This window comes from Microtus oregoni, unplaced genomic scaffold, assembly GCF_018167655.1.
Source record: "Microtus oregoni isolate MIOR12 unplaced genomic scaffold, Mior012 000043F_ref0000047, whole genome shotgun sequence".
Lineage (NCBI taxonomy): Eukaryota > Metazoa > Chordata > Mammalia > Rodentia > Cricetidae > Microtus > Microtus oregoni.
Window position 1 is genome coordinate 1,855,926 of NW_024543210.1, and position 126,070 is coordinate 1,981,995.

The window sequence follows — 126,070 nt, forward strand, 5'->3', positions numbered from 1 at the left end:
CTGTGTATGCTAGCTGTCACGTAGGCTTGAATTAGCACTTTTATCAGGCATCCTCCAAATTATAAAGAAAGGAGCAACAACATCCTGAGCTTTTGTTCGGGCAGTGACAGTCTGTCTGCAGGGCTGCGTGACCACCTCAGGTGGGGCCTATGGCTTCAGAGCCTGGCTGCAATACCATATAGAAATATGGGCTTACACTGACATCACTGATAATGTATATCAGTCAACTATTTTCATCTCTTTCTTTAGACCTATTTTCATAATTTATCTTTTTTCTTACTTACCATTCTTTTCCTTAGTCATAAACCAAGGATTAACTTATTGATAAGTATTAAAATTGTTGTGTAGGAATGACAGGAGAGATGGCTCAGCAACTAAGAGCATTTGTTGCTCTTGCTGAGGACCTGGGTTCAATTCCCAGCACCTGAGGATGCCAGGCATACACATGGTACACAGACATACATTCAAGCAAAACATTCATACACATAAAATAAGACAAATTAATCTCTAAGAAAAATTCAAAATAAATTATTAATAAGCATTCATTGTTCAGCACTGGGTTCTGAAATCATCAAGACATAGAAGAAACAACCTAAATTCATGGTCCAATGATCCACAAAGAGCCAACAAGTAGGTGAGTGTTGGCATAAAAACCTGCATTTAGGGGCTGGAGAGATGGCTCAGTGGAAGTATGTACTGCTCCTGCAAAGGACCCCACTTCTGGTACCAAAACCCACATCAGGTGGCTCATGACCACTTGTATTCCAGCTCCGGGGGATCTGACACCTTCTTCTGACCTCATAGAAATGAACACTCATGTGCACACAGCCACACCTTCATACGTGTAATTAAAAATAAAAACAAATCTTTAAAACTGTGCTTTGCCCTGAAATTTCAGTGCCTTCATCTCTTGGGTATGGGGCAGATGAAGCTTGTTGCCCCAGTTCCCAGGGAGGAGGAGTGGGAGGAAGGAGTCACAACGGGGCTGTGCCTGTGGCTGCAGCCTGGGAGACCTGGTGGCGTGATTCAGAAGCGTGAGACTGGGTAATATGGTGACAGAGATCCTGCTGAGTGGATCGGTCTCCCATTTGGGGACAATGAAGAGCTCCAACAGGACTTTGGGCGGGGCATGTTCTTAGAAAGGACCACCTACATACATATACCCCTCCACTACGGGCACAGAAGCCCAAAGGTCAGACCAAAGCATCACATGCTGGTTGATCAGATGCCAGGGCCACTGCCCACTGTGGCTTCAGCTGAACCATAACCTTACAGCAGGAAGTGCTCTGTGCGGACATACCCCTCCCTCTGCTCCATCCTCTCCCCCTTCCTTCCTTCCTACTGTGCAGGAATTGCTCGCCTTACTTCTTAGTGCAGGTGTTAACTGACTTCTGAAGTGTTAACTGGCATTCAAGGTGTTAGCTAAGGAGAGGCTTCAGCGGCAAGGGTTTGGTCCTGATAGAGCTCTCTGGAAGTGTTTTGCTGTAATGGATGGGGTAGGGAGTGTCTGTAAAGACAGGGCCAGCCCAGAGCTTCCTACAAAGTCACCTTGGGGCCTCACTTTGCTTTTGTCTCAAATTTTAGGTCTTTCCCACCTTCATGCCCCCACTTGGGGACTTCTCCACAGAAAAGGGCAAAGTTGATAGTAGGAGCATTGTGTCTGATCGTCTGAGGATCACTCCCTGGTTCTCCCTGTCGGTGCCAACGGAGTGAGGGATGGCGAACTGAATGAAGGTAAAAATTGAGTACCTCTGAAGTAGGAAGATAGCTGTGGACAGGTGCTGGATTTGGGCCTAATAGTTTGTTCTTGTTGCCCTCTGGTGGCTGCTCGAAGCATTGGTAAGTCTCAGCATGAAATGTTTTTTACAGGATGCTATAAACTCTACAGTCTAGCATTTTGTCCTCATGTACTGGTCATCTGTGAGAAGACAAGTTCAAAACTGACCATTGTCCTTGATGGGCTTGTAGGCAGACTTTAAAAATATATTTAAAAGAATTTATTGTTTTAAAAACGTATGCAGATGTTTTGTCTGCTTTTATGTCTGTGCACTCTGGGCATGCCTGGTATCTGAAGAGGCCAGAAGAGGGTGTCAGATTCCCTGGGACTGGAATTATAAATGGTTTTGAGCTGCTACATGGTTGCTGGGGATTGAACCTGGGTGTTCTGGAAGAGCAACCAGCGTTCTTAACTGCTGAGCCATTTCTCCAGCCTCAGAAGTTTTGTTTGTTCATTTTGTTTTGTTTTGTTTTGTTTTAAAGATTTATGTGTGTGTGTGTGTGTGTGTGTGTGTGTGTGTGTGTGTGTGTGTGTTTGTGTGTTTGGGTGTATGCATGAGCCAGAAGAGGGTGTTGGATCCCTTGGAGCTGGAGTTGTAAGTGTTTGCAGGATGCCTGGTTTACAATTTGTTAGACATATGCTGGGATTTGAACTCTGGTTCCCGTGGTCAAGCTTCAGGTGCTTTTAATCACTGAGTGGTCTTTCCACAGTGCTTTCTGAGGACTCTGCCTTGGGCACTGGCTGCCAGACTGCAGCTGGGAAATTCCCCACGAGCGCCTCACTCCTATCCTACTAAATGGCAGCTCATGTCCACAACGGTGAAGACAGCCCTTCTCCAGTGCCCATTGGTAAATAAATGGACAGTAATCGTCATGAGAACGTGGGTAACACAGTTTGTAATATATGCAGTTTATGCATGTTTGTATAACACGGGAATATTCTGGAAAGATACTCTGAAGTTCTGGCCAACCAAGCAGTACTTCCAGTATGCAGGCTTTGTCTGTAACTAAAATCTGCAGATAGTTTCCCTTAATCACAAAACCCCGGTGATGATGACATGAAACCCCAGGTATCATGAAAGAAATTAAGCCCAGAGAGGTTGAGAAAGCTGAACAAGAGGTGGGCTTGGATCGGAGTGAGCGAGTGTCTTGCTCGGTTAGGCTTGAGGCTGTCTGTAAAGACCGGGCATGCACATCCTTTTCAGTAATTGGAAGTTGTTCAGTCACACCTCAGTGGAGGTGGGAGGACCCTCCTCCTCCCAGCAGTGCTAGGGATGGGAGCTCTGAATTCTCTGAGAAGGTGAGTGGTTTGCCTCAGGGTGAACAGCTAGAAAGGCTGAACTTGAATTTTCCAGGCTTTTTCTGCCTATCAAGACCAGGAGAACTAAGACATTCTCCCTTTCTGTGAGTCAAAGCGGACATTAGCCACTGCCCACCATCACAGCCTGGAGCCTAACAGATTCTTCCGGTTGACAGTCTGCATTGTAAAAGCCCCCATTTGAAATTCCCTGCATACCTAGAGGCAGAGGCTATGACCAGAGCCAGTCAGGTTGGGAGTACTGCCACTCCCTGCTCCAGCAGGGACTGCAGATGGGGGTAGTGTAAGGTTCAAAGCCACTTCTGCCTTGGTCTTGCTTCATGCCAAGGGGTGGGGTCCTACAGGCCCCTGCACCCAGAGGCAGCCATAAAGAGTGCCCACTATATGGCTGACATGACCACCTGGATGTGCTCTGCAGAGGCCTGGGCACACATTCCCCAACAAGGCCAGCCCCCACCAAGCCCTGCCTACCTTGAGGTGACCCAGTGGTACAGGCCAGCATCTCCTCCAGCAGTACATTCTGGAATGCACTGCAGCAACCCTGGATAGCACCCCAACATAGCATCTACCCCAGGAGTGGGCATTCAGGGCAGATGAGGGTGAAGAAAGACCCAGAGTCAAGGTGGGAGGGGCAGCCTGCTCAGGCTCAGACTCCCCATGGTGGGAAAATGAAGAGGTGGCTGCCTGCATAGCCCCATAGCCCTAAAGGACTGGTTTAGGGAACTGGTCTTTTTTTTTTTTTTTTTTTTTTCGAGACAGGGTTTCTCTGTAGCTTTGGTGCCAGTCCCGGAACTAGCTCTTGTAGACCAGGCTGGTCTCGAACTCACAGAGATCTGCCTGCTTCTGCCTCCCGAGTGCTGGGATTAAAGGCGAGCGCCACCACCGCCCGGCTTGGGAACTGGTCTTCTGAGCTCTATCGAGGGGAATGAGAGTCTCATAATAATGTTGACATGGATGTGGCCACCCATGACCACTCCGTCATCTCTTTTCTCTGCAAGCATGCTGACATGTCCTGATCAGTGTTGTTGTCAGCTGATACACCTGGAAAGAGAGGACCTCAGTTGAAGGATGGCTTCTCCTGGACTGGTGTGTGGGCATGACTGTGGGAGCATTTTCTTTCTCTCTCCCTGTGGAGCCCTGGCTGCCATGGAGCCTCAAACTCATAGAGATCCATCTGCCTTTGCCTCTTGGTTGCTGGGATTAAAGATATGGACTACCGTGTCTGGCCCCTATAGGGCATTTTCTTGACCTGCGATTAATATGGGAGGGCCCGACCCACTGCGAGTGGTGCCGCCCTGGGCACGTGGTTGTAGGATGTATGTGTAAGCCAGCTGAGCGGCCAGTAAGCAGCGTGCTTCCGTTCCTGCCCTGAGCTCCTGCCCTGACTTCCCTCAGTGAGAAACTGTGGCCTGGGAGTTGTAAGATGAAGAAAACCCTTTCTGCTCCTAAGTGGGTTTCAGTCGGTATTTCTTTTTCCTTTTTAGACTATTTTTACTTTATGTGTATGGGTATTTTACCTGCATGTGTATCTATGCATTACATACCTGCCTGGTACACACTTAAGGCACCAGAGGCTGTCAAATCCCCTAGAACCCAAGTTATAGAGTGTTGTGAATTTCGTGGTGGGTGCTAGGAATCAAACCCTGGTCCTCTGGAAGAGAAGCAAGTGCTCCTTACTGCTGAGCATCTCTCCAGCCCCTGGTCAATGCAACATAGAATACAAACTAGGGCAGATGGCCACTGACCCACTCACCGGCAGACGAGGGACAACCTGCTGATCCTCTCCCGTGTGGAGCAATGTCCAGGCTAGCTGGTCCCCGAGATGCTCACTCTCTCCGTTCTCACTTAGGACTGGAGCACTGCTATGTTAGGATCTTGGAGCTGTTAGGCCATCAGGGGTGTGCTTTCAAAGAAGATATAGGGTTCTAGCCCCTTCCCTTGAAGTGAGGATGTCTCCTCTCCTCTCCTGTGTGTCACGTAACATCACCGTGATACATTGTGCAGCCTCAGGCCTAAGTCAGTAACACCAAGTAACCTTGACTGAGCCTCTGAAGTCGGGAGCTAAGATGAAACTCTCCCCCTCTGGAATCAACTGTCTCAGGTACTTGTCACACCAAGACCATCAAATGAACACAGGTAGGAAAGCAGAGAAAGGCATGTGTTCACAGGCCAGCAATAGAGCTCTGGAGAGAAGCCCTGTTGGCTCAGATGATAAGCCAGAGGTCAAGGCAGGTTCTCAGGCTGAACCTGCAGCAGGATTCCTAATCTTCCTGTAGAGTTCTGGGTTAGCAGGTTTAGAGTTCCCAGGTACTGCTGATGGTCGGTCCCATTGGAGACCACGCTGAGAACTATGAATCGTGGGATAGTCAGAAGATGATGATGTCCTCATCCTGCCAGTCCTGGGTCTCATCAGTTCACATCTCAGGCTGTACGAGCCAGCCTTGTAGCCTCTGGGGACTCCCAGGCCTCCGCTAGCCATAAAAACTTAGAAAAAGGTCCTACCCCCTTCTGGTTATGTATCTCTAGGGGCCCTCTTGCCCATCTAAGCATATTGTGGAGAAGCTGTGTATCAATCAGAGAGAGATGATGAGGCCAGAGATTAGCCTTATTTGGAAGGAACCACCTGCTTCTTGGGGGAAGGTGGAATAGTATCATGGACCAGGATTCCTGGGCTCCAGACGGGCAGTGGCTTCCCCTCTCCAAATGTCGGCTTGCTCTTCTGATGGTGATGCAGGTGCTCCCTTGTCCCTTTCCTGCGGAGCACTGAGCACACAATGTTTGTAGCCAGGAAGAGAAATCCTTAACCTAAATGTCAGCCTCGGAACTCCACATCATCCCTGAGAGAGCAGGAGCTGTGGAAGGATCCAGAGCAAGGTTGGGGTGCAGTCATTGCCAACTTTCCTTGAAGATGCCTCTGATGGTCAGTGGGAGATGCCCAGGCTGCCAGGAAGGAGTGTGCATGCAGTCAGAGCCTTGCACAGATTTGTTGGCCAGCATCTCTTGTCCCTGCCCTTTTCTTGCAGCTGTCACCAGCAACCCTGTGTGACTCTAGGGCTATCTGTGAGGACTATGGATTCCCAATAACTTCACACACCATGGCAGTCTTCTTCCCCCGGTGAATGAGGAGCTGGGGCCTCAGGAAGCCCTTGTGCTGGGCTTGTGCTGGTAGATGCCAGAAGCATCTGCTGGCTGCAGTGTGCTTTCCCAGAAGATCTGAGAGATGGACTAGGAAGGGCAGAGCTGTGTGCAATCTAAACCAGTGCGACCAGAAGCAAGTGGTAGTGTATTTGCCGGGGACAATGTTGGTTTCTAGGTGTCCAACCACCAAGACCACCCTCAGCTGGAAGGAAGAGGTGAAGGCAGCAGAAGTCGGGCTCCAGAAGGGAGAGGGGCACCTCCCCTCTGCTTCCTGGAGAGGGGAGTAACATTTGGTCAGGATAGTGTCAGGTGCCAATGGCAAGGAAGAAGCCTTGAAGATAAAGAACCCTCTTGTCTCCTCCTTCCCCCTAGATGTTCATCCAAATCTTCATTACCTGAAGCCAGGGGCTGGATAGCTGGCCCAGATATGATGGCACCCACACAGGCACCTTCAGAGATGTAGCAGCTCGAGAGGGTAAGGTGAGCCTGGGGCCTGGATATGAGAACTGTGCCACCACCAGCTTCTTCCCGCACCATCCTTGCGGTCCTCCCTCTTTCCCTCTGTCCTAGGGCTCTTTGTAAACACGGCTTTCTAAAATGATTCCCATCAGATGGTGCCAGTTGTTCCCTGTCCGGTGCTCTGTGAAGGTTCCCTGGCAAACTCTCCAGAGGCTATCCCCTGCTTGGCCCCCTTACCCCAGCAGACTGGTGGGGGTTCCCACATAGACTTCTTCCTTTGTGGTCTATGTGTTTGGCGTTCATGCCAGTGGCTCCCTGGCTCCACTCTCTCAGCTTCTCCGCCCATACCACATTGCTGAACAAGGTGGAGGTGTTCAGAGGTCCCCATTTCTCAACTTGACATGCCAAGCCACATCATAGGTTCTCGGGGCCCTCTGTCCCCCTGCATCCTTCCCGCAGCTCCCTGCCTCTTTCCTTCACATTAATGTTATCAGGCATTTCTTTGTGTCTGATCACGGCAAGGCCTGTGATCCTAAACTTCACAGTCTTCAGTGTGGTCAGCAGGGGTGTTGAATAGGAGAACATACACCTTTGGGAAGAACTGTGATCCAGAGAGTCTGGCTAAAGGATGCTTGGAAGTTGTTGCCAGGATCTCAGGAGTTTGGGGACCCAGCAGGTATAGGGGGAGGGAAGGGGTCCTTCTCTTTAGGCAATGGCTATCTGTGCTTGTCAGGCCTTTGAGGGTTGGCCTGCCCACTCTGTCATTCACACTTCCGCATGTGCCCTGTGTGGGTTCTTTTACATCTCCCTTAAAGTGTCACTGTAGGAGAAAGTCCTCCCTCCTGTTTGCAAGGCACACCGATGTGTGTCCCCAGGTCCACTGTCCACTTACACCTCTGCATATTCACCGTCCACCCTCCACTTACACCTCTGCGTGTCCCCAAGCCTACTGTCCACTTACACCTCTGCATATTCCCAGGTCCACCGTCCACTTACACCGTTGCGTGTCCCCAGGCCCACTATTCACTTCCTGAAGAATCGGCACTACCTTGGATCCACAATCTTGACTTCTTTATGCCCTGGTCTGTGGTCTGGTCCCAAGGTTGGAATGAACCTTATATCCAGAAAGGATTTCAAGGAGCTGATGGTTCATATCCTTGGTTTGGTTGAAAGAATTATTTTGCACTGTTTTTAGAGACTACATAGAATTCTTCTGTCTGGTGTGGTATGTGTATGTGTGTGTATGTGTTTTGTTATTCGTTCATTTTTATTTTCTGAGTCAGAGGGTTTTGTTGTTGTTCTCTCTCTCTCTCTCTCTCTCTCTCTCTCTCTCTGAGACAGGGTTTTGCTATGTAGTCCTAGCTGTCCTGGAACTTGCTCTGTAGACCAGTCTGACCTTGAACTCACAGAGATTCACCAGCCTCTGCCCCCTGAGTGCTGGTATTAAAGACGTGAGCCACCAACGCCCATCTTTGCAGACAGTTTTTTGTAACCCAGGCTGTCCTGGAACTTGCTATGTAGCCAAGAATGACCATGAGCTGATGCTCCTACTTCTGCCTCCCAAACTGAATTAGCTACTTTTTTGCTGCTGGGATCAAACACCATGACCAAGGCAACTTATAGAAGAAAGTTTATTTGAGCTTAAGGCTCCGGAAAGTTAAGAGTCAACCAGGGAACTCATATAGCATGGTGGGGCCCTCGTGACATACTTCCTCCTGCAAGGCCACAAACTCCTAAGCCTCCCCAACAACAGTGCCACCATCTGGGGACCAAGCATTCAAATGCCCAAGACTATGGGGGGCATTTCTCATCCAAACCAGCACAACAGTGCTGGGATTACAAGTGTGTTCCACCAGGTCTGGCTGGAATTCCACCTTCCAGTGTCCCAGACTTGCCTATTCTCCTGCCTGTATAGACATTTAGGCTTTCATTTTTCCACAGGTGGTAACATGCTATGACTGTCACTCAGCCTGGCAGAGATCACAGCCTGAAGGAGAACTGAGGAGGCCTTACAAGTGACCTGTTGGGGCTGGAGATATGACTCAGCTGTTTGTGGTTTTTTTTTTTTTTGGTTTTTTTGAGACAGGGTTTCTCTGTGGCTTTGGAGCCTGTCCTGGAACTAGCTCTGTAGACCAGGCTGGTCTCGAACTCACAGAATGGCTCAGCTGTTAAGAGCACTGATTGTTCTTCCAGAGGACCGGGGCTCAATTCCCAGCACCCACATGGCAGCTCACAACTGTCTGAAAATGCAGTTCCACAAGATCTGACACCTTCACACTAATGCACATAAAATAAAGTTAAATAAATCATTAAAAGTAAAAAAGAAAAAAAACAAACAAGTGACCTGTTTACCAGGGTGCAGGCAGGGTCTGGTCAGGAAGAAAGGGATGGACCAACTGTTGTGTCCTGCTACAGGTCTCATGGGGTGGCTGGAAGGAGGAGCATCACAATCCGAGAGCAAGGGGGCCCCCAAGGAAGGGCCTAACTGGGAGCTGTTCTGTCGGTGATGGGGTAAAAATCATCCCTTATGCTCTTATTAGACACCCACTGCCTCCAGAGTCTCCCTGGACAGCCCACTCTGGGGTACAGAGTAAGATGGGATTTCAGATCTGTAGAGGTAACACAAACCTCTTAGCCCTGTGCCTCTCAGCTTTCAGCCTGTCCTTAAGCCAAAGGCCACAGAGCTTCAGCCTCTGGTGACCGTGACCAGGGCTGCATCTATCAGAAGTCTAAGACTTGGCATTACCCTCAGTCTTCGCGGAAGGTGCCTGTGAGTGGGTGGGACTGCCCAGCAGGAAGCAATCTTCCAGTCCCATGCCATGGCTTCCTGTGGGGGCTCTTTGGCAGCTCTCGCCCTCAGCCCTGGAGATACGGCTGGAACTTTAGTTCATTCTGGGCCTAACTCCCTTCAGGGCCCATTTCTAGTGTGTCCTCTTCCTTTTCTGCAGTAAGAGTTATTAACAAGAAGTATTGAGTGAAAGAATAAAATTCATAGGTTCTGTTCAACATCCCCTGCCTCACCAGCAGAGCCCGCTCCCAGTCCCCCTGGTGGTTGAGGCTGAGCATCTTAGATTTGGTGGGGTGGGGCAGGCAGGGCTGATGGAGGAGGGGCAGCCTCAGCAGAAACCCTGCAGTCCATCTGAATTGTGTCGCTGAGCTGTGACTGTGTTTCCTGAAGGAAGCATTCCTTTCTTGGAAGTTTGCCCAAGGTCACAGGAAGGAAAGCAGAATTCCTGTGTGTGTGAGCTGGTGTTATGCAGGGGGGGTGGGGGGGGGGCTCTTCTGCGGCTTGGTTCCTGGACTCATCATCACATGCTATACCGGGGCACGGCACCATACAGAGCCTGCTGGGGAAGGACTGCTACCACACCCTCCAGGGTGGGCCTGACGGTGAGGCACGTGGTAGTCAGGGGATTTCATGGCCATGAGCTCTCTACCAAACTTCCTTCTCCATAAAATGAATCCTACGGTTCTCAGTGATGTTGTTTGAGTTGCTATGGTGATGGATAAATAAAGCATTCTCGAAGCCCAAAAATGGTGGTGCTGGTAGAAGTACTGTGGCCGGGAAAGCCAGCCCTCGCCCACTGCCATGGAAGGAGTGTCATGTCGGTCACCGGGGTGCCACCAGATGAACAGCCCAGCTTGGGTCCCTGTTGATGGAATTTGCGCTATGTGCCCTGCTGGAAGCCAAGGAGGGAGTCTGTGGTCTCCTTTTGTCAGTTGTACCTGGGTCCTTTAACAAGCACTGTGACGGGGAATGAGAGACAGCTGATATCTTCAGAAGAGTCACCCTGCTCGTGTGAATTTGGAGAGCCTCCTCCCCAGGGAACCTTTCTTGGTGAATCTTCATTCTCACAGGCTGGCATGCTATGCCTAACCTGAGAACTATATCCAAATTGCCACCCCTGCTAGGGGTGTACCTTTCAAAGCCTCCGATTGGCTGAATAACACATTAGTTATGATTCAATGAGGAGTTTTGCCTTCTGGGAGAATTTCTCTTCAATGTTGTCTCTTAGGCACTTTCCTCACTGGGTCCAGCCACTACTGGCTGAAGCCATCACCCCCTGGAGAGCAGCCCCATTATGTATTGACTGACCCTGAGGCCGCAGCTGTGGGGTATAGTAGGTGTGAGTACCATGGGCACCATGCTACCTACTCGAGACGCTCACTCACTTCTCCCAGATCTATCTGGGTCCGGTGTCATTTTACAACGGAATGCTGTTGTGCATACCTGGTTTTGTGGTATTGTGGATAGCATCGACTTTTTGATGGGCAGATAAATTGGGTTGAATAGTTTCTTGGTATCCATGGCCAAGCAGTCAGTCACCCTTACGAAGCCAGTACTAAGCCAGCAGCAAGCCAGTAGGAACCTTTGAAATGGAGAACGGTCACTGGAAGAAGAAATGGATTTACTCCACAGCCCTGGAGTGTCCAGTGTAATGGTTCTTCTACCAGGATTGACTCTGCAGGCCTCTGACTGCCCTGCATGCACGCGTGAGCTTGCCCGTGGAAGCCAGAGGAAACCTGTGTCCTTGAGTGTCATTCCTCGGGGACCATCCACTTTTTTCTTTTAAAGACACGGTCTGTCACTGGCCTGGAACTCACAGAGTTGGTTGGTTATAGACTCTGCCTCCCCGGCTTTGTTGCCACTCTTGTTTTTTTTGTTTTTGTTTTTTTTTAAATTTATTTATTTATTATGTATACAATATTCTGTCTGTGTGTATGCCTGCAGGCCAGAAGAGGGCACCAGACCCCATACAGATGGTTGTGAGCCACAATAAGGTTGCTGGGAATTGAACTCAGGACCTTTGGAAGAGCAGGCAGTGCTCTTAACCTCTGAGCCATCTCTCCAGCCCAATATTCTGTCTGTATGTCTGCCTGCAGGCCAGAAGAGGACACCAGACCTCATTACAGATGGTTGTGAGCCACCATGTGGTTGCCGGGAATTGAACTCAGGACCTTTGGAAGAGCAGACAGTGCTCTTAACCGCTGAGCCATCTCTCCAGCCCCTGTTGCCACTCTTGTTGATGTGAGTTCTGGGAACCAAATGCCTGTCTGTGTGTTTGCGGGCACTTTACTAACGAAGCTTTCTGCATAATCTCACATTTTCAAAACTTGCTGGGTCATGAGGCGGAAGAGGCAGGCAGCCCTCAGGAAGCTTGCGCCTGGCCACCCACCTGGCGTTGTTCTGGTTTCCACCCAAAACTGGCAGTCTTCAAGGATGCTCAGCAAATGAATCAGAGAAGACCATGCAAGGCAGTGATTGTTACCTAGGAAATCCCAACATGCACAGCCCCAAGCCGAAGGTCCTTCATCTCTCTTTATCATAATGGGTTTTCATGTATCTGAAATATTTTTCCCTCTTTTTGGAAAGATGTTTTAGTTGAGTATAAAATGTTAGGTCAGAATTTTTTTCCCCTTTTGATACTTCAACGTGGTGCTGCAAAATGAGACATTTGCTGTCATCCCTTCTTCTTTGTATTTGTCCCTAAAAAGATTTTTATTAGTGTGTGTGTGTGTGTGTGTGTGTGTGTGTGTGTGTGTAAGCGGTGTCTGAGGAGACCAGAAGAGGGTATCAGATCTCTCCAGTAGTGAAAGATGGTTGTGAGCTGCCACATGGAGTCTAGGGACCAAACTCCGATCCTCCGCAAGAGCAGTGTGCATTCCTAGCTTCCGAGCCACTCTCTGGCTCTCAAATGATGCCCTTTTCTCTAGCCATTTTTCTTTTCTTGTCCCAGGAGCAATTCATGACATGTCTTGGTGCAGCAGTCACAGCGCCTGGTTCTGTGTTTCCTGTGCTTATGCATCGCTAAGTGTTTTCAATTCGTGGTTTATTGTTTTTGACAAATTTGGAAATTACTGTTATTTCTTTCTTAAAAGTTATTCCTTTGGTCAGCTGTGATGGTGCACACCTTTAATCCCAATACTCGGAAGGCACGGGCAAGTGGGTCTCTGAGATCAAGGCCAGCCTGATCTACAGAGTGAGCTCCAAGACAGCCAAGGCTATACAGAGAAATCCTGTCAAAACAAACAAACAAACAAAACACACACACACACACACCAAAACTTATTCCTTTTATTTTTTCAGGTTCTACTATAATTGCAGCATTTTCTTCTTTCCTTTTCCCCTCTAAAACCCTTCCATATACCCCTGCTTGCTCTCTTTCAAATTTGTGGCTTTTTTTTTCATTAATTGTTGTTACATACATACATGTATATACATACATATATATTCCTAAATACATAGATAAAACCTGCTTGGTCTGTATAATGTTAGTTATGTGTATGCTTGCAGGGCTGAGCACTTGGGGTTAGATAACCAATTGGTGTGCTTTTCTTTGGCGAAGACTGTGTCTCCTGCTCTCAGCATTTCTTAGTTGTCTGTAGCTCTTTGTGTAAGGTTCAGGCCTCGTGGGCTCTCCACCACACCACCCACCCCCATCTACTTTAGCGTGTCTATTGTTGCTGTCCTTGTTCAGGTCACGTTTGGGTAGCCGGTAGCCATGTTGGTGAGACTTTATGGGTGTAGTTTCTGAAATTACTAGGAGACACAGTCTCACAGAAAATTTCTCATTTCTCTGGCTCTTACAGCCTTTCTGCCCTTTCTTCTGCAATGGCCCCTGGGTTTAGGGGTTGTTTTGTAAATGCATCCATTAGGACTAGGCTCCACATTCTCCATTTTCTGGTGTGGTTTTCTGTAATGGTCTCTTTCTATTGCAAAGAGAAGATAGGTGAGAACATTTATTATAGCTGAAGACTTAGAGCCAGAAGCCTCAGAGGGGAGCGAACTTGTGATGTTTGTCCTTCTGGGTCTGGGTTACCACCCTCACTATGACCTTTTCAAGTTCCATTTGTCTGCAAAGCCCAGGGTTTCCTTTTCCTTCACAGCTGGGTAGTGTTCCGTGGTGTGTGATATGGCGTTCTTATTGCTCACTCAGCGGGTAAGGAGCTTGAGGCTGTTCCCATTTCCTAGTTCATCACCCGTTGTTGTCCCAGAGTTCACAAGAGCTCAGTTCATGTGTGTGTGCTCCTGCACAGGCACATGTGTGTGGGTAGAGGTCAGAGGACCAACTTTGGGGGGTCACCGCTCTCCTTCACCCTTGTGGGTCCCGGGGATCAGGCTATCAGGCTGTAAGCCTGGGTGGCAAGCCCCCTTATCAGCTGATCCACCTCCCTGGCCCCCCTGGATAATTCCAATTTTAAGCTTTTAATTTCACGAATCTTAAATAATCTGTTACTAGTAACATAAGGTTTTTTTCCTTCAGGGGCTGTAGTTTTCATCATTCGATGTTAAATTAAAAATTAAAATGATTTTGTTGACTTTTTTGAACATAGGGGATATAACTCCGAGAACTGTTTTTACCGTTGTCTGCTAATTCTCTTATGGTGTAAACTGCAGGCTGGCTCTGACCCTTGATCTCCTCGCTGTAGGCTGTGCTTTCCTCTTGGCTGGTTCGAGAGCTTGGCTCTTCCTGGCTGGACTCCAGGCATTGTGATGACGCCATTTGGGATCTTCGCTACTTTGCCTCCAATAAATGTTCTGTAGCTTTGTTCTAGGATGGAGTTAAGCTATTTGTAAAGATTTTGATATTACTTTGTCTGGTTTTGATGAGTTATTAGGCAGACATGGAAGCATGCTCTGTCTAGTGCCCTCTCTTTGCCCCGCCCTCTCCCCTCCTCTGTTGGGCTGAACTCTGGGCCTCACACTTGCTAGACCAGAGCTCTATGTGAAGCCAAATCTCAAGGATTCAGTCTAGGCCTTTATCTAAGGGGTCTGGAGTGGTGATCCCACCGTAAGGCACACTGTTTGGCATTTGGTTGACATCTGAAGTTCCCTCAAGGCCTGCATGTTGACTGCCTGCTCCCCAGCTGGTAGCATTAGTGGGAGGGAGGTGATGGGAACCTGAGGAAATGGGGCCTAGTTGATGGAAAGACGTCACTGGGGGCATGCTCATGGAGGGTATGCTGGGCACCTGCTCTTTCCCCTCCCTTTCTGTTTCCTGGTTGCCATGATGTAAAGACGCTTTTCGGCCATTTTTTCCCCACTATGACAGAAAGCTGCTGAACTCAACTCAGCAACCTTCCTGAGAGCATTCTATCCAGTGTCTGTGAATTATGAGGTGTTCTAGTCTGGTTCGTGGGAAACAACATGATCCTTTTGTCTGTTTGTGCACCAGATACCGTTCCTCTAATCTTTTGGAAGCCTCTTTCCCTGGCACTGGGTGTTTTCTTCCCCTGTGAGCATTGGTAAGTAGGCCGCTGGATTCCTGAGGACGCCCTGGTGCTCTGTGGAGTACCCTTGCAGCCGAGTGCCATCCTGAGAGCTGTGGCTGTCTCCTTGGCCCCAATCATCTTCAAGCTTCAGGGTCACCGGGCTCCACCCCAGTTCTCCTGGATGGTTGAGAACATTCATCTCTGGCCAATCATATCTCAGGGACAGGGATCACAGCTATCTGTAGAAAGACACCTGTTTTTCATGGTCACAGGATTCCTTATGTCATGTATTCTATCTATATTTTTCTTACGTAAAAGAATAATTCTGATTTCTGACACCCCTTGGATTTTTTTTAGATTTATTTATTATGTATACAACATTCTGCCTCCACGTATGCCCACACACCAGAGGAGGGCACCAGATCTCATTACAGATGGTTGTGAGCCACCATGTGGTTGCTGGGAATTGAACTCAGGACCTTTGGAAAAGCAGTCAGTTCTCTTAACCTCTGAGCCATCTCTCCAGCCCCGATCCCTTGGATTTTTAAGACAGAGTCTCACATATTCTGTCTTTGAACTCGATGTAGCCAAGGAGGACCTTGAACTTCTGGTCCTACTGCCTTCACCTCTAGAATGCTGGGATTATGGGATTGCAGGCATGTTCCACTATGTCTGGTCACACACAGTGCCCTGGACAGAACCCTGGAACTGGCACATGCTAAGCAAACACTCCACCAACTAAGCATGTCTCCCTTCCTCCGGACTGTTTGAGATAGGGTCTCGCTCTCAGTGCTAGCTGGCCTAGAGCTCCCAGTCACTTTCTTGCCTCTGTCTCCCCAATGTTGGAATGAAGGCCCGAACCTCTATGGCCCATTCCATCTTACCTGGAAGCAGAAGTTTGGGAGGATTTTTAATTTTTTCTTTAATTTTTAAACACGAGTTAGATCAAGCAAATTCTGTCTATTGATTCTTTGTGTTTGCTTCCTGTATAGTTCATTGTTCCTGTTATTTGTTCTTTTCTCTTTGGGGTTATCTCCTGTTCTTTGTGATCTGAAAGGATACTTTCAGGTACAAACTACAAGTCCCTTTCTCACACTGATTTACAGAGCAAAGGAAACTTAGTTGCCTGTAGTCAGATCCCTCTTCCCAAACAAGCATTGTCTCTGGGCCTGGAATCCCACTGTCAAAGCTGGTATTATGAAGCAAGAGTCAGCAAACTTAGCCCAGCAAACCGGCTTCTGGAAATAAAGTTTCACTGGCACAGATCCACCCTTGTTTGTTTAGACATCATCTGTGTGGATGTGGAATTCTCAAGGTCTCAGAGTCAATCCTCCAGATTGCCTATGTAGATTATCAAGGGAAATGCTTGGAAACCTTTCTCTCACTCTGGACCAAGTCTTTGCCTGTTGTGTACATTTTGAGATGTGTGTTTTGGTCTAAAAGCTCAGAAATACATTGGCAAGTCCACACAGTTTACTGTGTGTTCTCATGATTGCCGGAGACGATATAGCTAGGCTTCCTGCATCGAGGGCCAAAAGCCAGTACCCAAGGCTGTTTCACCCATCAGCTGGCCACAAACTTTCTGTTTTCTAAACTATTAACCCTAATGCCCCAATAGCAGCCACCAAAGTCAATGACAGGGCAGAGGGCAAGTGCTCCTTGGGTGTTTGTTACTCACAAAGCCCCTTCCAAACTCTCTGAGATGCATAGGAGATACTCCTTTTTACATTCGAGGAAACTGAGGAACACAAATAACTGTTTAGTTATTTTACCTTTGGCCCCAGGCTAGTGAACCAGCTCCATACGGACCCACTGTTTTAAGTTCAGAGGAAGCCTACAGAGTCACCCGGGGTGGATCTGTCTCAGGGCTGTGAGGTGGCCCAAAAGGCAGTGTGGAAGCAAATCTGGAATAAACAGACACAGCAGAGGTAGCTGGGAGAGACACTGATGAATGGCACGGGCAGGGGTGGGTGGGGGTGGGCAGGTACGAAGTTCTAACCCGGAGAGATTAAATAGAGGCAAGCAACCGAGAGTGGGCTCAGGGACTCCAGTGAGAGGGTTTGGAAGGCTGACAGAGCCAGTCAGAGAAGACGCGCTCTCATGGGGACACTTATGGGACAAAGAGAAAGCATCGGTTCTGCCAGGAAAGGAATTCAGTTGTCTGGTCACACTATTTTGGACCTTTGTCTTACAAACAGTACTCAGATTCTGGTTTGGGGTAGTGCGATCCTCTTGGCTTTTCTTTTAAAATTCTAAAAACTGGGCATCAAATATATGCAGTAACTCGTGAATACGCTATGTGTATAGATTCCCTTGCGATAACACCGCTCTGATGAGGGGTCGCTCTACCCAACCTACTATACTGGGCCATTTTGTCTGCGTTTTAAAAACCAAGGCTAGATACACACGTTTGTGTGCTTGTGTGACCCCAATACATCATTTCCAGCAGCTCAGAAGGCTCCAGGGACCCTTCAGTCGCTTCCTGCGCTGGAGTCGACGTTCGGCGGCTGTCTTTCCACCTAGCGTTTTGCCTCAGGCTCCACTCAGCTTCCGGCTTCGAAACCCCACCTGCCCCCGTTGAACCACAAGCCCTCATTCTGTTGAAGCAACCCTGGGGTCCACAAAGGGATCCTCTGCGGAGGCCTGGGGTTTGTCGTAAGGGATATCCGCAGATTCCACTAAAGGCGGCGTCTCGTCTGGAGACAAAATTCTCAGCGCACCAGGCCGACACCCTAATCAGTCAGGGGGTAGAATCTCAAGAGTCGAGGCAGGGCACTGCGCATCCCCAGGGGCGCGTGCCCGGGGGTCGGGGAGCGCGCGTCCAGCGGACCCCGGAGCCTTCCAGCAGGTGCCCCGCCCGCGTCTGGAGAGCGCACTCGGGCACAGGGTTCGGTGGGCTACAGCTCGGACGAGCTCGGACGCGACAACCGAGACCTAGTAGAGCTGCTCCTGGGGTCGCGACAGACAGAAGCCCCGCTAGACCACGAAGGTCGGTCCCGGAGTCCGGGGAACGGAGCCGAACTACGGGACCCTGGACACAGAGCGCGCAGCTCGGCGCCCCGCCCGGGCTCCTCTGCGCGTGCGCCACCCGCAATCTCGGTTTTTCACTCGGCACCCCGCCCCACACCGTTCCTACGGCGAACCGCGAGGCCCAAAGAGCTGCGGGCTGAGGGCGGGGCGTCGCGCTGAGGTCAGCGCGGCGGCGGTCGGCCCCGCGGTGGTTGGCTGCGCGGCGCTGGCCGCGCCCTGGTTGGCTTGCAGGTCGCGGGCTGGGCGGCCGGCCGGGCTGAGGTCGGGGCTCGGGCGCCGGCCGGGTATCTGCTGTGTTCGGCTCCGCCGCGGTCCAGGTCGGCGACGGCGCGCGCGAGGGCGCGGCCAGGCGACTGAGGGCGGGGACGGCGTGCGGGCGGCGCCTAGGGGAGGAGATCGGCCCATGGACCCGCGGGGCCCGGTGCCCCAGACTCGGTGCCGCCGGGACAGAGCCCAAGATGTCGGCCTAGGCCCGGCTGCGACGACAAGGACTTTGCGGCTACTGGACGCCGGGGCGCGCGGCCACTGGGCTGGGGAGTGCTGGCCCTGACGCCGGGGCGCACGGGCGGCGAGAGGCCGGCGCGTGGGGAGCGGGCCGCGCGGCACCATGTCGGCCAAGGTGCGGCTCAAGAAGCTGGAGCAGCTGCTCCTGGACGGGCCGTGGCGCAATGAGAGCGCCCTGAGCGTGGAGACGCTGCTGGACGTGCTGGTGTGCCTCTACACCGAGTGCAGCCACTCGGCGCTGCGCCGCGACAAGTATGTGGCGGAGTTCCTCGAGTGGGGTGAGTAAGGTGCCACTCGCCCCTCTGCGCCTCTCGCTCCTCGTACCCGCGCCGGGCCTCCCTAGTCCTGCGCTCCGGAGCCACATCCTCCGTTCGCACTCCCCCCACTCCCGGCCATCGCCCTGGCCGCTTCCTAGACCCACCCTCCGAGTCTGGATATCATTTCCTGCAGCGCTCCCTGGGACATCCGCCCTGCCTCCGCCCCGGACTAGCCTTCGGGGTCCATAGTTGGGCCTGGAGTTACCCCTCCAGCCCTTTGCTCTGCCGGGTGGGAGGGCAGCCCCTCTGCCTTTTGCATCTCCTCCACTCCCGCCCCCGCCCGGTGGGCCTTCCAAATGCTTCGCCCGGCAGCCCAGCTCCGAGGGCTCCACCCAGGTGACAGCCTGTCCACATCCCCTTGATGTCCAGGGCCTGGGCATCCCCCTTTCTTTAGCACCCCCAAGCGAATTTTAATGTTAAAAGCTTTATTTTAAATACACCATGCAAGAGCAAGTAGATATTCTCCCACTCCCGAATTATAATCGCGGCAGCCTCTTGTGATATTGGAGGGGGTGGGCAGCTGGAACTGTCACTTAACTTTTCTTCATCTGACCTTGGTATCCGGTGAATGAAGTAATCGTAGGTCCGATAACCTATTGTGCTTCATTGGGACAAATGCTTGTGCAAGTCATTTATGGAAGGGAATTTCCCAGACAGGTTAGAATGTAAGGTGAAACACTTGCTTCATACCTCCCTTACATTCATTTCCCCAGAGACCCCCCAGTTCCCTCACAAGGACTGACTGAGCAGGAGGAAATGAGGCGTAGGTTCGGGTCAAACTCTGCAAATTTTCCCCTCGGGTTGCTTTCGTCACTGGGCTAGGACTGTGCAGTTTGAACCAGTCATTTCTAATCTTTGGGACTGATATTTACACGAGGAAACGAATGCGTTCCACATGGAGGCCTCCTACTCTCACAGTGGTGACTGGATCTAGAGTTTAATTCAGAGCTGGAGTCACAGTAGTCTTTATTGGGACTTCTTTTCTGTCCGGCTGCCGTTCAGATGTTTCTGCATTGAGAGCAGCAGGAGGAGGGCCCCTGCTTCAGGACACTCTGGGGCTTTGTTGTGTGGGGCCTCTGCTCTTGGTTACATAGAGGGCTGAGCCCTTAGCTGGGAATACTGGCATTCCGGGGACCTTTATCAGTGACATGATTTCCAGTTGGATAATGAACTGACTTGAGAGTTGCTCTGAAAGTGAGGTCTTTAGTGCTTGCTGCAATCTGAGACTTCTCAACATTGGATTTGTCATTCTTTTCTGAGCACTGGGTCTTGAAATCCAGTCAAGTCCGCAGTCAGGTTCAGCTGGTGCATGGCCTGTGAGTGAGCAATGAGAGGAGACAGTGAAGGGAGGGCTCATTTCCCAGTGGGGTGTGGTCCAGGTGTCCTCTGGCCTGGGCCGTGCACAGTACGTGGTAGGGATGGGCCGGAAAGTGGGTGCTCACCACTCAGTACTCCAGACTTCCCGGGAGGAAGCTCTTCTCAGCATGTGAAGAGGGCAGATTTTGTAAGATCTGACCTTTCCAAATCTAAACAGAAGTTGTGTACTATAGTGTAAGCATAGTTTTGAAATTGTGTTTTGGCCCTTGGAAATTGTGATTACAAATAAATTATCCTCTTAGCTCAGTTCCTGCAGTGGTGTAAGCTTTTAATTAAGAGCAAACCGGGTGACACACCTGTAATCCCAGCATTTGGGAGGTAGAGACAGGAAGATGGGGACTTGAAGGTCAGCCTTAGCTACATTGTGAGTTTGAAGCCAATGTGGGCTATCTAAAAGAGACTGTCCCATAACAACAAACAACAAGTCATAGAACAGAATGGTCTGTTAGATACAAGGTAGAATTTTAGTGAAGTAGTAACACAGTTTAGAGTGCCTGTGCTCTTATGTATGCAGCAGTGTGCACTGTTGTAACATTGAAGTGGTGTGTCACAGGAAAAACACCTGTGCAGGCATTGTCTAGGTAGGTGTGTTGGTGACAAAGCAAAGAATGGCCTTCCTAAAAAGACTTTTCTAGAATTCTGGTAGGTACCCTAATGTCACAGTGGAGGGGCTTCAGTTCAGGAAGCATCAAGCTTGTTGAGATTTAGGGTTCTTCATTCTGCCCGTTTCAAAGTCTCTGACAGCATTGAAAAGGCAGAGAGCCAGTCTTTTCCCCACGACACCAGTCCTGCGGAGTACCCAGTGATGAGTAGATAGGATTCTTGAGATTGGGAAGGGAAATGGGTGACTCAGCCCTTAAGAAACTTAAGAGAAACCTTTGAGGAAATTTGGGAAATAAAAGTAATAGAAAGTTTTTAAAATGTAAAGATCATTCCTGGCCGTCCGCCGCCACTGTGTTTGTATTGGGTGTGTCGCTGTAGCATTCACTGTGGGAGTTCATCTTTACTTTCCCTCTGATTATGTCTATCGTTTGCTTGCCTTCCTCTATGAAATTCCAGACCGTAATTAAAAGTTGGAAATACTGTACTTCGCATGTGTGTTTCTTCAACATGTAAATAAGAAAGTGTTTGAAGCGCAGCCTATGAAACACTTTAAAGTCTCCACTGGTAAATAGTAACAAATACAAGCACCCAGTGTGCCGGCCGGCTCCCTCTGTGTTACATCAAAGTGTATTTTCCCGTGCTGAGTAGTTTTTCACAGTTCAGAGTGGAGTTTGAAAGAGCAGTTGTTTGGAATCCCAGCGTGCCTCACTGCACAGGCCTCTGTGTGGCTTATAGACCAGGAGACAAGAGTTATGGCTCCCCAGTTCCCTGTCGGGCATCTTCTCTTGCTGTGTGCTACGACTTAATAAATAGAGCTAATCTTTTTATCCTTCTGGTTAGTTAGTCCCTTGTAGTTTTTTTTTTCTTCTTTTGGATTTTCAAGACAGGGTTTCTCTGCGTAGACCAGGCGAATTCAGAGATCCCCCTGCCTCTGCCTCTTGAGTGCTGGGTTAAAGGTGTTTGCCATCACACCCACTGAGCAGTTTTCTATGTCTTTAATTACCCACCCCCTTTGTTTTAATGTATGGGTGTTTGGCATGCATGAATGTATATGTACTGTATGTATGCAGTGCCCTCAGAGGCCAGAAGAGGATGTCAGAACCCTGGGACTAGATTTACAGACAGTTGTGAGCTGTCTTGTGGGTACTGGGTGTTAAACCTTAATCCTCCAGAAGAGCAGCCAGTGCTCTTAACTTTTGAGTCATTTCTCAAGCCCCATTAAAATATTGTTTTTATCTTGTGTGCACACAGGGCTGTGTGCCATAGTGCATGTGTGGAGGTCAGAGGGCATCTGGCAGGCATACTCGCTCCACTGTGAGAGTCTGGGGACGGAGCTCAGGTCGTCAAGCTTGATGACAGGCACTTTTGCATTAAGTTGCTTCACCCAACCCACTTAATGGTTTTCTCGTCAGCAGTGTGACCATATTTTCTCTTCTTCATTGAGCTGTGTGCCCAGCCCAGTATGACCAGGCAAGGGCCACCGTGTTTAGTAAGACCTGATACCTCAGGTACCTGATAACTTGCGATTTCTCTGAATAAGAAGTCTGTGGAATATATTGAGTCTTTCTCTGTCCTGTCAGCTCCCAAATGGCAACTGGCTCTTATAACATGATTTAATCCATTGATATTAATTTACGTTTTGCCTCATGGCTTTTTACCTTTCATTCTATATGTCCCACTCCTCCCTCCCTCTCTGCTCAGAAGTCCTGCCTATACCTCCTGCCTAGATACTGCCACTCAGCTTGGTATAACAGCAGTCACAGTAAATACATCTTCACACGGTTTACAAATATCCTACCACAGTGGAACAGGAATTTTTTTTTCCTAAGACAGGGTGTTTCTGTGTAGTCCTGGCAGTCCTACTCCCTCTGTAGACCAGACTGGCCTCGAACTCAGAAATCCTCCTGCCCCTGTCTCAAGTGCTGGGATTAAAGGCTTATACCACTACTGCCCGGCTAAAATTGCAATGTTTCTGTCTTTTTTGTTTGTTTCTCCCAGCGAAAATACTTTTTAAAATAAGAGATTTCAGAAACATCTTTTAATAACTTCCAAATTGGAGGGAAATGTTGGAACTTCATGATAAAAAGATAGGCTCGCATAATTTCGATTTTTATAAATAGCTCTTTGAAGTGCATATCGACCCTGGGTTCAAGGCATGAGATGGGATAGTGGGAACACTTAAACATTAACAGGCCTGTCCTGCTTTGTCCCTCCTCACACTACGCCATGGGCAGTCAGACTGTAAAGTGAGCAGATGGCAGTGTCTCAGCCAGGATGCCATGGAACTGAGCCTGTAGGGCTGGCAGGCAGGTGCTCTCCTGGCTCCTGCTTCTTGTTGGGAAGTCAGGTGTCCAGGTTGTCTATCTGGGCATCAGAGATGTGTGATCAACTGACGAGTGGGCAAGAGTGGGCTAAGGAGATCCAGAGGCAGATGGCTCTCTGTGAGTTCAAGGACAGCCTGGGCTACACAGAGAAATCCTGTCTTGAAAAAAGAGGAGAAAATATTTTTAAATTTAAAAAATTTTATCTATTTTGTGACTGTGTATATATGCCACCAGGTGTGGAGGTCAGCGTGTTGACAGCCTGTGCGGGTGAGCTCTCCCCTTCCACTGCTGAGTTCTGGGCATCATCTTAGGTCGTCGGGGTTCCTAGGGAGAGCCCTACCTGCTGAGTCGTCTCACTGGCCCCAAAAAGTTCTTTTTGAGACTGATAACTTTAATAGATTCTTGTTAGATGAGAGATGAGACCAAATAAATATAGGCTTTACCCTTTTTTTTTTTTTTTTTTTTTTTTAGGATTTAAAAACTGGAGAGGGATTTGGCTTAGTTGGTAGAGTATTTGTCTAGCACGTGTGAAACCCTGGCTTCAGTCTCTGTTCCTGTAAACTTGGCCTGGTGGTGGCTACCTGTGAGCCTAGTGCTGAGGAGGTCAACCTTGACTGCGTAGCTCAGCTACGGGAGACCCTGGGCCCTGAAACAGCGTAGCCACATCGTCCTGTCTGAATCTGTGACGAGACACACCTGGGTCCTTTTCCACTTTGATGTTTTATTATTTATTTATTTTTAAAAATGTTACTTTGTGTGTGGATGGGTGTGTACATCTGTGCCATAGTGCATGTGTGGAAGTCAGAAAAAGGCCTGTGAGTCCTGTCTGTCTCCCAGCAACTGAGCCCTGGGGATTAGATATAAGCTCAGGTTTGGTGGCAGAGTACCTTTACCTACCCTCTGAGCCATTTCACTGGCCCTTACTTATTTCTAACTTTTACTTATTTATTTTGAGATGGGGTGGTGGTGTGTAATTCAGCTGGCCTGGAGTTCTGTTTAGACGAGGATGACCTTGGACTCTTAATCTCTTAATCTTGACTGTGCTGGGTCAAGGAGGGTCACAGACAAGGGTCCATGCCCAGCTTTTACTGAGATTTTATTCTGGATTCCTGGGGTTCTGTAAGGACAAGATCTCAGGAGGTGTGCGTGAGATCTCATATGTGACCGTGTTCCTCAGCAGAAAGTCCTAAGTGTTTTGACAGTGTGTTGTATTTAGGACAGTTCTCTTTCCTTTCGGGGGGAGGGACTATAGCCCCTCACAGTAAATTTTTCACAATTTATTTAGTTTTAAAATCTACCAGAAAAAGCTGGGCAGTGGTGGCACACGCCTTTAATCCCAGCAGTCAGGAGGCGGGGGGGGGGGGGGGGGGGGGGGGATCTTTGAGTTCAAGGCCAGCCTATTCTACAAAGCTAGATCCAGGACAGCCAACAAACTACCAGAAGAACCTCTTGTGTGCACAAACAGAATAGATACTACCTATGAGGTAGAGGTCGTTCCCTTGAGTTTGATTTTAAACAATCTATGTTGACAATTAGGTTTTGGTTTGTTTCATTGACTAGTGGGTAACTGACAATTGTTTTTAGACGAACGTTGTCCGAAAAAGATTATTGGGCACTTTGGATTGTTTTTTGTTGTTGGCTTTTTTGTTTGTTTGTTTGTTTTGCTGTTCTTAGGAATGTGTTAAAAATTCAAAAATTTTGAATTATTTCATTCAAATTCTGTCCTGCATTGGAGCCCTGTTGGAGAACTTGTGATACTTCTCCCTCTCTGATGATCCTAACTTCATTGAGTCCATGACTCCTGTGGTCTCCAGACGGGAATTTTGACACACTGGAACCTGTCCTGGTTCATGCTCCTCTCCCGAGTGAACAGGTTATAAAAACATTCCCTCTAATTCTTTTCAGCCCTGCGTGACTCTCCCTCAGGACCACAGTTGTCCTTAGGCCTCCTGGTTTCTGGTTGCTGGTTAGTTTTTGGCTTTTTCTTTGGGTTCCCTTTAGCCCTGGCCCAGCTAAAGCTCTTGACCCTAGAGGTAAGTGGGTGCTTTTCCAGTGTTAAGAGCCTCTGCAGGAGCCAGGCAGTGGTGGCGCACACCTTTAATACCAGCATTCGGGAGGCAAAGGCAGGCGGATCTCCGTGAGTTTGAGGCCAGCCTGGGCTACAGAGCGAGTACCAGGGCATCCTGGGCTACACAGAGAAACCCTGTCTCTAAAAACCCCTGCTTTTCAGGTCGTTACTTTTCTCTAAAAACTCCCTGCAATGCTTCATGATGTTGCCTTGTTAAATTGTCTGAATCCCAGTGAGTTTAAAATGGACTTAAAGACCTGTGTAATCCTAGTTTTAAAAGTTAGGTTAACATTTCTGGTAAAACACACTGGAGTGACACTCTTTTTTTTTTTTTTTTTGTTTTTCGAGACAGGGTTTCTCTGTGGTTTTGGAGCCTGTCCTGGAACTAGCTCTTGTAGACCAGGCTGGCCTCGAACTCACAGAGATCCGCCTGCCTCTGCCTCCCGAGTGCTGGGATTAAAGGCATGCGCCACCACCGCCCGGCTGGAGTGACACTCTTTACATTTGAATTTACCTTCGTTAGTGTCCATTCATGTAAAGCCAAGTAGAGGTGTGGAATTGAAACATAAACCAGCAGCCCCTTTGCTGCCTCTGCCTCAGATTCCTTTTGTCTTCTGTTTCTGCTTATGAGATAGGATCACACTTGACTGCCAGCTGAGGAGATGAAAACTGAGAAACATGGAGCCAAGACTGCATTCACTGGCTTGTCAAACCGGGATGTCATGGTCCAGGACTAGTAGGACACCTTGTTCTTAGGAGTGACCAGGGCTGAAGAGGTCAATGAGATGGCTCAGTGGTTAAGAGCGCTGACTGCTTTCCCAGAGGACCTGGGTTCAGTTCCAGAGCATCTGATGCCCTCTTCTGGCCTCTGAGGGTTTTACCACATGTGTGCAAATACACATGCCCACAAAACACCCATACACACTAAAAAGAAAAAAAGTGTCAGGATTTGGGCCTGTCGGGTGGTGGCCAGCCCTTCCAGATCTCAGGCAGTAGGGTGGGGGTTACTATGGAAAACCCTTGGGTGTCCATGGCTGTGTATTTAGCAGTCCCTGGCTCACTTCCTCCCACACAACATGCTTGTGAGGTGCTCCCAACCTCCCTTTGGGCATCGCTGCCTGCTCTAGTGTCTCATGACTCCTGCATCCCTCTCCTCCGCTGCCCTGGAGATAGGCTTTGCCTTCTGTCTCCCTTTCCAAACACTGCTGCATAACTTGGCTTATGTTGATGTTCTGTGTTGCTGTTCTTACCATAGGTGAGCACTGTCACAGCTAACCTATAGAGAGTAGGGTTAGTAGGGCACCTTTACTAAGACAGGGAAGTTTTTTATGTGATTGGAGTGAATTATCTGCCCTTTTGCTTGAGTTTCAGTCAACAGACCTTAATTTCATACTAGGTTTTTATTTTATTTACTAGGTGTTCTTGTTCTTTTTAAACACCTTGTTTTTGCTTCATGAAGGTAATATCTTCTAAACATTTTTAAGTTTTTTGTTGACTTTGCACACATATTTGTTGCACATTTTCTTTTTTCATTCTTGTTTCTCTTTGTGTGATGTATGTGTGTGTGTTCTGTGTGTATGTGAGCATGTTCCTTTGTAGAGGCCACAGATCAACATTGGGTGTCTTTTTCTATTGTACTTTACTGTATTTTTTGAAACAGTCTGTAGTGCATTTTCTAGTTGGTCTTAATAATAAAAGCCCGGAGTTAGATATTAGTGGGCGAAAGCCGAAAGATCAGAGAAACAGAGCAGCCAGCCACTAGTTCTTACCTCTATGAAATCTTCAGACTGCAGTTAGCTCCTATCTCCTCCCGATTTATATTCCTCTCTATGCAGCCATCTCCCTTCCTGTCTCCACCTCTCTAGTGCTGGGATTAAAGGTGTGTGACTCCCAAGTACTGGAATTAAAGGTGTGAGCCACCACTGCCAGGCTCTGTTTCTCTTTTAGACTGGATCAATTTCATGTGTAGCCCAGGGTGGCCTTTAACTCACAGAGATCCCTCCACCTCTGCCTCCCAAATGCTGGGATTAAAGGCGTGCACCACCCCTGCCTGGCCTCTCTGGCTAACTAGTGGCTAGCTCTGCACTCTGATCTTCAGATAAGCTTTATTTGTTATAGCACAAACAAGATATCACCACCACAACAGTCTGTTTACTGAACCTGGAGCTCTCAAACTGCTCGACTAGTTGGCCAGTGAGCTCTAGGGATATACTGCCTCTGCTCCCCAGTGCTGGGGTTACAGTCTGTGTCATGCCAGTTTTTCCATGGGTGCTGGGATGTGAACACAGGTCCTCATGCTTGCTCAGCTGCACTTTACCCTCTGAGCCCTCTCCATCCCCATTCTTCCCTCCTCCCTCCCTCTCTCCCTTTCTAAGACAGGTCTCACAGTGTTGCCCAGACTGCCCATGAACTGGTTTCTTCCCCCACAGCTCTGAGGTCACATACTCTCTAGTTTCAGGAGTTGTCTCCAGGTTTCTGTTTTCCTGTCCTTGCTTTGGTCTTTGGAGAGGCTCTTTCCCCACATCTTCTGGTTTAGATGGTCTGTCTGTACTTACATATGGTCTGATTAGAACTCCATATCACTGACAGACTTGAAGCCTTATGCCTCACCTTTCAGAGACAGGATGTGGAGGCTGGAGAGATGCTCAATGTAGAGAGCACATCCTATTCTAGAAGATTCCGGTTTGGTTCCCATCATCTATGTAGGGTGACCCACAAGTGCCTGTAACTCCAGCTCCAAGGGATCTGACGTTATTTTCTGTGTGAACATCAGTACACTTTGTGGCATGTACTCATACAGACACATATAAGCACCCTCTCGGGGGGAGTTCCCATGTATAACAGCCTTGGCTGTCCTGGAACTCACTGTGCAGAACAGGCTGGCTTCAAACTCACAGAGATCTGCCTGCTTCTGCCTCCTGAGTACTGGGATTAAAGTCACGTATTACCATACCCAGTCCAATAAAATCTAAACAAATAAATGAATAAAAAGGATGTGACCCTGTCAGTGTGATTGACAGTGCCAGAACTTGGTAATTTGTTAACATAAGTTTCTCTTCGTCTTGAAAGTTTCCTCAGAGAGAAGCTTCCATCTCTGTCTGGTAGCAAAGTGGGAAGTAGCTGTGGTAGCCTGGGAAGGTGAAGTGGAGGAGGGTGGTGGGTAGGGCAGACTGAGGAACAGCTACTTCTACAGGCCGATGCCAGTCCTGCTTTCTGCCATTGCTGCTCAGCTCTGTGGTGGTACCTGGTGATCGCCCCACACTGCCTCTCAAGCACAGACACGGGTTTCAGGTTTGCAGCTCTTGTAGAGTCCACTTGTCAGTCAGCTTCCCCAGAACTGCATGCGCACTGCCAGGCTGCTGTTACTTCTCATTTCTCATCCCATGGTTATTTTTTTCAGGGTTGGGGCCTTATGCATATTAGACAGACACTGCCCCAATGAACTATATCCCCATCTCCACAAAATACTATGAAGGACCCAGGATTGCCAGTACTACATTGGTGACAGAACAGAATTCCTGTTCTCCAGAGGCTCGGCTTGTCTCTGAGGCTCAGTCCCTATGAAACTTGCATATTCTGATGGGGTGGAGTCTTCTGACTGTAGGTGAAGGGTGTACTGTGTGTACCCTGCACATGTATGTAGCTGTGGGTGGAGTCTTCTGACTGTAGGTGAAGGGTGTACTGTGTGTACCCTGCACATGTATGTAGCTGTGGGTGGAGTCTTCTGACTGTAGGTGAAGGGTGTACTGTGTGTGGCCCTGCACACATGGCCTTGGAGTCTTGTGCTTACTCTGCCCTTTGATTTGGATACATTGCTGTTTCAGTTTTTATGGTAATTCATTTTCTTGAAAGGGACCCAGATTGAGTAAAAGGAGGAAATGGATGTAAGGGAGTCAGACTTACACTGGAAGACTGAGATTGAGGGGGGCAGCTAAGAGGGATGAAGGATGGAGGGACACCAGACTGTGCTGAAAGTCTCAAAAGAGGGTCTGGCAGTTCCTGCTTCCTCTGGTGGCCAGGAAGACAAGGGGGCTCAAGGGTGCCCTTTCTCGCTCTCTTTTTTTTCTTCTTTCCTTTCTTCCTTTCTCTCTTTTATTTTCTTTTCTTTGAAGCTAGATAGGGTGGTACACATCTCTACTATCAGCTGAGAGACAGAAATTGGAGGATTAGGAGGCTGGTGTTGGGGACACTTGATGGCTAGCAGAGGCAGGAGGATCTCTGCGAGTTTGGAGCTAGCCTGATCAACAGAGCTAGTTCCAGGACAGCCAGGGCTACACAAGAGAAACACTGTCTTGAAAAACCATAATAATGATAACAACAACAAATATATTTTTTAAAGTAATGGTAGCAGGGTGTGGCTGAGGCATGAATTGAGGCCACCTGGGCTACATGGGGAGCCTTCCCCTATAGACAGCAAAACAAAACTGAAGTAACTGTGAGTTAGGTGACCATGATCTTCAGTGGTGTTGCACAGAACAGCAATGGGTTCTCTCTGGCTATTGGGTATTGTCCCTCTGTCTGTCTGTATCATATGACTGCCATTTACTCCTGATCTGGCTCTCCCAGTGAAGAGCGTAGTGAGTGTTAGTGGTGTCTCTGAATTCAGCCTGTTGTGTCAGCAGGGTTGTTGTTGTTTCTTTCATCCCTCTTCAGGTCTTCCTCACTCTGCCCTAGCTTTAAAAGTTGGTAGAAGGTCCCCACCAGTGGTCCAGTTACCAGTTTGTGGTTTAGGACTGCGTCATCCCAAATATCAGCAGTATTGGAACGTAGGTTACAGAAGCTGCATTCGTCAACTACCCTTGTCAAAAGGGTTGTTTATTTATTTGTGTATTTATTTTTGTGGCGAGAAAGAGAATGTGGACTTGCTTTGTTGAAGACAGAAATGATCTTTCTGTCTCAGCCTTCCAAGACTGGGACTGTAGTTTCCTTTCGTTGTGTCTACCTTAACTTACTTATTTTGCGTGTGTGTGGCCGGCCACTCACATGCATTGCTGTGCCTGTGAAGTCAGGACAGCTTGCCTGAGTTGGTTCTCCTTTCACCATACAGGTCGTGGGAACGCAGGTCCTCAGACTTAGTAACAGGCCCCTTTACCACTGAATCATCTCGCAGGCTCTGCTTTATTTTTTAAATTATGAAAATACTGTGAACTCGTGGCTTCATAAGTTTAAATAGTACGAGATAATACCCCATAAAAAGTATGTTTTTCCACTTGTACTACTGTAATGTTTTACCTTTTGGAATTTAAACATATTCTAGGTGGTTTCTCTTAGAGTTGAATATTATTTTGGAATGTTTTGAATATTAAAATATACTTATTGTTTGTTGAGTTGTGAGCCTAGCGTTTAGTGACTGAGCCACCTCTCCAATCTGTTAAAATAGCTTTCTAGTCATAGTTAAGACTTTTATGGGAAGCTGGTGTTAGCATATGATTATTGCATACATTTGGAGGATTTGGTTCTGCCTGTGACTTTTATTGTGTGTCACCATTCACAGTGCTATCAACTTGTTTGTTCCCGGGGTCAAACACTAAGGTCCCATTTGATATTCTGATGATGTAGTGAGCCTGTTATGTTTATGCTTTGTTTGAAGGGTAGGTGTTAAAATTTATTGTACTATTACTTAAAAACGTTTATTTTATTTTATGTGTGGGTGTTTTGCCTGTATGTGCTTGGTGCCTTCAGAAGCCAGAAAAGTGCATCAGATCCTCTAGAGCTGGTGTTACAAACAGTTGTGAGCTCAAGGCCTCTGGAAGAACAACAAGTGCTCTTAATCACCAACCATCTCGGGCTGGAGAGATGGCTCAGAGGTTAAGAGCATTGCCTGCTCTTCCAAAGGTCCTGAGTTCAATTCCTGCAACCACATGGTGGCTCACAACCATCTGTAATGAGGTCTGGTGCCCTCTTCTGGCCAGCAGGCATACACACAGACAGAATATTGTATACATAATAAATAAATAAACATTTTTAAAAAAATCACCAACCATCTCTCCAGTCACTGTTTTATCTCATGTGTGTGTGTTTGTTGCACACACGCCACAGTTCTTTCCTTCCTTCATGGTTCTGAGGGTCAAAGGACAAGTTTGTCTGGGGCCGAGCCATCTTTCCTGCCCTGATTTGTGTGTGTTGGGGGTTTTTCTCCTCTTCTTCTTCTCCTCCTTTTTTTTCTTTGTTTATCTGAGTCTGGATCTCACTATATAGTCCTGGCCGTCCTAGAACTCGGTAGTAAACCAGACTTGTCTCTGCCTCTGGAATGGTGTCAAAAAGCTGATTTTGATTAATAATTTTCTCTTAGAAACATCATCTACTTTCTCAGTGACTTCAGGTTTATTAACATGAATTGTCTAAAAAAATTATTAAATTTGATCTTTATACCTTTAAGTTTTTAGTTGAGTTAGAGGACTTACTCAGTTGATGACACTTATGTTGTATGACATCAGTGGTTCAGGGTGTTGGGGAAGTACTCTACAACAGACTGTATCTTTAGCTATGAAGTCTTTACGTTGGTTTAAAGAGTTGAAAACTGTTGGGTGTGGTGGCGCAGGCCTTTAATCCTAGCACTCAGGAGGCAGAGGCTGATGGATCTCTGTGAGTTCAAGGCTAGCCTAGTCTATAAAGAGAGTTCCAGGACAGCTGGGGCTGTTATACAGAGAAGCCCTGTCTCAAAAATGAAGGAAGGAAAGAAGGAAGGAAGGGAAGAAAGAAAGAATGAATTGAAAGCCAGGGAAAAGCTTTTGTGGCCGCTACAGTGACACAGTGTTAGTATACATTACAAAGCATGAGTCTGTGACTGTGTCCAGTGAAAGTGCAGGCAGGGGGCATCCGTGAGCAGGTGAGGGAGTTTGCTGTAGTTCGGATTTGATGTGGACAGCACCTCCCTCTGATTTTCTTCATGCTACTGTGCCCCGAAACTCAGCCACCGCTGCTCTCTTGTGCTCACTATTTTTTCTTGGATTCTGTTTTGATGTTTTTCTAGGGTCCTTATGGGTATGTGTGTCTATATACACGTTGTATGCATACATTGCACATATATGTGTACATATAACTAACACTTGGGTTTTTTCCCTTTGAGGATTGAGGATGTCTTCTGTCCTCAACTGACAGAGTGAACATGGAGGTAGGGTAGGGATGCGACAGAGGTCCTGCTTGGTGGTCATGTGGTTGCGGGGTGGGCGGTGGAATGCTGAGGACGCCTCTTCCTGATGATCAGAATTTCAGGTTTTTCTTCTAATGCTCAATTTCCTCTAGACATAGCTCTTTATTGGCAGTGGAACTTGAAGGTTGATAGTCCTTGGCTGTCCATTTTGCTATAGATTATGTAGAAAACTTGTTTGTAGTATAGGTCGACAGTTGTCCCTCTTGGTGCTCTCCTTCAGTACTGTAACCACCCTTGGTTCATCTTTCTCCAGTAGCATTGTGATGGCAGTTAGTTGTAACAGAAGTTAGAGTACACATCGCTGTGAATTTCCACTCCTCTTCCCATTGTTTTTCTCTACTGTGGTTGTTCTTGTTGATGGCATGAAAATTTACTTCCAGTGTTGTGTTTGCAGTCTTAGAGAAGAATTCTCAATAAAGTACACATCAAATACTTTTTATAATGAAATTTGATGTGGAGAATTTAATGGTTGTTTCTCATTTACTGAAGTATTCTATAGCACTGTGTTTGAAAGGAAGTCTGCATGTTGAACAGTAGAACCTGCACAGACCTTGAAATCAAGTCCAGAGTGTGGCTGGGCTGGCATTGACCAAGTTTGGGAAGTACAGATAGTTTGTGCTGAACGCAGAAACCATCTATCATGTTAGCTCTGCAGGATTTGCACAGAAGTTTTACCAGCTCGTAAAACTTTTATGGTCCAGAAGGAACACCAGCAGTAAACAAAATGAATTCACAGCTCAGCTGGGCATGGGGCTGGTTGTCCTGACAGTGCTCCCATTGGAGATGCTGTCCCATGTGCTACAGGGCTGGCAGTCATGGGGCTCTGTGTTCCTGCTTGGAGACTATGTGTATGAGTGCTCATTCAACAGTTAATGCTGTATCCTCCAGGACCTGTTTTTGTCAGCTGCTGTCTTCCCTGTCTCCCTTTACACCCGGAGGTCTGATTTGACCTTCTCTGATACCTTGTCTGGTTTAGTTGGGGCCGTCCTTCCATGTGATGGGTAATTTGGGGTGAAAGAAAGCCGTCTAGGAGGATGTGCTCCACCCTTCATCTAGCCTTCACCTCTCGTGCTGGCCAGATGTCTACCCAGGAGTATAGGGCAGCTTCCCTGTGTAGTAATATGGGCAGTGGGGCTGCGTTCCCAGCACCCCGGCCGCCTGCTCGGCTAGCTTATGCTCCGAAATAACAACACACAAACTGTATTCTTTTAATCACTGCTTGGCCCATTTCTATCTAGCCCTTACTGGCTAATTCTGATATCCCGATAAACCCATTTCTAATAAACTGTAGCACCGGTCTTACCGGGAAGATTCTAGCCTATGTCCATCCTGGGTCGGAGCTTCATAGCATGCGTCTGCCCGGGAGCCAGAAGCATGGCGTCTCTCTGAGGCGTCTGCTCCCGAGAGGAGAGCTGTCGAGTCTGAGCTCACTTCCTCTTCCTCCCAGCGTTCTGTTCTGTTTACTCCTCCCACCTATCTTCTAGCCAATAAAATGGGCCAAGGCAGTTCCTTTATTAGCCAATGACCTTCCTCCATCATCCCTGGAACCTCCTGTCTCATGGTACCATATAGACAGAGGCTGGGAGGTGTGTGGATGCCTTGTTCCTGCCTGTCTCCAGCCAGAGCACTCTGGTTCCTCTTTCCACTGGGTAGGAGGCTGTAGACCAGTTGAGAGATTGTAGCTGCCTCTTAGGCAGGGGTGACTGCAGGACCTCAGACCTACAGAAATGTGTGGTATCCTCCTAGCACCCCTCTCTTCCAGCGTTAGAGGCCCCTTGCACAGTGTCAGTCTAACACATGGTCTCATGGCGTGCTGTGCACTACTGCTCAGGATTCACTGCTGCTGGAGAGCCTTCATTGCTGAAGGCAGTGAGAACCCTGTTTTGAAAAGGACCTCGTGCAGCCTAGGCTGGCATGGACTCCTCATCTTCCCACCTCGGCCACCATTGAGTAGGACTTGGCTTTTAAATGTGGTCCTGAGCTTTGTGGTTTAATTGAGTTTAGGAACACAGGTTGGTTCTTGCCCATCTCTATGAGTCATGCTATGTCCAGCTACTTCAGTTATGTTTCTCTGTGTATGGCTCTTCTACTTGCTAGGTCCTCCAGATCGCGATGCAGATGAGTCTAGATGATAGGGCTGGGGTTTGAGCCTCTTCCCACCAAGAGCCAGGAGCAGTGTGTGCATGAAGGTGCAAGTACAGCACCCTGAGTTCCCCGTGTGCTCCTTTTCATGGATGTGTTGACTACTTCTGTATTGCTTTGGAGAAGTTATAGTTTTGAACTGGGGTACAGTATTTGTCTTCTAGTCAACTATGAAAGTCTTTTTCTATATTCTAGCTAGATACACATCATTTATCAGGTATAAGATTTGCAGATGTTTTTTTGACTGCAGGTTGTCTTCTGCTTGCCCCGATCCCCACCCTTGATGCTGTCTTGGGTGTGTCTTGGGCTCACCATCGCTCCTGCCTCAGCTTGGCAAGTGTCTGGCACTGCCAGTGCACCCCTGTGCCACGGCACTGCGCAAGAACTGCGCCACTCTTCCTCCTCCTGACTCTTCTTTCTCTTCCTCCTTTTGCTTTTTTGAGACAGAGTTCATATAGCCCAGGGTGGCCTCAGCCTTTCAACATGCTGGTTTTGCAGACATGAGCCACTGTTTGCCTTAATAGTGCCTCCTGTTTTGGGGTCTGGAGTGGACATCAGTGGTAGAATGCTTTCCTAGTGTTCTGCGCTTGTTCTCCAGCACTGGAGAGGCCGGCTTGCTGTTCTAAACATGTTTTTATGCTTATAGTTCAAACATGCAAGTGTTAGTTTTTTTGTTTGTTTGGTTTTTGTTTTTTGGCTTTTTGAGACAGGGTCTTACTAAGTAGTACTGGCCACTCTAGAACTTGATATGCAGACCAGGTTGGCCTTGAACTTACAGATCTGCCTGCTGTTCAGGGCATCTGCTACCATGCCTGACATGCTGTTTTGATGAAATCCAGTTTGTTTTTGCTTGTGCTTTGGTCTCATACCTAAAATTGTCATCTAACTCAAGATTGGGACCAGTGTTTGTTTTAACTCTTGGAGAGGGTTGCCCTCCCTTTCTTGTTGAAGCGGCCATTCTTTGCTCTTGGACTAATGGTGGGGGGTGGTGTCTACTTTCGAACTTTACGTGGAGTCATGTGGTGGTTGTGAATGGTTTCATGGATGGATGGATGCTCGTGCATGGGCACTCCACTCTGTCTTTAGAGACGTGGACTGTTACTGGACCTGGTGTTCACTGACTGAGCCAGGTTGCCTGGCCACAAGTCTGAGGCATCCTCCTGTCTCCGTTTCCCCAGCTTTGGAGTTCCAGGTGTGTTGGTGTTGTTTGTGTTATCTTTAAACATGGGTTCTGGGGATCCAGACTTTGGTGCTCTGGGTTGTGCAACAAGACTTTACTAGCTGGGCCATCCCCTGCTCTTGAGTGTGTGCTCTTTCTCTCACGTTACATTTATGGTTTATTTATGTGTATGTGTGTGGGCGGGCACGTGGAGCTGGGCTGTCTACTATGTCAGTCTTCCAGCTCAGGCCTTCAGGGTTGGCGGCAAGTGCTTTACCCACTGGGCCATCTCACTAGTGAACATCCCCACCCCTCACTTTCTTTTATAGTTTTTTTATTTTTGAGACAGGTTGTAGTCCAACCTGGCATTGAACCCATGATGAGTTTTGCCTCAGCCACTCCAGCACTAGAAAATCCATGAACTACTTTGCCCAACTTTAGCTCCACACAGTGTCCCCGACATACTCAAGTCTGCCTAGCTCAGAGCAGATTGCCTTTTCACCTGCTAGGGAGCGTTTGGGATTGCGAATAAGGTGCTGTGAGCATTGTTATGTGCCTTCTCTTGGAGTTACCTAGTCTAGAAGTCAGTTTAGAAGCTGCACCTGTGTTAGCCAAAGAGCTCTCTGCACAAGTTTGGGATGGTGGCAACCAGCTGTGCTCAGAGGAGAGTGAGATAATCTCCTGAAGTTAACCTTCCCTCTTAAACTAAGCATGGCCCCTCTGACGGACGGGGCTCAGTACAGGGCTCTTCATACCTGGGAAGCCACTGTCACTTATCTGTTCAGTAACACAGGATGTTTTGATAATGTGCCAGTTACTAAATGATTACACTAAAAAAAAAAATCAGGAGCTAATTTCCTCCCTGGCTTTTAAAATGGAAACTTATTAGTGTTGCAGGAAATGTAAGACATGGATGTGGGAGATAAATAAATGGTGACAGATAAAAACACCAAGTGCTGCCATGCACTTGGACCTCACATTTCCTCAGTCTGCTTAGATAGTGTCCATCCTGCAGGTTTTCAGGACAGCAGTGTGATATCCCTGACACTTAAATGTCCAGAGAACAACAACTGCTGGCAGCTGTGGGTGGATTTACTACTTAGCTAGTGATTGGGATTCAATGAACAGACAGTTTTTAGATTATTAGGTGTCTTTTAGATAGGAAGGGGTGTGAGTCTGGATGAGTCTTTGCAGGCTCATGGTTAGTGGAATCTGGAGAAGTGTTTATGTGGGGGGAGGGGGGATCTTGGTTGGATCAGCCCATTGGGCACCAGAAGCTTGGCTACAAGAGGCCTTTTGGATGGACTTGCTGCCCCATGAGGAGGGCCAGCAGACAACTTCTGGACGGCCTTGATGTCCCTTATTCTCAGAGTTTCCAGATTACTGAAGTTTAGCCGCCCATGTTTCACTTCTAATCTGTTGGTGCCTTGCAGACTCATCCCTCTGGTTGATCTCCTTATTTCCTTCCTGGTGCAGCTTCTGCTCCAGATGTCAGTTTAGCAAGTGCACTTGGTCCTAAACCTGCGACTGTGGTCCCTAGAAGCATGGTCATGTATCTTGTGCTCAAGGACTGGAGCTGGAAGACTTCAGTTGATTCTGTCAGAGATCCCTAGCAGCTAAAGTCTAATCTCCTTTTTGTCTTCCATTCAACAGAAAACTCCTGACCAGAGGCATTCTGGGAGGAAGAAGTGCAGACAGTTCCTCAGTGTCATGTTCTTCCTGTCATAGCAGGGCCCAGCCCATTCTCGTGTGGGGAATAAATATTCTCTGTGTATATTTAGAATAGCTCAACCCAGTGGTAGGAAGGAGGGAGGAATTCATTTTTGATTTCTCATCCTGCACCAGCACAGTAGTTGAGCTCAGTTCTCATGTTGCTGCCCTGGAGACAGGCGTCATCCTAGGTTCTGTCTGTGTGCTAGATTTGGGGAACCAATCTGTAATGATGTTTTTTGTCTCTAAAATAATTGCATAGAATTCAAGGGTAGGGGAATGGGTCAGTCCCCACAATTTCAGATGCTTAGTTCACAAGTAAGATTGGATTAGAAAACTGTCTGCAGTGCTCCTGCTCTTCTGCCTTGTTCAGCTATCAAGAGATTGCACCCCATGGTACAAGATACAAAGTAACTCCATGTAGCATTCTGTCCAATCTGCCCCTGCCAGATAATCCCAGCATCTGGCTTTAAAAAAAAAAAGAAAAAGAAAACTGTGTGCTGCACATCCCACCTCTGCACACCTGGGAGGGTGTTATGTACAAAGTCCCCAAAGGGCTTTCCTCAGTAAATGTGGGCAGAGTTAAATCTGAACTGGAAGCCTTCATTTCTCAGGTCAAATGTTAAGAGGGATGGTTAAATTGTCTTTGTGTTCTTATTAGAATACATTGTTTCAGTAAACGATGACTTGCCAGTTAGCCAGCACCTGCAGACGACAGCCCAGCAAGGGCTCTGGGTGGATGCCGCAGACTTCAGCTTCTCTCATCTTGTAGAGCTGGCCCTTTTAATTTCACCCTCAGGGTGAATAATTCCAGATGTTGAGTGAAATTCTTTGGAATTGTTGCATTTGAAGAGTGGTAGAGGTGGAGAGGTGGGAGTCTAGAGTTTGGGGAAAGGCCTGGAAAATTAAGTAGTGGAGAGAGGACAGAAGCCACAACTCCTTTGCTCTGGAGGGAGAGATGGTTTCGTGTCTGCCCTCCACCGTTAGCTCTTCATTCTCAGTACCCAAGTGAAATGCTGAATTCAAGACTCTCTTACTGAATTAAATTTTGGAATGAGGTTCCATCACAGGGTAACAGAAACAAGACTTCCCCCCTTATAGCTTGGCTGTTGAACCCCAAAGCAGGAAGGTTACTGTGGGGGAAATACAGAGGCTAACTGGAAATGCCCTTGTGACAGGGATGTGACACCATCTAAGCCTTCATCTCTGCTTGTTCTGCCCTAGCCTGTCCCCTGACACCAGCGCCTGGTGCCTGGAAAAAAGTGGCCCCCAGGGACGAACCTCTTGGCATGGGGTCAGGAAGCTCAGCTGTTTCCTGTCTGTGTGTTGTGGCCACAACCTTAGTTGCCTACCTGTCAGGTGGCTTGTTACCATACAGCCACACTGCCGCTGGTTGGGGCACTCTGATTTCACATCAAATGTTCAGATTGTGTGTCATTTTAATGGCAGGTTGCTTCACACGTGTGTGTTGCTGTTTCCTGTCCATGCTCAGTTTAAGTTTTGCCCCATGTCTGTCTTTGTAAAACAAGGTTAAACCAGTATTAAAGCTCTTACATTAAAGATTCTACTTGTGCTGGGTGTTGGTGTCACAACTTTAATCCCAGTACTTGGGAAGCAGAGGCAGGTGGAACTCTGTAAATTCGAGACCAGCCTGATCTACAGAGCAAGTTCCAGAATAGCCAAGGCTACACAGAGAAACTCTTGTCTCAAACAAACAAACAAACAAACAAAAAAACTCTACTTGCTAAAGGAAAAAAATAATACTTATTTTTCGAAAGATTTTTGTCCTAGTTCCCCTCAAAGCAACAGGGCACTGGACCTTACTGTGTCCTCTGGTACCTCTCTCTTGTTGTTGGGGTTCTTGGGAGGGCTCCACTCCCCACCCAGTGAGTGTCCATCAGGGCCTCTTAAAACAAGATTGCAGGGCTGGGAGGACGGCTCTGTGCATAAAGCACTTTAAGTGCAGTGTGAGGACAGTGTGAGTGCTTGGCACCTGTGAAAAGAGGGGTACGGTGACACAGCACCCATAACTCCAGTGCTGTGAGATGCAGAGAGGTGCATCCCTGAGGTCCTCTGGCCGGCTAGTCTAGACAAGGTGCTGAGCTCCAGTCCAGTGAGATAGAGTGCAGTCAAAGATGGCATTTGATGTTGACTTTTGGCCTCCACTCATCTATCCACTAATGAGTGTGCGTACACGCAGTGCCACACACACACACACACACACACACACGTGTGTGTGTGCACAAATAGATTGAGGTACCTTAAACATTGTAAATCACAAGTTTGTGACTTCTGTCTTGCATTCCACTTCTGAAACCACGTGTTTTTGTTGTTGTTTAACATGTGTTTACTTATTTTGTGTGTCTGACTGGGGGCTGGTTGTGGTGCAGACCATGGGGTGAATATGGAGGTCAGAAGACAGAGTTGGTTCCAAGGACAAAACTCAGGTCATCAGCCAGCGTGGCAGCAAGCACTGTCACTCACCCAGCCAGCTTGGCAACACCAAAAAGCCATCAGTTGGTATTCAGGGCACCATGTGCCTCTGGGTCCTTTTCAGATGACTTTGGTTAGCTGGCAGAACCCCCTGGGAAGAAAGCCTTCAGGGGAAAGCACCCTGACTTCTAAACTCAGGTGCTCCCAGTAGATAGTACATTACAAAATCTGTTTGCCTTCTCCCAGCAGATGCTGCTGGCCAGGTGAACTGGAGTCGTCTGGGAAGAAGGAACCTCAGTTTAGAACATGCCTCCATCAGATTGGCCTGTAGGCTAGGCTGTGAGGGCATTTTCTTGATTAATGGTTGATGTAGGAGGCCCACTGTAGACAGTGCCAGCTCTGAGCAGGTAGTCTTATGTTCTGTAAGAACGCAGGCTGAGTGAGCCATGGAGAGCAAGTCAGGAAACAGCATCCTCCACGGCCTCTGCTTCAGCTCCTGCCCTAAGTTCCTGCTGTCACTTCCCTGAGTGATGGCCTGTAAGCTGTAGATGAAACCCTTTCCTCCTCAGCTTTCTTCTGGTCATGATGTTTGCCACAGCCATAGAAATCTAACTGGGGATGCTGAGGACCCCACTCTGACAACCTCTGTGCTCAGAGAGCAGAAGTGTCCAGAGTGTTACTAATCCTGACTTGTTTCAGCCTTCTCTGAGGCCTTTTTTTTTTAATCTTTTGATTAGAATTGAGGTTTGGTTTTTGTTTTGTTTCTTTTATTCTTGTGTGTCTGTGTCCATGTTTGACTGCATGCATGTCTATTCAAGAAGGGCATATGTGGAGGTTGGAGGACAGCTTGTGGGAGTTGTTTTTTCCTCCACTATGTGGTTTGCAGGAATTGAATTTAGGTCATCATGTTTGGACAAGTACCTTTACCTGCTTGCTTGCTTTTGGAGACAGGGTTCCATAGTCTAGTGTGACCAGCTTGGAACTCACTGTAGCCCAGACTGACTTTGAACTTAAAGTCTCTTTCCTCAGCTTCTGGGTTTTGAGCACTTATTCTTTACTTCTGATTTTCCTTTCTTTTAAATTTGGGATGTACACAGACAGGATGCTTCTAGGAGCTTGTAGAAGAAATGGCCTAGAAACTGGTTGTCTTGTGGATGCACCAGCAAGCAGAATGGGGACTTAGTCATGAAGCCCTTGCTGTGTTTCTATGACTTCAAATCACTCCATTTTACACTAGGTTATTTTTCATTTTAAGTTTTTTTGGGGGGAGAGGCAGTGCTGGGGGTGGAACCAGCTTTATGCAGCTGGTCAAAGCTCTATACTGAGTTACATCCCAGCCCTAGAATTTTAAATTACATTTCTATTTAAGCAAGGGGAGCTGGCCTTACTGTAAAGTTGTTCACTCAGCAGAGGGTCTTGGCTTTGCTGAAGGACTCCTACAGGACAGTACTGCATGTGACTGGGATCACCGCCTCCTTCTTGGAGGGTTCAAGTGGGGCGCACTGTCCTTGAGCAGGAAGCCAAATCACAGTTGGGTGACGCGCAGCAGTGAGGTGATGGGACCTTGTTTCTGTAATGACAAAGCAACTTCAGCCAAGTGGATGTGAGTGGAGAAAAGGAACCTGACAGGCATGCCATGCAGGCTGGTGAGGGGCCTGAGTTGGTCTGGAAATCAGGTGTGAATGGCTTCATCGAGGGGGCATTGGCGGCTCCTCCCATGACTGTATCTTGCTGGAATGAAGGTTTCCCATCTGGTGTTGACTCAGCGCAGCCTCCCCACCCCAGTGGACTTTCACTGCCCAAGCCTGTAGCTGGCTTGGCTTCTGACTCACTGTTAAAATGCTTCCTCTTTACCCTTAAGTCTCATGTTGAATAGTTCATTAAGTTTGTTCGCTAAGAGTGTTGCAGGTCTGCGGTCCATGTCAGCTTGGGCGGGAGGGTTCTCAGGTAGGGAACTAGAGTGGGGTACCACTGGGACTTCCTGAAAGAGTCAGTTGAGTTTTCTCCAGCTCATGGTTCATGGTGGAGGATTTGTAGTTGCCTGCCTGGGGTATAGGTTGCTGTCACTGTACAAATATCTAGTTATCTATATAAGTGAATGTGGTTTTTATAATTTAAGCACATTTTTCAGAACTCTTATGGTGAGTATTAATCTTTTGTGCCCTCACTAGGAGCAGGTGCTTTCAGGGAACTGGCCATGTGCCAGGTGACCATCCTATGTCTCCTGAAGGGAGCTGTCTATGTGTTAGGTGGCTACCCTATGTCTGCCCAAGTGCCAGGTAGCCACACTATGTCGCCCTTAGAAGGAGAGGCGTTCTTAGAAGCTGGGAGCCTTCAGGTAGAGTTGACTTATATCTGTGTGTTCCACACACGTCAGCGGCCTTCAGGGGTCCCTATTTCCCTGTGATAACATGCTGTTTGTACTGGGTGATCATCAAGGGAGGTCAGTCGCAAACATAGTGATGCTGTCACAGCCACAGAGACAGAAGAGTGGAGAGACTAAGTCCAGGCATGTGGGTAGAGCAGCTAGGTGGGGAAAGTGAAACTTAATGCCTGCCTTCTGTTGGCAGTTACCTTGACCACGGTTCCTTCCTCTGTCTCTTCCCTGCTAGACCCTCTGTTTAGTTGATCTAATCTTACGTCCTCTCTTGGTGAACAAGCCAAGGTAGGAGGCATCAGCTGCTCATTTCATAGTGATTTGCAGTCACATCCCCTTTGCCTCCCCTAGTTCCTCCTGGCAGAGCTTCCTGTTTAAAGGAACACCGGGCTTCAATTTTTTTTGTAGTTTGGATCTCATATTTATTAGTAGCTTCTCTTTGTATTTGTATGTGGTATATGACATGGTCTTGTGAGTGTGCCCATGTGTGAACTGCAAAGGCCGAAGGAGGATAGCAGGTGTTTTCCTCTATTGCTCTTTGCCTTTTGTCTCTTGTTGAACTGGAACTTTGCCTTTTTGGTTGTGTTGACTCTCTGACCATTAAGCTCCTGGGATCCACCTGTTCCTGACTTCTCTGCTTGGGCACACAGAACCACTCCTGCCCAGCAAGCAGTCTTACTGAGCCATCTTCTCTTTCATAGTAGTTATCTTGATGAATTCATTACCTTTTGGGCAACAAGATAAGTTCAGAGAGGCAATAGAGATCTACAGCTCACTGTAGAACACTTATAAGGGACTCGAGGTTTGACCTCTGGCTCTACAAAAAGAGGAAAAATTGATTGTGGTCTAGAGAAATAGGAAGTCTAGCTGTCCAAGTAGACATGGTGGTGTAAGCCTTCCATATAGAGAAGGTAAATCTCTTTTTGATGGCTTGTCAGAGTGACCATCAGTCATCACAAGTTTGTGGCTGTGCTGGAGAGAAAGCAGTGTTAACCCATGGGAGGTAGACCTAGGTTTCAAGTTCACTTTATGAGTGGGGGAACTCAGTGTATGGGAGTGTCTCAAGGCTCCCAGAGTCTAAAGCTGAGAGTACTGGTACTGGAGTGAGCCATCATGGGCTCTACTCTAGGTCCTACCCTGGTCCTTAAAGGTTCCCTGTGGGTATTTACTGACCTGGTAGTATTTGGTGTTTAGACATAGATAGGTATTGATAGATTATGCAAGAAAGTTCTGTTGTAGCTTGTTTTTGTCTCTCTTTGTGTAACTCATCCTTCTGCCTCCTGAGTCTTGAGATTACAGGTGTTAGTTCCTGTGTCTGGCTACAATTCTTCCCTTCTTGAAACTTAGAATTGTTGCATGTGGTCTTCCTGCTCCATTTATAATATATGTCACTGTGAGAGTCAGTATCATTACCAGTTGTGGCTGACTGACCATAACGTTGCCTTTTTAAAGTGTGTTGTGTGAGTGTTGTATGAGCCAGAAAGATGCTCTTCAGAGGAACAGGATTTCATTTCAGGTACCCACATGGCATCTCATAACACTCTGTAACTTAAGTTCTAGAGGATCTGACACTGTCTTCTGGACTCCTGGGGGACTACACATATGTGCAACACAAACACATGCAAACAAAACATCCATATAAATAAATAGTTCTTTTGGGGACATAGTCTCTCTGTTTAGCTCTGGCTGTCCTGAAACTCACTCTGTAGACTAGGCTGGCCTTGAACTCACAGAGACTGGTAACTGGAGGTTTCTCTCCCACCTACAAACACTTTGGCCTATTAGCTCAGGCTTATTATTAACTAGCTCTTACAACTTAAATGAACCCATTTCTATTATTCTATATTTTACCACAAGGCTTGTGGCTTGTTACCTCACATCTTGCTTCCCCAGCCACTGCTGGGATCTCTCTGACTCCACCTTCTTTTCCCCCTCTTCTCTACTTGGCTTTCCTGACTAGCTATATTCTGCCTGGCTACTGACCAAATCAGCTTCTTTATTAACCAATGATAATAAGACATTCATAGCATATAGAAGGACTTCCTCCACCATCTCTCCTTTTCTGTCTAATTAAAAAGGAAGGTTTTAACTTTAACGTAGTAAAATTACGTATAACAAAACAGATAATCAAGTAAGAATTATAGTTACAGTAGAGATCCTTCTGCATCTGCCTTCCAAGTACTAGAATTAAAGTTGTTTGCCATCATGCCAGAATTTGTTTTTGAGAGTGTTAATGTAAATACTATTTGAAATGAGTATTTCTAATTAGTAAAAGTAATCCTTATCTTGTTTTATCTTAATTAATTGATTGATTTGAGAAAGGTCTTGCTATGTATCCCAGGGTAAGGTCACACCTGGTCCAGATAGTTCTTTGACTGCTCTGGTTTTGTTTTATCTAACATGTCTTAGGAGCGTGACAGTGACCTCTTCCCCCCCCCTTCTTTCTCTCTCTCTCTCTTTTTCCCAGGACAGGGTTTCTCTGTGCAACAGCTCTGTTTGTCTTGGAACTAGCTCTGTAGACCAGGCTGTCTGTCCTCGGACTCATACAGATCTACCTGCATCTGCCTCCTGAGTGCTGGGATTAAAGGTGTGTGCCACCACCATCCAAGGAAAATATGTTTTAAATAAGGATATGTTTATTTTATATGTATGTATGTGTGTATGTTTTGCCTGCCCTTAAGTATATGTACTGCTAGAATACCTGGTGCATACAGACTACAGAGGAGGGCATCGAACCCCCTGGAGTTGCTGATGGTTATGAGCTACCATGTAGGTCCTGGGAATTGAACCCAGGTCCTCTGCAAGAACAAGTGCTTTCAAATGCTGAGTCATCTTTCCAACCCCAATGTTGTGTACAAGACAGCAGTATCTTAGTGGGGTTTCTATTGCTGTGAACAGACATCATGACCACAACAGCTTTTAAAAGGAAAACATTTAATTGGGACTGACTTAGAGTTTCAGAGATTTAATGTCCATTATCGTTACCACAAGAAACATGGCAGCATGCAGGCAGACATGGTGCTAGAGAAGGAGTGAAATTTCTACCTTGATCTGCAGGCACCAGAAGGAGATTGTATCACACGGGGCATAGTTTAAGCATATGAGACCTGAAAGTCCATCCCCACAGCAGCACACTCCCTCCAGCAAGGCCACACCAAATAGCAGAGGCTTTGTTACAGATAACTGGATTCCTGTGTCAATGTTAGATTTAAGGAGATTCTAGGAAGCAATGGTCTCATATGGTATGCATTTACCTTTTGTGAAGCAGATGTTAAACTGGTGGTCAGTTTGTAATAGAATTATCCATAAAGACTGGATAGAGTTGGTTAAAGATGTTTTAGAGACTGGTACACATTACCATGGAGTGTGTGGTTCAGAGAAGAGGCTAATGTTATTGAACAATGGAGTAAAGCTAGAGGTAGGGAAATCTTCCAAGATCAAATTCTTGGAGAAGGAGATTATGCTACTATAAAAAGACAAGCTGTGTGTGTTGACCACACCCTAGATTTATGCTGCACAGCAGCTTTGAATACTTGGGACAGAGTTGGAGAATCAGGAAAGAAAATCGAGTCATTTACTAAAATTATACAGGATGCAATAGAAGCCTTTATGGATTTCTTACAAAGATTGACTTGAGCAATAAATAGAATGATACCAAATTCAGAAGCTAGACACATAATAGAATCTCTGGCTTTTGAAAATGCCAATTCTCTACGCAAAAGGATAATTGGGCTGTTAAAGGCAAGGTCAGCACCTTGGAGGAATGGATTCAAGACACAATTAGTATTGAATCTCATGACCATGATGGTGAATGGATAGGAGAGGTGATTTCCAGAGGTTTAAGGAAAAATCAAAATGTCAAATATTATAATTATCGCAAACAAGGTCAGCTTAAAAGGGACTGTAGACAGGGTGTTCCTAGAAACAATGGTTTTTTTCTAAGAATAACCCATTCAGAACACCCCTCTGCTGGATTATGAGGAAGGTGTGGCAAAGGCAGGCATTGGACTAATGAGTGTGGATCAATGAGGAGTATTCAAGATAATCTTTGCCATTGGAAAACTCCATGAGGGACTTCTTACAGGCCCTTATGCCAAATCCGGTTCAGTCCTTTCCTGTTATTATAGAGGCAACTCCTTCCCAGACAATTAACCTAAAGCCTAATATAAGAAACCATACTGCTCTGGATAATAGAACAGCTATAGAAGAGAGAACAAAAAATTCAGGAGAAACTATAAAGTGAGTATTTTGGCAAATTTCTATAAATGAGCAAAAACCAAAATTAAAAATATGAACAAATGACATCATTGAAGGTCTGGTAAACACAGGTGTGGATGTAATAATAATTTCATCAGAATCTTGGCATCCAAATTGGCTTTTTCAGGATATAAATGTTCAGTTTTTAGGAATTGTAACTTTATCTCAGGTAAAACAGAGTGTGAGATGGGTCAAATGTATAGGGCTAGAAGTCCAGAGAGGAAGATTAAAACCATATGTGGCTAAAATAGCAATGAAATTGTAGGGACATTTTTTGTTACAGCAATGGAATACTCAGATTAACATTCCCCCAATCTTAGAAACAAAGTATAAATTAATGTATGTTTCTGGAAAATATTAGAAGGTTTTATAAAGAACAGTTAACAGTTGTCTTGCACGACCAACCATTCAGGTTGTACAAGAAAGGGCCGAGTACCTGCTGCTATTTCAAAGGCACCATCAGCCCTCCCTTTAAAATGGTTGACAGACAAACCTTTATGGGATAAGCAATGGGCTTTAGCAATAGAGAAACTACAGGTTTTAGAACAGTTGGCACAGGAGCAACTAGATGCTCAGCATATTGAAGAATCAACCAGTCCTTGGAATTCTCTTACATTTGTTGTTAAAAAGAAATCTAGAAAATGGAGAATCTAAGAGCTGTCAATAAGGTGATTCAGCCAAGGGGCTCTCTGCAGTCTGGCATTCCTCTGCCTTCTCGATTGCTAAAGGATGGCCTCTTATAGTTATTGCTTTAAAAGATTGTTTCTTCTTTAAACCTTTACAAGAAAAAGATACAGAAAACTTTGCCTTCACAGTGCCTACTTATAATTCTCTCCTGCTAAAAGATACCAATTGGAAGGTTCTCTCACAGGGAATGTTAAATAGTTCTACCCCGTGCCAATATTTTGTAAGTCAGTCATTGGAAATGATACATAAACGATTTCCTGAATCTATAGTTTACCATTACAAGGACGGCATGTTGGTATCTGATTCAAATGTAGATACTTTAGAAAGAATGTTTGAAGAAGTAAAGAAAATTTTTCCTTGTTGGGGATTACAAATTGCTCCTGGAAAAATACGAAGAGGAGATTCTATTAATTATTTAGGTTATAAAATAGGTTTACAAAATATTAGACTACAAAAGGTAAAAATTAGGAGAGATCGAGTGTATATTCTCAGTGACTTACAAAGAGTTGTTTTGCATATTGAAACAGTTGAATTTATACCAGATGATACAGAATTGACCTTATTATTTATTCAGGTACAAGATATAATCAGGAATAGCCATCATCCCATATACATAACACACATCCTGTCCCATGTGGGTCTGCCAGATCCTCTAGCACATGCAGAAATCAATCAATTCTTCATTGGAAATGTGCTAAAGACCTCGGAATTTCATTAAAAAAACAATATGTCAATAGCATTTAGAAAATTCAGTTAATAAAGCATTGCATTATGCAATCTATTTCTGAGGCTATTTATTATCCCTTTCTGTTTATTTAACATATCCTTTAGAGTTCATTTTGATCTTTCTGTAACTGCCTGCCCTGTAGGATTGTGTGGTATTCCTGTAATATACTTTATATTATAATAAGCAAAAAACTTTCATTTTCTTAGAGACATATGCTGGAGCATTGTCTGTCTTTATTTGTACAGGTATACTCATGATTGCCATAACTTCTAGCAAACATGTAATTACATAATCAGTCTTTTCCAAACTCAAAGCAGTTTTCCATTGAAAACCTGAATTAGGTATCAACGATGTGGTGTACGTATTTTAGTTTTCCAAACTCTGCAAAATGGAACACATCCATTCCATCTGCCAGATTTTGTTTCTTTGAGGACCCTTTGGGTTACTTCCTACAGGTAGTGGTGTTTGGCTGAATAAAGAACAAGTAGGACATTTCCTTATAACTTACTTGGCTTGTTGCCATGTGATGGAAAAGTCTTTTTTTTTTTTTAAACCTGTGAGGAGAAACAGGGGACCTGACTTATTGCTGTCCAGGTAGCTAGCTGTTTCTGTCATTTCTCACAATTTTTGAAAGTCACTTGCTCACACTTCCTGCTTACTCAGTTAATATTATTTCTTTCTTGGGTCTCTGAGGGAGTTGAAGACTAGATAGTTATAGATTTCCTTGTTTACCAGATGTGGAAAGCGAGTTATTATAGGAAATAAGTTAGCACAAGCCTTTGGGCTCACCAAGACAGGATAGATAATGGAATATTTTCTCTGAATTTGTCAGATGCAAATGGACTAAACATTGTTAATGTATTTATTGCCTGTATATATTGTATATAGTATTATACTTATTGTATATAGTTTTCTTATATTAGCTATAGCCTTCCTTTTTTATTTTAGACAAAAAAGGGAAATATAGTGGTATATTATTTGTGTTTTAATAAATAAAGCTTGCCTGAAGATCAGTGCAAAGCAGCTACACTAGTCAACCATACAGGCCAGGCAGTGTTTACACACACCTTTAATCCCAGCGATTATAATAGTTAGCTAAATAGGCTGGGCAGTGGTGGTACACGCCTTTACTCCCAGCACTAGAGAGGAATATAAAACCAGGGGTGGGGGTAGACGGGTCTCATGCTCAGTCTCATCCTGAGGATTCATGGAGGCAGGATTGCCATTTTGGTCTGAAGTTAGAGGTAAGAGCCAGTGGCTGACTGCTTTGCTTTCCTGATCTTCAGGTTGATATATGCTCATTTCTATATGTCTGTCTGTCTGTCTGTCTCTCCCTCAGTATATGTGTTTGAGACAGGATCTCACTGTTCTCTCTGTATGATGGAAATGGGGAGTTTATACTGACCCTGTTGGATTCCCCAATATACTCCTGCTTCCTTCCCATCCTTCCATCAACTTTGTCTAGGACTGTGTCCTTCCTTACATGGTCACTGCTACATCTGTGCCAGGTCCCCCTCCATCCTCGGCCTGTTCCTAAACACAAAAGTCTTTCTTGCTCTATCAGCCACAGAATGTGAGCTCTGACTCCTTTATTCTTTGACCTAAAGAAAGTTCTAGATAAACCCTCAAGGATTTTTTTTCCATGCTTCCATTTTGTGTCTCACTTCATTTAGATTGATTTCCTTAGGTTTGTTTCTATACTTGTCATTTATCAGACTGACCTGATAACTCCACGTCAGCCTTCTGAGGGACACCTGGACACGGCTGTTCAAATGCACAAGCAACAAAAAACGTCAACGAGCAGAAGGAAAGCTTGACAGAGATGATGAAGTAACCTTAGGGCAGCTGATGCAGGAGAACCTACAAAGAGGGACATGGAGGTGATAGCCTGTAGCACAAACTCTAATTGTTCTTAGTAAAAACCTGGAGTCAGATATTAGGGGGAGTAAGCCGAGAGATCAGAGAAGCAGAACAGCCTGGGCGTGGGCTCCAGTGGATATAACAGCTAAGTCCTGGAAAGAAGAAATTTATTCCCAGAGTGGCTAGTGAATTCTAAGATGATGCCCATGTTGGGTCGTCACCGCACGTCCTTATGACCCGCGTCTTTGGGGAAGGCTGGAGGTTTTCTCTGGGACCCCACAGTGGAGGTGTTTTCTTCTTGCCTGATAAGGAGAATTGAGCAGAAATAGGCAAATCATTTTCAGAATACTTAAAACACATGTGGGTGGTTAAAACAAGCATTAAAATTTGCATTTCACACCTGCTAAGACATGAACATTAGGTGGCATAAAGGATTAAATGTTTTTGAAAAAAGCCATTTAACAGAAAATAGGATTAAATATGGTCTTCAAAGGGTTAATTGATTTTTCTAAACCTTAATAAAATGATAGGAGAAAAAGAACCAATTAAAATTTATTAAGATAGCTTTCTACCCTGTCTCAAAACCAAAAAAATAAATATAAAAGATAATTTTCCTTAAACTAATTTCTGTAAACTAAAAAATAGTATAATTCGTAAAAAAAAAAAAAGGCCACAGCATAGAAGAATTTTATTTGTAGCTATAATGTCTCAGTAGAACAAGAGTAAAACAGTTTCTCCAGCAGGAAGAGCAGTGTGTGGTGTGCACAGAACACAAGTGACCCAGAACACAGCTCCTAAGAGGCTGCAGCTCTCCAGGTGGCATCTGAGCGCTGTGGTGTTGAGAGTGTGGTCTGGGTTAGACTTGCTTGGGAAGGCATCATAGGAGCTGTAAAACATTTCTCTGTTCCTTGGGGAGTCCAGGTATTTCATCCTCAAAATTAATTGGAATAATAAAAAGTATTGTGCAAATCATCATTGTAAATTTATTCACTCTATGAAAATAATATTTATTAAAATTAGCATATCAGACTCAATTCATAAATCCATTAAAGTGATTGTTGACTGATATAAACATGAAAGTCACGAGTAAAATAAAACTGGAACAGAAGCTTGTAAGCAATTGACTATGTCCAGGAACAAGAACTGAAATTAAAATTAGCATATCAGACTCAATTCATAAATCCATTAAAGTGATTGTTGACTGATATAAACATGAAAGTCACGAGTAAAATAAAACTGGAACAGAAGCTTGTAAGCAATTGACTCTGTCCAGGAACAAGAACTGAAATGGCAATGTGGGCAAGTTCAGTGCACACGTGACACTTTGGTAGGTGGACTTTTCTTTGCTTTTCAAGTGCTTCTGTGCACTTGCACTGTTTGAGTGAAGGCGCTCAAGCTTGTGCACCTGCTTCTGTGGCTCCAGAAAGCCCCGCTGCTGTGTGCGTTTGTGCTCTCAGAAGCCACGCTTCCCTTCTGGCTTATCCAGAAGTCAGGGCCCCTGTTTCTCCTCACAGGAGGTTCCCCTAAAAGATTCTGAGAGGTGGTGTCCAGTAGCTGTCTAAAAGACTTGTTTCCTTCGGGGGTTTTAAGAATGGCTATTTTGGTGATATTTGAAGGAAACAAGCATGGACTGTAGATGACCCTTAGGTTCTCACTTGAGGGTTTTCCTGTTTGGCTTGTGCGCTGTTTTCTGAGCTCTGCGCGGCTGGCATTTGTGGTGAAGGGCCAGAGTCCTCTGCCCAGCTCTGAAGAGAGCCAAGAGTCTTGTATGGCTTCCAGTATTGCTGGGAACAACAAACAATAGTGTCTGAACCTTAATAGTACTGAGCATCCGTGTAAGGAGAAGTATAGAGAAGTAGGGTTAACAGTATGAATTCAATGTAAAGTCTTTAAAATATCACATCGTACATTTTGGCAGAGCTCGTTTTAGATATTAATGTAAATGGAGTGGTAAGAAGTAATACATTTGCTCAGTTTTCCAACTACGTAACATTCTAGAAACCTTAGAGTAGCCAGGCGGTGATGGCAAACACCTTTAATCCCAACCTTTTGCAGGCTGAGGCAGGTTTGAGCTCTATGAGTTTGAGGACAGCCTGGTCTACAAATCGAGTTCTAAGAAAGAGCTACACAGAGAAATCCTATCTCAAATGAACAAAGAAGAAGAAAGAAAATCTCTGGTAGTTAGGACAAATAGAAATGTGGGAAGCAGGCAGTATATTATAGCAGTCGGCGTCTTTGGCAGGTAGCCAGGCTGTGGGCAGGAGGGAGAGGGGTCAAGGACAGCCTTATTCCTGGCACTTGCTCTCTCCTGGGGGAAAATGAGTACACTCTGTGTGAATTTCTTGGATACATTGTCATACTGGTGGAGATGGGGGGTGGTGCTGAAAGTGTTAGAGCTTTGCTTGTCATAGTTGTGAAGGCTAAAAAGGCCAAAGTCAAGGTATGGTCTGTACGGCTCCTAGAGACTACCAGTGTTCCATGATATTAACTCGTTTGGGGCCGTCCCCCTCCATCCTCTCTGTATTTTCTTTTTTCTTTCTTTTTTTTTTTAATCTGTGTTAAACTCTCTCTCCCTTATTTATTTATTTATTTATTTATTTATTTATTATGTATACAATATTCTGTCTGTGTGTATGTCTGCAGGCCAGAAGAGGGCAGCAGACCTCATTCCAGATGGTTGTGAGCCACCATGTGGTTGCTGGGAATTGAACTCAGGACCTTTGGAAGAGCAGGCAATGCTCTTAACCACTGAGCCATCTCTCCAGCCCCCCTCTCTGTATTTTCTTGTGGCCTTTTCTCCATCTTGCCTCTATCCAAATTTTCTTCCTATAAGAACACCAATCTTGTTGGCTTTAGGGCCCACCCTGTTACAGTTGTGACCTCGGGTTAACTTGTTTATGAAGACTCAGTTTCCAAATAAAGTTATACTTTGGGGAACACTTCATCACAGTACCACACCTTCCAAAAACCCAGCTATTTACTCGTGTACAAAACATAGCAGTAATAGAGTTACTCTCAAAGAGTTGGTGTGAAGAATACATAGTAACATGAAATGTCTGACTGTCAGATGTTACCAGAGAGCTGGGCTTACCAAGGACCTGTTGCAGCTCCCTGAGATTGTTCAAGGCACCATTGAGTCTTCTGTTCCCCTAACTGTCCCATAGTTCCTGCATCACAGGTGGGGACACAGAAGCGTCCCACCCAGCTGTCCCTTATAATGATTGTGGACATGCCAGTTGCTCTCTCAGCGGGCTGACCTTGGATCTGACCAGGAAATTTACAGTGTTTTGTTTTGTTTTGACCAGGGGATTTTCACAGCCATAATATTTGCTATATTAGAAACTAAATCGTACCTGTTGCCAAGCATCTACATTGAGAGAAACCTATAATACGGCGTGGTACCTCTATCATTTAGGTTGATAGAGTGTTAGTGTGCTGGACTAAATTGCTATTTTTCTTTCTGCCTTTAGCTAAACCATTCACACAGCTTGTGAAGGACATGCAGCTTCATCGGGAAGATTTTGAGATCATCAAAGTGATCGGAAGAGGGGCTTTTGGTGAGGTAAGAGACTCTCTTACCCTCTGCATGGCCCAGGCTCTGCTGGCTCCATACTTCTTGGGCACCTGTCTGCCGGCATCATCTGCAGAGCTTTGGGTGGTAAACTCTGATAAACAGAAGAAAACAAAATTTATTATTAGTGAATTACCCTCCATATTTTGGGGCTTCAAAAACTAGCTTCTTGGAGATACTATAAATAAGTTTTCAATTTGTTGATTGAATTTGGGGGGGGGGGAGTTCTTCCTCTCTCCTTTTTTGTTTCCTTGCTTTTTGTGTGTGGTTGGGGAATGGGGGTATCAAGATCTCATATAGCCCAGACTGGCCTTGAACTCACTATGTAACTGAACTTTTGATCCTTCTGTTTTTGCCTCCCAATTGCTGGGATTCCTGGCTCTTGACATTTTTCAAAAACTGCAAGAGGAATTAAGTGAGGTTTACTCTGTGGCATCAGCACCAGTGCTGTCCTGCCCTGTCTGTCCAGGACAACTTTCTCTGCTCCTCTAGGCCATGCAGTCCACGCACTGTAGTGAGGTTTTGCTCTGGAAGTACGTTAATCACTGAGGAAGAGTCAAACAATAGAAAGGCTGTGCATCCCACCGTGTGGCTTTGTGCTCTGCCTGACAAAAGAACCCACGGGCATTACCCACTGGGTACTAGTGTAAAGTACTGCCAAGAAAGTCATGTAGTACAAGGGATGCATTTTCTCCTTAAAAAAAACCAAACCAAACAATGAAAGAAAGTAATTTAGAGAGTAGCTGCTTCTCTCTGGGGTCCCATCTGACTACAGAGTCTAAACCAGCTCGGGGTTTGGGGTATATCTCTTCTGCAGAAGTCACTTTGTGACACCCCCACTTTATTGCAGGACTGTGATGGACTCTGTGAATATTGTTCTTGCACCCTATTCTCCTCCCTCTGCGTTCCCATATCTCCTTTCCAGGCCCATTTCTCTTGGCCCTTTCCCCATTGGGGAGAGAACCATCCAGTCCCCAGTGACTTTTCAACAACTCCAGGTAGATCTTAGTCCTGCCCTGGATTATTACATACAAACCACACGGATCTAAGAACACGATTGTGTCTGACAGAAACAGAGGCCTGTTGCTCTGGAGCCAGCACCCAGTCGACAGAGTATCTCCATCCTGAAAGTCCCCTCCTGTCTCTAACAGTACCTCACCCACACCCAGACAGTGATTCTTCCATTTTCACAAGGAGGGAACTTTTTATTTGAAGGAGCCGCAGGTAAAACCTGAGTTCCCCATGAAGTCAGTAGCTTACTTAATGGTGTGAGTGTGGGTTTGTTGTAGAGTGAGAAGCAGAGAAAGTCTGGCAGAGTCAGCCAGTTTCCACCCAGCTCACTGTTTGCCTGTAGTGGTGAGGAACACATCAGGGCCGGCCACAGTGCAGCCATGGCATCCCTGCCCACGGGAGGAAACATCAGGTGGGAACAGGACTAATAGGTGAAATGAAAGAAGGAAAATTCCTTTGCCAAAATGGTTATAATGTGTGCCCTTGGAGGTGGGGGTGTGTTGGGAACTTTGTTGCAAAACTCAGGTTTTTAATGAGTTTCAGAGTTGGCACTTACCAGCACAGACAGGCTCCTCCAGGTTAAGAGAACCAAGTTTCCTTCCAGGCTGTTCCCTGCCCTCCTGTGTCTTCTTCCCTTTCTCTCTTTCTCTTTATGATACTGGGCTCAACCCAGGGCCTCTTGAAGGCCTTGCACCTTTTTCTTCTTTTTTTATTTTTGGTGTTTGGGGCAGGGTGTCACTATGAAGCCCTTGCTGTCTTGGAACTCTATGTAGACCAGCCTGGCCTTGAACTCACATAGATCCACCTGCCTCTGTCTGCATGCTGGTATTTGACATATACCACTATGACTGACTATCTTTTTTTGTTTCAAAATTTTATTACTTTGGTTTTGTGTGTATGAGTAAGGCTATACAAATTTATGTCCCCCTCCATCCTCTCTGTATTGACCCATGGGGCCAAAGAGTGTCAGATCTCCTCAAACTGGAGTTAGAATTTGGGTTACCTGGTATGGGTGCTGGGAACTGAACCTGGATCCTCTGCAAGAGCAGTTCTTAACTGCTAAGCCCTCTTTTCAGCCCCTTGGCCTTACAGCTTTTACACCCCCACTCCTCATAAGGTGTAGTAGCTCATGCCTATAGTGCAGCAGTTGGAAGACTAAGACAGGAGGATTCCCATGAGTTTGAGTCCAACCCATCTCAAAAAACAATAAATACCATTTTAAATCAAAAACACAAAAAACAAACAAAAAAAAATCTTCTTTGTGTGCTCTTGGTTGTCCTTTGGTGGCCATGACTGTCCTCCCAGGTCCCTGTGGCCTGGACTTGGCACCCAGCTCTCCTTGCTTTGTAACTCAGTCAATCTGCTCATTTGCCTGTGGTCATACACTCTTAGGTTTCCCCTGCCATAAACTAAACCTTTGGCCTCTGGCTGAGGTTCCTGCAGCCAGAAGTGTGCCAGTCTTTGTACCTGTCTCTGAAAGCACTCAGCAAGTCACAGAAGGTGTGGATAGTTGCCAGCCACTGTTGGGAGAAATGTTCCTCCCATCTGATCGGTTTGAGCTGTGTGTTTATGAACATGTAATGTGTGTCTTCAGTGGCACAGGGGGGTGTCCTTACTGAGTCTTCGGTGTGTTCTCGTCAACTTGGAATTCTTGGCCTGTCCCTGTCGCTTGTGATCACAGCCCTCGCCTCCTCTCTTCAGCTCCTCATAAAGTACATTCTGACTGAGGCTTTCACCTGCCACCAGTCTGCTCTGCAGCACTGCCCGAGACCCTGTCCTCAGGCGAGATCAGGCACCCAGTGTCCTAGTCAGGGTCACTGTTGCTGTGATGAAACACTATGAGCAAAGCAAACTGGGGAGGAAAAGTTTGTTTGTCTTACACTTCTGCATCATAGTCCATCATTGACTGGTCCGGACAGGAACTCAAACAGGGCAGGAACCTGGAAACAGGAGCTGATGCAGAGACCATGGAGGGATGATGCTTACTGGCTTGCTCCACTTGACTTGCTCAACTTGCCCTTACAGAACCCAGGACCACCACAATAGGCTGAGTCTTCCCATATCAATCACTAATTAAGAAACTGCCCCACAGGTTTGTCTACAGCCAGAGCATGTGGAGGCATTTTTTTTTGTTTTTTTTTTTTCTATTTTAAAGCAGTCTTTACTCATTTTCCATACCAATCCAAGTTCCTCCTCCTGTTCCCCCATCTTCCCCCCACTCCATCCCCCACCCACTCCTCAGAGAGGATAAGGCATCTTTCCCTTGGGGAATCAACAAAGTCTGACACATCAGATGGCTTGTGTCAAGCTGATGTAAAACTGTCCAGCACACTGGACGATACTGGTGTTTGGGGTGCAGGTGGCTCTATAGGTAACTACGATAGTGGGGTCAGGGCATGCTTCCCTGCTGGCCCATTCGTCTCAGGAGCAGCCTTGAATAGGGGACCCCTGACAGGAACACAAGCCCCTACCCAGAAGCAGGCTTGGGAGGTGTGTCTGAGGGACTATGGAGCCAACGGCTGACTTAGCCCTGGGCAGCCCTTGGATCTCATAGAGCCCTCCCACTGGTGTGGCGCCTGTTGTCCGGGAAAGATGAGAGTTGAAGTTCTGAGCTGGAGCTGAGGTGGGGCTTGACGTGACTCTTGAGTCCAGCCACTCTACCTTGCTGTTGTCACGCTAAAAATCAGATGAGCCTGAGGGGCCTTGGTGGTGCACGCCTTTAATCCCAGCACTTGGGAGGCAGAGGCTGGCAGATCTCTGTGAGTTCAAGGCCAGCCTGGTCTACAAGAGCTAGTTCCAGGAGAGGCTCCAAATCTACAGAGAAGTCCTGTCTCAACTCCACCCCCAATAAATAAATAAAATAAAAAATAAATCAGATGAAAGAAACTTCAGTAACCATTTCATCCTAACTAGACTACAAGCGCAGCCCTGGGTGGGGGTCCTTTTGTTAAAGGTCACTGTGCGTGCTTCTGCTGCCCCATCCAGGTGTGTGTGTGTGTGTGAGAGTGTGTGTGTGAGAGTGTGTGTGTGGTGCTAAAGAGAGAATTCAGAGCCTCGAAGTATGAGTCGAGTGCCTAGGCCCAGTGACTGTTTTCTCAAAGGGACTGTGTTTTGCACTCACATACAGACAGTACATACAGTTAATTTAAAATGGGTTCCGCTTTGTTTTGTTGTCTCCTTTTTTCTTCTAGCATAGGACCAGCATGAAATATTAACTTTATTCTCGTGTTCCAAGGTCAATTTTTAATATTTCATGAAATTCCTTTGTCTAATTTCAGATATTGTTTTAGAATGATAACTGTATTTCTATGTGTGTGGGGGTGGTAGTCATTATACCAACTGGGAGTCCTGGTGTAGGCCAAAGGTTGACATCGCTTATCTTTGCGCCTTGTTTTGTCGGGAGTGCTGGGGTCACAGGTGTGCAGCGTAGCGTGGCACTGGGCCTTGCACTGGGCCCTGAGGATCGAGCCAGATCCTTAGCCCTAGGAGGGTTGTTTTTATTTGTTTGCTTGGTTGGTGTTTTGTTTTTATTTATTTATTTTTGTTGTTGTTTTGTTTTTTGGGGTTTTGGTTTTTTTCTTTCCCTGAGACAGGGTTTCCCTGTGTAGACCCAGCCATCTTGGAATTCACTTTATAGACAGACTGGGCTTGAACTCATAGAGATCCACTTGCCTCTTCCTCCTGATTGCTTGGATTAAAGGTGTGTGCCAGCACCATCTGGCATGGGGATTGTTTTTCTTTGAAACTGTTGGATTGAAGTTTGAGCTGGAAAATTTCTGGTAGGCCAAGTGAGAATTTTATACCTTGTTTACTTTGTAAGTTGTTTTGTAGTAAACCTTAGCTGGCAGTCAAGGATCTGTCTCACATACCTTTTGCCTGAACATTTTACTTCTACATATTCCTAATAGGGGTTTTTCTGTGACTAACATGCTCTCCTATACATCTTATTGACTATTTTGTGTGCTCCCCAGCAGTAGTTTGCGTGGGACTTGCATCTTGCGAGGATTGGGGTCCGGCAAGAGTTCCAGTGCTGGGGGTCTGTTCTCAGAGTCCCCATTTCTTGTGCATCATCTGCAGAGTGTCAGCGCTTTTCTAAGCCAGCTCTGCCGCCCTCTGCAGCAAGGCAGTTTCCATAGCGAAGCCAGGGGCACTTTAACTAACAGTGCCTTATAGCCAGCCTGTTCTGGCTCTCCAGAGGGAAGAGCCTCTCTGGTGCATCCTGTGCCTGTGCACCTGGAGCTGCTGATCCCACGGAAACTCACTGCATGCACTGTTTTCTGTTTGCTCAGGTTGCAGCAAGCTGGGCTGTTGGTTTCTAAGCCATAGAGAAAGAGCAGGGGAAAGGCCGGCGTGAAGAACCAGCAGTGCTCTGACACTGTAGGGAACACTACAGTGTAGGCACACGTCCTCGACTCAGACGGCCTGTCTGGGCTGGGAAGAGCCATTGTGACCCAGTGAAGACGTTGATTTGGCTGTCACAGTAATGTAGGCTTTAAAAGCTTGTGCCTGAGAGTGAGATTCCACCACTTCTTGGGCTGTCATTTAGACCCTTCTGTAGGTGGAGACTGCTTGTTCGTTTCCTGACTGCTCAGACCCCAAATAATCACACATTACAATACTCTTCGGCCAATGACTCAGGCATTTTTTTCTAGCTAGCTCTTACATCTTGAATTAACCCATTTCTATTAATCTGTGTATTGCCCTGAGGCTGTGGTTTACCAGTGCCACTTGTTACTCCTCTGGCACTTACGTGGCATCTCCTTGACTCAGCCTATTCTCTCCCTCTATCTCTGTTCAGATTTCCCTCCTGGCTTTGCTCTGCTAAACCATTGGCCGAAACAGCTTTATTCAATAACAGTGGTAATAAAACATATTCGCAGCATACAGAAGGGAATCCTGTATCACCCTCCCACCCTCAAAGGCCACAGCTGTGAACAGTGCTCTCCAGCATCCTCGTCATTGAGGATTGTGAGAGCTGAGCAAGGGTCCACACTGCTCAGCATTGACCCCAGCACATGCACATGCTTGGGATAGGTTAACTCTCACGGTTAATCTCTCTTGGGGATCGGGAGGTATGCGCTGTTTAGGAAATTGGGAAAGTAGGTGGTGCCATCTCTAAGATCCATTGTTCCTTAACTGTTATATTCAGAGATACTTGGCCTTCTTGCAATAGCTCACAGCGTCTTGAAGGAAATGTAGATCAGTGGACACGTGATGCCTACTGTAGAATGTGCAAAGCAGGGGCACATCTTGGTGCTACTAGTCATGATGGAGTTCATTCAGGATGTGACAGAGACTGGAAAAGGTGGTCTTACAGGCAGGCCTGAAGGAGCTCTTAGACTCTTGTAGTTGTGGATTATGTGATCTTCCACACAGCCACTACCTCTGTGAAGCAAAGATTCGGATGAGTAACTGCAGATGCTGGCAGGAATGTGGGCCTGGGCAGGAGGGAAAGGGATACAAAGTGTATAGGTTGCCCCCAAACAAGCAGGAAGAAAGCTTGAGCGTTATATGCCAGCTTCAAAAGGTCTCTACTTGTTTCTACTGAAAATCTTCAAACATTGCCTCAGTAGAAGACAGTGAATTCCTGTTCCCATTGCTTGGTACTGAAGTGGGTTTTTATTTTTTTTAGCTAATCCAGGTGGTCCCATCCAAGCTACAAGGTAAAGCCAAGTTTTGTTGTTTAAAGGGCAAATCTTTCTTTATATAGAAGATTTGTCTTTTTTTGACATCTCGTTTCTCAGAGTTCCCAGGCAGTTAGGATTGCCATTTAAATGTGCAAGGCTTTTGGACCATTAACTGAATTTTTGTTAAATTCAAATTTGCATTCTAGGTTGCTGTTGTCAAAATGAAGAGCACTGAACGAATTTATGCGATGAAAATTCTCAACAAATGGGAGATGCTAAAGCGGGCAGAGGTATGTGTGCGGTGTATCATAAGTAAAAATGGTGTGTGTGAGAAGGGGCTGGTGGCACTGGCATTTGCAGCCTGAAATGCTTGAGGCATCTTCCACATGCAGATGAAACCCTTTGTTGGGAGCCATGTAGTGCAGATATTTTGTCTTCCGTGTCGAGGGCGGTAAAGGGGCAGGGGTGAAAGGAACTACTGGCAATCTTGACACACTTTCCCTTGTTTCCTGAATCCCCACACCCAGACTCTGGTCTCAGCTCCGCTTTCAGCCCTCTCAGCCTTGTCCTTCTATCTCTCCTAAGTGAGACGTTATCTTCCTCTTGGCCTTACTCCATCCAGCATGCTCACTCCTCTTTCTTTCTTACTCTGCCAGACTCTCTGGGCTCCCCGCTTTGTAAATCCTACGTCTCATCAAGCCTTGTTCTCCTTTGGTGCCCATTTCCTCTTTCTGATGTAGCTCCACACATAAGACCATACCCTCTCTGTTGCTCAGGAAGTGCATGTGGGTTGACTGAGTTGTCACCATTTCTTTTTGTCACCTGGTTGCCCCATGACTGCCTTAGCCACCTGCATCCCCAGCCTTGGAGTGGTACACAGTGACTTCCTTCCATTCTCTCAGTGTGTTTTCTGTCTTCACATATTTGTGTCACAGTTGCCTTCTTTTGCTGTGATAAAACACTGACCAAATCAGCTTAGGGAGGGAAGACTTTGTTTGGCTATCGTTTCCTGTCCGTCATTGGAGGAAGTCAGGGCAGGAACTGAAGGGAAACCATGGAGGATCGCTGTACACTGGCTTGCTCTCCATTGTTTGCTCAGCCTGTTTTCTTACACAACTCAGGACAACCTGCCCAACATTGGCACTGCCCATAGTGAGATGGAACCTCTCGCATCAATCATTAATCAAGAAAATTCCCCACAGGTTTGTCTGTGTATCAGGCCAGTCTGATAGAGGCGGCCCTCAGTGGAGGGTCCTTCCCAGACTCCAGCTGCTGTCAAGTTGACAAGAACACAAACAAGCTCACTTTGACAAACAAGGGAATCACTGAAGCAGTTGAGGGGGAGAAGCAGCTGGTGCTCCATAAGTGTGGGAGGTGGAAGGTGTGTGGTCTGGGCCCAGTGCTGTAGTGAAAGAGCCGATTTAAGAGTTGCTACAGCTGATTAAGTTTGATTGATCACACAGCTTCAGTTTAACTAGCCACTCAGAAAAGACTGTGTGTGTCGTGTGTGAGCACATGCGTGGCTCTTTTTTAACCATTCAGGCCAAAAGCCTTTTACCTGTGTGTCCATGGCCACCAGGAGTGTCACCTGGTCGTGACTGTTAGTCCACCGATTGAATATACAGTATTTCATATCAGGAACTGGGCTTGTCCCCATCTTGCCAGCCATGCGCTCAGAAGGTGTGCATTTGGGCACCCTGTGTATTGCACGTCTGTGGCATGTGAAGAGACTGTTGGTAGAGGCTGTAAGGATGCGGGGGGGGGGGTGTGCTGTTGAGAACTACTGCTGAATCCACGCATCACATCAGGGTGACCTTAAGGTGTGGACCACAGAGATAGTCACTGGGGAAGGCGAAGGCATTTGTGTTTTCCACGATCCCTGCCCTTGCCCAGGGCTCAGATGAGGAAAAGTGCAGATACAGTCACTGGGAACAGTGGTGCCTTTGGTTCTGGGTGAGGTAAAGAGATCAGGCTCCAGGCAGTCAGGAGGAATGGGGCTACTGTCTGCAGATCATGGTCACAACCAAGTCTAGTATTTGGGAATATGTTCTATGAGATATTTTCCTAAATCAGTGGTACTCAACCTTTAGGTCATGATCCCTTTGGGAAGTTAAATGATTCTTTTATAGGAGTCTCTAAGACCATCAGAAAACACAGATGTTTACGTTACAATTCATAACAGTAGTAAAATTACAGTTATGAAGTAGCAATGAAAATAATTTTTATGGTTGGGGTCACCATAACATGAGGAACTGTATTTAAGGGTTACAGCAGCCTCCAGAAGAGCGCAGACTGACTGTCCCCTCTCCCCTCACAGACTGCGTGTTTCCGAGAAGAACGCGACGTGCTGGTGAACGGCGACTGCCAGTGGATCACTGCGCTGCACTATGCCTTTCAGGATGAGAACTACCTGGTAGGCCTGGGTGCTGGGCACACACCTGCCTGGACTCTTCCCAACAGTATGGCTCCTCCTTGCTGCCACTCAGAGGAAGACAGTGTAGCGTGGACCTCGTCGAGTACATGCTAGCCTGCATAAAACTGAGGGCTTTATTTCAGTGTCATAGCCCTAGGGTAGAATCTTTAAAAACCAGGTTTTTCAAAGTTTGTACATCATTTTTTCTCAAGCCACTATTTTGCTGCATGGCTTGGTTCTTAAAACATTTTAAGCGTGTGAAACACTATTTTTGTTTCTTCTTTTCTGTTTTGCATCATGTATAACTATAAGAAACTCGGCTGCATGGTAACACACCTGGGTCCCAGTAATGTGAGGGCTGACAGGCAGTGGTCAGGAGTCTGAGGGAAGCAGCAGCACATGAGACCGTGAGCCCCAGCTCTGTACTGCACGGCTCCTTCCTCGGGTGCGTCTCCAGGGGCGTGAGTGCCTTGGTGGGTCTCCTCAGGGTGTCTCTGCTCTTGAGTCAGCTTTGTGGTCCACACATGTGGGTTTGAGTGTGGGCCGCTGTGAAACACTCCAGGCCTCAGGCTGCCTTGTATAGGGTTCCAGTCTTGGGTGACTTTCCAGATGCCCTAAGCCAGCAGACTTGAGACTGTTTCCAAATGGCCTCTGGGGACTGCAGAGAAGCAGGGCCATGCTTACCTCCCTCTGCTCAGTGCTTTTGCCTCAACAATGACTGAACCAGGGTGTAATCACTGTTGTCTCCCAGCCTCCAAGTGGGGATCTGAGGCCTTCTATGTTTGCCCTGTGAAGCTCCTTGGTCAAGTGTCTGTTTGCCAAAAATTTTTGTTCATTTTAGAACAATCTCTCTCAGACAACAAAAATCTCTGAGGTTTGAACAACCAGGATGTGGTAAATGGTGTATAGTGTATCATTTATTTAGAGAGGTTTATTTTGTCCCAGCAGATGGCAGCTGGTATCTGATGAAAACCTCAAGATACATTAGGCCACGGTCAGCCTTCTCAATGACTATGATATAAGCCTTTGTGAATACCATCTTTTTATAACTGGGTGTCTGGGGTACAGAGTGTGTGGCTGTGAGCTCACAGTCTTTATACAGATGACAGCAGCCATGTCAGGGTCCCTGCTCTGGTTTTCTGGGACAGGTGGTTACTGTTCCTCAGTGTCTGATGAGTTTCTGCCCGAGCATTCAGGTAGGCATCCTCTAGAGCTCTTCTTACTCTTCTGATTTGACTTTCTGGGGACTCTTAGGCACCATGGGTCTGTTCAGTAGATGACAGGTTTTTTTTTTGTTTTTTTTTGTTTTTTTTTTTTTTTTTTTCTGAGACAGGGTTTCTCTGTAGCTTTGGAGCCTGTCCTGGAACTCCCTTTGTAGACCAGGCTGGCCTCGAACTCACAGAGATCCGCCTGCCTCTGCCTCCCGAGTGCTGGGATTAAAGGCGTGCGCCACCACCGCCTGGCTGGTTTTTTGTTATTTTAATCCCTCAAATGAGTAGTGTGATGGTGTGTGAAGTGTGAGACAGGCATTGCCAGGGGTGTTCTACTCTCACACATATCACTTAGGAATCTCCCGTGGAGATGCCAGTTCTTGGGTTACCATCTAGGATGAGCCAGAGCACAGAGGACTTGTTGGAATAGGGACTGTGTTGTCGTAAGGGAGAGGAGGAGGCAGATATGGGAGATGCTGCTGCATGCCTTTGCTGGCCGTGTTGAGATGTGCCACATCTGGGAGCACACTGATGGCTCACCCTGTGCTCTCCTAAGGGATGCTGTCCCCGGTCCTCCAAGAATGTCCTTCAGCAGCTGCTGACTTCTTTCCTCCAGGTTTCTAAATTGTCCAATCCCCACCATCCCTCCACACATGACGCCTTGCCTGTCTGAATGGCCTCACAGTCCCAGTGGTCCCCACCATAGCTGCTGACCTCTTGCTGCAAGCTCTGGCTTCCTTTCTCACTGCACCTAGGCTCAGGTCTTGCTGTCTCTGTCCTGCCATTGCTCCAACTGCCACATCCATCTCTTCCCCTCCTGGCCTCTTTACACACCCCCGGCTGTTAGATGCCCCACAGCCTTGCTCAGTAGCTTCTGGTCATGTGGCTGTGCCAGACAGGCTTGTTTTCTGGCCTTCCATTGCTCTCTGTGCTTGCTGTGGTCTTCCTTTAGTAACATGAACCTGCTGAGCAAGGACATTTTCCATTTTCTGCACTCCAAGCCCTGCCTCCCAAGGGTACTAACAGGCTGACTGTTCAGGCGGGGCAGAGGTACTGCGTGATAAAATGGATAATTTAGTGCATGTCCACCAGAAGGCTGTGTGCAGCGGAGCTGAGTGGGGTGCAGTAGACAGGAGACCTGCTGGTGCAGAAGTAGTTGGGAAGCAGGCTGAGATGGCATTCACAGTGGGGACACAGGAGGAAGGAAGGCTTTATAGAGGAGCGGACACTTAAGGGGAATTTTGGGAGTAGGGTGAAGGCTGTTGGTTACAATCTGAGACAGGGTGCTCTCTCAGATGGTGGCATAGTGATCACCTCCTTCCATACAGCATGCTTCCTTTACTGTTAAGATTGTGGGCCTGAGGCAGATCTCTGTGAGTAGCCGGGCGATGGTGGCGCATGCCTTTAATCCCAGCACTTGGGAGGCAGAGGCAGGCGGATCTCTGTGAGTTCGAGACCAACCTGGTCTACAGAGCTAGTTCCAGGACAGGCTCCAAAGCCACAGAGAAACCCTGTCTCAAAAAAAAAAAAAAAAAAAAAAAAAGAAAAGAAAAGAAAAAAAAAAGAAAACCAGTTCTCTGTGAGTTCGAGGCCAGCCTGGTCTACAAAAGCTAGCTAGTTTCAGGGTAGGCTCCGAAGTCTAGCTCAGGTAGCTGAAGGCACAGAGTGCAGTTGTCACACAGAGTAATGTTGTTCCTGTATTATATCTCTATATTTGTTAAAAGATGATTTCCCTGGCTCAGTTAACCAGACCATGGTAATTCCTTACTATGGTGGTGACTTAAAAGTTATGTTGACATGGAGATGAGACTGCCTGTTTTTCTGTGTGTCCCAGAGGCTGAATAGTCCCCAGTAGTGGAGCTGTGGGGTGGCCTGCAGTGATCCACCTATCCCAAACCTCTCTGCTGCAATGAGATGCTTCCATTAGGGCCTCTGCAGCTCTGGGGTTTCCTGGCATGAGCCTCTGAGTGTTGCATGGGAGAAGCTGTTACCAAGCAGCGTGTTTGTGCAAGCATACTGTGTACCCGGCACACTGGCCTCAGGCCTGCACAAGCGAAGAGAAGCACTCAGTTCGTTAACAGAAGACATTTTCCCCATACAGCAGTAGCTGTCTGGCCTGCCTTTGGCTGAAAGTACCTCCTTTCCTGCTCTCTGATGGCGTTATCTTTTCAACAAGAGCTGCTGGTCTGTGATTTTAGATAGCCCACTTCCCTCTCTGATCAGCGTCCTCTTGTGACTCAAGGACCTGGAGGACTCACCCCCACAGAGCTGGATAGTCTGTTTATGGACTGAGCTCCTGCTTCAGATCCCTGGCTCTTGATGGGCTTTCTCCGTGAGCGACGCCTTCAGCTCTTCTTCACCAATGAGCTGTGTTGTTCAGTGAACTCTCCTCTCTGCCATGTGCATTTGGATTGCTGCAGAACCACAGACAACAGGGTGTTTTCTGAGAGAGAGGATCAGGGCATGTACCTGTAATCCTAGCGCCCTAGAGCCTGGGGCAGGAGGCTGGCCTGAGGTTAAGAACTGTATTCTCTCTTTTTAATTTGTAGTACTTGGTTATGGATTACTATGTGGGCGGTGATTTGTTGACCCTGCTGAGTAAATTTGAAGACAAGCTTCCAGAAGACATGGCAAGGTTCTACATTGGTGAAATGGTGTTGGCCATTGATTCGATCCATCAGCTTCACTACGTGCACAGGTAACCACCTTTTCATGACATTTATGAATACTACATTAAACATTAAAATTCTCATTTTCACTAGGATCCTGTTCCTGGTCTTGGGCTTCAGGTTCCAGGACCCCTGAGGAATCCAGGCCCCCTGTTGACAAGTACTCACTGAGCGACTGAGTGTCAGCATAGGGTGGTTTGTCCCTGTCACCCTTAGCCTGCAGCATCCAGTCCAGTTGTGATGTCCTGATTCCCAACAGCTGAGGCACCTGGGCTTTTAGGGGTCCATTTACAGAGCCCATCCCTACTGGCACTCACGTAGTTCCATCCCACTGCACCTCCATGCCCTCCTCTGTCCATACTGGCCCATGACGCCCTCTCAGGGAAGGAGAGGACTAAAGCATAGGTGTTTCTGTCACAGCCGGGGGAAAGGCCAGAAGAACGGTGCTTCGGCTGCAGGTGCATTCCCGTAGGACCCCTGCCCCAGTTAGAAAATAACATCTGGGAGAATCTGTGAAATGTCTCTGACTATTACAGCTTGTGATGGATGAAAGAGGACATTTTTTAAAAAGAGGATTTGTGTTTGTGTGTGCGCCACTTTTGTGAGTGCTGAAAAATGCAGAAGGGGTGTCAGATTGCTAGAGTTTCGAGTAGTCACAAGCTGCCTACGGTGGGTCCTGGGAACCAAACTTCTGTCCTCTGGAGAACACCAAGTGCTTAACCACTGAGCTGTCTCTTCAGCCTCTAAAATCCCTTTGTTTTTATTTTATTGATTTTTTTTTCTTATGTCTGTTTGAGTGAGCATAAACACTTACACACACCTCACTGCCTTGAGACAGGGTCTCTCACTACACTGGAGCTTGCTGTTTCATGTGCTGGGCAGCCACTCTCTGTCCCCAGTGTTGGGGTTACAGATACAGGTAGCTACACCCAGCTCTCTACATTGGTGCTGGGGATTTGAACTCATGCCCTGAAACTTATGGAGCAGGTACTCTTAACCACTGAGCCATCTCCCTAGCCCAAAGTGTATATATCTTAAAATTTTGTTTTATTGTTAGATTTATTTGTTTGTTTTAGGGAGAGTATTTACCTAAGGCAGACTCAGTCATCTGTCCTGTTACAGAGGCACAGACTTTATTAAAATTAATAAAAAGGGAGGCATTGTGGAGACCCAGAAATATGAGCCTATTTCTACCTTGTCTGATGGTCAAGGTTGTCAAGTGACAAAGGTTGACAGTCCTGACTCCAGATGTGTTTACTTGGTTCTTTAGACATTAAGATGGCCCATAAAGTAGACCCGTTCCTTCCTGACAGGATGTACTTCTATTCTTCCTTTTGTAATATGGGAAATGGCTGCCTTCGAGATACTTGGTCAAGGGTGACTTCACTGCCTAAACAGCAGATTGCCAATGACTTGATGTCTCAAAGTGTTAAAGCGATCAACTGTTTGAGTTGTCCTTTGTGTCACGTTAAAGAAGCCTTTTGCTGCCTTCTTCCCCATTTTGTGTTGGGTATAAAAGTGTGTGGAAGATTAGACACAGGCGGTTTCAGTATTCACTAAAACGCCCTCCTGGTACTGTTCTGTGGTTTCTGCTGTATTATTTTTTATGTATCTTTGTGTTTGTTACTTATATTTCTAAATCCCCACGTCCCTGCCCTGGTAAGTGGTGTTTTTGTCAAGGCTGGTCCCTGACAGGAGAGGTACTTGTGCTGTGGGAATCAGAAGACAACTATCTAGCAATGTTTTCTCCTTCCCTGTCTAAGGATTGAACTCAGCTCATCAAACCTTGCAGCAAGCAACTTTACCCACTCAGCCATCTTGTTGGCTCCAAACTATAATTTTCTCTGGAATGAATGTTTTCCTCCATACTTCTCTGAGGCTCTGTCATGAGTCCCATAGACCATGCTGTGCTTTAGCTTTGTACAGTAGGGAGGTGTGTCTCCTCTACTCTGTCATCTGCAGTCTTTGCTCCCCTGGGCTCATTCTTTCCTGTGGTAGTTCCTTGAGAAGGGACTTGAGGTGGTAACTTTCACCCAGGGAGCACGTCAAGCTGCATGTCACTTCCTGAGATTTTTGACATTGCTGCTTCTCTGTTTTCCTAATCCCCAAAACTCTGCAGAGATGTCTCAGTGGTGTGGATATGTTCTCTGCTCATTATGTGTTTCTGGGGATCCAGGGCCTTGTGTGAACTGGGCACACACTGGCGCTGCTCTCCACCCAGCTGCCTCAGGCCTCTGCGAGGAGGCTCCCTAAGGGAACACAGCACCCACTGTGGAAGGAAGGACTTTTCCATTTCACAGAGTGCAGCTTCATTACCAGGGAATGCAGCAGGGCCCAGCTAGGTGGCATTCACCCCCTGGGGACCACAGAGTATACAGTGCTCCCTGTAGCTCAGAGAGCGTTTGTCAGTGCCCCGTCCCCCATGCTCTTTATTGGGTATGCCTGCTTCTCTAGCTTGTTGCAGTTCTTAGATTACTGTTCATATTTCCCTACTGAGGATCAAACCTAGAACTTCACATTCTACCACTGAGTGACTCCACACGTGGCCCTTTTTTCATGAGACAGTTTCCACCAGTTGCCCAGGCAGGTCTTGTACTTGTTGTCTTCCTGAGTAGCTGGGATCATAGGTATGCATGCTACCAGGTCTGGCTATTGCAGTTCAGTTTTTCTTTTTAAAATGCATACATACGTGTATGTATATGTATCTGTGTGTATGTATGTGCGTGTGTGTGTATGTATGTATGTACGTGAGCACAACTGTATATATGGAAGCCTGCAGAGGCCAGGTGCTATGAGCTGCCCAGCTTGGACTGGGAACCAAACTTGGGCCCTCTAGAAGAGCAACAAGTGTTCTTAATCACTGAACCAGCTCTCAAATGCTGTGGGGGGGGGGGGAGAGACAAGTGGCCATGTGTGTTCGATACATGTATGGAGATTGGAGAATTAATTCTCCCCTTCTACTCTTAATATGGGTTCCAGGATAGAACTCAGATCACCAGGCTTCACCCCCAAGCCATCACACTAGCCCTGTTTTGGTTCATAACATTTAGATTTTGTCTCTGTGACAAAACTTTGCCAGCTTCATAATACAGACAGAAATATCTTTGTCACGGGCCTCTTAGGATATTAGGTTATATTTTATTTATTTATTTAATGTGCACTGGTGTTTTGCCTGCATGCATGTCTGTGTGAGGGTACCAGATCCCCTGAAACTGAGTTACAGATACTTGTGAGCTGCCATTTGGCAACTGGGAGTTGAACCCAGGTGCTCTGAAAAACCAGCCAGTGTTCTTTAACTGCTGACCCATCTCTCCAGCCCAAATTAGGTTCTATTTTAAATAGCTTATTTTTTCCCTTTTTTCTCCTATTTAGAAAACTCCTTTCTTTTATTTTTTAAATTTTGTTTGTTTTTTTTATCAGTGTGTGTACATATATTTTCCTGCTTGTCTGTATGTGTGACATGCTCATGGAGGTCAGAAGAAGGCATCAGATCCCCAGGTGCTGGAGTTACAGGTGACGGAGCTGCTTGGTGTGAAAGCTAGGAACCACACCTGGACATCTCTCCAGCCCTTCCTCAGTCATTTGACTGAGTAAGACTTTATAATTCAAAAACGTTTATTCTTCTCAAACAAACTCAATTCAGATTGTATGTAGATGGCCCACCTAAAACATAGCACAGCAAGAGTCAATGCTGTCCAGCCTCAGGTAGGTGTGCTTGCTACATTTGGCAGTGTCAGAAGTGAGTCTCTGGGGTGCACAAATGGCATTGTGCTGTGGTGAACTCAACAGCAGAGCTCAAGCATAGGCCACAATTGGGCTCCTTTCTTCTTTGCTATGGCTGGGGCTCAAATGACCTTTTCTCAGGGTCATTTAATTATGATTCTTAACAATAGAACAATTACAGTTTTGATGTAGCAATGAAATAATTTTATGGTTGGGGGTCACCACAACACGAGGAACTGTATTAAAGGGTCGCAGTGTTAGGAAGGTAGAGAACCGCTGCTCTGTGGGCTGAGATGGCTCTGTGCACTGACCCCTTCTTCACAGCTGGACTTCTGCAAACTTCACAGCCTCTGCCTGGTGCTCAAGGAAACAAGTGACAAATCTAGGACCCAGAAGCACTCAGGCCCATGTATGCAGCCCCTTCCTGAGAAGTCAGCTTCTAGGGACCTGAAACCAAAGACAGTGAGAGGTGCACAGAGGATTACGGCGAGAACAGTGTGTATGCCCAGAGAAAACAGGGCGTGTTTCACAGACATGTTGATGCAGATCAGCTGCAAGTTAGTAAGTGGGCATCCAGAGGGCAAAAGGAGCCTCGAAAAACTCAAATGAGGGGGACAGAAAGCAGGGTAGAAGATAAAGCAGAAGAAACTCTCAGAAGTGCTAGTCAGGTGTCCTCTTGTGCAGCTGCCTGGTGCAGCCTGGCGATGGAAGCCTGACCTGGGTGCACTGAACACCCATACTGCTTTGGGACTGGGACTGTCTTGATCGCTCATGGGAAGGAAAGGCTTTCAGAATACAGGGGGGTTTTGTCAGATTTTTTTTCTTTTTCTCTGCTGGTGAACAGGAACGGGAATTTAGTTTTAGATGGGTAGATAACACCACACAGCTAAGGAAAGGAGACAGCACAGCACTGACTAACTAGTCTTCTGTAGCAAGAGCCTGAGGCCCCAGGATTAGTGGTGGCATTCATGTCAGCAGGTTCTGTATCTAACTTGTGATACTTGGTCCTAGCCAAGACATCCCTTAAGCCATTGCCATAATTACTTGGTTACATTTGTGTGTGTTGGTATGAATGTAGGCACATGCATGTAAGGAGGGTAGAGGACAAACTGCAGGAGTCCCAGGTATCAAACTTAGGTTCTCGACTTGATGGCCATTACATTTACCCACGGAGCATCTCTCTGGGTCCTGGGTTTTTAATTAGTTAATTTGAGTGGCCTTTTGTGGCAAGAGACTACAATATTAAAAGAGCCTTGGAAATGAAAATTAGCTTTGCCTGTTTTTAATTATATATACTGAACCATACCATATATAAAAATTGTTTCTTTTTGTTTTTGAGGTGATATCTTGCCAACAAGATAGCCTGGAACTTGATCCTTTTGCTACAGCCTCTCTAACCCTGAGCTTACAAGGATGTGGAATGTTTTTGGGTTCTATTTCAGATGGAAACCGTGTTTTATTATCTGGTTTCCTTATGTCTGTTGGGTTCCTTTGTGGGCTCCCATCTCAGTCAGTCTCCAGCTCCTTAGTCTAACTCTGGTGTGTTGTCTAGGTTCCTTCCCTCAGTGCTTCCATTAGGTTTGATTTAAACTCACTTTCCCTTAAGCATCTTGTAAATTAGTCTTCATTTGAGGTTACAGATTATCTTTTTCTCCTGTTTCTTCCTTTAATTAAATCCTCTTCCTGGTTTTGTTTTTTCCTAGTGTTTTTCCATTCTGGCATTTTGGTTTCCCTGCTGTTCCTTTTTTTATGTCATATCTCCCCCACCTTTCCTTCTTTTTCTAGTCTCCCATTGCAGCCCAGGCTGACCTCTAGCTTTGCCTTTCTGAGTGTGCCACACCTGACCTTTCTTTTCCCTTTCACGTCTGTGTGAGGGTGTTTATTTCAGGTTCAAGTGCTGTGCTAGTTTTCTCCTGTTTCTGACTTGTGGTTTTGTGGCAGAATCCCTGTTGCCCTGTGCCCCGCCCCCCCGTGGCCGTGTGGCTGCACTGCAGCCTGCACACGCACTCTTGCACACGCGCTCTGCACACGCGCTCTGCACACGCGCTCCTGCACACGCACTCCTGCACACACACTCATGCAGTTGATGCTGGACATGTTTTGTCTGTTGTGTGTGGTGCTGCTGCAAACAGACTTGAGCGTGACTTTGGTGGACGTGTTCTCTTGCTTTCAGGGTAGTCTGTAATGACTATATTCTCAGGGCTGTGAATATGCTTCAGCCCAGCATTTGGGCATAGGCAGTTGACAGTGTGGGCTTTGAGTGTCTTCCTTGGCTGTGTGACTGTGCCATTTGCTACAGGCTACTCAGCTTCAGTGTGCAGAGCAGCTTGTTAGCCTGCAAACAGTTGTGCCCACCTCTTCCCTGACTCCATTACTTCTTCTGATACGGATCCCTCCTGGTAGCTACTGCTCATCTCCCTCCATGCTGCTTGTCCCTTGGTCTCCGTTTCTATTTCTCCAAGCGTGGTGCCATGTTATTTTCTGGCCCTGTGCTGATGAGCCCCTTCAGGAAGGCAGTGGATACTCGGGAACCTTAGTAGGTGGCGGGTGACAGGAGTTGCAGTGCTGCTGGGGGAGGGGTTGGCATCTGTGACAACTCTGCTGGTGCTGCTCCAGTTGCTCTGCTTGGTTATGGCTGCTCTTGGGCGACCACGGTTCCCTGTGAGCCCGCTGGGACAGTTAACTTACTCTGCTTATTTCACCAACAGAGACATTAAGCCTGACAATGTCCTTTTGGATGTGAATGGTCATATCCGGCTGGCTGACTTTGGATCGTGTTTGAAGATGAATGATGATGGAACTGTAGGTATTTTTGTTGAAGATTGCCATTTGCTTTTGAGTTTGACTTGTAGTTAAAAGGGGACTAAGTGTTCAGTTTGACATAAAATTAAGAAAATCCAGTTTTTGAATGTAAATTAAGAAAATGAATCTGTTTAGAAGACAATTGAAATTTTCTATTTGAGAAATTTTTAAAGTTTGAAAATCATATATGTGTGTACATGCTGTGTGCAGATTTGTGTGCATGAGTGTACAGGTGTGCATGCGCATGTGTGCATCTGGAGGCCAGAGGCCAGCCTGGGATAAATTCCTCAGGCAGAGTCCCTCACTGACCTGGAACTCACAGGCTCAGTGGTCCTGGGGCCTGCCTGTCCTCCCTCCCCAGCACTGGGTTTATAATGGTGTGCCATCGTGCTACCCCACCCCTACTGCCAGCTTCCTTTAACAGTGTGGGTTATGACGATAGCACACAAGATTCTCATCTTGTGGGGCTGGAGAGATGGCTCAGTGGTTAAGAGCATTGCCTGCTCTTCCAAAGGTCCTGAGTTCAATTCCCAGCAACCACATGGTGGCTCACAACCATCTGGAATGAGGTCTGGTGCCCTCTTCTGGCCTGCAGACATACACACAGACAGAATATTGTATACGTAATAAATAAATATTTAAAAAAAAATAAAAATAAAAAAAATAAAAAAAAAGATTCTCATCTTGTAAGGGATCTTGAAGAAGTCCAGTTTATTGACTAGACTCTTCCAGCCCTTCTTTTCTGTTTTTGCGATGACATATGGGTGCCATTGGGGATTTGTCAGGCTCCTCAGAGCCCTGGGTGACTGTAAGCTACACTGCAGCAAGTGAGAGCAGCCCTTCCCCCCTTTGAGAAGCCCTCTCCGTCTTGGAGGGCCAGCTCCAGGCAGCTTTCTGCAAGCTCAGCTTTCTCTTGTAGTTATTGCAGGCCTAAAAACCGGGTTCCTTAGTGCAGAGTGCTGTGAGCCCCAGATGTGGGACAGGAGAGTGCCTGGTTCACCTGGTACCTCAGGTCAAATCAACACTGCAGCTAGGTGGCCTGTGAGTAGTTGGTGTGTCTTACCTCGCTGGCCAGCTCCCCGCCCTCTTTGTCATCGCATTCTTTCCTATGACTGCAGCAGCCCTTGCAGTCCCATACAGGAGGTTCTGACCCTTTAAATCCTGCACTAAAAAGGAGTCCCAGACAGTTCCTGCCAGTATATTTTGGGACATCTATGTGCAGACACCAGCTGACCATGCTGCACAGACCATGGGGCTCCAGCTCACCGTGCTGCACTGCCCATGGGGCTCCAGCTCACCGTGCTGCACAGGCGTGGAACTGTTTGTACTCTCCTCCACTGCCCTGTGCTTTTTTTTTTTTTTTTTTTTTGTAAATTTTAACCTCCATGTTAACTTGTTGGTAGGTTGGTGCTGTGGTCAAATCTATTCTGGTAATGAGAGCACAGTGTCCGTAGGTGCATTTACATTGCCATCTACCACAGTGGACATTTACTCACCGCTGCCGCCCTTACTACTTACGACCACTGCAGGCTGCTGTGCTGAAAAGTGCCAGGCAGACCCCTGCTGTCTGTCCACTGAGTAGCACCTCTTACACTGCTTACCCCCCAGACCCTCTTTCCAAAGGGGACCTTAGAGAGTCTAGTCTCTTCTTCAATGGGCCTGTGACCACTGCCCCATTCCTGCCCTGCTTTTATCCCATCTGTGTATCTCATCCTCTTCTGCTTTTCTGTGGTGGTTGGCTCTTCCTAATACAGCACTGCTCGAGTGCCTCCGCTGCAGGCATGTGCCTGCTGATGTGGGCTGTGGGGAACTGATCTCTTTGTGGGCCCTCTCAGGCCCCTGAGCAGAGACTCTCTTGGGAACACAGTTGGTGCTGGGCCAACTTACCTGTTTTCTCTCTGGGTACTCAGGGTGGGCTGTGCTAGGAAGTCATAGCCCCTGGGGGCTTGTTAGAAGCCAACGTATGCTTTTCCTTAGGCTTTGTGTTGGACAGAAAAGTCAAGGGCTGGCCTGGACACGGAGCCCTTAGATTACCCTGGGAGCATGGGCAGAAGGTGTAGGGTTGCTGCCTCTGGGGACTTTTATGTCACGGTTGCTGTTTTCTGCAGCTGCAGGGTTCTAAGGGAAGCAGATAGAGATGTGTAGTTGTTAGCGATGCTGTCGGGCTTCCCTTCATCACCCCTTCTTCTCCCAAGGTTCAGTCTTCAGTGGCTGTGGGTACACCTGACTACATCTCACCAGAGATCCTGCAGGCCATGGAGGATGGCATGGGCAAATATGGACCTGAGTGTGACTGGTGGTCGCTGGGCGTCTGCATGTATGAGATGCTGTATGGAGAAACGCCATTTTATGCAGAGTCACTGGTGGAAACCTATGGCAAGATCATGAACCATGAGGTGAGATGCTGTAGGCTGTTGTAGTGCCCGCATGGGCTGGCGGGGTGGGCAGCAGTGGAGGAACCATGAGGCTGTTCTAGTGCCTGCACAGGCTGGTGGGGAGGTGGAGGCTAATGGTGTTCAGGCCAGATGGGGTGGCGGGACAGGAGAGGTGGGCAGAGGTTTGTGATGTCATCAACATAAGATGGTGACACTGCACGCGTGGGACGGAAAGGAGGAGATACTGTGTACCTAATGGAGCCTGTGTTGACTGACCAGACTCCTTGGAGGAGATGCAGGCTTGTGTAGAACAATCCATGTGGTCATTTAGAGCCTAGAGTCGTATTGGGAAGTCCTTGTAGACACTTCGGCTTTAGATGCCACCTGGGACACAGTCATGAGTGAGCTCACCTCCACGTAGGGCATCCTCGTTCCTTCCCCATCCCAGTATGTTCCTTTTTTTCCCTTTTCAGGGTTTTTATTTTTCATTTGATGTTGTGTCCTTGTTCTATCTCCACCTCAGCCCCACAGCACACACTTGACTGACCTACCACAGAACTGCACACCCAGCCCTGGAGATCCATGGGCAGGATTCCTTTTTCTGTCTGCTGTAACACAAACACGACCTGGCATGTATGTGTGTATATGCCTACACATCCCAGAAAACTGAGTTGTATGTAGTTGACCTGTATTTCAACCAGTCTCCCATTAATTGCTCGTGTTGGGTCAAGATTAACATAAAAATTGCTTTATATTTCATTGCAAATCAAAGTAAAAACTATACTTAGAATATTTTTCAGCATGGGGGCAACTCCATCAGTAAAGTGTTTGCTGTGTAGTGTGCACACCTGATTTGAAGCCCCAGAACCAAGTAAAAGGTGTGGTAGTGCACAGCTGTATTCCCATGGAGAGTCAGGTGTGGAGGTGCACAGCTGTATTCCCATGGAGAGTCAGGTGTGGAGATGCACAGCTGTATTCCCATGGAGAGTCAGGTGTGGTAGTGCACAGCTGTATCCCCATGGAGAGTCAGGTGTGGAAGTGCACAGCTGTATCCCCATGGAGAGTCAGGTGTGGAAGTGTACAGCTGTATCCCCATGGAGAGTCAGGTGTGGATGTGCACAGCTGTATCCCCATGGAGAGTCAGGTGTGGAGGTGCACAGCTGTCGCCCATGGAGAGTCAGTTGTGGAGGTTCACAGTTGTATCCCCTTGGAGAGTCAGGTGTGGAGGTGCACAGCTGTATCCCCTTGAAGAGTCGGGTGTGGAGGTGCACAGCTGTCGCCCGTGGAGAGTCAGGTGTGGAGGTGCACAGCTGTATCCCCATGGAGAGTCAGGTGTGGAGGTACACAGCTGTATCCCCATGGAGAGTCAGGTGTGGAGGTACACAGCTGTATCCCCTTGGAGAGTCAGGTGTGGAGGTGCACAGCTGTATCCCCATGGAGAGTCAGGTGTGGAGGTGCACAGCTGTATCCCCATGGAGAGTCAGGTATGGAGGTACATAGCTGTATCCCCATGGAGAGTCAGGTGTGGAGGTGCACAGCTGTATCCCCATGGAGAGTCAGGTGTGGAGGTGCACAGCTGTCGCCCCATGGAGGGACAGGCAGATTCTGGAGCCAGCTAGTCCAGACAAATCAGTGAGGTCTAAGTTTTATATGAGAGACTTTCTCAGAAACTAAGTAGATAAATAAAGGTGGAAGGTAATTGAGGAAGACCTCAGTGTGGACCTTTGGTGCACACAACAAGCACACAAAGTAGAGGCAGATTCTTAACTCATAAATAAGTACTTCCTAGAAAGACTTCACACAGTGCATACTCGCCTCGAGTAGCTGGCAGCTCAGCTCTCAGCCTGCGACTTGCGGTACGTTGTGTGACTGGGCTTCTGTTCATGTGTTTCAGTATGTATTTCTGTACCACACGGGTACATGGTTCTCATTGTTGGTGTCTATTCTGTTCTTTTTAAACAAACCCCTTCCATAGGAATTCAGCTGAACACTTGTTCTCTTGGTCAGGGTGCAAATGTGAGGTGTTAGGAGTTTTAATCTGTTCTTTGTCCCCAACAATTAAGGAGTGTGTGGTTTGTAGTTTTCCTGCAGCGTAAAGTGTGGATTCTTGAGGCTGTTTTCTTTCAAGATGCAGTGTTGGCCCAGCACTGAGAGGGCTGTGCCGCATGTCTCCACAGCACATTTGTCTGCGTTCTCTGCCGTTTGGAGAGGAAGAAATATAATCTGTCATTGTCATTTGTGGGTAGGAGTTAACAAGCCAGCTATGATAAGTCAGTTTATCTTAATTAATTTTCTTCTCATGCGTGTGGGTACATGTGCCACAGTGCACATTGAAGCCAGGGGACAACTTTGTGGAGTTCTCTCCTCCGTTAACATGGGTTCTAGGGATCAAACTCCATTTGCCAGGCTGCAAGGCAAGTGAGTGCCTTTTACCCATTGAGCCACCTCACAGGCCCCAAGGGAATGATTTACTTGTTTGCCTTTGTGGAATTAAAATTACCTAGCTTTGGATTACATTTGGTAAATTGTAAAGTAAGGATTATTTCCTGTACTGTCTGCACATCTGAGGTTTCCCTAACTATGTCCTCTGGCCATCCCTTCCTCCCCAGGAGCGATTTCAGTTCCCATCCCATGTCACTGATGTCTCTGAAGAAGCAAAGGATCTTATTCAGAGACTGATATGCAGCAGAGAACGCCGGCTTGGGCAGAATGGAATAGAGGACTTTAAAAAACATGCATTCTTCGAAGGCCTGAATTGGGAAAATATACGAAACCTAGAAGCTCCATACATCCCTGATGTGAGCAGTCCTTCTGACACGTCCAACTTCGACGTGGATGATGACATGCTGAGAAACACTGTGAGTGTCCCGTCCTCTCCTCTCTGGGCTGCCTCCCAGTGGGTCTAAGTGTCAGGCTACCGTTTGCTTAACAAGTCAGTCAGTGGCAGAACTGTTCTAATCTTCGAAACTATTTGACAGCTGAGCTGGAGAGGTGGCTCAGCAGTCAAGATTACCTGGTGCTCTTCCAGAGGGACCCAGATTCTGTGCCCATTACCCATATTAGGCAACTCACAGCTGCCCCCCACTCCACCTCTAGAGGCTCCAATATCTTTCTTTGGTCTTTGCAGGCACTGTATACATGAGGCATAAACACAGACACACACAAAGTAAAAATTAAAGTAGCTGAAGCACACACCTTCAATCCCAGCAAGTCTACATAGTGAGTTCCAGGCCTGCCAGATGTACACAGTAAGATCTGTCTAAAAACAAAAATGTTTTTTAATTTGGCAATTATTTTTAAGTCTTCAGCTTGGTCCTTAGTGTTGCTTTTAAAAGAGAGGGATTACTCTTTTGACAAAAATTCGCTCTTGTTATGGCACACATCTGAAATCTTTTGCTTTTGTTTTTTCATATTTTGTACCTTTTTATTTAGTGTTGATTCGTTATTATGTGACGGCTTCATTGTTGCCATGACTACTTCATGTATATAAAAGCTTCAGAAGCACAGGAAGCCTGGCCTGTAGGCCTCTCCCTGTGAGCCATCTTACCAGCCCACATTATTGCTGCTTTTCATAGCTGGTGCTCAGTAGTGACCACAGTAGTAAGGTTTTTGCACTCTTTTTGGCGGCATGTGTTGCTTATGTGAAGGGAGATTGTTTAATCTGTGTTATGTGTGTTCTGATGCAGGAAATATTACCTCCCGGCTCTCACACCGGCTTCTCTGGGTTGCATTTGCCATTCATCGGCTTCACATTCACAACAGAAAGGTAAGGCTGGGTCGAGCTCCCATCACTCTTCACAGCCTGAGAGTGGGCTCTCGAGCTTTTGCTCATGCCATAGGGCTGGGAGGATGGCGCTCACGAGAGATGCAGAGGGTCTTTTGTCCTCTGCTGATTACTGTAGGTATGCACCAGCACCGGCCGGCATTTCTGAAAAGGAAAATTAGCAAATATGCTCATGTGCCACATCAGTGTGTGGTCAACACCAGACCACATACAGAATAGTGGGCTGAGATAATCCCATTGCCTGACGATGCCAGTGTCTGCCATTTGTGGTGGTGCATTATCATTGTACATGCGTATGTTCAGTGGAAATGCTTGACACTAACATATGACTCCGCTGGCAGCTGCAGAACACACTGTTGTGTTGTGTAGTTTATGTGTTCTGTGGATAGCATCCCACCATGCCAGCAACCACTTGGGTCCCATGTGTGCGCTGCAGTTCTGATTGCGTCTCAGTTGTGCACATGATTTGCTCTCAGGCTGGGGAAGTACATCTAGGTGTTGGCACAAGATCACCTCACAGCACTTGCCAGAATGGTCCCTGTCGTTAAGCTATAGACAAGTGTAATACGCATCTTCTGTTTTCTGTCACACATTTTTTTTCTTCTACAACCCTTAAATATTTAAAAACTGAGGCTGAAGAGATAGCTCGACAGTTAAAAGCTTGGCTGCTCCTCCAAACGACTAGGGTTCCATTCCCAACACCCACAGGATAACTCACAACCATCTCTAACTCCTGTCCTAGGGGTTTTGACAACCTCTTCTGGTGCCCTTGGGCACTGCATGGAGGTGGTGCATAGGCAAACATACAGGCAAACCATTCATACACATATAATAAAACACATATATAATAAAATGAAAATAAATGGGAAGACTACTGGGAATATAGCTCAGTAGCAGCGCTTGACTAGCATGTGTGAGGTTCCAGGCTCCATCCTGTGTGGGGGCTGGGGAGAGAGGGTGGGAAGTGACATGTAGAAGGCATTCTTTTTTTTTTATTGAGAAAAGGAAAAAAAAAAGTTTCCGCCTCCTCCCAGCCTCCCATTTCCCTCCCCCTCCCCCTCCTCCCACCCTTCTCCCCCTCCCGTAGAAGGCATTCTTAAAGGCTCACGGAAGGCACAGGCACAGAACTTGACCCACAGGTGATGGTTGGCTCCTGTGTATAGGCTGTCAGCTGGTAGATTTATCCTGGTGAAAGCCAGTGGTGGTCACAGCTGTTTCTGCTCACACTCAGTCAAGAAGCCTTTAGAGCACACTGCTTGACTTTGTCAATACTGCAACCCCAGCTCCTAGTTCCCATAGTGGAGCTGGAACTCATTCCTCCTTTGATATGAATTTGATAGTTCACCAGATTGGTGTTTGTGCCTGTCATTTCTGTCCCCAGTGAACCTGTCTGTTGGCCAAGTTGTGTAGTACAGGGCGTCCTTCCTCAGTTTTAGAAACCAAAGAGGGAGGTGAGAGGAGAGTGATACACACTCCTCCTCCTGAGCAGAGTTGCAGAACTGGATACCTTCTGGGTTCACACTCCTGCGGTAGTGTGGCTGTGCTGGAAGAGCACCTCTGCTCAGGCTGGTAGGGAGTCTTGAGATGTGGCATGTGCATCTCCTGTCTGATCCCACATTGATTACTGGCACCTCATCACAAAAGAGTTCCAGGTGCATTCCAGCCCACAGGGTGCTGGTCACACTTGTGACTAGCCTGTCAAGACACAATTTATACAGATGAACTTAGAACTCTCCGTTTGTGGTAGGCTGTCTCCAGAAATGCTGGTTTCTTATAGTCTATAACAGAAGGGGATGTGCCCAGTGCCTACTATCGGGTTCATAATAGGAATGAGACAAGCTAAGCAGACCTGAGAACCTCGTGTAGCAGTCCAAAGATTAGGCTGTTGATACCAGAACTGTCCTTGGCTTCCATCTGAGCAGAGCAAAGAGCCCACATCCATGAGTATGGTCTTGAGTCAGCCGATTCTTCACAGCTAAGCCACTTGGCCAGAGCAAGGCAATGTGCTGTTGAGTCTGCGAGGCAAAACGATAATCCCTAAATTGTTAGCATGGCACAGCTTGTAAAAAGCAGAGCCAGTGAGTCTTTCGACCAGTGGGTTATGCCTCCCTGTAAACCTAGCTCATTAGGCAAAACACCATAGTTTTGCTTTTCCACTTGATTGTGAGCAGTGAGTTCCAGGTGAGCATCCACTCCCTGTTGTGTCCTGTCCAGGCTCCCACTCCTACCTAGTCGTCTGTGGCAAGGAGGCTCTTGTCTGACTTTGGTTCCATACACAATAATCTTTTCACAGGTATTTTGTTTGCCACTTTAAAAAGACTCTAAATGCTAATGAAATCATTGTCGGTTCTCAGTAGATTAGAAAGCCTGTTGCTCTGTTTGCAGCTGTTTTTCTGACCGAGGCTCTCTGAAGAGCATGATGCAGTCCAACACATTAACCAAAGATGAAGATGTGCAACGTGATCTGGAGAATAGCCTGCAGGTGGAGGCTTATGAGCGAAGGATACGAAGACTGGAACAAGAGAAACTAGAGCTGAGCCGGAAGCTGCAGGGTGAGTGTCTGGAGTGGCCTGATGTGGCTAGGGTCCTCCTTGCACACATAGCTGGCCACTCAGTGCGGTGTCGCCCTTAGAATCCACCCAGACTGTGCAGTCCCTTCACGGTTCCACGCGGGCCCTGGGCAACTCCAACCGGGACAAAGAAATCAAGAGGCTAAATGAAGAAATTGAGCGTTTGAAAAATAAAATGGCAGGTAAGGGCTCTAGCTGGTTGCTGCTTGATCCTTATTCTTGAGTATGAGTTTCCTGTTTCCAGAATCCTTTTTCCTAAGGGGCAAAAAGTAGGGAAAAGCTCAAGTTGTGCAAGCTTATGCACAGTTGAAGCATGTTGTCTGTGTCTGAAATTGTTTTCCTACCTCGCTTGTTCTGATAACGTAGTATTCTCCGTAAACTCGGGTTTTTCTCTTGTACTTAATTTGCCTGCTGGCTGTTGCCTCAGAAGTATAAGAGTTTAACCTCCCACCTCTACTTTCTTTCTTCCGGTTTTGTTTGTTTGTTGCCTGCATGTATGCATGTGTACTTTGTGCGTGCATGCTTGGTCCCTGTGGAGGCCAGAAGAGGGTGTCAGATTCCTTGGAATTGTAGTTGCAGGTGGTTGTGAACTGCCATGTGGTGCTGGTCCTCTGCAAGAACGGCAACTGCTCTTAGCTTCCGAGTTGTCTCTCCAGCACCATCCACATTCTGTCTTAGTCTTGGTCATCAGATCACTTGTGAACCATATCCCTAAGCCACACTTGGGCAGGCTCTTGGTCAGCCCCCATCTCTAGTTACATCTGGAGTGTGTGCTTTCCATCTCTATCAGACCCCACCATCACTAAGTAATCTTATTACCTTACACCCTGAGAAAGGGCCAGCAATCTGGGATGACAGAGGGATTGAGGCACGTCTTTGAAGAGAAAGTCTCCAGCATAAAACATAAGCAGACTAGAAATGTTTAGACTAAACACCAGGAAGCCTACAGTGTATGGATAGCTGACACCGTGTGGGGATATAGGGCTTCTGACTGAAGACATTGTGAGGCTGGCAGGATGGTGCAGTGGGTGCTTGTTAGTGTTCAGTCCCTGCTGGCCTCTGACCCCCACACCCTCACTGTGACATGCACATGGGCACACACTACACAGACATACATATAAAATAAATAAATTGAAACCAGTGGAAAAAAAAGCTTTATTTGTGAATTACCAGATGATTTCAAGTCAGTTAGTGAACTAACATAAAGTCACTGTCCACAAAGGAACAAATTCACTTCTCTTCTGCCCAGATTCAAACAGGCTTGAGCGACAGCTTGAGGACACAGTGACACTGCGCCAGGAGCATGAGGACTCCACACACCGGCTGAAAGGCCTGGAGAAGCAGTACCGCCTGGTGCGGCAGGAGAAGGAAGAATTGCACAAGGTAGCACAGACTGTCTGTGTGAGGAGGCCTTGTTCCTTTCACATGCGTAGCCTGAAGGAAATACACTGGCTCAGGTGCTTGCTTACCACAACAGTTAGGTCCCCACTCCGTGGGGGGCAGCCTGTTCCTGAGAGCTGGTTCCAAACCCTGGCTATAAACTGACTGGCCCTGAATCACTTTTCACTTTGCTACAACACGACTCTTGGGTTTCTAGGTCTTTGTTAAGTAGATGTAAAACTTACAGAATTCTTTTCATTCAGCAATTGGTTGAAGCTTCAGAGCGATTGAAATCCCAGACCAAAGAACTCAAAGATGCCCATCAGCAGCGAAAGCGGGCCCTGCAGGAGTTTTCAGAGCTCAATGAGCGCATGGCCGAGCTCAGGTCCCAGAAGCAGAAGGTGTCCCGCCAACTCCGTGACAAAGAGGAGGAGATGGAGGTGGCCATGCAGAAGATTGACTCCATGCGGCAGGATATCCGCAAATCTGAGAAGTTTAGGAAGGAGGTACCTTTCTCTTCACTTATTGTTCAGTGTGAGCGTGGATGCGCTTGTGCCTTCATGTGCAGGTGGAGGCCGGAGGACTGCTTGGAGGAGTCGGTTTCCTCCTTCCACTGTGTGGATGCCAGGGATTGAAGGACAACTGCCTTCCGGTTTTTAAGAATTTGAGTAAAATACATAAAAATTCCTAATGCTAGGTACTTGAAAAAGTAAGAACTTTGGTCTTCTGATGGTGTCTCGGGACTTGGGTGTCCTCCTCGGTCCCTACGTGGCATGCTGCTGCCCTGGGTAGCTGGTGCCCCACTATTTACAGTTGCCGTACTCTAAGCGATGCTTGGTTTTAAGTTCTGTTAAATGGATTTGATGGATCGTGAGCATAGACTGCCTAGCCGTGCATGATCTAATTTCTTCACTTTCGGACTGGCAGTCCCAAATACCTATTTGATTTCTTAGTTTATTTTATAACCCAGACATAATTGCAGTGGTAGCCAATTATAGCTCAAGGTGGAGAAACTCATAAGGATTAAGGATGAAATGACAAGCTGCCTGGCTGTTGTCAAACAACCTGAGACTAGAGACATACAGGCAAAACAAGTTTGCTCCTTAGCTAATTGTCCCCTGTCAAAGCTGGCTCATGGGCATGTGGGTTTTCGTTCCTCTTGAGGATATTTGAATTTTTTATTTAAGAACTGAATTACAAGTTTAATTTTTTTTTAAGACAGAGAAGAACACTTTATTAGGTGGTGTTGAAAATGTTTGGTCAAGGTTTACTTTCTGATCAAATGAAACTCTACATTCAGAGCTGGAGAGATGGCTCAGCAATTAAGAGCACTGGCTGCACTTCCAGAGGCCCTGGGTTCAGTTCCCAGAAACTACACGGTGACTCACAACTGTCTGAAAACCTCACACAGATAATATACAGGCAAAACACTGTTGCACATTAAATAAATATCTTAAGAAAAATTGGGCTTGGTTGTGGTGGTGCACGCTTTTAATCCCAGCACTTGGGAGGCAGAAGCAGGCAGATCTCTGTGAGTTCGAAGCCAGCCTGGTCTACAGAGTGAATACCAGGACAGGTGCCAAAGTTATATAGAAAAACCCTGTCTCGAAAACCCCCCCAAAAAAATGGGGAAAAAAAAAAACCAAAAAACCTCTACATTTTTTCCTTTTTCTTCTCTTTTTGTTTTTTTCTGTCATACGTTACATCCTGAATAGTTTCTCCTCCCTCCACTCCTCCCAGTTCCTCTCCCCCCAGATCCACTCCTCCGCCATTTCCACCTCCCATTATGCCTTCACATGTCAGGATTGTTTCCATAAATAAGGAGTTTTTCTTGAATGTAAACCTCAAATTAATCTATTTAACTAGAGTGCAGGCTTGTGTCATTACTAATGGTCATAGCTGGCCATTCCAATTAAAGTGTCCCTTAGGCTTTGACTCTTGTGAGTCTGATGAGCCCCTCGCTGTGCCTGGTCCTCGGGGACTGCTCCTTGGGCAGGTTCTCAATGCGGTTCATAAAAAGCAGTTCTGCCTTTTCCTTAGCTGGAAGCTCAACTTGAGGATGCAACTGCCGAAGCCTCCAAAGAACGAAAGCTGCGCGAGCACAGCGAGAGCTTCTGCAAGCAGATGGAGAGCGAGCTGGAGGCCCTCAAGGTAGCTCTTCTCTCTGGTGGGCCGTGGGGCATGTTGACTGAGTCAGTGCCACCCAGGGCAGCTTCAGGGAAGGAACAGGTATGGGAGGAAGTGGAAGATGTGGCCACGGATTGTGATAACCTTCATTATAAAAGCCAAGTTCATTTCTTTATCACATGAAAGTTTTAGGTGTTTGTAGTCAGTATTGCAGAGTTAGCAGACACCACCTCCTTCCTATCTTGACACCCTGCACGTGGGCATGTTCAGTTCTGGAAAGATGTCTAAACCCGTGTTCTGTTGTTGATATGGCAGAGGCACGCTGCTCCTTATCTAGGCCCTGCGGATGGGGTCAGAGGGCAGAAAAAGGCTAAGAGAAGAGACAGTCATGAGTGAGGGCCACTGTCTGCTCCTCAGTGTAGTGTGATCTTGGATAAGTGACTTCCCTCTTTAGAGCCTGGGCCTCTGTACCCTTCTTGTGGTTGTGATGGTGCTGTCCTTCAAGCCCGTGTGCCCTCTCTTGTCTTTGCTACCACCCGACCCAACTCTCAGCAAACTCTTTTCTAGACCGCTTACGTGTGACTAACTCTTTCTGCCTGCTCCTTACCTCTCTGGAGGTGTCTTACCTCTAAACCATTGAGTTTAACAGACCCGTCAGGGACTCCTCTAGACTTGGTCTTCAGCCTGAGTCAGAGCTCCTCTCCACTAGTCTTGTCCACCCCCAGCAGGCCTATGCCATTATCTGGCCCTGTGCTTAAGACCGTCTCCTGCCAAGGTGGCACCATACCCATCCTATGTCTTGCCATTATTCTTCTTTACTTAATGGTTCACTGTCACCATGAGAGCAGGGACCCCAGTGTCATACCAGTCTCCAGAAGACTTGTGACAATCAGTCAGCACTCAAGAGGACTGGTGGGCGAATAGGCAAACAGCAGGGCACTGGGACAAAGCCAGGTGCTGCCCCCACTCTACCTCCAGGTCCCTGCTAGTGGTAAAGAATGAAAAGACTTCACCACCCTTGAGGGAGGGAGGACATAGATTTGATAGTTTATGTCAACCTTTATCTGAAGGTGAAGCAAGGAGGCCGGGGGCCAGGTGCCACATTAGAACACCAGCAGGAAATCTCCAAAATCAAGTCAGAGCTTGAGAAGAAAGTCCTGTTCTATGAAGAGGAGTTGGTCCGCCGAGAGGCCTCCCATGTGCTAGAAGTAAAGAATGTGAAAAAGGAGGTGCATGATTCAGAAAGCCACCAGCTGGCCCTGCAGAAGGAAATCCTGATGCTGAAGGATAAACTAGAGAAGTCGAAGCGAGAACGGTGAGTTATGCTCTCAAGGCGAGAGACGGAAGCTTCCTGTGCGCTCTAGGCTTGTGTTGTGAGGCAGTCTCTCCTTCACCTCTGCAGGCATAATGAGATGGAGGAGGCAGTAGGCACAGTAAAAGATAAGTACGAACGCGAAAGAGCCATGCTGTTGGATGAAAACAAGAAGCTGACAGCTGAAAATGAGAAGGTGACTGGGTCCTCACCGTCCTTTAGGGGAAGTTGATTTTTTTTTTTTTTCTTGGATCTCTTGGAAGCTTGGTGCCTGTCTTAAATGTTTTGATATTTAGATGAAATAATACATTTGGTCTTTAAATGGGATGTTTTCATTGTTGAGAAGCTGCTCATCCTTGGCTCTGTTACTCTGAGACTTGGATCAGGTACAGTGAAAGCCCCACAGGGCCGATGAGCGGCAGAGCTTCTGATGTCACCATGCTGTGTAGTGAAGAGGCGCCAGACAGACGTGTGATGTGGTGACATTGTTTAATTTCAGCTTTGTTCCTTTGTGGATAAACTCACAGCCCAAAATAGACAGCTGGAAGACGAGCTGCAGGATCTGGCATCTAAGAAGGAGTCCGTTGCGCATTGGGAAGCCCAGATCGCAGAGATCATTCAGTGGTATGTGCCCAGCAGCCTGTGAAAAGCGGCTCCTTGGCTGCACTGGAGCGCATCTCTGTGTTTTCCTGAATCCCTGCCTCTAGGACGCAGTGGTCTTCAGAGTGGACTACGGGTGGGGGGGACCCCTTAGGACTTGGGGTGAGCTGTTTATGCTCCTCATTGTGGGTGACACACGGGTGGAGAGCTTCCGGGGCCAATGTACACACAACCAGGGAGACCCTAAGATGGGGCAGAACCAGTCTCTACTCAATAGTAGAGTGCTCGGGCTACAGTGACATTGTCCTGAGGAGGGCAGCAACTGCTCATCTTCATAAGACAAACACCTGTTCCCTGTGTAGGGTCAGCGATGAGAAAGATGCTAGGGGCTACCTCCAAGCCCTCGCTTCTAAGATGACCGAAGAGCTTGAGGCTTTGAGAAGCTCTAGTTTGGGATCAAGAACTCTGGTAAGGTGCTCTCTAAAACTTGATTTCTCCTCCTGAAGAGCTCCCTGGTGATTTATTATAATAAGTGCACGGCAGCTTAGGTGCCATCAGGTGATTCCAGGGAGGAGATCTGTGTGTCTTACAGGATACGTGGCAGCTATCAGTCCAGACTTCTCTTGAGTTCATTTCTTTCGTTGTTAACTTGACCAGGGCCCTACGGTATGACCTCAAAGCATCAGGACAGGGTGCTGCTCAGTTGCTTTATTGATTTCACCCTCCATCCACTCACTTGGGGATCTGTTTTGGACTTGAGGGTGTAGCGGGCTCTGGGCTCTCTGGGGACCCTCCCCTCTGTTGCTGCTCTTGGTGCTTTGAGCCGTGCAGCAGGTGCCTCTCACCTCGGCACAGGGGCCAGTTGCCACCTTTTTTGTTTTGTTTTTTTGAGACCGGATTTCTCTGTGTAACAGTCCTGTCCTGGCTGTCCTGGAACTCACTCTGTAGACCAAGCTGGCCTCAAACTCAGATCTGGCTGCCTCTGCTTCCTGAGTGCCGGGGCTAAAGGTGTGTGCCATCCCTGCCAGCTGAGAGCACTGATGATTCTTGATTCCGCAGAAGGGCCTCATGTTTTGTTCTGGAGAACACTTTTGGTTCTAGATTCTAGATTAAGAAACACCAATTAGAGGGTTGGAAAGATGGCTCAGTGGTTAAGAGCACTGGCTGCTCTTCCATAGGATCTGGGTTCAATTCCCAGCAACCACATGGCAGTTCACACCCTTCTGTAACTCCAGTTCTAGTAGACCTGACACCCACACATAGATATACATGCAGGCCAAACACCAATGCACATAACAAAAAAAGAGAGAGACTAAATAGAATATTCAGTAAGATTGGGGTTAGGGCGGTGACTTAGTTGGTAAATTGCAAGTATGAGAACATCAGTCTGATCCCTGTCACTCAAGTGAAAGCTCAAGTGCAGTGGCAGTGGCTGGATCCTCACGGGACAGAGGGGGGACCTGGATTTGCTGGCCAACACAGCTCAGAATAGCCAGTGAGAGACTCCTGATGAGCAACACCTGGAGTTAACATCTGGCCTCTGAGCTTGTGCGCCCACGTGCAAGCACACATGACAAAGAACAAATAACATAAAGAAGCGTCAATAAGCTTATTCCATTTCTCATCTTCTGTTTTATTCTAGTTGTGCTGATGTGTGCATGTTTGTGGACAAGTTTATTTGTACAGGTGAAGAACAATAAGTAAATTTTTGTGCAAGCCTCATAAAAGATGGATGTGTGCTGTTGTAGGTCCTTTCAGCAAAGTAGTTGAGATTCTTATCCAGAAGCAGTCTTCCTGTTGAAGGGCCAGCCGAATGAGAATGTTTCCTTTTAGCTCTAAGAGAAGTGCTTTGTTTGCCCATCAGCTCTTTAGAAAATCCTCCCGTGTGTAATGGACTGAAGATGAGGGGTCCCAGGTTTTCTCACACAATCCACTGCCATCTGCCTAGGGCACCACCCCTCCCTCACACTGGTCCCTTTGACTGAATCTTGAAAAGCGTCTTCCTTGGGTCAGTTTTCTTCTCTTGACTGTTATGGGTGGAAAATGAAAGGCTCAACTGTGTTTTAAGTAAAAGTCCACCAACATGGTGTTTTGAGACTTTTTAAGAATGAAGTCATCAAGTGAGTTTGCTTCATTCTAGTAGGTTTTTCCTTCATTCCTTTATTATAATAATTTTAGCCTTTTACTGTAAATAGGAATGAGTAATGACAGTTCCCTAAGGTGAAGTAAGAAGATGTTTCAGGATATAGGAAAAAGCTAACAGTCTGCATGTGATTTAGAATGTCCAGTGGACCCACAAAGAAATTGTGCCACAAAAATTAGATTTTTTTCTTTGTTTAAAAATTACCCCAGCTGTGGCACATGATTCCAGCCTCTAAGAGACATAGGTCTCTATGAGTTCAAGGCCACCCTGATATACGAAGGCAATTCTAGGCTAGCCAAGGTTCATAGTGAGACCCTGTCTCAAAAATCAAACACCTTAATCCCAGCACTCGGGAGGCAGAGGCAGGTGGATCTCTGTGAGTTCGAGACCAGCCTGGTCTACAGAGCTAGTTCCAGGACAGGCTCCAAAGTCACAGAGAAACCCTGTCTCGAAAAACCAAAAAAAAAAAAAAAAACATCAAACACCTAAGTGGAGGCACTGGGCAATGGCTGGTACCAGATGGCAGGTAAAGGCAGTGGTCGCTAAGCCTGACAGTCTGAGACCAGGCCCCAGAACCCACCACATGGAAAGAGAGTGCCTGCTGCTACAGTTGCCCTCTAACATCTGCCTGCGTGCCATGGCGCATACACACGCACAATCAGGAAAGCTTTAAGGTTATTTTATGTGAATGTTTTGTCTTCATGTGTGTATGTATGTGTAGTAATAAGGGCGGCGGGGCTGCGTCCCCAGCACCCCAGCTGCCTGGCTAGCTTAAGCCCGAAATAACACACAAACTGTATTAATTTAAACACTGCTTGGCCCATTTCTATCTAGCCTCTTCTAGGCTAACTCTCACACCTGGACTAGCCCATTTCTAATATTCTAGGTAGCACAGCTAGGTGCGCTTACCGGGAAGATTCTAGCCTATGTCCATCCTGGGTCAGAGCTTCATCGTGTGCGTCTGCCTGGGAGCTGGGAGCATGGCGTCTCTCTGAGGCGTCTGCTCCCGAGAGGAGAGCTGTGGAGTCTGAGCTCACTTCCTCTTCCTCCCAGTGTTCTGTTCTGTTTACTCCTCCCACCTATCTTCTAACCAATGAGGGCCAAGCAGTTTCTTTTTATTTAACCAATGACCTTCCTCCATCATTTCCCCTTTTTCGGTTTAAACAAACAAACAAACAAAAAAAGGCTTTAACTTTAACATAGCAAAATTACATATAACGAAACAGTTATCAAGTAAAAGTTACAATAATCTTTATCATAACTAAGGAAAACTATAACTAACTATTCTTAACTCCATCAAAGACTCCAGAAAGATACAATACTACCTAAGCAAACAAGAAAAAAGCAACTTTTAAAACTCGAGAAATGACAGAGACATCTCGCTGCCTGGACAGTCACCCAAAGTTCCTCTGTACCATTGGGGCATCCATCTTCAGCCTTCAGGCCCATGGTATCCAGCAGACATTTCCATAAAGCAGGAAAATTCAAAGTCAGTTCAGTCACTATCTGTTGTGTCCTGCAGAATGTCTCGCAGACTCTTTCATGAATCAGGAACCCCGAAAGATCATCTCACCTTAGGAAAGTTCAGTAGTCCTCTCTCTGTGGGTTCTCTGTGTCCAGTTTATGTGTCCAGGCAAGAGCAGTTTCTTGCCCAAATGGATATCAAACTCCATAACGAGCCTCTTTGATGCCCATCTTCCTCTTGAAGTAGATTGGTGCTTCCAGGAGCAGAGTGTCTCATTGTCATGAAAAGTCCTCAGTTATTAAAACATTAAATGTCCTATTCTGTAATCTTTGAAAGACATGAAGAATGTCTATCTAAAATATATCTCTATATATCTAGAAAATCTAACATGACTGCAAGCTTTACTATTATCGATGATTATCCATTAACAACCTATATTTCTTAATTATACAGTACATATTTAAATGAACTACACAATCACAATACCTTAATAAAGATCAGAAATACATATACATATAACAAAATTGACCGTAAATCTTTATCAATAAAGCAAAATCTATACTAATGCAAATTATTCATACCTATATCATATCCCCCTTTAAATGTAAAAGAACGTTTATAAACCATATTTGGGAACATGGGTGCAGTTTTTTTCTCTCCAAACTGCTTCCTGCTGAATGGGGGCGTCGTTAATTAGGTCTTTCATTGTATAACCTGTGTGCTAGTTTCATCTCAGTTGGCAGTTGAGCGAAGCAATTTTCTGAAGATGTTCACAACAACCCTTCAGGAGGGCATGGTCCATCATACCAAATCGGAATAGAAGAAATGAACAGGGTCTCATCCTCTGTGAAAACAAAATAAGAAACTCCTTTCCAAAGCGTCATGTCCTTAGATCCAAATTTCAAATCAAGGCATCAAAATATCTATGTTGGATTAGTTCAGCAGCATTTATAAATAAATATCTTTTAGCATCTGTTGCTCCTTCCTCAGCATTTAAATAATTTAAAGAGAGCATAATAGCATACAGTATCAAAATTCTCTGTGTATTTTCCATCTTTGTTCGTTTTATTTTAACCTCTATTTTGTTTATTTTTACTTTTAACTTTTTGCTTTTTGAGATAGGTTCTCTGTATCTTTGACGCCTCTGATCTCCATGGGCACTCGACTCTCAATGTCACATGAGCAGACACACACACAGTGCACATGAGTGAAAATGATGTGAATCATTTTTTTAAAGAAGGAATAAAAAGTTACAAAATATTGGCCTGGAGATTTATCTCAGTTCTAGGGCACTTACCTAGCATGTCCTTGCTCAGGGTTTACTCCCCAGCACTCCAAAAAGAAAACAAAATACTTATATTAAAGTTAAAAGCAGGACTGAGAGAAGTAATTTGTGATATACTTAAGGTGAATTACTTATTTGTAATCATTTTATTAAGTAAATTTAAACGTATTTTATTTTAACCAATCCAAGGATCCACTCTGGAAAGTTCGCCGAAGTCAGAAGCTGGACATGTCTGCACGGCTGGAACTGCAGTCTGCTCTTGAGGCAGAGATCCGCGCCAAGCAGCTGGTTCAAGAGGAGCTGAGGAAGGTCAAAGACACAAGCCTCTCCTTTGAAAGGTTGGTTTGTCCTGGAGCCAGCCCCCCAGAGAAACTGGGCCTTCGTGACCTGAGGCTGCCCCTGAGATTGTCAGGACATTTGCTGCTCCCAAGGAACACGTGGGGTCTTTAAGTCAGGGTGACTATAGAGATGTCTGGAGGAATGCAAGGTTCACAGCACATAGCTCAATCTGTATATCCAGGTGGGTAGATTGTGCTTTTTCTGGAGAGGGCTCCTTAGTGTTCTCAAGAAGTAATAGGAGCCTATGCACTGTAACCCTGGCCCTCATGCTCAGACATCCTGAGGTCAAGGCCAGCCTATGCTACACAGCCAGAGTCTTTCAAAAAAAGACAGGTTCACCATTCAGTAGTAGAGAACTTGCCTAGCATTTGCAATAGCCTGAATCAAGTATCCTCATTCTACAGGTGATGAGACCAAGGTGCAGGTGTGTGGAGGTGAATGCCATCCTGCTGACTAGTTGTCATGCCTGTGCTGGGTTCTGCCATCATGGCCAGGTTTCACCTGCTAGCTCTGTCCTGGAGCAAGGCCTACAAAGAGCCAGGCTCTCAGGGCTTCCACCCTCAGTGTTAGTGCTGGTGTTGGTCCTGGGGAAGCCTTTTCCAAGACAACAGCCAAGGGATCTGGACTCTGCACTTATCTTCAGATGGCAGGCAAAAGCTCACCCAGTTTCATGAGCTACACTTTTCTTGACCACTACCTTACTTAGATACTTTGTTTTGTTGATTTAATGTAGCCCAGACTGGCCTTGACTCTTGATTCTGTTGTCTTAGCTTCCTGGTTGCTGGGACTGCACACTTGTTCTCCTGTAACCCCTTAGCCATCACTTAAAGCCTGTGTTTGAATTCACACTTCTGAACTTTCTGTAATATGCTGAGTGGAAAGGCCTACATGTCCGTAGCCGTGCTCAGGAGGCCAAGAAAGCACACCGTGAACCAGGACGCCTCTGCTCCCTGCACTTACAGCTGTTTACTTTTATTTCAGTAAACTAAAGGAATCTGAAGCCAAAAACAGGGAGTTATTAGAAGAAATGCAGATTCTGAAGAAAAAGATGGAAGAAAAATTTAGAGCGGATACAGGTAAATTAAAACCAAAAGATTTTAATTACTAAATATCAGCCTTTTCTAATGAGTGGTTTTCTTCTTAATAGCGTTTTTTAGTTGTATAAAAATATTTCCGGTTAGGTGGTGGTGGTGCACGCCTTTAATCCCAGCACTCGGGAGGCAGAGGCAGGCGGATCTCTGAGTTCGAGGACAGCCTGGTCTACAAGAGCTAGTTCCAGGACAGGAACCAAAAAGCTACAGAGAAACCCTGTCTCAAAAAAAAAAAAAAAAAAAAAACAACAAAAAACAAAACAAAACAAAAAATACCAAAGAGACAAACAAGCAAACAAAAAATACTGCCAAGCTTAAAATTTTGAAACAATATTTTTAAAAATACCTTCCTCGAAATTAGCCATAAATTTTGGTTACTTCTTCCTTTGAAAATCAAAGCAAACACACACACATCTGTAGTTACACAGTCACGTCCCCTGTAACACAAAAGGCAGCCCTTTTCTGACGAGGCCACTAGACCACAGCCCATGGGAACCAGCTAGAGCCCTTTCACAGCTGCACTGAGCCTTCTGGGCTGGGCTGCTTCCTGCCCTTCACTCAACAAGTGCCGAGGTGTGGTGTTGAACAGATGTAATCCCAACACCCAGGAGGCTGAAGCAGCAGGATTCTTTCTGAGTTTGCGGCCTGATGGGAGTCTATAGAGCTTTTCCCCACGTGCTTCAGTGAGCAGAAGAAGAGAGAGCACGAGCAAGGAACTCAGGACCGCGAGAGGTGCACCCACACACTGAGAACATGGGGATGTTCTATCGGGAACCCACCAAGGCCAGCTGGCCTGGGTCTGAAAAAGCCTGGGATAAAACCGGACTCGCTGAACATAGCGGACAATGAGGACAAAATCAATGGCAATGGGTTTTTGATCCTACTGCACGTACTGGCTTTGTGGGAGCCTAGGCAGTTTAGATGCTCACCTTACTAGACCTGGATGGAGATGGGTGGTCCTTGGACTTCCCACAGGGCAGGGAACCCTGATCGCTCTTTGGGCTCTTTGGGAAGGGGAATTGATTGGGGGAGGGGGAAGGAAATGGGAAGCGGTGGTGGGGAAGAGACAGAAATCTTTAATAAATAAATAAATTAAAAAAAATAAAAGAAACAGAAAAAAAAGGCAGAATGTCACATCCCTTAGTCTTAGACCAACTCAAAATGAGCTTCATACTTGGGAGTCTCCATCCAGATAGGTGGCATCTCAGTCCAGGAATTTACAATCTTTTGTCTGTTTCTTAAATCTGGGTTGTCTTATATTTCAGAAGCTTTTTTGTATATTGAGGAGAAAATCTTTTTGTGATTTAAGTCTCCTATATTTTCTTCTACTCTGACTTTTGCTAAGAAAGAGCCTTTCTAGGGCAAGGTTGCAGCCTAATGTTAGATTTTGCCTGACCGCACAAACGCCACAGGAAGCAGGCATGGTGCAAACATACCTGTGAGCTCTGCACTCAGGAGGTAGAGAGGCCCAGTGCACAGTGATCCTGGTCTCCGTGAGACCCTGTCCCAAAAAAGAAAAAGCTTTCCCTGGTTTTGTCTCAAGTTTATTAATCTTGCCTTTCCTTGCAAAGGAACATGTTCCCAGCTATAGGCTGTTCAAGAAGTACATTTTCCTGACTGTTATTTTATGTGTATTGCTGTTTCTGCTGGTATGTATGTCTGTGCATTACTTAATATCTGGTGCCTTCAGAAGCTGGAAGCAAGTGTCAGATCCTCTGGAACTGGGATTCTGTTACAGACAGTTGTGAGCAGCTGGGAATCCAATCTGGGCCCTCTGGAAATATAGCCAGTGCCTCCCCCTACCCCTCATTTTTTAAAACAAGACAAGATCTCACTGTGTTGATCAGACTGGCCTCAAACCAAGATCTTCCACTACGGCCATATAAGTGCTGAGGTCATTGCTGTGTGCCTGGCATGATTTGGAACCCACTCTGGCCTGTGGTTCAAGGTGTCTTCCCAGCTAAATGCTCATCTTAATGTCCTTTCTCTCCTGGTTTCATGTGGTCTCTGGAAATTGCTATTTCTGGGGTCTCTGCTCTGTGTGGTTGTTTGTCACGGCAGAGAGCTTCCATGACCCTGCGGTCATGTACTGTGACTCCCCCGCCCCTCACCCCTCCTCTAGACCCCCCTGAAGTCCCATCACGTCAACAGCGAGGACTGCTGTCTTAATTTTTGTCTTAATTTTCCTTTCTTTCTTTCTTGCAGGGCTCAAACTTCCAGATTTCCAGGACTCTATCTTTGAGTATTTCAACACTGCTCCTCTCGCACACGACCTCACGTTCAGAGTGAGTATTGCTTTTGCAAATGATGAGAATGTGTAAGTGAGGAGCAGTAGACCTTGACTTGACGAGGAAACAGCGGTCTGACGTTTACATGAGAGTTGTGCCAGTGACATCACGGGCAGGGAAGTCACGTGTGTGAAGGTGGAGAACACTGTAGGTGTTGGAACTGTTCCCCGAGACTAAGGGAACTGAGACGATACTTAGCCTCGATGCAGAAATCTATACTGGCCTCTGGCTGTGTGGTGAGGATTTGGTGTAAAATTTAAAATATAAATAATAATAGTCATTTCTGGGACTTCTGTGTGAATATATAGCTTAGACTCAGTGATTAGTGAGAAAAGTGGTTTATAAGAGATTGAGTACCAAACAATTTACCAGACCCTGCCTGATCTTGCCCATCTCTGAGCCAGTAAACCTCCAGGTAACCAGCGTGTGATTGCAGGTCTGCTTAGAATCCCCCTGCAGAGGGGGATGAGCCCCCTCCTCCTTTCACAGGCTGCAGGGGCCCCAGAGCACTCCAGGGCCACTTCCCTCTTCTGGAGCGGAGAGGTGGGCTTGCTCCACTAGTTCCTTACAGCAGGCATGCATGTAGGAATGACAAGGCTGGGGAGCAGCTGTGGTGATGCACCCAGTGCGGGTTCTGAACTGTTGGCCTGCCCACAAGCGGACATGAGCACTCGGCACCCGCATCCTCACCTGGCATGTGCTTCACGTGTGCACTCCTCTCTGCCGGTCTCCCTCGCTCACTTACACACAAGTCTCTCTCTGGATTAGTTGAAAGTGGTTTGTAGACAGCAGTGGCCACAGGAAACCTGGCACAGTTGCCTCCTAAGGCTCTGTGCAGACTTACCTGTGGTCCTGGCTGTGTTTCCTCCCGGTTCAGGACCCGCCAGAGGTCAGACAGTGCCATCTCTTCTACTTAGGACCTGGTAGAGTGCCTGCCCTCTGGGATTATATCATGTTCCCTCTTGGTGCCCATGGGAGTGGGTTTGGCATAGATTCTGCACAGGAGATGGGTTTGTTTGTTTTTTTCTGTACAGAGGCCACTTTGCAGCTGTGTCACCAGGCTGGAGGTGGCATCTGCTGGGATCCCTCCCACAGGTCACAGTACAGACTCCCAGAGTGAGTCATCTGGGCCTCAGCTGTTTGCCTTCACTCATCGGAGTAGTTGTGGGTTTTCCAAAGGGCAAGTTGTCTTTTCCCTTGTTTTTTTGTTTGTTGGGCTTATTTTGTTTTGTTTTGAGGGGTTTTTTTGGTTGGTTTTTTTTTTGTTTGTTTTTTTGAGGGGAGGAGCTCAAGATAGCATTTCTCTGTGTAGCCTTGCCTGTCCTAAAACTTGCTCTGTAGACCAGGCTGGCCTCAAACTCATAGAGATCCACCTGCCTCTGCCTCCTGAGTGCTGCAATTTAAGGCGTGTGCCACCACCACCTGGGAAGTCCTCATAATATATTAAGCAAATATATTACAGCAGAAATCGCTCACCTTGCACACTGGGTTGCACAGAGAGTGCAGTGGCTCGTGGCTTTCACAGTACTGTCCACCAGTGTGGAAATCCCAGCGTGGACTGAGTTTACCGTGGAGGTGGAACAGTTATCAGCACTCCTCATTCGCTGCCCAGCATCCTGCCTTTCGGTTCTAGACCCTCTTCAATGCTTTGCCATTTGAGTATGAAGCGTGCTTCCTTTCAAAGAAAACCCTAAGCTGGACCAGGGTCCATGTTAAAAGTTTCCAGAACTGAGGACCACTTGGGAGATCTTGTACTTTGCCAGGCTGAACATGTTGCAGCATGCTAGACATGGGTCTCCACAGTAGCCTCGCCAGGCTTTCCTGGGGAAAATGACCATTTGTGTTCCTCCTGTCTGTTATACCAAGGACTCGCTCTCCTCCTCGTCTGCATCTTCTCTGCTAGCCTTGTGGGAGGACGTAAGTGACTGCAGACCCCCTTCCGTGGGTGCTCTGCTAAGTCTGCACCCTTCGATTAACAACTAAGGAACCTGGGGTCTTACACGGCTAACATTGATGCCCCGCTTGCCCTTCACTCACCAGGTGGAGCTAACATGCTGACTGGCCTTGTGGGTGACCTCACATTTACTAGCTGTGCTCGCGAGCTAATTGATAGCCCTGGAGTGTGCAGTTACACATGTGCTTGTGTTGCCCCCAGTACTCCCTCCCCTTGGAACGTGGAGTCTACTCAGGGGCTGGTCAATTGCAGTTTTTGGAAAGTTCTACCTGTGTGCTGTGGGGGTCGGAAGTGGAAGACAGTTCAGCTGTGGACTTGGAGAGTCTTCTCTACAGTCTCCCGTGCTAGGGCCTTTGCACGTTCCTGTGCCCATGTGCCCAGGGCTCCGCCTGCAGGAAGGCTCACCTCAGATGGCTGTTCTTGAAGAGAGCCTGTGAGGGCTGGCACTGCTTTCGGGGGCTGCAAACTCTAGTTGCCGGGGCTGTGTGTGAATTGCCTCTTGATCTCTGATAGGAGTTTGATATCTGGGCTGTCTGAGGACTGCCTGAGGCTGTGATTCCCAGCTCCTTTTCTGATATTAATTTTCCCAGTCCCTTTATTTAAAAAAAAAAAAAAAAAAAGAGGTTTTTACTAGCTGACCTAGAACTCACTACTTAGACTAGTTTGGCCCCAGACTCACAGGAATCTGCATGCAGAGTCCTGGGATGAACGGTGTGCACCGACATGCCCAGCCCTGTTCTGCTTTTAAACGGCTGGAGGCTCACTCACGGAATGAAGTGGCCATAATAGTGACTTGCCGTTCCCTGGGAAAGTCAGGATAGTGAGTAAAGAGGTTCATGGTGAGACCTGGGAGTAGCTAGGATACAGGGTACCTAGACCTGACAGAATGCACTGTCCAGGCACAAACACCACCTGTTTTTCTTGTTGCAGACTAGCTCAGCCAGTGATCAAGAAGCACAGGCTTCGAAGCCAGACTTGTCCCCTTCAGTGTCTGTGGCCACAAGTACAGAGCAGCAGGAGGTAAGGTACTCTGTGGGCCCTGGTCTGCTGTGCAGCTTGTAGCTACGCCTTTGCAGGCTCTCTTTCTACATCTCCTCTGCAGAACTCTGTCAGAGCATCAGGTAAATGAGGGAAACCGTGACAGGTGCCTGAACAATGTAATAAATTAGAAATTCAGAATGTTAATAATTTATAAATTCTAGAGAGAAACCCCAGATAGGACCTGGCAGCTAAGCTGCCGCTCACCTGTCCACACCTTTCTCCTAGGATATGCCTCGGCCCCAGCAGAGGCCGTCTGCTGTTCCACTGCCCAGCACACAGGCCCTTGCCATGGCTGGACCCAAGGTAGGCCCTCTTACGTCGCTGGGTGTCTTCTTGGTTTTAGAGATAAATTTTGTGTAAAGTAGCCGTGCTGGTTTTGAATATGCACGGTGGGGACAGTTCACAAACCCAGGTCCAGGATCTGCACTGTCGTCAGCACCCTCGATCACCCAGCGTGTTTTCAGGGGAAGCAGTTCCAGCCTCACCCTCCTTTCCCTCACTCGTCTCGTGCTGGGCTCTCGCACGGCCAGGTGCTTCCCTCTATCATGTCTGTTGTTGGGAATCATACGGTGTGTAGGAGACTGTTCCCAACATAAGCAGCTATCCACAATGTGCAGGTTGTTCCCTGACTTCTGCATGAGCATTGCAAGAGCCTGGCCCCTCACTATGTGTGTCTTCACCTTGTTTTCCTTAGTAACCTTGAAGCTTCACTCGGTCCTTTCTCTCTGTAGATCCTGAGTTTCCCAACTGTGTCAGGACCTGAGGTTCTAGTGTGGCTGCATTTAGCCAGTATGCCTGGCATGGACTTGTGTCCTGGTTTTTTTGTTGTTTTTGTTTTAAATACAGACCTGGTCTATTGCTATTTCCCCCTGGAGACCTGAGAGTAATTCATGTTTTGGCTTTGGTGCTTGGGCTCTTGTAGAATCAAGGACCAAGGTGCGGGGCTGCTTGTTTAGTGACTTCTGCTGCCCAGGAAAGGCACTGTAAAGGTGGAGTGTATTCTGTGACCGAGCCCTTGCCTCCTCTCTGGCCACCTCCTGTAGCTACTCCTGGGGCTGTGCTAACCATCCTCCACTCCTCGAGAAACACATGGTCTTTCCTGTGTGTGCGTCTTCCTGAGCAGTGTGTCACCTTTGTCACTAGTGTGGGCTTTCAAGGCAAGCTGTCACGGCCTGTCCTCATCTTTCCAGCTAGTCTCACTCTTTCCCTGTTTGTTGTATTCTAATTTTTCTGTCCTCCTGGCAGGAGACGGTGGGTCTTTCCAAGATTTTGCTGTTAACATATCTTGTAAATTAAGAGTACTGTCTTGTTCACACACCCAAAAAGAGCCAAACATAGACAGGGTTCCAGGCCAAATCCCAGATCCAGTTGGTGCTGGTCCCTGGAAGTGTTCCTAATCCGATTTGAGTTCTGGCTTGGGACCTTGGGGTGTAGGCGCCACTGATGAAGAACCCATAGCTGGAAGAGAAAAGGCACGAAGCAGGCAGGTTGTGTATAAGCCAGTCAAGAGCACTGACCCACTTCTCCTTGGTCACCTGGTTTGTTTTGCTTTTTTTCCCTGCAGCCCAAAGCACACCAGTTCAGCATCAAGTCCTTTCCCAGCCCCACCCAGTGCAGCCACTGCACATCCTTGATGGTTGGTCTGATCCGACAGGGCTATGCCTGTGAAGGTGAGTGTTGGCCTGAATGCCAGATCGCACACTTGAACTGGATACCCTGATGCTCTGGATGGAGTCTTTACAGCAGCCAAGCTGGGGGGGGGGGGGGGGGGTGCATGGTTAGCAGTGTGGGCCAGGCCTGTTCTTCATACAGTCAAGGCCTGTAGCAGTATTGACCAGCATGTAGATCCAGTAACCAGGTAATCACCTGAAAGTTACTATATATAAAGCACAGCACCTCCCCTGTGGATCTCACCTCCCCCATGGCTCTGTGGAGCACAACACTCAAAGCCATTCTGTCATGTCGGAGCAAAGAGGAAGGGCCAGAACTTTCCACTCTCATCTGGAGTTTTTTTTGGGGGGGAGGGCGGGGGGAGTTATTTTTGCTTTTGTTTTTAACTTCTTAAATGTACTTACTTGTCTGTGATGTGAGTGTGTGTCCACATGTGCCCTGACACACGTTGGGGTCGGAAGACAGCTTGAGTAGTTGCTTCTCCTCTTTTCACCTTTGATGCCAGAGGTTGAACTCAGGCCGTCAGACTTGGCGGCCATCGCCTTTTTCCACTGACCCTTCCCACGGGCTCCAGATTGTCTAGCCCTCATATGATTATACTGTCTTTTTATGGTAATCATTATTTTTAAATTACAGCAGCCCTCTATACTCTACTCTGTGATGGGATTTGGCCGTGTGCTGTTGAGCCTGTGCCCTGAGACTGTTGCCACCTCACTTCATGGACGGCACAGTGATCCCTGCTCAGAGCCTCCCCTGTGCAGGCACACACGCTCTTCTTTTTCTGTTGCTAGTTTGTTAGTTGTCCTAAGCCTTCTGATTGGCTGTGTATCAGTGTGACTGCCCTACAGTGGCACCCAGATGACCTCAGTGGGCAGATCTGGAGCAGGCTCGTGGGGTAACTATGAGGCAAACTTCAGTGTGTGCTTGTTCAGGTGACCCCTCTTCATGTGTGGGCGCCATATTTGTTGAACTTTTATTCTGAAGCCTTTTGGGATTGTGTTCTTGGAGTCTGCCTTCCTGGGCAGTGTGTGCAGAGAGCCTGTGCTCAGCAGCTCCACTGCCCTGGTTGCGTGTTGTGAGGTGGGTGGAACTGTTCCTCTTTTCCAGTGTGTGCGTTTTCCTGCCATGTGTCCTGCAAAGACAGCGCTCCCCAGGTGTGCCCCATTCCTCCCGAGCAGTCCAAGAGGCCTCTGGGCGTGGATGTGCAGAGGGGCATAGGCACAGCCTACAAGGGTTATGTCAAGGTAAGAGGAGCCAGCTTCTTCTACCCCATAGCCCGGTGCGGCTCATTTCTCATTAGGTCAGCTATTAAATTGTTTTGTGTGATAACCAGTGACCATAGCTCATCTATTCTTGAAGCAGTCTGTTTGCTGTGTGGAGCAGCCCTGGTACCTTGAAGGTTTCAGACACAACTGCTACTTGACATGGCCAGGAGCCTGAGTGCCATTGGGTGCGGATTCCACCTTAGGTTCCTACAGTCATTCTCCTTGGGTGTCTTGTCATGAGCTTAAAGTCGAGGTCCCAAATCCAAGCGGTGCTTGCCAACCACGGGTACCTGGGCTATCTATCTCCGTGTCTTACCAGCTGCAGCCTCCAGGATACAGTGTGGTCCTGGGTTGTCAGCATCCCTTGTCCCATTCACAAGCTTCTAGTCAGGCCCTGAGCTTGACTAGACAAAGTCAAGTCTAAACACAGGCTTACCTACCAGTCTGGAAAAATGTTTGATGGGGGAGCAGTCCCTGGGGACCAGGACAGTCACCTAGTGGGTGGACCCAGACTGTGGGAAATGCTAAGGGTCTGGCAGTCTCTGTGCTGCCCCTCTCTGTGGCCCAGGGAAACGTAGTCACTATTGGTTTGTAGGTCCCAAAGCCCACAGGAGTGAAGAAGGGATGGCAGCGGGCATATGCAGTGGTTTGCGACTGCAAGCTCTTTCTGTACGACCTGCCAGAAGGAAAGTCCACCCAGCCTGGTGTCATCGCTAGTCAAGTCTTGGACCTCAGGTATGTTTATGCAGCAAAATGCTACCCTGGTATCCAGTGCTCACTGCCCAGGGTGGCAGACTGTGCTGTCCTCCGCATTTCTCTCTGGGTCCATTGGAGAATGGTAGCAGGTATGAGGAGCTGTCATGAGAACTAACCAGGTCCCAAGGGCACACTCAGACAGAGCAGGGCTGGCAGGCGTCACTGCTGCCATCAGCATGTCAGTCAGAAACACCCAGCAGTGGCAATGTCCCCATTGCATGGTACCTTGTGGCTTCTTGTTTCATACAACTGTCTTGGTCACCGTTCTGTTGCTGTGAAGAGACACCATCACCAGGGCACTCTTATGAAGAAAAACATTTAATTGGCTTACTTACAGCTTCAGATGTTTAGTCCATTATCACGGCAGGGAACACTTTTGGTGCTGGAGCGGTAGGTAGCTGAGAGCTACATCCTGATACAGAAGCAGAAAGAGATCTGGGCCTGCCATGGGCTTTTAAAACTCAACACCCAACCCCCAGTGATACACTTCCTCCAACAAGGCCACACCTCCTAATCCTTTTAATCCTTCCAAGTGGTTCCACTCCTGGTGACTAAGCATTCAGAAATGTGAGTCTCTGGAGTCCATTCTCATTCAGACCACCACAGCTATAGCCTGGCCAGGACAACTCAAGCTGGCATTCCCATCTGAACTCAGCACCTTCTGCTTCTTGTTGGCCAGTAGTTAATGAGGCTTTACCCATTCGTACCAAGGACAAGCCAGAAATAAGATGTGGAACTTGGAACTGGGGGACATTGTGGCAATGGGAGTCAGGCGGGGGCCCCGTTCTCAGTGTCCCCCCGTTCAGATGCTGGGACAGGTTGTGAAAATGTGGCAGCCGATCTGCAGAGCTTTCCCAGAACTGTGTGCGTTTCTTTCTTGCCAGAGATGACGAGTTTTCCGTGAGCTCAGTCCTGGCCTCAGATGTCATCCATGCAACACGCCGAGACATTCCATGTATATTCAGGGTATGAGTTTCTCTGACTTCACTTCTGTTTGTGAGACATCCTTTTTAAAATAAATCACACTGTTAAAAGACAGCAGTTCTTAAAAACAGCAACAGAAACCATGGGCATAGTGGTACATGCCCTTTAATCCCAGCACTGGAGGGCCAGAGACAACGTATCTCTGTGAGTTCCTGGATAATCAGAGCTACATGGTGAGGCCCTGCCTCCCTCTAAAAAGCACAAACAAAACAAAAAAGACATCAATTCTCAAGCATCTGGCTGTGCTGCAGCAAGCTCTAAGGACTATCTCTAGTGGCCCCTCCCCTGTTCCTCCTTTGCCATCTTCCTGTGCAGCTGACCCTCGCTGAGCACTGCGCCCCTCCCCCCACAGCCTGTCTTTCATGAGGAGCTTTCCATGGCGGTCCTTCTACCCTGTCCACAGTGGTTAGCACTGAAGGACTTCATGGATCTGTGAGAAGGGTCTTGTTTAGGTTCCCTTCCCCTCCCTGGCATACTGGCTCTCACTGAGTAAGACAGAAAACATTCTAGAATGACTACATCTGGTTTGTCTGTGTTTCTCTGACTAAGCTGAAGTCTGTGCTCCCAGCGAGTGCTGTATGCTAAAGCCCCAGGATACTCCTGGAAGAGTGTTGTTCAGAGAAATACACACTCCTAGTAGGACTGTTTGTAGGTACATCTGGTTGACCATAAAGCTAGGACTCAAGAGTTGTTTTTTACTGAATCACACTTTTATTCAGAAACAACCTTTTCCATACGATGCAGAAAATCATCAGCCTTCTGTGCTCAGAGTGACAACCGTTCTGTAGCCGTCGAGCCTGCCAGTTCCTGATGGTGCTCAGTGAGCCCTTGCTGGAGACCTTTCTTCCCTGACACACCATCATGATAAAGTTATTCAGGGAAGCTTTTCTTTTCTCTGTGAGACAAGGTCTCTATTTAGTCCTGGAACTGACTGTGTACTCCATGTGGATGTGGCCAGTGTATGGCAGACTGGCCTTGAATTCACAGAGATCCCCCTGCCTCTGCCACTCTCCCGAGTGCTGCAAGAGAGCACTTTGAGAATGCGTGTTTATGTGATGGTGTTGACAAGAGCAGAGAGAACTGAATCTGCCCAGGAAGGACTTGTGTGTCTGCAGCACTGCCGCTTTGTCAGCTGCCCTGCCGGTGCCCAGCTGGCAGCTGGAGAGATTGGTGGTCTGTGGGGCAAAGCAGGGACATGGATTTGAGCCTGTTAGCATCCAGTTTGTGACCTTGTGGCTGGGTGGTTCCAGCACAGTCCCTGCTCTGATCTGGCTGGCAGCTCATGGCTTTGTCTGTTTTGTTTCTCTCATGAAGGTGACGGCCTCTCTCTTAGGTTCACCTTCTAAGGCCAGCTCACTGCTCATCCTGACGGAAAACGAGAATGAGAAGAGGAAGTGGGTTGGGATCCTTGAAGGACTGCAGGCCATCCTCCATAAGAACCGGCTGAGGAGCCAGGTGGTGCACGTCGCTCAGGAGGCCTATGACAGCAGTCTGCCGCTCATCAAGGCTGTTCTCGCTGCCGCTATCGTGGGTATGTCTGTAGCGCTCCTCTCAGGTCTGGGAACTCAGGTTCCGAGCATGGCTGTGTGGTCCACATCTGTATGTGGACGGTTGTCCCGTGTGAACAAGGAGGTCTGGCCTCACAGGACCTTTGTGGTGTTTCCCCAGATGGAGACAGGATTGCAGTCGGCCTGGAAGAGGGGCTCTACGTCATTGAGCTCACCCGAGATGGTGAGTAGAAGGGCACCTGGAGTCCGCTTGACTGCTGCAGCCTTCAGCAGGGCTCAGGGTTTGCTCAGACTGTGTGGCCCAGTGTGAGAATGTGAGGCTCTCGGGTCCCACTCCAGCGCTGTAAAACAAAAAAGACCTCCTGATATGTACGTCGAGTGGCAGTGGCAGAGGACTTAGCAGGACGTGGAAAGAAAGGATTTCCAGTTGGTACAGCAGGTGTTCCATACAGGTGCCTGGAACGTATTTGCTGGGTCGCTTTATGTGTCTGTTTTTGAGACAGGGTTTCTCTGTGTAGCCCTGGCTGTCCTGGAACTCACTCTGTAGACCAGGCTGGCCTTGAACTCAGAGATCACCTGTCTCTGCCTTCCAAGTGCTGTAATTAAAGGTGTTCACCCCCATCGCCTGGCCAGCTAATTTTTGATTGATTGGTTTCTGTGTGTGTGCACATACACAAGGACGGGTGAGGAGACAACCGGAGGCAGCTGGCTCTCCTGTCACCATGTGTGTCCTGTTACTCAAACTCGGGTTTTCAAGCTTGGCAGCAAGCACCCGCACCCACAGAGCCACCTTGCTGGCCCTCTATTGAATTATTTTTTATTTGTTTGTTCGCTTATTTGTTTTTGAGACAGACATACCTCACCATCCTGGGATTCACTATGTAGGACAGGCTGACCTGGAAACTCACAGAGATCCACCTTCCTCTGCTTCCCGTGCTGGGGCTGAGGGTGTGCACCACCACATCCAGCCTCTGTTGAGTTCTTTAAAGGGAATGGGATAGGTGGTAGGTCACAGAGCCCCTCGGGAGAGCCAGTGATGCTGGGTCACTGAAACTTCCCAGAGTTCCTGGTCCCTCCTGCCAGCCAGGGAAGATGGCTTTTCCTGCCTTTCCCCACTCCATAGTCACTTCCTGTTGAGAGAAGGAGCCAGAGCCTACAGTAGCCAGAGCAAGCGGGCAGCTGTGTCCTTCAGGCTCCAGACCAGGGAAAGTGGCTGAGGTCCTAAGCCAGCTAGTGTCCTAGCTTGAGTGGGCATGAGCTTGGGAATTCCAGATCCAGTCCACAGGAGCTTACTGTTTTGTATCAACTAGAACCGGCCACACTGAGTACAGGACAAGGTTGTCAGGAAGCTGAGACAAGCTATGTCTCTGTTAGGGGCATTTGCAACACTGGCTCTGGGTCTTGCTGTGGTGGGAGGATTGCTAGGGAACCCAAGGGCAGCTCTCGTGTCAGCCAGAGCAAGTCACCTGCACCCTCTGCTTGTAGTGATTGTCCGCGCTGCTGACTGCAAGAAAGTGTACCAGATCGAACTGGCGCCCAAGGAGAAGATCATCATCCTCCTCTGTGGCCGAAACCACCACGTGCACCTCTACCCCTGGTCCTCCTTTGATGGAGCAGAAGCAAGCAACTTTGATATCAAGCTTCCCGAAACGAAAGGCTGCCAACTCATAGCAACAGGGACACTGAGGAAGAGTTCGTCCACCTGCCTGTTTGTAGCCGTGAAGCGACTGATCCTTTGCTATGAGATTCAGAGAACTAAACCTTTCCACAGGAAGTTCAATGAACTGGTGGCACCAGGACACGTGCAGTGGATGGCCGTGTTCAAGGACAGGCTCTGTGTTGGCTACCCTTCTGGGTTCTCTCTGTTGAGCATCCAGGGGGACGGGCAGCCTCTAGACCTGGTAAATCCCACTGATCCCTCGCTTGCGTTCCTCTCACAGCAGTCTTTCGATGCCCTTTGTGCTGTGGAGCTCAAAAGTGAGGAATACCTGCTTTGCTTCAGCCACATGGGACTGTACGTGGACCCTCAAGGCCGGAGGTCACGCATGCAGGAGCTCATGTGGCCTGCGGCTCCTGTCGCCTGTAGTATGTATATGTTTTTCTGTTGCCATATCACTGTTGCTGCTTCTCATATGGACAGTCGGCATGCATTCTGTTTGCTTTGGTTTGTCTCCCAGTCCCCCAGCTGAGAATAAGGAGCAGAGTGACGAGGCTGGTCTACAGGCAGGCAGTGTGCAGTCAGGGTTGGGCCTGTGCTGTTGGCCAGCAGACTTCCTCCCAGGTGTTCTGCTTGTTCCTCCAGTGTGTGACAGCAAGAGGCCTCCTGGGCAGAAAGGCACCGTGAATAGGAAATGAACCTGGAATCTTCTTTTAAAAGGCATTTCCCATAGTAGATGAATTCACAGGACCATATAAAGCTACAGGGGTTTCGGTCACCAGGAGACTTAACTCCGTGTCAGGTCATTTGCAGTAAGAAGTCCGTGTGTGTGTGGTGCTGTGCAGAGGCTGGGACACCGTGATTTGTTTGAGAAGTTGTAAGGCTGGGAGAGCCGAGCACTTTATGGCTTTAAGGCTGCCCAACCATCATAGAATTGGAGTCAGCAGCAAGCAGTGAAGAATTTGCGACCAGCAAGGCACAGACTTGGTTTTGGCATGAAGCATCTGAGGTTGCTGGGATAGGAGGGAATGGCATGTTTCCTTGATGGTGAGCAACTAAAAAGTCAAGGCTGACTTCTCGCTGGTGTGGCCAAGCTAGACACCAGAGCTGTCATGGCTGATAACCAATCTGTGCACTGCAACACTGAGAACCCTTCTCACCCAGGAAGCTGGAGCAGGGTGGCAGGCCTGGGCAGCTCACCAGAAAGGACAGCCCTGTCCTGGTCTCTACAGCAGCCAGTGCAGCGCTCTGTGCCATACACTCCTTACTTCTAGAATTTCATTTTTCTTCCCAGTAACTCAGGTCCCTGAGTGCAGTGTCCCTGTGATCCTGGACATGAATGACTAGCATGAGAACCCGGTGTTCCTGCCTTTCCACCTTCATGAGTCCTCCTCCTCAGCCCCATGTGTAGCAGAGTCCAGGTCAACTTTAGAGCTGGAAGAAGTTAAGGAACTAGGGTGGAGAAGTACTTGTTGAGAGCCTGTCTACAGCAGTGCCCGTGGTGCCTCCTCGTCCTGTCTCAGAGACAGGTGCAAAGCCCTCAGCCTGCAAGTCTGTCCAGCTCAAAAGCACACGTCCTCCACTGAGTTCTCTTTAGTGTGTGTTTTCTTTAAACTTTTCAGTTTGAACATCATCCTTTGTTGACAGATCAGAAGTGAAGTCCCATATATTCAACAAGTAAGAGCACTTGCCCCACCATTCCCATGTGGGGCATTGTCATCTTAGAGGTGATTGAGGGCCAGCCTCTGCGCATGGTATCAAAACCAGCGTGTGGGGTTGTGTGTGAGAGAGAGAGAGAGTGCTGTGCACAGGTTTGGTGGCCAGCTCCAGGCTTCAGTACCTTGGCTTGCCTAGGCTGACTGCACCTGGCTGGAATGGGCAGAGCCTTAGCTGCATAGCTCCTAGAGCGTATTCCAGTGAGTGCTTAGGGCAGAGGCCTCCAGCAGTCAGCCTGGGATCTACGGCCCTCCTGCTCCACACTGAAGGTTTCTAGCGGTGGCTGGCCAGCAGCAGCAGCATAGCTCAGTAGTAGACATCCATTCCTGGTGTCTGGCAGGCCATTCAGGTGGGCTTTGCTGTGTCTCCCTCAGCTTCACAGCTCAGGGGCCATGGACATGTATCTACAGTGTAGTGTGCCGGTTGTTGTCATAACCCAGCAGACAGCTGGGAAAGGAGGGGGCATCGTCCCGTGCCCATGCTGCTTTGAGTGTGTTCCGAGAGGGTCACTCGGGTCCTCCCCACTGCAGGGTCCCTCCTGTGAAGTGTTCACAGCCCAGTCATGGCCAGAGCAGAGCAGTCGGTCTAGGTCTCCAGAATACTCACCCAGAAACCTGCCTTCTTTCCATCATTTTAGAAGGCTTTGGGGATTGGAGAGGTGGCTCAGTGGTTAAGAGCACTGACTGCTCTCCGAGGAACTGGGGTTCAGTTCCCAGCACCCACAAGGCAGCTCTCAGCCATCTGTAAGTACAGTTTCGGTGATCTGGCACCCTCTTACAGTCTTTTCAGGCACTGCATGCACACGGAACATAAATACACATGCAAGTAAATGATTCATATGTGTACAAGAGGAAAAAATGAAGCTTTTGCCTGGCAATGTGGGACCCACGGTCCCTGCCTGAACTTAACAGGTGTTGAGCCTCGCCAAGCTCGTTTCTTGAGAGCCGAGTTGAGGAGGCGACTTTGTAAATCAACTTCAACATCTTGCTGAGGTGTGGAAGCAGTGGGACAGGTGACTTTGAAGTGAAGGTGGCTGGTGTAAGCCCCACCACAGGCAGCACCGTGCGCCTGCACCTTGGCAGTGCCACTGTGGTCTGAGAGGCCAGGTGAGGGTGGAACTCGACGCTTACTTGCTCTGCTTCATCTGCACCAGGTTGCAGCCCCTCCCATGTCACGGTGTACAGCGAGTACGGGGTAGACGTCTTTGACGTGCGCACCATGGAGTGGGTGCAGACCATCGGCCTGCGGAGGGTAAGAGAGCGTGATGGTCTCATCAAGGGCGGCTGTCTGCTCTGATTCCTGGTAACACACATGATGGGTCTCCTCCACTCTTACAGATACGACCTTTGAACTCTGATGGTACCCTCAACCTGCTGGGCTGTGAGCCCCCACGCCTCATCTACTTCAAGAACAAGTTCTCAGGTGAGCTTCCCCACAGGTGGGAAGTTTCCCTCAAACAGAGCACGGGCCTCATCTATCCCACTGCTCTGGTCAGTCTGAAGTGACCGTTTCCGCACGTATGGCTGCCCCTCCATGCAGCAGCCTAGTGACCTGCTCTCCTACAGGAGCTGTCCTCAATGTGCCCGATACCTCGGACAACAGCAAGAAGCAGATGCTGCGGACTCGGAGCAAACGGCGTTTTGTCTTCAAAGTTCCGGAAGAAGAGCGGCTGCAGCAGCGGCGGTGAGGCGGGGCCCTCTTTCGGGTCCCTGGTCCCCATGAATGTGCAGTAAAGGGCTGGCCAGAGCCAGAGGATGCTTCCAGATTCCTGATTCTCAAATGTTTCCTTTTCGCAGAGAGATGCTCAGAGACCCAGAATTGAGATCCAAAATGATATCCAACCCGACCAACTTCAACCACGTGGCTCATATGGGCCCCGGGGATGGGATGCAGGTGCTCATGGACCTGCCTCTGGTGCGTGCTCAGCCAGCTGTGGGCATGGGCTCCATCCCCTGCTGTGCAGATAGTGCCTGTCCTGCCTCAGTGTTCTGTGCTGACCTGTGAAACCCTTCACAGTGTTGTCTGAATCATGCCTTGGTACCGAGATGGGTGTCTGTATGGGGGACCTCCCTGTGTGCACTTGTGTCCCTTAGGGAACTGCTGTCTAACTCCTTTGTGTGAGACAATAGCAACTTTTGTGTCCTCATTTTATACAGTGTTTTCTGTAGGCTTTTCTACAATTGCCTTTGCTGGTTCTTGGCTCAGACGCATTGGTGGTACAGTAGTGAACATAGCTGCCTTCCACTCTTAGCTCTAACTGGTCAGAAGCCACATCCAGGGCCTGTTCATTACCATCCCGTTGTGGCAACCCCACCGTGGTCCCTGTCTGTGTTCATGTACCACTCTTCTGTGTTCCTCTCTTCCCCCAGAGTGCCGCACCCCCTGCCCAGGAGGAGAAGCAGGGCCCTGCCCCTTCGGGTCCCCCTCGGCAGCCCCCGTCCAGGAGCAAACCCTACATCTCATGGCCCTCATCAGGTATCACAGGGGGTAGGTGCTGGGGTAGGAACTCCATTCTCTGTCTTCCTCTTGACCTCTCCCTGAGGTCAAAGGTGTCGCTGTCCACAGGTGGGTCTGAGCCTGGAGTGAGCGTGCCTCTGAGGAGCATGTCCGATCCCGACCAGGACTTTGACAGAGAGGTACGTGTTATCCCAGCACAGACCGCTGTGGCCACACAGGGCCAGCAGAGCAGAAAGCATATCACCACCTGTGACCCCCAGGGCCCGCTGGTTGAGAACTGGGTCTAGTAAAGCACCATACAGCAGGGAGTGCAGTCTTGAGCCCCCCTGGAGTCCTGCACTCCGGAATACAATGGCCTGAGCACAGAGACCCCCACTAGCATTGGGCAGCCCAGGATGGGCAGCTGTCTGACTTGAGTCACAGGTCCACGTGCAGCAGTGTGGCCAAGGTTGTGGGGTCACCAGGCACACACCCCACCTAGGGGTGAGGTTCTGCCAGAAACGCCCCTCTTTTGAACCTCTCTGCCCTCTGAGATGGACTGGCCTCAAGTTTACTGCTGTGTAGTTGAGGACGACCTTGACTTCTCCAGGAGTGAGCCCTGCTCTCAGTGCTTCTCCAGGAGTGAGCCCTGCTCTCAGTGGTTGGGGGTTCCATGCCCTGCTGCCTAGGTGGTCACACTTAACAGACTGTCCCGAGCAGGGTCTCCCGAGCTCTGGAATTCCAGGCAGGCACCACCTCACTTACTTCTGGACTTTTAGTATGTTTTGCGAGAGTTTTGTTGCTTTTATGCAGGGTTTCACTAGATAGCCCAGTCTGGCCTGGAACTCAGTGCTGACCTAGCCTTGAGTTCATTGCTGAGATCTGCCAGCCCCTGCCCCTGGAGTGCTCAGTAAAGAAAGGGTGTGAGCGTCATGGGCCCTGCTCATCTCTGCTTTTCCTGACAGGATCTGTCTTTGCCCAGAAAAGCTCTGCTCTGCCAGTCTTCCTGTTCCCCAGTTCTGAGCATGTGCCACCACACCTGGCCTTTCTGTCATGTTTTTCTGTGTGGATACGGCATAACCTGGCTCTCATCCTGGAGAGTCTCCTCTGGTCACCTCGCTTCCTTCCCTTCTAGAACACTTGTGAGGGTGTGAGCAGCAGCATTGCATGCCCTGGGAGGTGACAGTGGCCCCTGCTTCAGTTTTCCCTCCATGGAATGGGGATGAGAAACAGATGAGCTAGGACTTTACCTAACATCTAGCACTGAGGTTTGAGGAACTACGTGTCTTATGTGACTTAGGTCTTTCTGGAAAGAGAGGAGCTGGCCTGTCACTCATAGCCACCCAACATGGAAGTGGCGATTGACATGGCCACTCTCCTGCTCCCTTTACAACCTGAGACTCACCACGCTAGCCATCTTCTCCAGTGCACACTGGAGAAGGGACCCCTCCCTCCTTCCTCACCCGTCACGAGCATGCTGGGTGATGAGCATGCTGGGTGACGCGCTGGCTCTCCGTTGAAGCCAGTCTTTTCTTGTGGTTTGTGGTTTTGGTTTTTATTTATTTTGTGTGTGAGTGTTTTGCTTGTGTGTATGGTGCCCAATAAGGCCAGAAGAGGGTGCCAGATCTCCTAGAAGTGGAGTTGCGGATCGTTGTGGGTCACCGTGTTGGTGCTGGGCACCAAGCCTAGGCGCTTTGCAAGAGCAGCAGTGCTCTTACCACTCGGCCATCTCTCCAGCCGTGTTTCACATTCTTGGTGGTGTTTTTTGACATATAAAAACTACTGATTTGGGCAAAATTCAAATTTTTTTAACTGTTACACCCACTTTTGATATTCTATCTAAACTAATACTGGTTACATTGTTTCCGTCCAATGTTTACGTTCTTAGCAGTGTGTGTGTGTGTGTGTGTGTGTGTGTGTGTGTATGTGGAGTGTAGCCCCTGCATGTAAATGTCCTGTGTCAGCTGTTGTAGGGTGCGTACTTACCCGCTGGATGGCCTTGACAGCCTTGTTTAAGTCGTTAGCTGTGGCTGCGTGGACGTCTGTGTGTTTGCTGATTTCAGCTGTGGCTGCGTGGAAGTCTGTGTGTTTGCTGATTTCAGCTGTGGCTGCATGGACGTCTGTGTGTTTGCTGATTTCAGCTGTGGCTGCATGGACGTCTGTGTGTTTGCTGATTTCAGCTGTGGCTGCATGGACGTCTGTGTGTTTGCTGATTTCAGCTGTGGCTGCGTGGACGTCTGTGTGTTTGCTGATTTCAGTGTCGCTCTGCTGCTTTGTCATAGACTTTGGGACATGGGTCCCTTGACTTTATTTTTTTAAACTGGGAATTTTTCTGCTGAGCCTCAACTCCAGCCTGGATTTTGCTTATGACACAAAGTGTGAGGTCCCCAGGCAGCTTTCCTTCTCTGCACAGATCTTGATCACAGCTGGAAGTAGAGACCAGAGTCACCAGACCCAGGCTTTGTTCTTTAGAGTAACTTCCCTTTCTGAAAAAGGCCATTAGAATTTCAGGAGCTCTCATTATGTCTGCAGACCACTTTGAGAATCGATACCATCTTGATAATACTTCAGTCTGTGAGTGTAGCGTCTTTCCATTTTTCTGAGTCTCCTTTATTGTTCTCTGTGGTGTGGTTGCTAGCACAGGCCAGATCCACCAGAGCCCGAGTTAGAGACAGTGTGAACTGCTCAGTGTGGGTGCTGGGAACCAGCCCTGGTTCCTCTGCAAGAGCAGTTTACACTCTGAGCTGTCTCTCCAGCCATATTAAGTAGTGGTTTATGATTGTACACATCGCCTGTTATCTTCAATGTTCTTGTGAATTGACTTGTCTGGTTTCCATGTGGTCTGTTGCTGTGTGTCAATACTGAGCCCTGAGCCTGCTGAATTCACTTGTAGCTCAGGTTTAGTCTTGATGTATGCAGGATTACGTCACTTGTAAATGGTGTTATGTCCACTACCTGTGCAGTGAAGCAGGAGGTCGTTCTCGTCCCTAACCCCAGGGAAGCTGTTTCTCTCTCATACTGTGGTAGCTATAGGCTTTGATGACAGCCTTTGACCCCGATGACGTTCCCGTCTATTTATCCCTAGAGTTTCTCCCTTGGCTTCAGCGTACAGGGTCAGTGGATGTGCCCGCCTGTGAATTTAGGGGCCCTGCTGAGGCTGTAGACAGCCTGCGCACTCACTCCAGGGACCAGAGCGTACCTGCCTCTCACGTATCTCTCTTTGCATTGGCAGCCTGACTCCGATTCCACCAAACACTCAACTCCATCCAATAGCTCCAACCCTAGCGGCCCTCCAAGCCCCAACTCGCCCCATCGGAACCAGCTCCCTATGGAAGGCCTGGAACAGCCAGCCTGTGATGCCTGAGGCGGCCAGCATAGCAGTGCAGGGCCTGGGAGCCCAGATGGCCCCAATGTCAGTGCCAAGACTGAGCTGACCCTCCAGTGTTGTCCAAGGAGATGTAGAATCAGTTTGTAGATAGATAAAATAATCTTTATTATAATGACCAGTTTTGTGCCACGTTGTTAGTGGCAATCGACCAGATGTGTTTGTCTGCACAGCCGTAAGGCAACACTGTTCCGTTTGCACATGAAGGACCACCCTGACCCATGGGCTTCCTCGGCAGATGCTGGGGGTGTGGCCTCAAGCCCTTCCCTTTTTCCTGAAACTGTCTCAAGGACCTTAGAAGACTCAAGTCGTGCGTGCGTCACCCCAGTGTCAAGGAGGCAGAGGCTAGTTTGTGGCACTTTTGTTCACTTAGCCCTACAGTTGCCGCTGTCCTGCTGACTGCCTGTGTCCCTGTTAGTCCATGCCGGGCCACAGCCACAAGATGCCCCCGCTGCATCTGCAGTCTGCCGCAGGCTAGCACTGGGGCTGGCAAGCCCATGGCCTGCTGAGCTCAGAGGCGGCTGGAGCCTGGGAAGCCATGCCCCAGGCCCTGGGACATCCCCTCCCTCTCCCCTCACCCTGCATGGAGCCTCTGTGCTTAATAGCCCAGTCAGTCACATAGAATCACCCGACACTCCTGCACATCGGCCCATACCGCAGGCCCGCGAGCACCACCTGTATTTAACCTCATCCTCCCTGTGACCTGTGTTGAGTGGTCAGGTCTGCGGCCCAGCCCACGAAGGCTGTGTTGACTGTGGCAGCAGGCATGTCTTGTCCTCTTGTTGGACAGGCTTCCCTTGCCTGTTGGTATGCTTGGTGACACTATTCAGGATGTGCACTTGGCCGAGTCGGCACTGAGGGTTGTGGCACTGCTGGCCCTGCCTGCGTGTCACACCCAGCACCTGCCTGCCCCATCCACCCTCCCCAGCTTTACACTGGGGCACGCACCTGCTGGGAGCTCTGGTTTTTACTTTTTAATGTAAGTCTGAGTCTTTGTAATTATTGAATTGTGAGAACATTTTTGAACAACTTACCTGTCAATAAAGCAGAATACGGCAGTTTTACAGTTCTCAGTGGTTTGTCTGAATGCGATGTCGCCCACTGTGCCCCACAGGTAACTCTCTCCAGGGACATACACACAGCACCTCTGTCCATAGCATGAGACAGCAAGTCACTTGCCATGGCAAGCAAGTCAGATGTGGGTAGGGAAGGGGCGGTCCACCCAGGCGCTTTGCCAGGCTTGTACATCCCCTAAGGGGCCTCTGCGGATAGAGTTGGGCTTTCAGCCTGAGCAACAGCAGAAGGCAAGGGGGACAAGGTACGAGAAGGACAGTGTCGTGAGCCCCAGGAAAGGAGGCTTGCCCCCGTGAGTCAGCATTCCTGAGGGCAGAGAGACCTCCAGTAACTTGGTGGATGAGGACACTAAGAGCCAGTAACACACAGGGTTAGGGGTGAAGTGAGTGTCTCAGAGCTCAGCGAGCTCATTCCCCGGTACAGATGAAACAGCAAGAACAGATGACCCCATCAGTTCAGAACAGGAGGGGCCAGTCGTGGGTTCTGGTAGAAAACAGTGGCTGTGGTGCCACATGCCTTTAACCCAGCAATTGGGAGGCAGGAAGATCTGAGTTCAAGGCCAGCCTGGTCTACACGAGAGGGGGAGGGAGAACAAGCTCAAGAAGCCAGATGGAGCAAGATAGTAAGCAGCACCCCTCCATGGCCCCTGCATCAGCTGTCTCCAGGTTCCCGCCCTGCATTCATTCCTGTCCAGCTGGCTTCTCTCAGTGATATGGAAGCATACCCCACATAAACCCTTTCCTCTCCAAGTTGCTTGGCTCCATCAACCCTGGGCCCCCTTACTAGGACAGGCCCTAGAAGCTGGGAAATGTGCTAACTGGATTCTGGCCTGGGTGTTGTATAGGTCTCCTGAGTCCTCGTTCCCCTGCTGGTCCCTTGTTTAGATCTTACCCGGTGCCCTGTTCTCACAGTGCCTTCCAGGAACAAGCTGTCCTCTTGGGGATTGCACCTCACCTTCATGTCCTTGTCCTTGTCATCTGCCTGTGTTCCCTCCAACTCTCAGCATCAACTGCTGTGTATGTTATGTGGGCGAAGGGGAGTAATGGCCACACCTAGCTGCTTCGTGCTGAGAAGGGGCGGAGTCTAGGAAGTATCTGTTCAAGAAAGGAGGAACTCTTATGAGGCGGCCCCCTGGGGTCACTTCAGCGTACTGTGGCCCCATATCCTGAGCTGCAGCTTGAGGTGACCCATCCGGTCATTCAGAGCTCAGGCTGACCCTTTCCACCGTGTCATCCCTCAGCATGTAAGATGGCCTAGGTGGGCCTTTTCTTCCATTAGGTCCTGGGCCAAAGCCAGGTCAGATAAAAGTGGGCTGTCTCTAAATCGTGGGAGGACAGTCTAAGTGACCAGTTAGATAGCCTCATTTAGACCCTGGGGGAAGGGAAAGTTTGCCTCCAAGGCTGGTCTTGCGAATGACCCCAGGATCTGCTTTCAGGATCTTCCTTAACTAGTGGAGTGACTAAAATCGCAATGTGAGGTCCCTCCTTGAGGACTTCTAGAAAGAAAAAAATCTAACCATCATTTGATTCCCACTCCCCTTAGTTTTAAACAGTAGGCCTGTCTGGACTGCAGGTGGGCACTGTGGTGTTGAACCAAACCAAACTCATGAGGTCCCATATCTGGGTGGCTTTTTTCTCATCAAAAATATTAGTGAGAAATAGATGTCTCAGAAACGTCTGATATGGGCTGGGAGATGGTGGCGCACGCCTTTAATCCCAGAACTTGGGAAGCAGAGGCAGGCAGAGCTCTGTGAGTTCGAGGCCAATCTGGTCTACAGAGCAAGTTCCAGGACAGGCTCCAAAGCTTCAGAGAAACTCTGTCTTGAAAAAAAAGAAAAAAAAAAAAAGTCTGGTATGAATTTAAGCCTAATGTCTCAGAATGTGGTCCCTACTAAGAAGTATGCTCCTTTGACTACTAAAGAAACAGAATCACATCATTCTGCACTCAGGAAGCAGAGGTACTGTGAGTTCGAGTCCAACCTGGTCTACATAGCAAGTTCCAGAACCTCCATGTATGCAGTATGAATTCAGAGACATGTATGCAGTATGAATTCAACTTTGTAACCCCACCTTAACAAAACATACCTTTAATCCCAGTGCTCTGGAGGCAGAAACAAGCTGATCTCTGAGTTCAAGGCCAGCCTGGTCTACAGAGTGAGTTCCAGGACAGCCTGGGCTGTTACATAAAGAAACCCTGTCTCAAAAGCAAAACAAAACAAAGTTGAATTCATACTGCATATATGTACATCAAGCTGTTAAACCATGGGGCTTGGTAAATTCCCAGGCAAGCATTACGGAAAAGACAAAGGTGTCTCCTACAGCGTAGAGCAATTGGCTGTAACCTTGCCTTTGGTATTGAGTGTGAGGAACAGGTACGACCATGGTGCTGCAGTTAATGTAATGATCTGTCTCTTTAAGAGAAGCCACGCCCACTCCCCTCCCCCTCTTCAGGGGCATGCAGATCTTTCTTCCTGTTTGCAACCTGAGTCTCCTTTTCTGATTCCCTCTCGGAGAGGCAACTTCTGTCTCTTCTCTCTCTCTCTCTCTCTCTCTCTCTCTCTCTCTCTCTCTGCTCTTCTCCCCTTCTCCCTTCCCCCTCCATAACCCAGTAAATAAATATCCAACCTCACTCTGCATGGCGTGCCTATCCATGTCTCTGTCTCTCACCCTCCACTTCTACGTGGCTCACCACCTGGGACCAGCTGCCTTCAGAGACCTGCGGCGTGATCTCGAGACCTGCGGCGTGGTCTTGTGCACTATTTCTGCCTGGGACCCACTGCCTGCCGCCACTCAGACCTGCAGTGTTTCTGCCGCTGCAGCCACTTGGGGATCTGCAGAATTTTATTTTTACTATTACACTGGTGCTGTGAATGTTTTTCTTCCTTTTTTATTTTTCTTTTCTCCCCCCCCCCACTGTTAAAGGTCACTCTGAGAGACCTCTGGCCTCTCTGGCTTCCAAGTCACCCTGACTGAATCCAGTCAGGCTGTAGCACCTCACCTGGGGGCAGAGAACACTCTCCCATGGGTCCTGTGGTGTTCGCACCAATTTACACCCTGCCTATAGGGGGAGACATCCTGTTATAGGACTTCTGATGTCGCTGTTTTTACGGATTTTCATGATTTCAGCTGTGGGTAGCAAGCCATCCATGTCTGTCCCCCCTGGGATGGAAGCCTTTTAGAGGCCCCCAAACCCCAGGTCTTATTGCCCTACTTCTTCAGCTCATACTGTAGAACACTAAAATAACTCTAAAGCCGTTTCTGACAACTCTGAGGCAGTAGTGCTCCCCTCCCCCGGGAACCAAGGACCTAACAGCTACACATGTACATAATGAGATGTTGGGAACTTTCCATCTCCCTGAATAGGGACAAGATAACCCTTAAGTGTTAACTCTGTTACTGATGTTTTGACTCAGTCCCTGGGAAAGGGGCAAAGTGACCCTCAGATGTTTCCCCCATACCTCATCTGATCTGATCTACCACTCTCCAGCCGATTATTGGTAACAGCCCTTTTGAATAAGCCAATCATAATAGTTAAAGAACAACCCCCAGACACCCTTGCTTCTGTGGTTTTCCCTTTAAAAATAGCCTGTACCAGACATTCAGGGTCTTTCTGGCCTCTTAAATGCTGAAAGACCCTGTCATGAGAGAATTAATAAAATCCTCGTGCTTTTGCATCAGCTGTGGTGTGAGAGATGGTCTCTTGGGTGACTCCTCAGTGATCTAGGGCCAACAGTACCCTCACTCCGCCACTGTCCTGCCAGCTCCGCTTTTACGGGAGCAGTGGAAAAGTTTCCTCAAACTGTCTCTGCCACCGCTACTGCTGTCAATAAGATTGATCAGATCCATGAGGCGGCTGTTTTCAATTCCAGCTTTTTGCTCCCCACTGTGGCTTGTGGCATTGTGGATCAGCGACAGGGAAAATCACACCTCTAGGCCTCTCTTATTATTGAGCTTAAAACCCCTGCAGCTCAAAAATGGTGGCTTTTCCATACAACATGTGACTTCTGTCATTTCGACTGAGGTCATGTGACTTCACCACGATCTTGGCTGAAATGACCATGTTCCATCATCTTTTAGTTAGGTATTCCCTGCCTAGTTCCCCAGTGTCAACTCTGTTACATGGCTGATCTTACTGCCATCTTAACTGAGTTCAGGTGACTTTACCACCATCTTAACTGAGAGCCAGGTCGAGTGATCAAGTCCGGCCATCTTTACTGAAGTATACCCTGCCTGGTTCCCTGATTTACTTACACTTTTTGTCTCTAAATTCCTCTTGCTGACTCTGTTGCGTGTGTGTTTTTGCACAGTGGCATGCCTTTGGTAGGGCCACCAAGAGCATCCACTTTGCCCAATTCCTGTTCACTCTGTGTGTGTGTGTGTGCACACATGTAACTTAAATGCACCTATGTTTACTGTTAAATGTTGTAATTGTTCATTGCATCTCATTTCAGACTATAAAAACAATAAGTCTCATGTTTTAAACTGGTATTTATTTTTAAGTCTCTTATAAAAATGCTTTATATTTAATCCAACCCTCATTTAAAATATATTAAGATATTCTTTACTATTGTCAGTTCTGCCATTAACCTTCTATTGCAAGCAGTATTTTCTTCTTTCTGTCTTTTTACGAGTGTAAATCTTACCTGTTAGGAGCCAGTACAGTCAAGCTAAGACCCAGCTCTCTAGGCAGATTCTATACTGTATACCTGATAAACAGCCCTCGACTGCTCAGAGACCTGGGGAATATGGCATTTAAATATTTAATTATTAAAAGACTTTTCATAACAAAAAGAGACCATTTGGCTCCTAGCAGCACTCTACTTCCTCCAAAGAAGACAAATGGGCACAGAGCAAGGTCCATCCTCAATTCACTTCAACTGCAAGCGCTGACCATCGGGCAACACTGCCTTTCATCTAAACCGAAGATCTCCAGATGTGGAGAGAATCACTGGAATCGACAGCCTAGCTGCTCAGGTCAAGGTAGGCCTGTCTTCCTACAGATTTCTTAGCCCACGGGATCTTCTGGAGTCTAGCAGGCCCTGCACTAAATAGCAAAAGGCAAATACTACCTTCAACAACCATGGAGGACCCTGAGGAGTAGCTCTAGGTGCCAAACAAGTAAGTTCTCTGTCGTTTTTTTTTCTTTTGTTTTTTTTTGTTTTGTTTTGTTTTGTTTTGTTTTTTCGAGACAGGGTTTCTCTGTGGCTTTGGAGCCTGTCCTGGAACTAGCTCTGTAGACCAGGCTGGTCTCGAACTCACAGAGATCCGCCTGCCTCTGCCTCCCGAGTGCTGGGATTAAAGGCGTGCGCCACCATCGCCCGGCTCTCTGTCGTTTTTTAATCAATAACTCAAGTGAAATTTCATCCTTCTCAAAGATCTCTGGTGCAGTTTGACAGCTGAGAGGTTTTGTCAGTTTAAAAGGACAACCTCACCAAACAAATTTTAGTAAAATACAAGACCTGCAAGTTATAAAGGTGTGAGGACAAATACAAGTTATCAAATCTCTCTCTCATGCTGCCTTCCATAGTCTTAAAGATACTTTTCATTGTGCAAAATGTCTGTCACAGTCATTCTGACAGATATGCTACTGTTTATACAATGTATATGTCTAAAGCTTCTGTTTTCACAAGCCCAGAAAATTCTTGTTAGTTCCAGGGAGCCGAATTGAAGGATCCACCTTCAATACACCCTTCTCAATTCCCTGATCCTAATTTTTTTTCCTTAACTTTGTTCTCTGTTCTGCCAATACCTTAAACAGGTGTAAGAAACACCAGACATTTCCATACCACAAATGCCAGACAGGAACAAACAGACCAGCTACATCAGGATTTGACCAGCACCCAGGTTTCTCAGGTTCCCTGCCAAAGATGATACCCATAAATAAGCAGGAAGCAGTCTTGAGAATCCGCCTCCCCAGTTCCCTTAACTTGTGGTGCCTAGCCTCCCGAGCCTTTTTTTATTATAAAAAAGAGAAGGGAATGTAATGATCTGTACTGTATCTTTAAGAAACAAGCCACGCCCACTCCTTCCCCCATCCCCCATCTGCTGAGGCAGGCAGATCTTCCTGTTTGCAACCTGAGTCTCCTCCTTTTCCATCTCCCTCTCGGAGATGCAGCTTCCATCTCTCTCTCTCTCTCTCTCTCTCTCTCTCTCTCTCTGTCTCGCTCTCCTCTCTCTCACTCTCTCTCTGCTCTTCTCCCCTCCTCCCTTCCCCCTCCATAACCCACTAAATAAATATCCAACCTCACTCTGCATGGTATGCCTATGCATGTTTCTGTCTCTTACCCTCTGCTGCCACATGGCTCGCAGCCTGGGACCAGCTGCCTTCAGAGACCTGCGGCGTGGTCTCATGTACTGTTCCTGCCTAGGACCTGCAGCATTTCTGCCACTGCAGCCACTTGGGGATCCGCAGAATTTTATTTTTACCATTACAGTTACTGTTCTGAGTTTTTCCACTGACTGCTTTTCTTTATGAGTTTAAATAACAGCACAAGAGTGGTGGAGTTTCTGCGCTTGCCCATGGCTCAGTCCCTGCCATGCGTGGTTCCCTCTTGAGTCTTGGCCTGTATCACTCTCTTGTCCATGCCCATGGGGACTAGGGCTCAGGTCCTTACAGCTACCCAGACTTAGATGTCACCACTCCTCAAAACAATTAGCTTCCATTTAAGCCACGTGAGCTCAGAGGGACCAGAGCCCCATTCACCAAGTACCCTCAGCACATGCTCAGTGACAGGCCGCTCTGCTCCAGCCTCACATGATCCCAAAGCCCAAAAGTGGGGCATTTCTGGTGACCAGGAACTCACCTGAGTCCACTGAGCTGGAGCAGGGGCTGGATGCAGGCACAATGCTGGTAACTTCAGCCCACCAATGGGCTGCACAAACGGCCAAGGTAGGGGTGGGAGTCAGAGTCATCATTCCTGGATCCAGCTACCCAACAGTTAAGGAATGCTCAAGTGTCAGTCATCTGCAGAAGTAGTGTAGAACAAGGAGCACCAGCCCATTGTCAGCCACAGCTGCCAGGCAGGGTTGGCCCTCCTGACTCCTCTCCCTCAAGTGCCCATCACCTTCCTGTCTGGAGGCCTTTTGGGGAAACAAATTCTGGCTGTGCAAACTTGACACCTGTGGCTTGGCCCCAAGTCTAGCATCACCCAGCAGAATCAGAGCAGCAGCGCTCACAGGTCCTTTAGACACATACAGGCCTACATTTGTTCCATTTCTAGTCTGCTAGTTTTTCACCAGGACCTGGCTATTCCTGTCCTTCCTACTACACCTCACTACCCAGCTGTGAGGCCATGGCTCCAGGCTGCAACCAGTAGCACCTGTAACACGGAGGAGTTCAAAATGGCGACTCCTCAATGCCGTCCCTAGTGGAGCAGAGGGAGGGATCAATTTGAGATTTAAAAGGATCATCAGAATAGAAGGGTCCACAGTGCACTCGTGGGCACCTACAGGGATGCTGCTGGAGCCTCTTCAGTGACCCCTGGCCACAGTGACCTGGTCAGTCCAGGCACAGGCCAAAGGCATGGTGAGGTGGAGCAGCAGGACCAGAAGCAGAGAAACTCGATGCTACACACGCTTAGCCAGACTGCAGGAGCCACCCCGGTGCTCAGAACGTGTCTGATTTCAGACCCCAGAACTCAACCCCTTCTTGTTGCAGCTTGCCACCCTGTTGCTCTAGGGACTGTGCTAAAGGTCCTTCCTTGTTGACACTTGGCAGAAATTCTGAAGTACAGGAATGGCCAGCAGCTTCATCCAGCAAGAACCAGTTCATTGAGCGCTCGGCTCACACGGTTGGCTGTGGAGACTTTCTACCCTGTTGATTTTTACGTTCTCTGTACTTCCCATTAGAAGCCACTTTATCCTTCAGTTTAGAGATGGAGTCCACGTGCAGAAAAAATGTCAATTGTTCCCTTTTTAAGACCATTGATCGGGGATCCCAATGGATAAAGGCACAGCCTAGGGGAGCCTTTGCTAAGAACCATGCATTTTTAGACAAAAGGTGTACTGGAACATCTAGATCTTTGTCTCCAACTCCAGTGTCTTTGGGAGTTCATGTTTTTTAAGATTTATTCTATATACAGTGTTCTGCCTGCATGTACACCTGAACGCCAGAAGGGGGCGCCAGATCTCATTATCAATAGTTGTGAGCTACCATGTGGTTGCTGGAAATTGAACTCAGGGCCTCTGGAAAAGTAACCTAACCAGTGCTCTTAACTTCTGAGCCATCTCTCTAGCACCTTGTTTTGGTTTTTTTTTTTTTTGTTTTTTGTTTTTTTGTTTTTCGAGACAGGGTTTCTCTGTGGTTTTGGAGTCTGTCCTGGAACTAGCTCTTGTAGACCAGGCTGGTCTCGAACTCACAGAGATCCTCCTGCCTCTGCCTCCCGAGTGCTGGGATTAAAGGCGTGCGCCACCACCGCCCGGCTTGTTTTTTGAGACAGAGTTTCTCTGTGTAGCTCTGGCTCTCCTGGTTCTGAGTCTATAGAATATCCTTGAGCTCAAAGGTCTGCCTGCCCCGTCTCTGGAGTGCTGGGATTTAAAGCGTATGCCACCACTGCTGGCTACATCTTCTGGAGATTTTAACAACATGGGCTTAGGGACCTGTGTCCTCTTGTTCATTTTCTACCATGAAAGGAGGGGGCATGGTCCTTGTTTAGGCCATGTTGGTGAGACTTCATGGTTACAGCTTCTGACACTTCTGACTCCCGCACTTTCAGATCCTAGAGTCTTCTTGGTTTTTTTTTTTTTTTTTTTGGTTTTTCGAGACAGGGTTTCTCTGTGGTTTTGGAGCCTGTCCTGGAACTAGCTCTTGTAGACCAGGCTGGTCTTGAACTCACAGAGATCCGCCTGCCTCTGCCTCCCGAGTGCTGGGATTAAAGGCGTGTGCCACCACCGCCCGGCTTTCTTGGGGTTTTTTGTTTGTTTGTTTGTTTGTTTGTTTTGGTTCTTCAAGACAAGGTTTTTCTGTGTAGCCTTGGTGGCCTGTCCTGGAACTTGCTCTGTAGACCAGGCTGGCCTCAAACCCACAGAGATCCATCTGCTTGTCTCTGCCTCCCGAGTGCTAGGATTAAAGGCGTGTGCCACCACCACCCAGTGTGATCCCAGAGTCTTGATTTATCAGTTGGGACTCTGCTTCATAACTCTGCATTTTGATTGATTGTGGATTTTTGTAATGGTCTCCACCAATAGATATTCAGATGGGGTGGGGGGTGTTGGGGAGCTCATGAGGCCTCAATGCTACACGAAGGACCACAAGCAACTAAGGAATGCTGAGTGTAAGACAGTCTTCCACGGGGAAACACACCACTTGATTGGCCAATACCAGATGTGCAGCCCTGAGAACATACATGTAAGTAGCATGATAAAGACTGAATGGGCAGGGCTGGAGAGATGGCTCAGAGATTAAGAGCACTGGCTGCTCTTTCAGAGATCCTGAGTTCAATTTCCCGGCACTCAGATGCTGGCTCACAACCATCTGTAATGGGATCTGAAGCCTTCTTCTGGCCTGCAGGTATACATGCAGAGCGTGCACACAAAATATGAATAAATAAAATTTTAAAAAAGACTGACTAGGCTGTAATTGTCCATTACATTGTGTGTGTGTGTGTGTGTGCGTGTGTGCGTGTGTGTATGTGTGTGACAAAATTAAAAAGAGGCCATGAATTTGAGAAAGAGCAAAGGGTGGGGAGTACATGGCAGAAGACAGGAAAGGGGGAAATGATACAATTATCTCAAAAAATTAAATAATTTTTAAGAGAAAGAAATGAGGGGGAGTCTGTACTATCTGCCCTATATGACTCTTCAGTACCCTGTGACCTTAATGGATTGGCGACCACCATTCACGAAACCTCTGAGGTAAGCATTCCCTTTGACACCCTCCCCGGTTCAAATTTATGACCTGTAAGCTTGATAGCACTCAGTAAATAATTTAGCGCATGGGCTGTGATCTAGAGCTTTCCCTTAGCCTGTGCACGTCACAGCTGCAAGACACAGACAGAAGTGGGGCAGGGCAGAACTCCCAGCAGGCAGCAAGCAGGGGAGAATGTTCCATCTCCTTAGACAAACAGGCATGGACATGGAGGGTGGCAGAGAGAGAGCTGGCGGGCAGCCCGGTTGCAGCTGGGCCCTGGGCCCAAGCCTCCTTTGCCTCCAGGTTGTCTGACAGCAGCTTGTCTAGAAGCAGCCCTGGCTGTCAGTCACAGCCGTCTTCCAGGCCATCTTAGCGCAGCTTGGCCAGGAAAGCTCTCGGTTCCCTTTGTCCCCTTTGGAGACAGTAGCCATGTTTTCTCTGTGGATTGGTTTGCAGTGCTGGGAATGGAACCTGAACCTCCTGCATGCTAAGACATGCCTACCTCCCGCCGAGTCCACCTGCGATCCCACAGCCAGCACTCCTGCCATTCTCTTCCCCAGAGTCCAGTGTCCCCTGCAAAACCCACAGAGTGCTACACACACACACACACACACACACACACACACACACAGTGTCCCCTGCAAGACCCACAGAGCGCTACACACACACAGTGTCCCCTGCAAGACCCATGGAGCACTACACACACCGCCACCACCATCACTCCACCTCCCCCGCTCACCGCCAGGAACACAAAGCTTGGGCTGGAGAAGGCTGAGCCTGAGGGGCATTTGCAAGGTCACAACCATCACTCCCCCAGTCTAGCCTTCCTGCCACCCCAGCCCCACCTAAGAGTTCACATCAAACATTATTAGCTCTCCTTTTGAGAGCTCCAAAGAGGGGAAGGACAGGCTTGCAGCAGCCATGGAGTTCCAGACACACAGCCAAAGCGCACAAGCCATGCCAGCCCCCAGCAAAGCCTTCCAATGAGAAAGACCTTCCCTCTCCACCCAGAGGATCCTCAAGGTGCCATGCCCCACCTCAAACCAAAGCCTCTGTAATGGAAACTTTCCAGAGGTCAGGTCCCCCACGCCCGCATGCTAGATTGGCTCAGAAATGGTGGAAAGCTGAGTGTGTCTTTCCTCCCCAGGTGCCTGCCCATGAGCCCACTAGTCAGGTGGGGCCGGGAGGCAATGGATCTTCCCTGTGAACCCAGATGTGCCCACCTCACCTTCCTCCCCAGGAACTATCAGTTTCCTTGGTTTGCCCTATCTCTTGGCTTAGGAATGGTGGCTTCCACCCTGGTTTATGGGGTGAAAACTCCTTCCAGCCAGAAAATATCAAAGCTTGCTCTCTCAGAA

General features: G+C 47.7%; 1 protein-coding gene across 3 annotated transcripts; it reads left to right on the top strand.

Annotated features, from left to right (window-relative positions):
• The first annotated feature begins 18,542 nt into the window (after positions 1-18,542).
• On the top strand, positions 18,543-114,850 carry Cdc42bpb (CDC42 binding protein kinase beta). Of its 3 annotated transcripts, XM_041633486.1 has the most exons (38): positions 18,543-18,717; positions 53,104-53,195; positions 60,049-60,132; positions 62,160-62,255; positions 66,016-66,164; positions 72,567-72,660; positions 74,856-75,056; positions 77,645-77,893; positions 78,722-78,801; positions 81,205-81,371; positions 81,452-81,571; positions 82,639-82,772; positions 83,033-83,275; positions 84,810-84,920; positions 85,967-86,211; positions 86,299-86,404; positions 86,708-86,832; positions 87,171-87,276; positions 91,891-92,039; positions 93,022-93,116; positions 95,337-95,416; positions 97,286-97,336; positions 98,304-98,393; positions 98,640-98,717; positions 99,979-100,084; positions 101,193-101,329; positions 101,946-102,085; positions 102,991-103,072; positions 104,405-104,621; positions 104,759-104,821; positions 106,084-106,683; positions 109,125-109,222; positions 109,309-109,393; positions 109,537-109,654; positions 109,768-109,885; positions 110,341-110,446; positions 110,537-110,607; positions 113,640-114,850. In XM_041633486.1, exons 1-38 carry the CDS (start codon positions 18,543-18,545, stop codon positions 113,769-113,771), a joined length of 5,193 nt encoding a protein of 1,730 aa, XP_041489420.1. In that variant the 3' UTR covers positions 113,772-114,850. The 3 variants fall into 3 exon arrangements, with proteins under 3 accessions (XP_041489420.1, XP_041489421.1, XP_041489422.1); XM_041633487.1 differs by lacking the exon at positions 97,286-97,336; XM_041633488.1 differs by lacking the exons at positions 18,543-18,717; positions 53,104-53,195 and adding an exon at positions 59,859-59,878.
• The last annotated feature ends 11,220 nt before the right edge of the window (positions 114,851-126,070 follow it).

Coding starts and splice junctions, on each gene's coding strand:
- Cdc42bpb (XM_041633486.1), top strand. CDS start 18,543: ATGTCGGCCAAGGTGCGGCTCAAGAAGCTGGAGCAGCTGCTCCTGGAC. Junction 104,622..104,758: donor TCTCGCTGCCGCTATCGTGG/GTATGTCTGTAG, acceptor GTGTTTCCCCAG/ATGGAGACAGGATTGCAGTC. Junction 104,822..106,083: donor CATTGAGCTCACCCGAGATG/GTGAGTAGAAGG, acceptor CTCTGCTTGTAG/TGATTGTCCGCGCTGCTGAC.